Below are 103789 nucleotides of genomic sequence, written 5' to 3'. Positions count from 1 at the left end.
AAAAATTAATTTTAGATGCACAGCTGAACTCCCATAAAAGAAAGGGAAACCCCATGAGTCCAGAAACAAATGCCACAGATGATAGTCAATGAGTTGATAATGTTCCTGCTCTGGGTTGTCAATGAGGGTCAGTAACCAGGAGCTTGTTGGGTTTTTTTTTTTTTTTTTTGGAGACAGCATCTTGCTCTGCTGCCTAGGCTGGAGTGCAGTGGTGTCATCAGAGCTCTCTGCAGCCTTAACCACTTCAGTACAGTGCCCACTGGCTGTGAAACCTTGCCCTCAGCCGGCATTCGCAGTCTGCACAATAGTTTGTGCTGTGCATTGATGACAAATCCGTTTTGCTCTTGTGTGAAGAGGAAAACTTTAAAGCACTGAAAGCTTGTTTTACTTTACAGGCAGCTTTACTTGTAATGTAAATCAGAATAGGTAACATAGACATATATGTTTTCATCATGTTATTTTTATTTTTATTTTTATTTTTTTTTTTTCTTTTTAAAGGGCTTCCTCTTCTTGGTATATGTTATTTTTAAATGTTCACAATTTTATTCTGATAAATGAAAAATTAGAAAAGTCATATCTCGGCTGTCGGCTAAACTCGACGCTCGGCTGTGCGTGTTCGTCTGTGGCTATTGACTACAGTTGATGCCCGTACTGAAGTGGTTAAGGCTGCATCCTCCTGCCTCCGCCTCCTGAGTAATTGGGACTTACAGATGCATGCCCTGACGTCTGGCTAATTAAATTTTTTTTTTTTTTTTTTGTATAGAGGAGGTTTCATTGTTTTTCCCAGGCTGGTCTGGAACTCCTGGCCTCAAGCAATCCTCCCGCCTCAGCCTCCCAAAGTGCTAGGATTACAGAACCATGGCACCCAGCCAGTAGCTTGTTTTAAAGCCCATGTTAGGACAGGGGACGAGGCCCTGGGCTATGGTTGCCAGATGAAAATACAGGACAAGGCAGAATGTGTACGTGTGCAATTTTTTTTCTAAATATGGAACTCTATCCTGGACTCAGCCAAAATGGAAATTGTACCCGAGATCCCTGTAAAACTTGACCCTTGAAAAGCTACACTCCTAGTGAAAGGGTAGACTAGAGATCACGTGTTCTCTAGCTAGGGAAGTGACAGGCTAGCTCATCTGCCTCAGCCTGAGAACTCAAAGCCCCTTTCCTGGGGGCTGTGTGTAGGGTTTCAGATCACTCCACAGAAATGGTTCAGTAACTTGCAAGCCACAAATCCAACTGAAACAGATACTCCTGAGGAATAAGAAAACAAAACCAAACAAAAAAAAAAGGGGGGGGGGAGGTGAGAGCTGAAGCTATGCCCCCAGGCTATGAGGGATTCTCAGGAAATAAAATGAAAACAAAAAGGAATGATGAGTTTACATTTAAGAAAGATCAAAACCCTTGAAGAAATTATTTTTAATTAATTAGTTTATTTAAAAATTTTTTTTTTTTTGAGACAGAGTCTCACTTTGTTGCCCAGGTTAGAGTGAGTGCCGTGGCATCAGCCTAACTCACAGCAACCTCAAACTCCTGGGCTCAAGCAATCCTTCTGCCTCAGTCTCCCGAGTAGCTGGGACTACAGGCATGCACCACCATGCCCGGCTAATTTTTTCTATATGTATTAGTTGGGCAATTAATTTCTTTCTATTTATAGTAGAGACAGGGTCTTGCTCTTGCTCAGGTTGGTTTCGAACTCCTGACCTTGAGCAATAAAAAATTTTTTTTAAATAAACAAATTTTTACTCTTTATTTCTTTTTTCTTTTTTATTATTTTTTTAGCCACCCATCCATAGATAGGGATGAAGAAATAATTTAACAGGTGAGGTTCAAATTAGTATAACAATTAGGACAATCAGAGCCCCTGGATCTTGATATTATACAACAGCCAGAAGGAAGACTTAAAATTCAGCAAGTTAAAAATTATCAAAGACAGGCCGGGCCTGTAATCCTAGCACTCTGGGAGGCCGAGGTGGGCAGATTGCTCGAGGTCAGGAGTTCAAAACCAGCCTGAGTGAGACACCCCCCCCCCCCCCCCCCGTCTCTACTAAAAATAGATATTAATTGACCAACTAAATATATATATACAAAAAATTAGCTGGGGCATGGTAATGCATGCCTGTAGTCCCAGCTACTCGGGGGGCTGAGGCAGTAGGATCACTTGAACCCAGGAGATTGAGGTTGCTGTGAGCTAGGCTGATGCCACGGCACTCACTCTAGCCTGGGCAACAAAGTGAGACTCTGTCTCAAAAAAACAAAAAAAAAATTATCAAAGACATAAGAAATCCAATTTCTAAGAAAACAATAAAACACTATAAAACCCCCAGTGTTTTCACAAAGAACTTGATAGTTTCTAAAAATGAAAAATGTAGTCACTGAAACAAAGATTGCAACAATGTCCTCAATGGGTGGATTTATAGGCAGATTGACACAGTGGGAGAGAGGATTAGTGAAATGGAAGAGAGTTTTGAGGAAGCGCAGAGAACTGAAATGATGAAGAAATATAAAAAAACTTAAGCATTGTGGACAATAGAGTCAGAATATTCATCGTATACCTAATAAAGTTTCCAGAAGGAATATAGAGAGAATGGGATAGAAATAATATTTGAAGAGATAATGATTAAGAATTTTCCAGAATTGTTGAGTCATAATTCTAAGGAATTAAGAAACACTGGGAGTCCTAAGCATAATTAAAAATAGGTCCATATAGGCCAGGTATAGTGTCTTAACACTTGTAATCCCAGTACCTTGGGAGGCCCAGGTGGGATCATTGCTTGAGGCCAGGTGTTAGAAACCAGCCTGGTCTTGGGACCCTGTGTCTACAAAAAAATTTAAAAATTAGCCCCGCATTGTGAAGTGTGCCTATAGTTCCAGCTACTTGGGAGGCCGAGGCAAGAGGATCACTTGAGCCCAGGAGTTCAAGGTTGCAGTGAGCTGCGATCACACCAATTCACTCCAAGTCAACAGAGTGAGACTCTGTCTCTAAATAAATTAAAAAATAAAAATAAAAAGAGCCAGATTTCCATGATAGTAAAATGCAGAAAAAGGTCAAAAGGAAAAAAAAAAGATTTTCTCAGATGATTTCTTCTGAAATAATCGCTAATGCATGTATGTACCTCAGGGAGAAGCAAGTTCTACTTAGAGCATGGGAAGAAGTGTCGAGTTAAACAAGCAGGGGCCGTTAGCCCGAGGTTGTCTCCATGCTTTGAGTTACTACAACCTAACTTAGTACCATAAACAAACTGAAACATAACTTAGGAGTTTACTTTTTTAAGACTATAGCTGTGTTTCGGCCATCACAGGTAGCCAACTGATCAGACCATGCCCAAATGAGACAAAGAAATGCCAAGCTGTGGTCACTCAGGTGACTTCTCTGCTCTGCTTCTATGTGGGGCCTAGAAAAGCTCACCACGGATGCTGTCAGGTGGAGCTCTCTGAACCTGCCCAATTCCTACATTGTTTTTTGCTCAAATAAACTCTGCTCAATTTAAATTGTCTAAACTGAGCATGGTGGCATGCAGCTGTAGTCTCAGCTACTTGGGAGACTGAGGGTGGTGGAGGATGGCTTAAGCCCAGGGATTCTAGTCCAGCCTGGACAACATTAGTGAGATCCATTAAAAAAAAAAAAAAAAAATTAACACTGGGGCTCTTATCAAAAAAAAAAAAAAAGATAAAACTATCATAAACCAACCATTTCAGTTCTCTGGAAGTTAAGATATACAATAGGTTGAAAAGCATTTTATTTATTTATTTATTTATTTTTCAGAGATGAGGGTCTAGCTGTGTTGCCCATGCTGGTCTCGAACTTCTGGCCTCTAGTGATCCTCTTAGCTTCCCAAAGTGCTAGGATTAAGCATTTATTTATTTATTTTTTAGAGATGAGGGTCTAGCTGTGTTGCCTATGCTGGTCTCGAACCCCTGACCTCCAGGGATCCTCTGGCCTCGGGCTCCCATAGTGCTAGGATTACAGGCATGAGCCACCTTGCCTGGCCGAAAGATTAAGCATTTATTCAAGAAAAACTACTGAATCTCAGTAAGAACAGTGGAGCGTGTGGCATTTCATCTGGAGGCTGATTCCCATTTTCCTCCCCCCATTCCAAGCTCCATGACACAGAAGCCAGGGAAACTGGAAGCCTCAGGAAGGCTGGAGGGGCTGACTTGATTTCAAGTGCGGCAGACAAAGCTCACGCTGAGGGGAGTCATCGAAAATACTAAAAGTTGGGGGCAAACAATTGGGGAAGGCCAGCATCACAGCAACTTAAGGCTATAGTTCCCTCTGGGGCAAACAAGAGACCAGCCAAGATTTTGAAAGGGCGTTCACAAGACATGTGGCACAAGATAGTCACAGGAGCCTTTGAAAAGCTCTGACATATTCCTGAGGACCTAGAAGACACACCTAGAAGACACACTCGGGGCTGCGTGCACATGCAGGACAGAGAGGACCCCAGGTCCCTGGCTGACCACAAGGCCCTGTGCAAGCAGAGAGTCAAAGCCACATAGACTGTAACCTGTCTGAACTCTGTGTGACCCTAACCCCCCCCATCCTTGCCACCAACAGCTCCCCCTGACCAAGGGTGGGATGCTTGCTGGGTGTAGGTGTTTAAGGAAACCTTCCAGCCCATTGACTACTCACTAAGCAATACTGATCCAAGCGTGCCCTCTAGGAAGCCAGGCTTGAAAATAAAAACAAGAATTCAAAAAACCAGAGACATCCTTCGGTGGCTGCACATTGCAGGAAAGACAAACTCAACAGAATTAGTCTAGGCAAGTCACTAAACCAACCAACCAGCAAACAACAATAGCAACATCTACAAAAACAACTCGAAGGACATCAGAAGCCAGAATTACAATATATGATATAAAAGGTCCTGTTTTCTACAAACAAGTTATGAGACAGATCTGATTTCATCCTGACAACAGAGGAGTTTCTAGCTCTCATTTGGGGAAAATAAGGCTCAGAGATAAAGTAGCTTGGTCCGGGTCACACAGCCAGTATGCCGCTGAGCTGACACCCAAACTCTGGGCTGCCCAGCATGCAAAGAAACAGAAAAGTATAGTTCAAACACCAGGAGGAGGGAAATAAAACAGTAGCTACAAACTGTATCTGAAGGGTCCCAGATGTGAGATTTGGTAGACAAAGACTTAAATCGCTATTATAAATATGTTCAAAGAACTAAAGAAATGCCTATTTTAAAAAATTATGGGAAAGTATGACAATTACTCATCAAATAGAGAATATCAGTAGGAATTGCTCTATTAAAAAGAACCAAGTAGGCTGAGCACGGTGGCTCATGCCTGTAATCCTAGCACTCTGGGAGGTCGAGGCGGGCGGATTGCTCCAGGTCAGGAGTTCAAAACCAACCTGAGCAAGAGCAAGACCCCATCTCTACTAAAATTAGAAAGAAATTAATTGGCTAACTAATATATATAGAAAATTTAGCTGGGCATGGTGGTGCATGCCTGTAGTCCCAGCTACTTGGGAGGCTGAGGCAGAAGGATTGCTTGAGCCCAGGAGTTTGAGGTTGCTGTGAGCGAGGCTGACGCCACGGCACTCACTGTAGCCTAGGCAACAAAGCAAGACTCTGTCTCAAAAAGAAAAAAAGAACCAAGTAGAAATTCTGAAGAGCTGGGCATGGCGAGGTGCGCTTGCAGTTCCAGCTACTTGGGAGGCTGAGGCAGGAGAATTGCTTGAGGCCTAGGAGTTTGAGACCAGCATGGGCAACATAGTGAGATCCCATTTCTAAAAAAAAAAAAAAGAAAAAAGAAAAAAAAGAAAAAATTTGGAGCTGAAAAATACAATGACTAAAGTGAAAGATTTACTAGAGGGATTCAATAACAGATTTGAGGCTGGGCACAGTGGCTCACACTTGCAATACTAGCATTCTGGGAGGCCAAGGCACATGGATCGCTCAAGGTCTGGAGTTCAAGACCAGCCTGAGCAAGGGCAACACTCCATCTCTACTAAAAATAGAAAGAAATTAGGTGGACAACTAAAAGTATATAGAAAAAATTAGCCGGGCATGGTGGCGCATGCCTGTAGTCCCAGCTACTTGGGAGGCTGAGGCAGAAGATTGCTTGAGCCCAGGAGTTTGAGGTTGCTGTGAGCTAGGCTGACACCCGGCACTCACTCTAGCCTGAGCAACAAGGTGAGACTTCTGTCTCTAAATAAATAAATAAACAAATAAATAAAATATATAACTATAGGCCGGGCATGGTGGCTCACGCTTGTTATCCTAGCTCTCTGGGAGGCCGAGGCGGGCGGTTTGCTTGAGGTCAGGAGTTCAAAACCAGCCTGAGCAAGAGTGAGACCCTGTCTATACTATAAATAGAAAGAAATTAATTGGCCAAATAAAAATATATAGAAAACATTAGCCAGGCATAGTGGTGCGTGCCTGTAGTTCCAGCTACTCGGGAGGCTGAGGCAGCAGGATTGCTTGAGCCCAGGAGTTTGAGGTTGCTGTGAGCTAGGCTGACACCACAGCTCTCATTCTAGCCTGGGCAACAAAGCGAAACTCTGTCTCAAAACAACAAAAAAAAATGTATAACTATAATCGTGGGTATTTGAAAATCAGATATATTGAAAATAAGAAATAGTGATTTAATAGTCTCAGAAATTTAGAGAGAAACAGAGTGAATGCAAGAAAATAGAAGGCAGGAAATAGCCAAAATAGGAGCAGAAATGAATGAACCACCAAACAAGTAATAAAGAGCCACCAAAAGGAACATGTGGCAAAACTATCAAGAAAAAAGAGACACAACTGTATCAACTCCCTTTAGAGGCAGAAGAAAGAAAGAAATAGAAGTAAAAAAATAAGAAAAAATAAAAAATAAGGAAGAAGAAAAAGAAAAAGAAAAAATAAGTAAAAAAAAAAAAAAAAAGAAAAAAGAGAAAGGGAGCGCACTTTTTCAAGGCTTCCTGGTCATGGCTCCAGGTAAAAAAACATTAAAAATACAAAAAATAAAGAGAAAGGCCCAATCTAACAAATTTTGAAATGACAAAAGGGGCAGAGATAACACAAATTTAAACTGTGTTTCAATAAAACAGTGCTGGGAAAACTAGACAACCAAATACGGAAGAATAAACTCAGTTTCTGGAACCCAATTTCTTACCACATACAAAAATCAACTTCAGATAGATTAAAGACTTACATGTAAGACTTGAAACTATAGAACTACTAGAAGAAAATATAGGGAAAATTCTTCAGGACATTGTTCTAGGCAAAGATTTTATCGCTGGGCCGGGCATGGTGGCTCACGCCTGTAATCCCAGCACTCTGGGAGACCGAGGCCGGTGTATTGCTCAAGATCAGGAGTTCAAAACCACCTTGAGCAAGAGCGAGACCCGTTTCTACTATAAATAGAAAGAAATTAATTGGCCAACTGATATATATATATAAAAAATTAGCCGGGCATGGTGGCACATGCCTGTAGTCCCAGCTACTCGGGAGGCTGAGGCAGCAGGATTGCTTGAGCCCAGGAGTTTGAGGTTGCTGTGAGCTAGGCTGATGCCACCGCACTCACTCTAGCCTGGGCAACAAAGGGAGACTCTGTCTCAAAAAAAAAAAAATAGTATGTTTCAAAGGCAGTGTTCAATAACCTACAGTATGGAGGTTTCTCAAAAACTAAAAATATTACTACCATACCATCCAGCAATTTCACTAGTGAGTATCAATAATCTAAAGGAAAAGAAATCAATATATCAAAGGGATACATGCACTCTCATGTTTACTGCTGCAAAGATATGCAATCAACCTAAATGTTCATCAACAGATGAATGGATAAAGAAAATGTGATACACACACACACACACACACACACACACACACACACACACACACACGAATATTATTCAGCCAGGGAAAAAGAATGAAATCACATCATTTGTAGCAACGTTAATGGAACTGGAGGTGGTCACATTAAGTGAAATAAGTCAGGCACATTAGACAACTATCACAAGTTCTCAGGCCCCTGCCACCCTCTTCCCGGCAGGGCGTGGCTCCCAGTGGCTTCCCGTTAGGTGCCTCCTCCCCGGGGCGCAGACGCTAATTTCCGCCCAGATATTTAAGTTTCGTTTCCCAAGGCCACTGCTAGTTCTTCGTCCCGCGGCTTTCCCCTAAGGCGCATTCTTCTTTCGGGGAGCAGAGAGCGCCAGCCATGGACCCTCAGCGCGGAAAGGCGACGCCGGCAGCTTGGAACGCGGGAGCCGCGGTCCCCATGGTTTTGGCGCGGAGTTGGTGGGGCGCCCGGACGGAACCCCGTGAGTCTCCAGCCGCCCCCAGGGCCGCCCAGGCCCACGCGGGGATCGGCGGCTGCGCCTGGGGGTCGGGATCCCAGCAGTTGCATAGGGCGCAGGAGCAGTGGGCTTGGGCGGAGGGACTGGAGCCCCTGGTGTTCCCAGGGCCGCCCCTTCCCTGGGCTGGGTTCCACCCCGCGGGCGGCGCGCGCTGTCCCTGGGAGCAGACGCTCGCGCCCAGGCCCGCGAAGGTGCCCCGCCTCGGCCCGCGGGTTCCAGCTGCAAGTCTCGGCCGCGGGGAGGCGGCGCCTGGGGGCTGGAAGCTCCGGGCGGTGCTGGAGAAGTTGAAGTTGAGCCGCCAGGAGGTCTCGGACAATGCCCAGGTGGTGAACCGGGTCGTGGACCACCTCCTGGAGAGACTGCAGAGCCGCGAGTCCGAGTTCAAAGGCATCAGCAAGGTGCCGCTGCGCACCGGGAGCTACTATGAGCGAGTGAAGATTTCTGTACCCAATGAATTCGACGTCATGTTTAAACTGGAAGTCCCCAGAATTGAGCTGGAAGAGTATGCCAACAGTGGTGTGTATTACTTTGTGAAGTTCAGAATAAATCCGATAGGAAATCCTCTGAGTCCGTTTTTAGAAGGGGAAAGATTATCAGCTTCTAAGGTGCTGTGGAAGTTTAGGGACATCATTAAGGAAGAAATTAAAGATATAGAAGGTACAGATGTCATTGTGGAGAAGAAGAGAGGAGGGAGCCCTGCTGTAACGCTTCTTATTGGAGAACGTGAAAAAATATCTGTGGACATAATCCTGGCTTTGGAATCGACGAGTAGCTGGCCTCCCAGCACCCAGGAAGGCATGCCCATCAGTAAATGGCTCGGACCAAAAATTAGGGACGAACTAAGACGACAGCCGTTTTACCTCGTGCCAAAGCATGCCAAGGAAGCAAATGGTTTTCAAGAAGAAACGTGGCGCCTATCCTTCTCTCACATTGAAAAGCAGATTTTGAAAGATCATGGAAAAGGTTGCTGTGAGGAAGGGGAACCGAAATGCTGCAGGAAAGGTTGCCTAAAACTAATGAAATATCTTTTAGAACAGCTGAAAAAAAAGTTTGAGAACAGAAAAGAACTGAATAAATTCTGTTCCTACCATGTGAAAACCGCCTTCTTCCACGTTTGTACCCAGTACTACGCGGACAGTCAGTGGCGCCCCCAATACCTGGAAGTCCGCTTTGATGACTTCGTGACGTACTTCCTTGAGTGCCTCAGGACAGAACAACTGCGGCATTATTTTGTTCCTGCATTCAATCTATTCTCTCCTGACCAAATTGACAAAACAAGTAAGGAATTTCTGTCAAAGCAAATTGAGTATGAAAGAAACAATGGGTTTCCAATTTTTCGTGACTTTTGAGATTATATTTTTAAAAAGGGTCAAGAATAATTAATAATTGGAATGTTTGAGATTTGTTATAGCAATGGTTGACTAAAATGAATGTAAATCATTATTCAGTTCTCAGTTTGTTGTAATGAACTCTAATCAGTTTTCTAGGAAAGAGATTAGTGAAGCAATAAGAAGCAAAAGGAGTATGTAAAATCTAAAAACATTACCAGATAGGAATGAAAAAAGGATAAAGTAGATGTGTTTAATTAAATTTATCAAGTACTTTTTTTTTTTTTTTTTTGAGACAGAGTCTTGCTTTGTTGTCCAGGCTAGAGTGAGTGCCGTGGCGTCAGCCTAGCTCACAGCAACCTCAAACTCCTGGGCTCAAGCGATCCTTCTGCCTCAGCCTCCCGAGTAGCTGGGACTACAGGCATGTGCCACCATGCCCGGCTAATTTTTTTTTTTTTTTTTTTGAGACAGAGTCTCGCTTTGTTGCCCGGGCTAGAGTGAGTGCCGTGGCGTCAGCCTAGCTCACAGCAACCTCAAACTCCTGGGCTCGAGTGATCCTTCTGCCTCAGCCTCCCGGGTAGCTGGGACTACAGGCATGCGCCACCATGCCCGGCTAATTTTTTATATATATATCAGTTGGCCAATTAATTTCTTTCTATTTATAGTAGAGACGGGGTCTCGCTCTTGCTCAGGCTGGTTTTGAACTCCTGACCTTGAGCAATCCGCCCGCCTCGGCCTCCCAAGAGCTAGGATTACAGGCGTGAGCCACAGCGCCCGGCCTAATTTTTTATATATATATCAGTTGGCCAATTAATTTCTTTCTATTTATAGTAGAGACGGGGTCTCGCTCTTGCTCAGGCTGGTTTTGAACTCCTGACCTTGAGCAATCCGCCTGCCTCAGCCTCCCAGAGAGCCACCGCGCCCGGCCTTTTTTTTTTTTTTTTTGAAATAGAATATTGCTCTGTTGCTGGGGCTAGAGTGCAGTGGCATCAGCTTAGCTCACAGCAACCTCAAACCCCTGGGTGCAAGCAATCCTCCTGCCGCAGCTTCCTGAGTAGGTGTGACTTACAGGCATGTGCCCCTTGCCCAGCTAATTTGTTCTATTTTTTAGTTGTCTGGCTAATTTCTTTTTATTTTTAGTAGAGGCAGAGTTTTGCTCTTGCTCAGGCTGTTCTCCAACTCCTGAGCTCTAGTGATCCTCCCGCCCCAAACTTCCAGAGTGCTAGGATTACAGGCATGAGCCACCGTGCCCAGCCCATCCAGTACCTATTGAGCACCGGCTCTCACCTAGCACCTGGGTATGGAAGGCTGTGAGAAACAGTATCAGAAATGGTACTTGCCTCCATACACCTGCTAGGCTTTGTTTGTTCAACATACAAATATATTTGAAAGCAATGTCCTGTTCTATATTTTAGGATAGTATGGAAGGAAATGAAAAAGTCAATTCTACATTGTCTCTGCCTGGCTCATGAATTATGTGATCTTATAGGAAATGTAGGTGTCTTTAATACATATGACTCAATATAAAACATACCTTTTTTTCTTTTATTTTTATTTTCAGTAACACCTTTTATATTTGTTTCTGAAAAGGTAATGCATACACATGGTGCCAAACTCAGTGAAATGGGTGTGGTATACATATACTCACCAGCAAATTGGTATTAACAGATCAACACCTAAGTGGACATATAGGAATAACATTTATAGGGTGTCGGGTAGGTGGGAGGGGGGAGGAGGGGATGGGTAGGATGGGTCTATATAAACATAATGAGTGAGATAGGCAACGTTTGGGGGATGGCCATGCTTGAAGCTCTGACTTGAGGGGGGAGGGGGCATGGGCAATATACTTAACATTTGCACCCCCAAAATATACTGAAATTAGAAAAAAAAAGAAATGAGTGTGGTGTAAAACATGACCCTTTCTCCTCTGTGCTCAGGCAGCATTCAACCCAGAAGCAACTGCCCTTTGTTAAATTTTTCCTGTTCATATATTCTGCACATTTGCTTGTTGGCTAGTTTATCTTTTTCTCATTGTTTTATACAAGTTCTTTATATAGTTTGGATACATAACCTTTGTTTCTTGTTTATGTAATAAATAAATTCTACCATGTGGGTTGTCTTCATCTTTCTTGGTGTTTTAGTAAACTAGGTTTTGAAATTTTAATGGAGTTGAAAAATAATCCGGTCCTCATTCATATGTGGGAACTAAAGAAGTTGATCTCTTAGAGGTAGAGAGTGGGTGGAGAGTTATCAGAGGGTGGGAGGGACCCATGGGTGTGGGTGTAGGGTGGAAAGGTTGGTAGGTGCTCACAGGGAGGGTGGAGAAAAATTTCCCACGCAGAGATGAAGATATATCAAAGTTGAAAGTTTATGTTACCCTTTAGAAGGACAGAGAGAAGGAGGTGGGGAAGAGAGCAGGGAGAGGGCGTGGCATCCCCCAAAAAGAGAAGGGAGATGCCAGCAGGGAGGCCAAGTGGCTTGCTGCTTTTATGGGGACAAAGAAAAACCAGTAATTGTAGAATAATTAGCAGGTAGCTGTGGGATGACAGGTTGTCAGTCTTTCTTCAGTTCCTGGAGACTTGGTTATCTCTGAAATGGAGTCAGGCCTATGACAGGGGCTGTGGTTTTGCCCCCAGATATGGTTTTGGGCAGCAAACGAAGGCCTAGAATTTACCCCCTGCTGTGTGCCCAGGAGCTTGTCAGGAACACCTTGAGGCTGTAGAAACAGATTCTAAAGGCTGTGAGCTGGGGAATGCAAAGAGAAAGATTTACCCTGGTGCACTCATACTCATGGAAAAAACAATAAAGAGAAAGGTTTACATTTCCTTTGGCTGTTTCAGATCTTAGTGAAAACGGAACCCCTGCAGGTTGCCTGCCAGCAGAGAGCGCAGAGAGAGAGCTCATAGGATTGATGTTTGGCTTGCATTAGAAAATTGGATATTTTCCTATTATTTCAGCAAGGCCACTCTAACATTTCCCCTTTTTGTTGTTGAAATTAAAATTTCTATGTAAAATGACCTCAGAAGTAGGGAAAATGGGTGGAGGTCCTTCTTCTGTAGCTACTTCCAGCTGAGAAGGGGGGCCGAGCTATGCTTACACAGTTATTTGAATCATAAAAAGAGAACGTGTTGAAAATGAATGGTGGTGAAAGCTGATTAGAGGCAGGATGAGAGTCTTACCTGAGAGGAAGAGTTAGGGCCTGAATTTGGTTCCATATGAATGCCACTGGACAGCAGAGAATGCGGGGTCTGAAAATGAGAGTGTTAGCTAAGAAACCTAAGATCACACATGGGGAAAAGAGTTCACAGTTTTGAGAAGGTGGAGGTTCTCTTGGACAGTAGGCAGAGAGAGATGCCATAGAGCGCCCATAGTGGGGTGGAAAGTGAGGTTATTGTTATTAGGGTTCCCAGTATGGGCAAAGGACTGACCAGCCTGGCAGGTAGGCTGGGCCATGGTGGCATTCATAGAGTGACACAAGAAGTATAAAGAAGAGGCAAAGCGTGACAGGAGCCATATATACCACAGGATATCATCGGAGCCTCGCATCGTGATGGGCTGGACTTTTCAGGGAGTTAGCCATCGGTGGAAGCAGGTTCTGGAGGGTCTGTAGGTTTGAGACCAGAGAGATGACTCTAGGATGGGATTCCAGAAGCTCATCTGTAGAGGCGGATGCCAGGAGAATTATTTAAAAGCTTGGAGGGGACCCAGTTTGTCCTGGGAAACCCTTGAGTAGAATCTAGTCTCTAGGCTGTAAATGTGGTCCCTTTAAGAAGTCATCCAGGGAGTTTGTATTGTTGGCAGATAGGCACCAGGTGGGGGCAGAGAAAAAGGCCACAAGGGAACCCATCCACATTTATTAATTCCATTTCTTGAAATTGGCTCTTACAAATTCATACACCTGTCCCTTTTGTGATAATCCTTAAGCCTAGAGAGGGTGGCAAGGGTGAGCCAGGCAGAATTTAATAGTTTAAATCCTGAAGATAACTTTGTTGTTTACTTAATATTTTAATGGCTTTGGAAAACAAAGCAAGGACATTGGTAATGTTTTAAATAAAACGTCATAAAAATATTTTAGTTGTTTCCATGACATTTTTCTATTTTCTTTATTTTTTATTTTCACATTGACAGGGCAGGGCTGGGCTGTGCCACCTGGCCCTGATGACATTTTTCTAAAGAAGCAAATCTTGGACCCCAGCTGATTATAAACTGGTGTTTAACCGGAATCAAAATTAAAACAACTGTCTGTGGATGGTAAAGATCTCACAACAGTCATGATTACAGATATATGTTAGTTTATGAGATTTATATTCACAGGATTTGGTTGTTTTTGTGGCACATAATTTTAGTATATATGATGATTATTGATGATATATATCAAGGCCTACTAGAACTTTAGGAATCTCACGCAGCCTTGGGGCAGATATTTATAATATATTTATAGAAATGTAACCCAAAGAAAGTTAAACATTCTTTCACATTTGACAATGCTTTTTTGTATGGTTTAATCCACCGGTGAGCCTAGTACATTTTTCTTGGACTTCTAGTGTCTCCAGTATTAAAAGCTAGCTTGAGGTCAAAAAATGAATCTAGAATTTTGTTCTTGGAATGCCTGGTAAACATTATAGGTCTAAAACATTTGTTTAAACAGAATCACAGTTTACTATAAAACAATGCCTTTCATTTATCCAAGAGTGATCGTCCTTAGAAGACTTGAAAGGAAATGTAGGAAGTTGTATGGGTGTCAAACTCAACCCTCAAAGTTTAGTTTTTCTAGTTAGTCAAAACCCAACAGATGTTATTTTGACAAAGCACAAAATCCTTGTCTCTTACAGTCCAGCCACCAAAGAGGCCAAGATAAACTTTTCTATAGCATGACTGTTAGCTGTGGCCATCTCAGATGTAGTTGCTTTCCTTGGTGTATTAATTATGATCTTAAAACATTTAAACTTTCATAACAATTTTAAAACTAGTTTCATGTATCCAAGGTTATCAGGGTCACATGAACTAAAAGGCATTGATTTCTTTTCTTCTGTTCTTAATATTTGAGGTAAGCTTACGTTTTCTTTAAGCCAATTAATTAGAGCTCTTTTACATATTTTGGTAGTGAAACATTACATGCACATGACACATATGGACATGCAAACATGTAGACATGTGGACATTTTTAGGTGAGACAAGGGAGGAGGTTCTGTAGTTTGAAAGCTCAGAGCAATCCAAGGAAAACTTAGCATGTAAAGTTGTAATTAAGCTTTTTCTGGAAGTCAGAGAAAGGAAACCTTAAGTTCATTTCCCTGCTGGGGTAGTTGGGAAGCACTAAAAGGAGTTGACAGAGACTTCACCCAGCATACAGAGAATCTGTGGAATACATAGCGGGCTTCTATTTTACCTTTCACTCTGATGACGGTGGTAGGAGAGGGAAACAGGGGCCCTGAAAATTCAGGAAGGGGGTGGGGCCCCGTGGCTCACACCTGTAATAGCACTCTGGGAGGCCAAGGCGGGACAATTACTTGAAGTAAGGAGTTGGAGACCAGCCTGAACAAGACTGAGACCCCCCATCTCTAAAATAAATAAATAAATGACAATTCACGAAGGGCAGAGGATGTGGCTCTGGTGTTTGTTTTTACCTGTGCCAGAGAGAGTGACCTCAGGCTCCGCCATCTTGGTGTGATCAAGTTGAGTCTGTTCAACTGAATTTCTACATACCAGCAAGTAATTAGAAAATGCAATTTTAAACCAATAGATAGCAATAATAAGAAAAAAAAGAGAAGATATGAAGTATCTTATAAATATCTAACAAAGATTTTAAGACAAGAATAGAGAATATTATAAAATTTCATTGAATAACATTAAATAAAGACAAATAATAGAAGGTAAAATTTAATTAGCCAAAAGTTTAGGTGAGCATGTTCATTACTTCCGGATAGGGGAGAATGTATAAAACAAGATTTTTTTGGAGACAGAATTCTGCTCTGTTGTCCAGGCTGGAGCTCAGTGGGCGTGATCACAGCTCACAGCAACCTCAAACTCCTGGGCTCAAGAGATCCTCCTGCCTCAGCCTCCTGAGCAGCTGGAACTACAGGTGTGCAGCACCAGGCCTGACTAATTTTTAAAAAAATTTTCTGGTAGATATGGGGTTTTACTATATAAAACAAGATTTTAAAACAGTACTTAAAAGAAAAGATTGATAAAATTGAGCAGGTTAAAGGACATTATTTAGAAAAAAACCCAAAAAACACTACTCCACCTTGTCTGGGAAAGACTATCAAAAAACAGAAGAAACAACCCCAAACAAACCAAAAATGGAAAAGACAAACCTCTAACCAGGAGAAAATATTTGTAGCGTATGTGACAAATAATTAGAACTTAGACCTCTGCTGTCTCATATGGTGGCCACTGGCCACATGGGCTTATTGAGGACTTGAAATGTCCTAGTCCAAATGAAGATGCATGATAAGTGGGCTTCAAAGGCTTGGCATGAAAAAATGAAATATCTTCTTAATTTTTTTTATATTGATTACCTGTTGAAATGAAATTGCTTTGGATATATAAGGTTAAAGAAAGTATATTATTAAAATTATTTTCCCCCGGTGGCTCACGCCTGTAATCATAGCTCTCTGGGAGGCCAAGGCGGGTGGATTGCTTGAGGTCAGGAGTTCGAAACCAACCTGAGCAAAAGCGAGACTCCATCTCTACTAAAAATAGAAATAAATTAATTGCTCAACTAACATATATAGAAAAAATTAGCCGGGCATGGTATCGAGTGCCTGTAGTCCCAGCTACTTGGGAGGCTGAGGCAGCAGGATTGCTTTAGCCCAGGAGATTGAGGTTGCTGTGAGCTAGGCTGACGCCATGGCACTCACTGTAGCCTGGGCAACAAAACGAGACTCTGTCTCAAAAAAAAAAAAAAAAAAAGAGAGGTTTATTCTGAGCCGAATGTGTGCAACCACAGCCCAGGGAACAAGTTCTCAAGAGGTCTTGAGAAAATGCACCTGAGTATAGTTGGGTTTTATAAATTCATGTGGACAGGAATTACAGGTAAAATCACAAACCAATAGGTGGAATCACAAACCATTGGTTTGGCTCGAGAAGGCGGGACATCTTGAAGCGGAGCTTCCAGGTGATAGGTGGGTTTTAAGGATTCTTTATTTGACAATTGGTTGAAAGAGTTAAGCTTTGGCTAAAGACCTGGAGTCAGTGGAAAGGAATGCTTGAGTTAAGATAGGGGTCTGCTGGGTTGCTTGAGTTAAGATAACAGGGGCTTCGATCTCTCATGTGATGCTATACCTGAACCAGTTGGGAAGTAAACCACATAATATTGGGTTAACAAAACCTCTGTGAAAAGTGTTTGTCTCAGAAATCTAAAAGAATAGTGGCAAGTACAGCATCCTCAAACATGAATAGAGCAAGGTTACAGGTAATCATAACTTAAATGCCTAAAGTGAAGAATGGACTGTTTCAGTAGGAAGAAGTATTTGGACATTGGTGGTGGCTGCTTTGGCAGAGAAGTGATAATAAAGGTTGATGAAAAACATCAGGACACACCAATCTCTCCAAGCTGGCAATACATCTACATGTGTCTGCTGTGTAAAAGGCTTAACTATGCATACTAGGTATATTTTAAAACAAGAAGCTCAAGAAAAACTGCACGATCAAAACAGATGAGTGGTCTGGGGGATGGTCACGCTGGAAACTCAGACTTGTGGGGGATGGGGGGAAAGGGCATTTATTGAAACCTTAAAATCTGTACCCCTATAATATGCCGAAAAAAAAAAAAAAGAAAGCAACAACAACAAAAAAAACCCCAAAAAACAAAAAAAAACAGATGAGTGGGGAGCTTCCAAATAAAAGAGATCAACTGGAGTGAGTGCCCATTGAAGTGAACATCCATCCTTTGAAGGTTCCCCTACTTATGGAAAACTAAGCAATATTTGAAAAATGACTTTAAATTGGTTTCTTTCTTTCTTTGAGACTGAGTCTCACTCTGTTGCCCAGGCTAGAGTGCTGTGGCATCAGCCTAGCTCACAGCAACCTCAAACTCCTGGGCTCAAGCAAGCCTCCTGCCTCAGCCTCCCGATTAGCTGGGACTACAGATGTGCACCACCATGCCCGGCTAATTTTTTCTACTTTTAGTAGAGACGGGGGTCTCACTTTTGCTTAGGCTGGTCTAGAACTTCTGAGCTCAAGTGAGTGGCCTCCCAGAGTGCTAGGATTACAGGCCTAAGCCACCGTGCCCGGCCAATTCTCCTTTTTCTCTTCAAATTTCTTCTCTTCTCCTGAAGTGCTGACCTTCAAAATTTCACAGAATCAGCATATTTCTTACAAAGTGGCTTGTTCTTGGAGAAAAAGGTCTGACCTTCCAAACTTTCACAACACATTGAGCATGCAAAGCGAGTGTCATGCCAGGTGTAGCCAGCCCAGAGCTACATGTCACCAGTTTCCATGGGAAATTCACATCCATGACATATAGTCCAGAAAGGGTATAATAATCAGTAAAATATGAAACACTTCACGAATTTGCATGCCATCCTTGTGCAGGGGCCATGCTAATCATCTCTGTATCATTCTAATTTTTAGTGTATGTGCTATGGAAGTGAGCACTTTTAAAGCTTTTCTGTGAGCTGTTTTGGATCAACCCCAGGACACATTTTATGTGCACAGGATGTCTCTGCTGTGTTAACTCAGCAGCCTGTGAGAAGGAATGCACTCCAAAAGAAGGAAATTATATAATTTTAATAGTCATATTGATTTGTATAAAACAGCTGGCTCTGCTATAAGCTCTCATGAAAAGCCTTAGTAATTTGATTTAATACTTCAATGGTATTTTTGCAGTGGAAATGATCATTAAAGTAATATATGGCTCCAACAAAAATATAATTTTATTGTATTACAAAGTACTGTATTGATTTGCCAAAGTTGTATAACTTGGAAAAGGTATTACCTTCTTTGGATTTGTATTTCCAAAAGTCTTTAGGATTTAAAATGCTGTATTGTAGGCTGATTATATTAGCTGAGGAATATTAGCTAAATTTTGCAGTGCTCTAAATTTAAACAGAGGAACAGTTGTTCCCATCTTTTAGCATTTTACACTTGCCTACCTCATAAAATTGCCACGTGTCAAAATCACACTTCTGTAATTGCTAAAGCATGCGATGGTAGATTATTTGAATGTAACTACGTCTTGAAGTAATTGTGGCCACAAAACATTCTTTCAAAATGAGACTTGTACATTGTTTAACTCATAAATCAACTTCAGCATAAATATGAGGTACTTAATGCTTTTAATAATATGGTGCCACACCTGGGGGAAAATTGGCCTACACTAACCACTGAATGCCCTGCAGGGTTTTTTGTTTTGTTTTTGTTTTTGTTGTTAAGACAGAGTCTCACTCTGTTGCCCTGAGTAGAATGCAGTGGGGTTATGGTAGCTCTCTGCAACCTCCAACTCCTGGGTTCAAGTGATCCTCCTGCCTCAGCCTCCCAAGTACAGGTGCAAGCCACAATGCCCAGCTGATTTTTTTTTTTTTTCTTTTTGGTATAGACTGGGTCTTACTCTTGCTCGGGCTGGTTTTGAACTCCTGAGCTCAAGCAATCCTCTCACCTTAGACTCCCAGAGTGCTAGGATTACAGGCATGAGCCACTGCACCGGGCATAAGGGTTTTTATTTGGGGAAGAAACCTTTATTTCTGATTACTGAAGGCCAGGTGCCATCTTAAAAACAATACAGTAAATCAATTTTGTTTCATATTTCCGGGAAAGTAATTGTTAGCCATTATATAGTATTTCTGGTACCAACAGTGGTTGCCCGCACAGCATTTTGCTAAAAGGGAATTATCTCTTGCCTTTATTTTATGATGTGTAGACACAGAAATAGTATACTACTTAAAAATTAGTATTTTCTTCTACTTAAAATATTGTCTACAAAAATCACGCAATCATCTCAACAGACACAGAGAAAGCATTTGACAAAATTCAACACCTTTGCATGATAAAGACACTCAAAATCAGGGATAGCAGAAACTCCCTCAAGCTGATAAAGGACATCTTACAAAAAACCCTCCAGTTCGTTAGCATCATACATAATGGTGAAAGACTAACATCTTCTCCCAAAGACTAAGAGTAAGACAAGGATGTCTGCTCTCAATGCTTCTGCTCAACATTTACTGGAGGTTTCTGGGAGGGCAATTAGGGAAGAAAAACAAATAAAAAAAACATCCAGATTGGAAAGAAAAAAAGTAAACTATTTCTATGTGCAGATGACATGATCTTGAATATAGAAAATCCTAACAAATCCACAAAAAAATTATTAGTGCTAATAAAACAATTCAGCAAGTTTGCAGTATACAATCAATAATAAAAAGTTAATTGTATTTTTATTCACCAGCATTGAACAATCTAAAAATGAAATTAAGAAAATAATTCCGCCGGGCGCGGTGGCTCATGCCTGTAATCCTAGCACTCTGGGAGGCCGAGGCGGGCGGACTGCCCGAGGTCTGGAGTTCGAAACCAGCCTGAGCAAGAGCGAGACCCCCATCTCTACTATAAATAGAAAGAAATTAATTGGCCAACTAATGTATATATATAAAATTAGCCAGGCATGGTGGTGCATGCCTGTAGTCCCAGCTACTAGGGAGGCTGAGGCAGGAGGATTGCTTGAGCCCAGGAGATTGAGGTTGCTGTGAGCTAGGCTGACGCCACGGCACTCACTCTAGCCTGGGCAACAGAGCGAGACTCTGTCTCAAAAAAAAAAAAAAGAAAGAAAAGAAAAGAATTCCATTAAAAGAATAAAAGCAATACATTTAACAAAAGCAGTTTAAGACTTATACACAGAAAAGTGTAAAATGCCATTGAAAGAAATTAAAGAAGACCTAAATAAATGGAGAGACACATTCACGGACTGGAAGACTTAATATTGTTAAGATATCAATATTTCAGTACTTCTCAATTGACCTACAGGTACAAACCAATCCCTATCAAAATTCCCAGCTATGGCCGGGTACAGTGGCTCACATCTGCAATCCTAGCACTCTGGGAGGCCAAGGCAGGTGGATCGTTTGAGCTCAGGAGTTTGACACCAGCCTGAGCAAGAGTGAGACATCGTCTCTACTAAAAAAAAAATATAGAAAGAAATTAATTGGCCAACTAAAAATATATAGAAAAAATTAGCCGGGCATGATGGTGCGTGTCTGTAGTCCCAGCTACTCAGGAGGCTGAGGCAGCAGGATTGCTTGAGCCCAGGAGTTTGAGGTTGCTGTGAGCTAGGCTGACATCATGGCACTCTAACCCAGGCAACATAGTGAGATTCTGTCTCAAAAAAAAAAAAAAAAAAAAAAAGCCCAGCTGGGTTTTTTTTAGAAATTGACAAGCTAATCCTAAAAAATCATGGGGAAATTTAAGGGACATCTACTAGCCAAAACAATCTTGACAAAACAAAACAAAACAAAAAGAAAAGCTGGAGGACTCACACTTCTAATTTCAAAAGTTACTACAAAGCTTCAGTAATCAAAATTGATGGGTCCGGCCATGTGGCTCACGCCTGTAATCCTAGCACTTTAGGAGGCTTAAGGTTGGAGGATCACTTGAGGCCAGGAGTTTGAGACCAGCCTGAGCAAGAGTGAGACCCCGTCTCTACTAAAAATAGAAAAATTAGCCAGGCACAGTGGTGTGCACCTGTAGTCCCAGCTACTCAGGAGGCTGAGGCAGGAGGATCCTTTGAGCCCAGGAGTTTGAGGTTGTAGTGAGCTATGATGACACCACTGCACACTAGTTTTCAGTCATTCACCACTGAGTAATATTACCTGTTATTAATGGTGGCCTTTTCATATATGTTTAGGAAGTTCCTGTCTTTTCATTTATTGTCTTTTAATCATAAAAGGTGCTTGACTTTTTCAAATGCTTTTTTTTTGGCATCAGTTGACACCATCATCTGGTTTTCCTTTTCATTCTACTAAAGTGGTGTATCAAATCAATTAATTTTCCTATGTTGAACCATATGAAATGGTTCCTGGGATAAATGCCAATTGGCCATGGTGTATAATCCTTTTAATATACTGGTGAATTTGGTTTGCTCATATTATGCTCATATTATTTTTGCATCCATATCCATAAGGAATATTGGTCTGTAGCCTTCTTTTCTTCTAGTGTCTTTGTCTGCTTTCAGTATTAATTAGGGTAATGCTGGTCTCAGAAACTTATTTAGGTAGTGTTCCCTCTTCAATCTTTTGGAAGATTTTGACAAGAGTTGGGGTTAATTCTCCTTTTAAGAATTCTCCATTCTGTATTTCTACTTGTTATAATAAAAAAAAAAAAAAAAGAATTCTCCAGTAAAGCCACCTGGTCCAGGGCTTCTCTTTGTTGGAACGTTTTTGATTAGTAATTCAATCTCCTTATTTGTCATTGGTCTATTTAGATTTTCTATTTTTTTCTTGAGTCAATTTTGGTAGCTGGCATATGAAGGTTATCCAATTTGTTGGTAAACAATTATGTATAGTACTCCCTTATAATTCTTTTTATTTCTGTAAAGTCTAAGTATAGTATTCTCGGTTTCATTTCTGATTTTAGTCATTTGAATCTTTTCTTTTGTTCTTGGTCAATCAGCTAAGGGTCTGTCAGTTTTGTTGCTCTTTTAGAAGAACCAACTTTTGGTTTTGTTGGTTTTCTCTCATTTTTCTACTCTCTATTTCATTTATCTCCACTCTAGTCTTCATTATTTTCTTTCTTTCACTAGCTTTAGGTTTATTTTGCTTTTCTTTTTCTAGTTCCTTTGAGTATACAGTTAAGTTATTGATTTGAGATCTTCTTTTTAAATGTAGGCATTTACAGCTATATATTTCCACCAAGTACTGCTTTGACTCCCTCCCAAAAGTTGGGGTATATTGTGTTCTCATTCACATTTGTCTCAAGGTATTTTCTTTTTTTTTTTAGCTGTTCAGGTGTGGTTACATCCTCAAGGTATTTTCTAATTTCCCTTGTGATTTGGTCTTTGAATTATTGGTTGTTTAATTTCTGCATATTTGCAAGTTTGCTAGTTTTCCTTCTGTTATTTTTTTTTTTTTTTTTTTTTTTTTTTTTTTTTTTTTTTTTTTTTTTTTTTTTTTTTTTTTGAGACAGAGTCTCACTTTGTTGTCCAGGCTAGAGTGAGTGCCGTGGCGTCAGCCTAGCTCACAGCAACCTCAAACTCCTGGGCTCGAGCGATCCTTCTGCCTCAGCCTCCCGGGTAGCTGGGACTACAGGCATGCGCCACCATGCCCGGCTAATTTTTTATATATATATCAGTTGGCCAATTAATTTATTTCTATTTATAGTAGAGACGGGGTCTCGCTCTTGCTCAGGCTGGTTTTGAACTCCTGACCTTGAGCAATCCGCCCGCCTCGGCCTCCCAAGAGCTAGGATTACAGGCGTGAGCCACAGCGCCCGGCCTCCTTCTGTTATTGATTTCTAGTTTAATTCCATCATAGTCAGAAAAGATATTTTGTATGTCGACGGAAGTTTGGTCACAGGGTGTGGCCAGTGGGTGAGTGGACCCACCCTGTGGTCGATTTCCCAGACGTGAATGCAGCACTAGAATAGACATCTTCAGGAACTGGTAGAGTCACCACATGTGCTCCTTGACCCCGGGGGTCAGGGCTATTCTGGTATGCCAGGTGGAAGGTCCTTGAATCTCTCCTTTTTAGGATAGTAAATAAAAACCAATTCTGAATCCTTGGGAGAATTGCATAGATTTGAAATATGCATGAGTGGTGATTCCTATCATATCTGCACTTAACTGATGTGTTTGGCAAGGTTGATACATCTTGTAGAATAAAAATAGATTATTATAACTTAATTAGGTAATGACTCCAACTGCATCTGCTTTTCCAGATATGGGATCTTGGATAGAAAAGATATCTGGAAATACTGGGGACAGAGTTCTATAGGCTGCAGCATATGATTTGAACCAGTAATCCACAAAAGGTGCCTTTTCATAGCCAAAGTGAGTACCTGGGTCTGGGAGTCCAGGGGTAGAGGTGGGAGTGGTGCCTCTACTACACCCAATAACCCATGTGCAGAAACTTTGCTTCCCATTCCCAGCAACTCTTGGCCTTTTCTGAGTCAGATATCTTGAATACCAGGGGAAGAATGCTTCTGCCAGGGGACACAGTGGTTCTACTGAATTGGAAATTGGGGCTGCCTCCTTGCCATTATGGGGTCCTCATTCCATGTAACGCCAGTCAAATAAAGGACTGTGCTGCTGGGTGGAGTGATCAGTCTTGATTTCCAATGAGAAATTAGGTTGCTGCTATCCAATGGGGGCGAGGAGAACCGTGTTCTGCAAGCCAGGGGCTCCTATGGAGTGCCTGCTAATGCTTTTGTGTCCCAGGTTGGAATCATTCGAAATTACGGCACCTTAACGCAGGCTGATCATTTGAGCTCAGGAGTTTGAAACCAACCTGAGTGAGAGCAAGACCCCGTCTCTACTAAAAAAATAGAAAGAAATTAGCCGGACAGCTAAAAAAAATATATATATATATAAAAATTAGCCGGGCATGGTGGCACATGCCTGTAGTCCCAGCTACTTGGGAGGCTGAGGCAGGAGGATTGCTTGAGCCCAGGAGTTTGAAGTTGCTATGAGCTGGGCTGACGCCACAGGCAACAGAGTGAGACTCTGTCTCAAAAAAAAAAAAAAAAAAATTATGTGACAAGTTGATCCTAAGATTCATATGGAAATTCAAGGGACCCATCATAGCCAAAATATTCTTGAAAAAGAATAAAGTTGGACTCATACTTTCTGACTTTAAAACTTACTACAAAGCTATAGTAATCAAAACAGTGTGGAACTGGAGTAACAATAGATATGTAGATCAAGATAATAGAACTGAGAGACCTAAAACTATAAAACTTTTAGAAGAAAACTAAGGAGTAAATCTTCATGACCTTGGGCTAAGCAAAGCCTCCTTAGATATGACACAAAAAGCACCGGAACAAAAGAAAAAATAGATACATTGCACTTCCTCAAAATTAAAAACTTATGTGTATCAAAGTACATTATCAAGAGAGCGAAAAGACAACCCACAAAACGGGAGAAAATATTTGCAAGTCCTATCTATTCCATAGAAAGGACTTGTGTCCAGAATATTTAAGTAACTTTTACAATTCAAAATAAAAAAAGATAACCCAATTAAAAAACAGACAAAGGATTTGAGTAAACATTTCTCCAAAGAAGATATTCAGAGGGCCAATAAGCACATGAAAAGGTGCTCACCCAGTAACACTAGTCATTAGGAAAACGAAAATCAAAACCACAAGGAGAGGTGGATGCCTTTTTTGGCCTCCACCCATCTGCACCCAGATGCTCAAAATAAATAAGCATTTTGCTACACATGAGGCTTCTCGTTGTCTGTCTCTCAGCTCTGGACCTAACATTTGGTGCTGAAACCAGAGAAGACATGCTGGGTGGACATGACCTCTGGGTCTCTAGCAGGCCAGCCTTGCAACTCGGGAAGTAGTAGGCAGCAGCAGTTCGTGCTGGGCTAACTCCCAAATCCTGCCTTCCTCTGAGTCCGTGGGTCACTGGTAAGGTTTCCATGGACCTTTGAACTTATTTTATTAAAAAAAAACAAAACAAAACAAAAGAAAAACTACAAGAGGATACCACTTCATACCACATGGTAAGCCTTGAAAACATGCTAAGGGAAAGAGGCCATCAAAAAAAAAAAATGAGGTATCATATAGCCAAAACATATCTCAATCTACAGAAACCCACAGAGACGGAAGGTCGATGAGCGGTTGCCTGGGGCTGGAGGAGCAGGGGACGGAGGACTGACTGCTAATGGGCACAGGGTTTCCTGTTGTGGTCATAAAAATGCTGTGAAATTAAAGTGTGGGATTGGTTGCACAACTCTGGGACTACATTAGAAACTACTGAAGTTTACACTTGAAGTGGGTGAATTGTATGTATTATGGATCATTAAAGGTGTTTTAAAAAAATCAATGATGATATCAGAACCAGTTGCAGCAAGGAGGCCCGCAGCAGCTGCGTGCATTTTCTTGTTATACGTGTATCAAATATTTCCCTCCCTCTAGTTGCCTTATTTTCTAGGAGTATATTGATGATGGTGATTAGGTTTATTATTTAAGTCTTTTAGTTACAGAATATTCAACTGGAATTGTGGCTGGAATGAATGTCACCGAGTGATGGATGCAATGGCTGTAGAACTTTGCTGGCCCCTACTCCACCCCCAGGAACAGAATGACACCACTGTGCACAAAGGATACTGCATCTGGGGTTGGAAGCATGAGGTGAGAGCTGAGTGGAAGCCGAATAGGGTACCAAGGTATGTGGGGCCGACTAGTGGCCCAAAGGGCAGATGGCGCTGCTGACCTGCCGTATCTCAGCCCTCGCCCGTTCCACTTTCTGTTCTGTGATGCTGTTACCGGATTGCTGAAAACTGCATTTCCCAGACGTCCTCTGCGGCTGCCTGTTCAACGGGCCAGCTGAGGGCTCCTCCTGCCCTCGTGCCAGGCGGCAGCAGCAGGCTGTTCGGGCCAGCACCTATCTTCCTAGCAGTCCCTGCACCAACTGCTCAGAATCCAACCCTTCCCCACTGCGCACATCAAGAATCCCAGCACGGTTCCACGGCCCACCCCCCTCCAAGCCTCCACGTTCCTAGTCAGCCTCCAGACCACGCCCACCACCCTTCCTGGTCTTGGTATTCATGGCCTTGTGGGGGCCCCTCCCACACTGAATCAGGGTTGGCTGTGACCAGTGGAATAGGATGGAAATGACACAGTGTGACTTCCAAGGCCAGGTCATATAAGGCAATGGCGCTTTGCTCTCGTGAACTGCTCTGCCATGGGGACACACTGAAGCGGCCCGTGGAGAGGCCCCTGAGTTAAACCGAGGCCTCCTGCCCACAGGCAGCATCAACTTGCAGGCCTCATAAAGTGAGTCACACAGAAGGGTCCTTGGAAGGGACCCTCATCCCCAGTCACACCCTCAAAGGACGGAAGCCCCAGGCAATATCTGACTGTAGCCCCAGGACAGACCCCACACCCAAACCATTCCCCTAAGCGGCTCCCAAGCTCTTGACAAAGCAGAAATTATGAGCAATGAGAGACCACTGTCATTTTAAGCCACGAAGTTTAGGGGTGATTTGTCACACATCAGCTAACTCCAGTGATCACCTCTCTCTTTCAATCCCCCAGCCCCAGGGGGGTAGCTAATCCTGCAGTCAGGTATCTCTGGGTTACTTCAGGGTCGATTTTTTACCTTCCACTGTCTTTCAACACCTGTGTAAACAATTCCGTGTTCAATGCCCTACATCTGGAATAACTAGTGTGGTTTCTGTCTTCCTGATAGGGCCCTTTAGTTTTAGAAGATGACATTAAGTGTGAAAGCACTACATTCCTGAGTGTACCCCATCTCCCCAAACCAGCCTTTGGGGAACCTTCACTTGTCCTGGCGGGGTCACCACCTCTGCCCCATGTAAGCCTGGGCTGCAGGTCTCTCCTGCCCTCGACGCCCCCTCCCCACCCCCACACCTGTCTCCTCGTCAGGCTTCTAATTCCTCTCTCGTCTCCACTATTTCCTCGGGGCCCCAGACACACATGGCCACGCAGGACTAGGGTGGGGAGTATGGAATTTATTTTATTATTCTGAGGTCTGGGTTTTGTTACTTGGACGTCACGGTTCCTGGGTGGGGGCGAGCGCGTCCCACCCCCTAAGTCGTAGTCCCACGGGCCTGTGCAGATTGTTTTCCAGGTTCAAAGTGCTCTGAGAAAGCTTCACAGTTTTAATACTTCCTAGATGCTCAACTGAGGCAAAGTGACAGAATGGCCCTCCCACCCCGCCCGCCAAAAAAATAAAACCCCAAGCCCCCAGCAGCTGCTGCTGCAGCCGTATGAAAAAATAATACAAACTCTTCTTAAAAAATAGATTACACAGAAAGAACCCAGAGGACAGCGGCGGGGGGAGAGGGGGCATAAGTAGGGGCAGGGAGCCTTGGGGAGAGGCTAGGAAGGGGCGCTGAGATGACTTTGGGGCTGGGCCGCTGGTGGACACTTGCCTCGTCCGCTCTGCCCAGCCGCCCCCTGCCTGGCTCGGGCACCGAGGCTCCCTTCTCCCCAGGGGACCTCTCTTAACCCTGAGGCCTGGTACCTGCTTCTCACTAAAGTGGCTTTGATAAAGAAACGAAAAAGACCCAAAGTGAGAGATAGGGCTGCTGCTCGGCCCTTCCACCTGCAGAATCAGACCTCTCTCTGCTTTGGGGGACTGGATAATTACCAACACCTGCTGCTACCTAGAACACCCCCCCCCCCCGGGAGTGGGGGTGGGGAAGTGGGCCCCAGACTTGCCATTTGGCTCCTGGGAACGTAGACTCCTGGGAACTTGGCCTCACCCGGGACACACGGCCTCCCCTGCACCCAACCATTACAGGGCACGATTCAGGGGCTGCCTCCCAGCCCAGCCTGGGGGGCTGCAGACGGGTGCAGTGTGTGCAGGACGGCCGGGGGTGGCGGCGTGTGGATGCGGCACAACTCCCGAGGCCCTCCAGCTCATGCAGGGAGAAGCTAGGACAGAGGTACGGCGGGGCCACAGGACAGGTGTGCAGCGGAGGGTGGGCAGGGGGCACGGTCCGCAGGGTGGGAGAAGGCAAATCAGGGCCTGGCTCTGGGGAGGGGTCTGGGCGCCCGCTGCCCCAGCCGAGGGCTCCACACCTGGCCACTTCCGGCAGAGGAATCTGGTGAGGGTGGACTCTCTGGAGGTAGGGACGGGGGCAGCTGGGCGGGCAGGGCTCAGTCGGGGACCTCGGGGTGGGCAGGTAGTCCGCTCTCGCCACGCCGGTAGGTCTCCCAGAAGCCCCTGTCCAGCTGCTCCAGCTGTGGGCCCAGTGGCAGGTGGCCAGCCAAGTGCATGCGGAGGGTCTCCAGCCAGTGTTCCAGCTTCACGAAGGAGGGCCTGGGTGACAGGCAGGTGGGCGGTGGGTCTGGCTCTCCTGGGCATCGGCCCTACCCCAAGGCAGCCCCAGGCCAGGGCCCCACCCCACTCACCTCTTCTCAGGGTCCAGATCACAGCAGCGCACGGTAATAGGGAAGAAGCTCGGGGGGCAGTTTGGGGGGCAGTAGCGGTCCAGGAAGCCTCGCACATTGAGGCCAAAGTCCATGGTGCGGGGCAGGTAGTCAGGGTCTGCGTTCACCCGCCCGATGATCTGTCCGGCACAAGGCCCGGCAGTTAACCCAGGGGGACGGGCAGGTTGCACTGGGCTTGGCTCCAGCCTGACCACCTTTTCCCCCTACGGCCAGGCCACCCCTTGCTGTGGGCAGCCCTGTTCCCAGCCCTGAGGCCCTTGTAGCCCCCCGGCCTGCAGCCTGGGAGCGTGGGGCATGCAGAGGAGCCACCGCCGCCACCCACCCTGGACCTACCTCACACAGGACGATTCCAAAGGAAAAGACATCCACCTTCTCATCATAGCTGCGGCCTGGGCAAAGAAACCGACTATGAGCAGGTGACGCTGTGTCAGAAAGGATGCCAAACGGGTGCCAGGGACCGTCCAGCCGCGGGGTGGGGGTAGGGGGATGCCTTGGCCAGGAGGTCAGGACAAGTGGCAGATGCGAGCCACACCCAGGCTCTGCCACCCATCCTCACCTGGACTGATTCCAGGCATGCCATGAACCCTGTGGTGGCCCCAAAGGACAACCCCTTCAAATCCCCAGAACCTGTGAATATTACTGTATTGGAAAGACAGTCTTTGCAGATGTGTTTAAGTTAAGGATCTTGAGAATCCTGGATCACCCGGGTGGGCCCTAAATGCCACAGCTGGTGCCCTCATAAGAGAGACGGAGAAGACACGCAGAACAGGGGACAAGGCCATGTGCAGACAGGGGCAGAGGCTGGAGTGACGCAGCCACAAGCCCAGGAATGCAGGACAACCAGAGGCTGAGAAAGGCAGGAACGGACTGTTCCCTGGAGGGAGCATGGCCCTGCAAGACTTCAGATTTCCACCCCCCAAACTGACAGACAATAAATTTCTGTTGTTTAAAGTCACTGAGTTTGTAACAATTTGTTACCAGCAGCCTCAGGAAACTGACACAAACTCTCTGAGCCTCAGTTTCCTCCTACGTAAAATGGGAACACTACTACCTACCTGATGAGGTTAAAAACGCTCAGCATAGCCACTGTCATTTACTGAATGCCGAGCAGGTGGTCATGAGCTTCCAAACCCTACGTAACCCTTGCACCTCCCCTTAAAGACAGCGACCACAAAGACTCTTTTATGGGTTAAGCTCCTTGGGGGCCACGTTAACTGCGTCAGCTTGGTCAGTGCTGGTGCTGAGCGGACCCCTGGTCGGCTTGCCCTGAACCTGTGTGTGTCACCTGCCTGTGGAGGGACCTTACAACGTTCACTCTGGGCACACACAGGCCCCTTGACCACTGATGAAAGGGAGTAGAGGAGAGAGGCTCCATGGGAGGCCGAATTACGGCCCTCAAAGACGTCCTGTCCTAATCCCTGGCTCGTGTGCACGTGCGGCCTTACACAGGGCTTTGCAGGCGGGATTAAGTTAAGGGTCTTGGGCTAGAGATGGGGCTGGGTCATCCAGGTGGTCTGATGTCATCGCAGGGTCCTTATCAGAAGGAGGGAAGGAGAGGTGAGGACAGATGCAGAGGCCAGAGAGTAGAGGAGACGCGGCGCTGCTCAGCCTCCCAGAGCCGCAGAAGGAGTGCGGCCCGGCCGCCGCCTTGCCTTTAGCCCAGCGAGGCTGACGCTGGGCTCTGGACCTCCAGAACTGCACGCTGATTTGCTACGTAAGCCATTGAACGTGTGGGAACGTGTCACAGCAGCAACTGGAAGTGAACGCGGGACCCAGAGAGGAACCCGAGGAGTCCAGGAGTGGTCAGGGCTCGGTGGCTGCCGCTCTGCTGGCCCCTGGGCCTCCCTAGGACGGTGTCAGGTGCAGCCCAGGGACCTGGGGCATGGCAGGCGAGGTGTGCACTCACCGTTGATCATCTCGGGCGCCATCCAGTAGGGGTTGCCCACCACGGTGTAGCGCTTTCTGCGGTCTGGCTTCTTGAGGGTCCGCAGGTCCTCGGGCTGAGTCTTCTCGTCCACCATGAGCCTTGCCAGTCCGAAGTCGGCCACCACCACATTCTTGTTCTGGGAGGTGAAGCAGGGTCGCCCTGAGACCCGACGCTGGCACTGCCTGCCCAGCCTGCTCCCGACCAGGGCCCCACGCCAACCCCAGACGCCCGGAAAACACACCTCTGACACCCAGTGCAGGGCGGAACCCCTCTTCCTTCCCCAAACTCTTCTGCTCTTGGCAAATGGAACTTCTGGAAGCAACTGGAAATGCCAGCATGCCCCCGCCACACTGTACCCTCTGCCCCTTCCCACCTGCTCCCCTGAACCACCCTGCTCCCCACCTTCCCTGTTCTCCCTCTGCCCCATCAGGGAACTGGTGCTCCTTGTTTTGGAAAGAAAAACGGGAATTCTGATTAAAGACTGGTCTGGTCTTACATGTGCCATGTCACAGATTTCATTTTTAATTCTCCCAACAACCCGGTGAGGTCTATGTAATTTTTATCCTCATTTTACAGATGAGGGGACTTAGGCTCAGAGAGGTGAAGAAAGTTGCCCAAGGCCACCCGGCTGGTCAGTGACAGCTGGGATTCAAGCCCAGGACTTTGGAGCCCTGGTTCCGCTATCTGAGGTTTGCAGGAGCCGTCCCTGGCCCATTCCGGGCCCCTGCAGGGTGCAGTGCTGACTGCTGCGTCTACCCCAGCGAGACAGAAAACCTGGCTGGGGGGTCCTGAGAGACAAGGGACGGGGACAAAGCCCTAGGCGTCAGGGCCGAGGTAGGAAGCTGGACAAATGCTCCATGGGTCCCGGGGCCAGGCCTGCTTGGGCTTGGTGCTATGGTTTGAATGTTTGTCTTCTCTTAAACTCATGTTGAAACTTCATCTTCAAGGTACAGTCACGTGTCCCTTAAAGATGGGGATATGTTCAGAGAGATGCATTGTTAGGTGACCTTGTTGTCGTGTGAACATCAGAGAGTGTGCTCGCCCAAACCTAGACGGTTCACCCACCATCCACCAGGCCAGACGGTGTAGCCTACTGCTCAGACCACCGTCGTATCCACAGCCCGTCAGTGACTGAAATGTCATTACGTGGTGCATGACTGCAACAGTGGCCAAGAGATGACTGGTCATGAGGGCTCTGCATGGACTAATGGATTAATGGGTTATTGAGGGACCGGGTTAGTTATCACGAGAGCGGGTCTGTTATAGAGCCAGTTTGGTCGTCTCCCATGCACCCCTTGCCATGTGACGCCCTGCACCTCCTTGGGACTCTGCAGAGAGTCCCCACCAGCAAGAAGGCCCTCACCAGAGGCAGCCCCTTGACCTTGGACTTCCCAGCTTCCAGAGCTGTAAGAAAGACATTTCTTTTCTTTATAAATTACACAGTCTCAGGCATTCTGTTATAGTAGCACGGACGAACTAAGACACTTAGTGTCAGGGGCCCTGGTAGTAGCCTGGCCCCTGCTTCCAGCCCAGGGTTGGCCACTGCTGCGAGAACACTGAGGAACAGATAACAGAGATGGCAGGAGGCAGCGCCCTGGCCAGCCGGGGGTCAGGAACAGGCTCCTCCTTGGGGAAGAACCTTGTGCTACATCTGGGAGTGACACAAATGAGGACAGTCACCTACAGAAAGCTCTACAAGGACAGCAGATGGGGGACGGGTTGACCATGTGTCTTGGGCCCACCCCAACCAGGCTGCAGGTAAGCACAGTCCCTCTAGGGACCCATCACCTTAGGTGTAATGCCAGGTGGCAGGCCAGTCATGAGGTCTTTTTTTTTTTTTTTGAGACAGAGTCTCGCTTCATTGCCCAGGCTAGAGTGAGTGCCGTGGCATCAGCCTAGCTCACAGCAACCTCGAACTCCTGGGCTCAAGCAATCCTGCTGACTCAGTCTCCCGAGTAGCTGGGACTACAGGCATGCGCCACCATGCTCGGCTAATTTTTTCTATATATATTCATTGGCCAATTAATTACTTTCTATTTTTATAGTAGAGATAGGGTCTCACTCTTACTCAGGCTGGTTTCAAACTCCTGACCTGGAGCAATCCGTCTGCCTCGGCCTCCCAGAGTGCTAGGATTACAGGCATGAGCCACCGCGCCCGGCCTCGGTCATGGGGTCTTGAATGAGATCCTTGGACCCTCTGCCCCACCTGGGCAGTGGCTCTCAGGCCAGGGTCCACCAGGATTGCTCAAGTGCTGACTCCTGCCCCGTCCCTTTGAGAAGACCTGGGCTCAGGAATCTGCACTTTTAACAAGTACCCCAAGATCTTCTGCTATGGGGCCCACAGACCTGCTATGGAAACAGCTCTAGGGAAGCCAGCAAGGGTGACCATCCGGGATTCTCAGAGGCCCCACGTTGTGGGCAAAGTTCTGGCTGTGCACGGATGGATTTCAGGGACAGGAGAGTTCACAACTCTCAGATTCTCGAGGGATGATCCCTGCTGTGGGATTGAGGCCTTGATGGCCATCCTCCCCCCCACCTTGCCCACCACACTGGCTCGCCCTGCAGCGGCTCCCTGCCTGCCAGACAGTGTGAGCAGACGCCCTGGGAGGCCTGTGAGATCTAGCCTCGCCCCTCTCCGCACTCACAGCCCACTGCTTCCCACAGCGCCTGGAGGCTCCCGGCGCTTCCTTGGACATGCACTCCACAGCAGCAACTCATCACTTCCTGAACGTCACACCTCAGGGCCTTAGCACGTGCCATTCTTGCCGCTGGAAACTTCCTGCCGGCTCCCCCCTTGTCCAGCCACGCAGATACCCAGGCAACTCACCTCTCGGACCAGGCAGTTGTGCGAGTTGAGGTCCCGGTGGATGATGTTCATGGAGTGGAGGTAGGCCTGGGGGGAGGGCGGAGGTCAGGAGGTGGCAGCTCCCCTTTCCCCACCTGGCCAGGCCAGTTGGGGGTACTCTTCCCACTCTCCATCTGAGCCCCTCTGCCTGCTTTCAAAGCTTCCTTGTGGGTTCTGCTTGGCGATTCCTCGTGGGATTTTAGGTTAGTGGCAGAGAATATTTTTATTTATTTTTTTATTTTTACTTTATTTATTTATTTTTTTTTGAGACAGAGTCTCACTTTGATGCCCAGGCTAGAGTGAGTGCCGTGGCATCAGCCTAGCTCACAGCAACCTCAATCTCCTGGGCTCAAGCAATCCTCCTGCCTCAGCCTCCCGAGTAGCTGGGACTACAGGCATGCGCCACCATGCCCGGCTAATTTTTTCTATATATATTAGTTGGCCAATTAATTTCTTTCTATTTTATAGTAGAGACGGGGTCTCGCTCTTGCTCAGGCTGGTTTCGAACTCCCGACCTCGAGCAATCCTCCCAGAGTGCTAGGATTACACCTTGGCCTCCCAGAGTGCTAGGATTACAGGCGTGAGCCACCGCGCCCGGCCCAGAGAATATTTTTATATGTGGGGTCGGGTCGCCCGGTTCACTCACCATCCCTGACGCGATGTCCTTGGCGAAGCTCACCCTCTGACTCCACGGGTACTGGCTGTCCTGGGGGCGGAGAGAGGATGGGCAGGGTGGAGCCAGTGGGGCTCCAGAGGCAGGGACACTTGCGTGAGAGACAGGCAGGAGGGGGCAAGTGTCCTAGACCAGTGGTCCCCAACATTTTTGGCACCAGGGACCAGTTTCATGGAAGACAATTTTCCACAGACTGAGGGTGGGAGGGTGGAGTGTCATGGGTGGGGGAGATGGGAGGTCAGGCAGTGATTTGTGGCCCGTTTCCTAACAGGCCATAGTCCGGTACTGGGCCACAGCCCAGGGGTTGGGGACCAGAGTCCTAGAGAGGCTGGTGGCTCCCTACCAACTCTCTTTGGCACCGCCAACTGTCTGCCTCTAGGACCCGGTGACTCCCCACTAACTCTCTTTGGCACCGCCAACTGTCTGCCTCTAGGGCCCGGTGACTCCCCGCTAACTCTCTTTGGCACCCCCAACTGTCTGCCTCTAAGGGGTGTGGGTGAACAACTCGAAATGTCATTTTCTAACAGAACCGATTTCAAACACTAAGGGGGGGATATTCCTCTATAGCTCCCAATCTGCCTCCTCTGAGGAAAAAAGCTATATTTATCTCCTACAGAAATCCTATCTTTTCAGGTTTTTAGAAAAATCTGAGCCTACTTTCACAGACAGGCAAGAGATAGCAGGGCCCAGCGAGGTCACCTGCAGAGCTGCGGTGCCGGGTCACACCAGGATAACGGGGCTTTGGGTGCCAATCATTTGGGGAGCCGCCTCATTCTCTAACCCCCTCCCCTTGGAGACTTCAACTGAGAGGGTCGGAGCATCAGAGCCTATTAAAGATTCAGAGATGTAGTTAGGAAGCCTAACCTGGCGTAGCCTAGTGTTTCTTTCTTTCTTTTCTTTTTGAGACAGGGTCTTGCTCTGTTGCCCGAACTGGAGGGCCGTGGCGGCATCATAGCTCACTGCAGCCACTGACTCCTGGGCTCAAGAGATCCTCCTGCCTCAGCCTTGAAGTAGCTGGGACTACAGGTGCACACCACCACACCTGGCTAATTGGTCTCGCTATGTTGCCCAGGCTGGTCTTGAACTCTTGGCCTCAAGCAAAGCCCAGTGTTTCTAAATCGTCCTTGACCATAGAACCTGTCCGGTGAAGTTAGACCTATCAGCAGCCCACGGGTCCCACACCTTGGGAAATACCAGGTAATCCACCCTGAGGAAGTGAGGACGCAGAGGAAGGGAACACGATCGCATGGCCTCAGAGTGGTACTGAAGTGGGGCCAGCAGGGGGCTGGATCCCAGGACACTGCCCAGTGTGGGTGCTGCACGGCTGCCCTCCCAGCATTTTATTTCTAAAGAAGGACTTGTAATTTTACCCAAATCCTTAAAGAAAGCTCTGACTACGGAACATGTTCAATGGTAAAAATGATTAGGTTTTGCCAGAAGCGAAACCGAGGCCCACCAAGGACCGTAACTGGAGGGGCCTTTGACCGGCTGCAGGTGCGGCAGGCTCTGGCTCACCCAAAACTGCCTATGCGGCCCCTCCCCTCGGAAAAGCCGCCCCTCTCCAGCTCCTTCCTGGCTTTGGATGCTCCACTATTCAGTTGGGAATTAGGATTCAGATGGCCTTTGAGACCCCTAAGGCCAATCCCCACTGGAGAGCGGAGGAAGACTGAGACCCAGAGAGGGCGCTGCCTTGCCTGGGGCCACACAGCAGGGGTGGCTGGGACAGTGTGGCAGGTGGGGCCCCTAGAGACTCACCATACTCTTGATGATGCCCCGCAGGGTGCCCCCCTTGATGTACTCAGTGATGAAGTTGAGCCTCTTGTCCTTGTAGAGCACCCCGATGAACTTGAGCACGTTGGGGTGCTCCAGGCACCGCATGACCTTCACCTGGCGGCACACAAACAGGCTGGGCCCAGCTCGGCCTGATCTGAGCGGAGTCTGCCCCTGCCTCTTCCTCCCCTCACAATGGAGGCCACGGCCTGCCCCACTGAGGGGGAGCCCAGGGCCCCTCCCTCCACCACGCCCCAGCCGCTGAGCTCCTTGCAGGGCTTGCTCTCACCCCCTCGGGCCTGTTCCCCCTCGCCCTCCAGGCAGGTGCTGTCTCTCCTTTCAAAGCGTGGCTGGAGTGTCACATTGTCACATCCTCCCCCGGGACACTGTGTCTCAACGGGGGAGAGGACGGGGCCCAGGAGTGTGGCCCGGAGGGACGTGCGAGCTCTGCTCACTGACCTCCTTGAGGAACGTCCTCTGCGTCTCCTCATCGAACCGGATCAACTCCTTCATCACCATCACCTCGCCAGTCTCTCGATGAGTCACCTGCGTAGGGGACACAGGGGCGTGAAGACTTGGGACCTGTAAGCCCTCCTTTGGGAAGCCCCCAGGACAGCCAGGGAGACCTGCAGATGGCTTCATGCTCTTTGGCCCCTCCTGAGATGCTCCCCGTCACCCTGGGGGTGGGACGCATTATGCTGGTACACCTGAGGACACTGAGGGTCTAAGAAGTTCCCTAACAGGGCCAAGGTTACCCGGCTGGCAGGGAAGGAGGGTTGCTGGCACCTAGGTCCAGGACCCCCTGACCAGGGCCAGCTCCCTACTCTGCTGGCCTGTCTCCTGGAGGTCAAATGGTGGTCAACCAGGGCCCCTTTGCCTGGCCAGGGGACCAGGGACAAGGCTGGGGACCCTGGGCCTGTCTGGATATTTGGATAGCCCAGTCACAGCCAGGTGACATCACAACCAGGGAAGGGCTCATGTCCCTGCTTGGGGGGCAGGGAACCCAGAGGCCACAAAGGGGTGGCATTGGGCTCATGTGGGCTCCGGGGATGGGGACTTCCAGTCTGGGCTGCCCTGCCCACCCATACCGCAACCTGAGGGGCTGCCCTCCCCCTAGAGTTTTAGTCTATCTCCCTCTAATCAGCTGAATAAGGCCAAGGTGGAGGAGAGAGCACTCGCCGGGGAGTCTAGAAGCCAGGTCCCCCTTCCACCATGCAGCCACTGATGGACGGCTGAGCCTCAGTCCAGACCACCCACCCTCACCACCGTCAGGCACACGCTGTACCTTGATGGCCTGGCCGAAGCAGCCCTTGCCCAGCACCTCCCCATGGATGAGGTCCGACGGCCGGAAGATGCGGTGTGGCCGGCAGACCACGCGGAGGGACTCAGAGCGGCCCTGGTCCTTGCGCTGGGCGGCGGGGGAGCCCAGGGAGCCGGCACCCGGGGACCTGTCGATGCTGCGGCTCCTCCTGGGGAGGCACAGAGGGCCCAGTGCTATGGGGGGGGGCGGCACCCAGCCAAGGCCCCGCCCCTCTCCTCCCTGCCTGCCACACCCCCACCCACGCCAGCCTGTGCACCGTCACCCTGTGCGCCCTCCTGAGAAGGTCCTAAGTCTGCCCCCTCATCCTGGGCCCCAGCCCAGAAGGTGTCCCTCCATAAAGTTATCACCAGGAGTCCCCGAGAAGGTCCAACAGTATGTGGAGTGAGGACCAGGCCACCTCTGGGTTTTTAACTCGTGCCTTCTCCCCACTCCTCCCAGCCTCAACAGGCTATGGGACCCTCGGACCCCACTGCCAGGACCACTGCAATGGCCTACCTGCTGCCTCTGCTTTCCAGTGACCCCACCGCAAGTCCCTCCCACACAGGACCAGAGTGGTCTTTGTGAAACACATCACTTTGCTATGACACCCTTTCAGGGGGCCCATGATGGATGGGACAAAGCCCAAATACCCGGGCCACACTGACGCCCTGCATTCGCTTCACCTCGGAGCCCAGCCCCCCATCATCCCTATTCACCACTCTGGAAGCACTCTGGAATTCTGCCAGGGGAGCTATCTCCCTCATTTCCCTACCTCTCACTGCCTTCCCTCCTTTAGTCCCCAGCACCTCATGTTGTTCTGCAGGGTGGCCCCCAGGGCCCGGCCAGGGAAAGCACCCAGCTCACCCAAGGGCAGGCCAACTTACAGGATGGGTTTCTGCCGGGCAGAACTGCCCGCCTCCCCGCTGGGGGTGTGAGCCGGGGAGCACAGGGGGCTGGTCTCAGGTCCCGGCCCATGGCCTAGTGTGTCGTGGGGATCGTGCTCAAGGGTCAGCTGGAGCAGGCGGCTGGTTTCCTGGATCAGCAGGTCGATCTGGGGAGAGCAGGTACACATGTGAGCTGGGGCCTCCCCCATGGGGGTGGTGCAGGTGCAGGCAGAGACCAGGCGCGAGGGTACCACTGCCATGCTTGCCCCAGGACCCTTACCTCGTCCAGGGGCACATTCCGGATGGGTGTGCCATTGATCTCCAGGATCCGGTCTCCCACGTGGATGGAATTCTTCACATCGGGGCTCATGCATCCCGGGTCCACTCTGTGAGTAGAGCAGTGGTCAGGCCAGTGCCTGCCTGTCCCCTGGAGCCCCAACAAAAAACCAAAGCCAAGGGGACCAGACTAGGGGTGAGATGGACTCTGTAATCGATTAGTGATGTCTGTCACAGGTGCGGATAGAGAAATATGGCACACCTATAGGTATTAGCCACCTACACTAGATGTTCAGCAGCTCCCATTCGACAGAACGTTGTCTCCACCATGGAGGGCAGACCTAGCCTTCCAAATGCCAGGTATGCGTGGGGCACACAAGCCTCAAACGATGGGTCCTATAAGAGTCCGGATCCACTGGCTTCTGACCTGACTCCCAAATTCGCCCTGCGAGACCAAACCTCCCACTTCTGCTGACTTGGCAGCCTGCTCTGAGCTACAGCTGCAGGGTAGAGACAGGCAAGACGCCCTCAATTAGCTGGCCATAAGCTAAGTCACAAAAAGGCCTGTCTGCCAAATTTACTTGCTTCTTTTAACTCTTTGGTGTTAGTTACCTGGGTTTCATAAAAGGCTTTTAGGGAGAGTTCACTCTGTCTCTGCCTCGTTCCCTGAGATGGGAAGGGGCTGGGGATAAGGCAGACAGGAGACTCGGAGCTTTAAGAAAAACAGATTCATAAAAATTCTCCATCATCAAGACTGTTTTCTCACGCGGGGGAGCAGCTCTCCCCTATGGTAGGCAGCTAACTGATGAACGCAGGAGGAAAAACAGAGCTCGGAAGCCACCATTTCCGCCACCGCCGTAATACCGGCTACAGGCGAGACTCATCAATACATGCTAAAACCATCTGCTGAAAGGTTTCTGGGAACAGGATATGAACAGACTCGAATCTCACAAATGGCTTATTGATTACAGAGGGGGGGAAAAAGCCTTTATAATAGAGAAAACTAACCAAGCAATCAAAGTTAACATCCCCAGTAAAGGGCACGCTGACATCATATGTCTCCCGGCAACATGCAGTTGGAGGACACAGCGTCGCTTGCGTGGTGTCAGGCCAAACACGCAGCACAGAAATCTAACCACCAGGAGACATCGGTCAAACCCAAATGCGGGGACGTCTTACTTAACAACTGGCCCGTGCGTTTCAAAAATGTCAAGGTTGTAAAAGACGATGAAAAGCTGAGGAAGTGTTACTGATCAAAAGAGACTGAAGAGATGTTGACAGTTAGATGCAACGTCCAATCACGGCTGGATCCCGGCTGGGGTGAGCTGCTACAAAGGCGGCATTGAGACAGCTGGCAATAGTTGAATGTGGACGGTGCACGAGATAATGGCATCAATGTTAAATTCCCTAAATGTGGCAACTGTACTGCAAAGTACAATTGATCATCGGTAAGAGAATGCCCTTGTTTTCACAGGAACGTCTGAAGTATTTGGTGGGGGGAAGAGCCAATGTGGCCTGCAACTGACTCTCAGATAATTAGTAAATATTATGATAACCACATGTACATACATGTGTATGTGCAAATACAGGCAAGACTGTGTACACAGACGTATATACAGGGAGATACACTATACCCCCTAACTGTGGCAAAAAGTTAAAATTGGTGAACCTAGGTGAAAAGTGTATAGGTATTTATTTATGGGTATTTATATGTACTTATTATTTTAGCAAATTTTCTGTAAGTTTGGAAAATTTCATTATAAAAAGCTGAAAAAAAAAACAAAGAATGTGTTTTCATGGATACAGGCTTCACATGGCTATAGCCTTAAAGACGTATTCCTTCGCCTCTCTGTGTCTCCTCCCTCGGTCTCCTGCTGAGGCACCAGGGGGCTGGGCCCAGACAAATTAAACTTTCCCTAAAATGCTGCTATAAACCAAATGACAAGCAGTCCATTAAACCTACTTTAAAACAGACAAGTAAATCTTTGGCAAGCTGGGCTGCTTCCAAGAAGGGTGTGGCTCTTTGCAGAAATTACTGGGATGTTCCAGATGTTAGCTGGAAAGAATGCTCACCCAGTGAGACGGTCAGGGAGACGTGGTCACTCACTCTCTTCATTTCTAAAATTCTGCCTGGTTTTTGGGGACCAGCGGGGGCCTCTAGGAGGCCCTTCCCAGGCCCTCTGGTAAGAGCTCTTGGTCTGGAAGTTCCCTCATCTCTCTCTTGCCAGCCTGTCTGCTCACTGTATACACAAGGCAGCTGCTGGCTGGGCTGATGTCGAGGTGGGGGTGGGGACACACAGTCCGGGCCAGTGTCACCTTCCTTCCCCAGTGCCACCTTCTTATCTCACCGTTGCCTGCGCGGTGCCCGGTACCCAACAGGCACACGAGAAACATTCACTGAATCAAGTGGAAGCTGGCACTCGGCTCCTATGGCCAGAAGTGGGGACACAGGACACTGTTAATACTTCTCAAGGTGTCAGTGGACGCCCAGGAGAAATCTTAGAAGGGTCCAAGGTGTCAGATTCCATCATTGTTCAGACCGACTCCAGAATCCGGAGAGGAGGAAGGAGCTGCTCAAAGTGACGCTGCGTGTTAATAACTGACTCTCTAACCTTTACCCCTTCTTGTCTCTCAGATCTTTTCTGCATGCTCTAGAATTTTCTGCAGGGACGATCTGCGGGTATCAAATCTTAGTTGTCTGCCTTAACGTGTTATTTTACCCTCATTCTTGACAGATTTTTTTTTTTTTATAAAGTGGGGAATTCTCAATCTTGGCTTGAGGATTTTTGAACCATCCATGCATGAGCATTTGGTTTGGAAATCTGAGTTGAAAATTTCTCCGATAAGACTTCTCCCTCACCCTCATCTTGTTTAGGTTCAAATCAGATGGTTTACTGTACAGTTCTGGGGTGGGGTTATGGGTGGTGTGGTTTATTTCTCGTTCGCCCTGAGAACGCTTTGGGGTCCCAGCTTTATGGGGAGGAGGCAGTCCCCTTATTAGACTGGCTTCCTCGGCCCAGCCCTGGAAAGACTTGCAAACTGAAGCAATTTCATTGGAAGCAATTTTATTCCACCCTCAAGGCAAAGCTGCCTTTGGTGTTCTGCTGCCGACCTGGGGGCCCTCCCTCCCTCACCTGCCACCTGGCCCCTCGCCTGGTTACTCTTCTTTTGTGTCAGATCATGCACAGGCTAGAGAAACTGTTTTTATATTTTCCCTGGCATTTGTAATGGTTTAATGACCTGACCAGGCGCCTGGTGTACCGGGTTGTCAGAGCTGGGCTCCATCTGCACCCAAACTCTCCCCCATTCGCAGGGCCCCCAGCCCCGGTGTCTGCCGCCTGCCCTGTTGGGGCGGCCACTCACCCCTGGACGCGGACGGTGTGGGAGTGCTCGGTGCCGCAGCCTGGCAGGCCGTGAGGGGGGTCGATGGAGACGGAGAGGCCGCGCTTGCCATGCGATGAGGCTGGGATGGACACTAGGGTGACCGTGTGCGGCAGGTGGGAGCCAGGGGAGTCGGGCAGGATCTGCTCGATGACAGGGGTCACCACGGTCTGGTAGTAGCAGTGCCCGCTGCAAGAGCCGCCGGCCCAGCGGGAGGGAAGAGTGGGAAGAAAAGAGCGTCAAGACAGTTACCTGCACCAGTGCTCCCCAGCCCCTGGCCCCAGGCCCTTGACCCCTTCCTCTTCCTCTCCTGCTCCCATGGGAGGACGGGGAGCAGGAACCAAGCCTGCCCCCTGGCCCTTGCCCCTCTGAGTCACTGAGTAGAGGGTTTATCTACTCTCCACCAGGCTGTGAGATGGCCAGGACAGGCCTGGGGACAAATCCAGTTCAGGAGGAAGTCATTAAAAGCCCATCTGGGATCAAGCCACGCTGTCCTCTAATCCAGCCCTATCAGTGTTGTGTAAGAGAGAATTTATCTGGTCTTCATCCCTGGTTCCTGGGAGAGAGACTCTAAGCCCTTGGAATAGGCGTAAGTTTGCTCTTCCAGAGCCCCTCGGACCACATGAGTTTATGCTAATGAAGTGACTCGGATGGGTCCCCCTCCCACCGTAAAGACCAGCCCTGTCATTACAGGGTGGGGACTCTCAGCCAGCCTGAGCTCCAAGGAGGGGGGCTAGAGCCAGAGTTTAATCATGTGGCCGATGAGTCAATCAACTGGGACCATATAATGAAACCCCAATAAAAACCGGGTGCCGAAGTCAATGAAGCCTCCCGCCTGGTGAACACACTGGTGTGCCAGGGAAGGAAGGGACGCGTCTCTTCGTTTGGCTGGTCCTGGCTGTATCCTTCGCAATAAAATATAATCCCAAGTGTAGGCTTTCCTGAGTTCTGCGAGTCCTTTAGCAAATTAGCAAACTTGACAGGTTCGAGGGAATCCCTGAATTTGCACCAGTCAGTCCAAAGTGCAGAAATGGCCTAGGGACCCCTGAACTTGCAGCTGGCGTGTCAAGTGGGGGCAGTCTTGTTAGGGACAGGGTCCTTAGTCTGTGGGGTCTGCACCAGCCCTGGCGGTGTCAGAATGGCACCGCAGTCAGATATGGGTAAGAAAGCTGATGTTTGGCTGGGCGCCGTGGCTCACGCCTGTAATCCTAGCACTCTGAGAGGCTGAGGCAGGAGGGTCGCTCAAGGTCAGGAGTTCAAAACCACCCTAAGTAAGAGCGAGACCCCGTCCCTAATAGAAAGAAATTAATTGGTCAACTAAAAATATATAGAAAAAATTAGCCAGGCATGGTTGCGCATGCCTGTAGTCCCAGCTACTTGGGAGGCTGAGGCAGGAGGATGGCTTGAGCCCAGGAGTTTGAGGCTGTTGCAAGCTAGGCTGACGCCATGGCACTCTAGCCTGGGCAACAGAGACTCTGTCTCAAAAAAAAAAAAAAAAGAAAGCTGATGTTTGAGGCTATCTCAGTCCTACTGCTGTGTCTTCTTTCTCTGTCACTTTCACACCGTGGAGGGGCAGGGTGCTGTGAATATTTGTCCCCAACCCTCAACCCATGGGGAGGGCACGGGGCCTGCGTACGGGGGCGGGGCAGTGCCCTTGCAGACCTGTGACACGGGAGGGCTGCCAGGCACTCACCAGTACAGCTTGGAGTGCTCCACCAACGTGTAGGTGTCGCCGTCGCCGATGAAGGTCCCACACGTGAGGCAGATGAAGCACTCGGGGTGGTACTTCAGCTCCCCAGCCACCTGGCGGGGTGGGGAGACAACCCAGCTCAGTGGCCCCTTCAGCCCTCGTAGCTGCCCTCCCCAGCCTCCCCCCAGATAGGCAGCCCCAAATAGACTGCGGGGACCTGGCTCTGTTGACCCAGACAGAGCGGGCTCCACAGACGGGGGCTGAGGGGTTCGCACAGACAGTCCAGCGCAGGCAGTATGGGGGGGGGAACCAGGGACCAGCAAAAAGGTGACCAAGAGACCTGGAGTATGATGCCCGTGAGGACACACGCATCCCCAACTCCAGGTGCGGTGCGGGGGAGGGGCACTCACCATGACCAGCCCCTTGGTGATGTGCTCCGAGCACCCGTGGCAGGACTCGCCGTAGCGGGCCCAGTAGTCCTTCTTGCAGAAGAGCTGCCCATCCTTCTCGTAGTACTGGTGCGACAGGGAGGCGCTGCATTCACAACACCTGGTGGACAGGGGCGGGGCTGAGGGCTGCACCCCTCCCACACACACACCTAGGGCCTGTCCTAGTCTACAGACACCTTCCTAAGAATTAGAAAAAGGTGGGTCCTCTGGGCGGAAGCAATCTGTGCTGGGGCCCTGGGCTTGGCAAGTGGAGCGAGGGATGGATTCAGTCTGCCCTGGCCGGTCGGCCGGTGTCTCTGGAGCAGTGCACAGCCTGCACAACCCCCCAGCAGCTCTGCACCCAGAGTATCCGGTCCACCTGCAAGCCCGTGGGCGAAGGGTGCTTCTCATCTGAGGTCTTGTCACTTGTCCTGCATGGAAGATGGCCCAGAGAGGGCAGGCACCCTGCTCTTGGCCATCAGCCAGGTGGAGGGAGGAATGGAAGCTGGGAGCCCATGGTCCAGGTGGTGGGATGGGCACCACTCTTCTGGTCTCGTCGCTTCTTCCTGCTCCTCCCCCGGCACTGCGGAGGCAGCTCAGGCCTGCCAGCGCTGTGAAGAAGCACTGAGCATGGCACCTTCACCTTTTCTTGGTTAAATGTACTTAATCCTCACAGGCCACCAAGAGAAGGGCATGGCTGTCCTCATGCTAGAGATGCGGCAGATAATTCTCGGGGGCTCTAAACTGCCCGAGGTCCATAGATGGGCGCCACAGGCCCGCAGAGCTACGCCCTGTTCCTGACACGAGGTGGGAGTTCCGCTCAGTACACACTAATCAGGGTCACAGTCAAGACAAGTCCTAGACCCCAGCAGCCCTACAGGTGCTGCCAGTGACGAGAAAGGGGTTCAGGGGACAGCTCAGCACACCTCTTACCCCCACCAGAGCATTAGAATCCACGTTCCCTCAGAAAAGCAGATCGGAGCAGAATGCCCAGTGTGCAAGGTTGTCACTGCCAGGGTCCCCCTGCCCCACCACTAGGGGCTACCAGGAGGCCTGGCTGGTGGGGCCCCTGTAGGGCAGATGGGGAGAGATGACACAGGGGCCTCTAGGTGCCACGCACAGGTCAGGAGCTAGACCTACAAGCCTGGCTTCTTCCCACCCAAGTATCCCGGAAGACTGGGGACCAGCAGCCCTGCCGAGTCAGGATGAGCAAACGCAAACACAGTCCCCAGTGAGCCTGCAGGGGCACGAGCCGCCCCCGCGCCCCCCCAGGTTCTGGAGCCAACTCAGGGGCCTGCGCACGGGCTCGGCATGTCTGGCCAGGGTACAGATCTATGCAGAAAATAGGGTAGGCCTGTTTTGTTCTGTAAAATTTGGATTTGGTCAAAAGGCTGCACTCAAGAATCCAGAAGGCCACATGTGACCGGCCCCAAGGCCGGAGGTTCCCTACCCCTGGGCTAGGGGATCTGTCCAGTTCTGCCATGGTTTGGGTGCTCTGGGTTACACAGGGGCAGGAGTGCCCAGGCTCTATAGGGCCACAGTCCAGGAGAGAGGCGGGCAGGACAGGCTGGGACCTGGGTGAGACAGCCCTTCCCCCATACTGCCAGGGAACCCTCCACCACGCTGGGGCCTGCACAGGGCATCACTCGTGGACTACTTGCCAACCCACTGGAACCAAGGACTAGGGCTGGGGAGAGGTGGAGGGCAGCAGCCAGGGAGCTAGCAGGACACTGTCCCTTTAAGAGGATCCAGCCAGTTCCCCTTTGTCTGGGGGCCTAGGGGGAGGGGCTGAGGGCAGAGTTGGGGGAGCACAAAATGATGAAACCCAGATTCAGAAGCACAGGGTGGGGGTGTCTCCAGGAAGGGGGCCAGAGCTCCTCCGCAGGGGTGGGGGGTGGGTTCTGCTGGCCGCAGGTGACGTCATGGCCACAGCTGTGGGGTGGGGAGATCCCCGCAGGCTGGGAGGGGGGACGGCTGCGCCTCCCAGAAGGCTCTAACCTAAAGGGACAGAAGGGCGGCCAGGCCAGGCCCCCTCGGACCAGCGAGATTCGCTTCTTGCCCTCACACCAACCACACACAGGAGTGTCCCCCTCCGAGCCAGGCTTCAAGAGGCTGGGCCCTGCCTGCCCCTCTGGTGGGGGCTGGGTGCTTGGGAGCAGCCACCCCCACCTGGGGAGGGAAAGCTCTTCTCCCTCATGGCAACTCCGACTCCCCCGTCCCTGTCCCCATCCTTGCTCGCACACTCATCACTGCTGTGCACTCGCAGCCTGGATGGCCGGGCAGTGACTCACCCAAGGGCTCCGCCGGTGCAGTCAGCTCCCCTCCCGGTCACCACTTCCTTGAAGCCTGCACCACCCACCTCTGTCTGCCCACAGTCTCCACCAGTAACCTGCCTGCTCTCTGCGTCCCAGGCGGGGCATCCACAACGCCTGTCCCAGAAGAGTACACGGCGTCCCTGGGGGACAGGCATGCACCATGGGCTCAGTACCCTCGGCTGCCTGGGCTCACGCAGGGACCCTGTGGCTGGCACTCGGGGCCTCGGTGGCCCTTTGCTGACAGAAGGCACTGACCCTGCCCGGCCCCTCCCCGCCAGCCCCACGTCCCGCCAGGAGCCAGAGGAGGCAGGTGGCGTAGGACAGGCCTGACTCTTTGGGGTGCCCCACACAGACCACCTGTCCTGTGAAGGATGTCACAGGAGGCGTACCAGGTGTTGAGGCCGTGTAGAGCTGCCCCAGGGCCAGCCTGGGAGGAACTCCGGGGGAGAGCTGTCCCCGACCCTACTACAGGGTGCCCCTCCCTGAGAGCAGGGAGGACAAAGCCAGGCATGGGCAGGAGAGGAGGAAGGCACAGCAGAGGAGGCTAGCTGGGCTGGGAGGCAGGCTGCCCTCTGCCCGGGGCCACATCCCTGGACACCAGGGGTGCAGAAGGAGCAGCTGGAGGACCAGCCTCAGGGGGAGACTACGCCAGAAGGGCCAGAAGCTTCGGCAGCGGCCGAGAGTTTCGGTTCTGCCCCACAGCCGGGACCAGGTGGCTCTGCCCTGTCGTGGCCTTCAGCCGGGCCTCACACCAGGGGTCTGGGATGGGGGGAGGGGACTTTCTACTTACTTAGCCCCTCTGAGGAGGCGCCTTCTTCTCAGGGCTGAGGCCAGCAGCATCCTTGGCAGCTAGGTCAGGGGGTCCCGGAGGCCTGTGGGAGTGCAGGGGTGGCCGGACCAGCCGCTTCCCCATCCTACTCCCAGGGCTCGGGATTGGAGGCCGCAGAGGGTGGGGCCAGCGTGGCCACACCGCATGGGAGGAGGATGCAGCCATGTGGGGGCGAAAGGACTTGGTCTGAGGCTGCAACAGGAAGCAGCTGAAGACCTGCTGCTCAGCTTTGGTGCAGGGGGAGGGAGGGGCCCAGCATCTGACCCCGGGCGGGGAGGCTGCGGTGGCCTCTTCCCTGCACCGGGGGATAGGTCCGCTGCACATGCCCCAGCCTCTGCCTTGGCAAATGCATTGAGTGCTCAGGCCTCTCTGGGGACAAGGACAGCTCAAAAGCAGCTGCCTCTTCCAGTGCTCCCAACGGGACAGAGGTCGATTTCCCATGGACAGTTTGTCCTCCTCACCTAAAAGGTCCCAGGAATAAAGAGAGGCTGCATCCCGGACCAGGCTCGGACCCCTCCTCACCCAGGGCCAGTCCCCCCAGCCTCCAGGGCAACACTGCCACAGCTCTGGCAGCCCCAGGGCTTGTGCACGGAGGCCTCTGGGAGGGGACCTTGCCAAGGCAGCAGCAGGTAAGGTGAGCCTGGGCCACTCTGGGCCTGGCCAGAATCTTCGGGGAGGGAGGTGGGGCCCACAGGGGTGGAGTGTCAGCACAGAGAAAAGGGCAGGCCCTGGGGTGACAACCTGCAGTGTTAATGCCGGGGCACCCACGGGCCCGCAGCAACTGCCCCACTCTACATGGTGGGGGAGGGGTGACCTTCTTCTCCAGGCAGCACCTGCTCCCGGCTCAGTGCTCCTACAGGCCACCTGTCATAGCACCTGTGGCCCTTCCTGTCCTACCAGCCTGGGACATCTTCAAGGGCAGGAGCCTCGGGATGGGAGCAGTGCTCAGGTTATGAGATTCAAAGAAGCACAGCCAAGGACACCTTCCACAGGACCCATAAGGCCCCCGGCCCGGCGGACTCCACTCCAGCACGCTGGCCCCTCACTGTTCCGGGCATGCCAAGCAAACTCTGCCTCAGGGCCTTTGCACATGCTCCTCCTAGATCCTCTAAGCCTTTGCCCTTTAATTTCCCACTTAAACTTCACTCCCTAGCGTGCTAGCTCCCCAGCCCCTGACGGCGCATGTGTTCACTGCCTGTCTTGCCCACTAGAAGGCAGGGACCCTGCTGGTCTGGGAGGGGCAGGCCAGACCTATGGTTATGTTATGCCTTGGGCTCTGAGTCCTGACTCTACTCCTCACCCACAGTGAGACTCTTGCCAAGTGACTGAACTCAGTTTCCTCACCTGCAAAATCACTTTAATAAACAGCACCCCCACTTCATGGGTTGTCGTGAGGGGGGCTAGTGTGGAGTAGCTGCTCCATAATTATTTTAGAGTGACTGGCTTAGGGACCCTAGGAGATTCTGATAGGAAGGGCACGCAGAGGGACATGATGGTGGGTGTGTAGCAATCGCTGGGCCACCTCCCTGTACCAGGGGCGGAGGAGCCAGCTGGAGGCTGCAGGCCCCTCGCGGCCTTGTCACAGCCCTCCTGCCTGAGCACCTTCAGTAGAGACTGGGCCCTGGAACCAGAGTCTTGGAGTCATCAAGGGAGGTCTGAGAGGCCTTGGAGTCCTGGGCCTGGTGTGCCCCACCTAAAGGCACTGAGAGGCTCCCAGAGGGAAACCAAGGAGAGTCCAGCGCCCTGGGCACCCCACCAGAGCCAGCCTGGCTGCCGGTCAGCACGTGCCCAGGTGATCTGTGACTCCCCTCTCTGAGCTGCCTTCCCAACTGCCAAGGGGTGAGGACATAGTCAGCCTCGCCCAGCCTTGGGGGCTGTTGGGAGAACCACCCGCCCTGGCCCAGGAACGCTGTGGAAGCCACGGCTCTTACTGCCCATAAGCCCTCCCCCTGTGGGACATTTCCTTGTGCCCCACCACACTAGGACAGTCCAGACATGCCTCCTCCCTCCTGCCCCCACCTGGGGCCTCACACCTTGCCTGGGGAGGCAGGACAGGCCACGCCATCACTAGGTACACGTATCCTGCCCGCTCCATGGCTAGGTACATGCATCCTGGTCACTCCACGGCTAGGTACACGCATCCTGCCCCACTCCACGGGTAGGTACACGCATCCTGCCCCACTCCACGGCTAGGTACACGCATCCTGCCCACTCCACGGCTAGGTACACGCATCCTGCCCACTCCACGGCTAGGTACACGCATCCTGCCCACTCCACGGCTAGGTACACGCATCCTGCCCACTCCACGGCTAGGTACACGCATCCTGCCCACTCCACGGCTAGGTACACGCATCCTGCCCACTCCACGGCTAGGTACACGCATCCTGCCCACTCCACGGCTAGGTACACGCATCCTGCCCACTCCACGGCTAGGTACACGCATCCTGCCCACTCCACGGCTAGGTACACGCATCCTGCCCACTCCACGGCTAGGTACACGCATCTTGCCCACTCCATGGTTAGGTACACACATCCTGCCCCACTCCATAGCTAGGAACATGCATCCTGCCCTACTCCATGGCTAGGTACACACATCCTGCCTGCTCCGTGGCTAGGTACACGCATCCTGCCCCACGTTGCCTCCTGTGGCTTCTATGGCTGCACTCCTGGTCCCCTCACCCATCTGCCGAGACTCCACCTTCCTCCCCACCCCAAGCACAGGGGCCCCAAAGTTCTTCCCTTGATTGCTCTAGGCCCTTGCCGCAAATCCCATCCACCCTCTCGGCACCCGCTCCGGGGACCATTCTCTCTGGCCTCCCTACCTCCAGCTGGACTCAGACCGCCCTAGCCAGCTCAGAGCAGGGCATCGCCACCCTGGATAGCACACGAGCCCTCCGATTCAACAGGGTGGGCATGTCTCCTCCCCAACCCGGGTCCCAATTCCACCAGAGTCAACGGACCCTTCCCAGTGCCCAGGCTAGAGAACCAGACTGCTTTGGGGTACCCCTGCCCTGCCCCCACAGCCCCGGCCTTTTCCGAAACTCGCAGTGACATGGAGAGGGAAGGCCGGATCTGAGCCCCAGCTCTGGCCGCTGCAGCCCACAGCAAGGTTGTCGGCTTCTCCGAGCCGCCACTTCTCACATGTGAACTGGGCAGACACCATCCTCACCTGGGTATGGTGACAGCTCAGTGAACTGACATTAAGAGTGCCTGACACCTGGGGCCAGTGTGGCTAATACTTGCCCCAAACTGTCCCTTCTGTGTCTGGAATTCTCTCCATCCTCACTCAGTGTCCCAGGGCAGGCTTTATGGGCTCAGACCCCTGAGCTTTTGTGACAGTCCCTTCCCTGCCAGGTCTCCACCATATGCCTGCTGGGATGGCATTCCTCAGCAGCACATTTGCCCAAGTCCCTTCCCTGCTTCCTGGGACTCCTCGCTGCCTTCAGAAGGTCCTTACCTTGGCATTCAGGGCCCTTCACAAATTGAGCCAACTCATTGTGTTTCTTTTTTTTTTTTGAGACAGAGTCTCGCTTTCTTGCCTAGGCTAGAGTGAGTGCCGTGGCGTCAGCCTAGCTCACAGCAACCTCAATCTCCTGGGCTCAAGCGATCCTGCTGCCTCAGCCTCCCGAGTAGCTGAGACTACAGCCATGCCCGGCTGATTTTTATATTATATATATTAGTTGGCCAATTAATTTCTTTCTATTTTTATGGTAGAGACGGGGTCTCGCTCAGGCTGGTTTTGAACTCCTGACCTTGAGCAATCCGCCCGCCTTGGCCTCCCAGAGTGCTAGGATTACAGGCGTGAGCCACCACGCCCGGCCTCATTGTGTTTCTTGACTCAATGCTGTTCCCATCAAATGAGCTGTTCCTGTTCTCTCAAGACTGTACTGTGTCACCCCTCTCTGTGCAGTGGTTTTCTCTGTCAAAAGCCCTCTTCTCCCCAGAGGCCTCCTTCTGAGCACCTGATTTGGAACCCCAGGGAACACTGCCTATCTCTTTTGGCCTCACCAGCTAGTGTGGGCATTGTGTGTTCATTTCACTCGCTGGCTGTGTGACTTCTGTTAAAAGAATTAACCTATCTGTGCTCTAGTTTCCTCTCTGGCAAAACAGAGACAACACGATATTTAACTATGCAAAGTGGTTGTTATTTACTAAATGCTGGGAAATGTTAGACGTTACTCCTAGAAAAGTAAAAACAAAAAGCTAAATGTTGTCAGAAGCCTAAAATAAACTTCTGGTGGCCAATGCCTTGACTTTACTCCCTGCTCTGCCCCTGGCTTCACCTTCCCTCTTTGATGGTGTTTTCCTCCTGGAACGCTGTACTAGTGGCCAACCACGCCTGGAACTCCACCCACCCCCACCCCCACCCCCACCCCCCGGCCTCCATACTCCTCCACTCAGGAAATCTCACCTCCTTCAGACCCCTGCTCTGGCCCTACAGCCAACTCCAAGGCTGTCCCCTGCACCTGGCTTCCTGGGAGGCTCCTACTGGGTGACCCGGCCACCTTTGGGTCCCATGTGCTCTTGGTCCTTGGCCACAGCCCTGACCCCACCTTCCTCCTACACGTGGCTGTGTGTGTCTGGAGGCCAGGTTGGTCCCACTGGGTTATGCATCGTCACAAACAGCCTGGGGGCCACTGGACGTGGCTCAGTTTCCTCAAGGCTCATTCGTCCTCTCCCTTCCCCTAGAGCAGGGGAACACTCCCCCCCCCTCAGGTGCCAGCAGGCCTTGGTAGTACTGGTTGAAATGCAGGGGTCTCCTAGCCTCTCCTTAGAGGTCTAAAATAACAAGACAGGGAGGCTGTTAGGGACCTTCTAGTCAAAGTCCCTTATTTTACAGATGGAGAAACTGAGGTCAAGGACTCCTGGGAAGTCACAACCAGGGACAGCACCAAGAGGGCTACCCACGTCTCCCAGATTCTTTGCCCAGCCTGTCCTCCCCTGCAGGCCTTGCTTAGGGCAACACGGGCCCTGGGCGCCCCGCATCCCGACCTACCTGAAGCAGTCTGCATGCCAGTCGGCACTCAAGGCCTGGAGGTACTGGCCGTCATAGATCCTCTGGCCGCAGCTCGCACACACGGGCAACTCGCTTCCTGCAGGGTGGAAAGGGAGTCGGGAGTCATGCTTTGGAGGCGCAGCACGAGCGGCCCCGCTGACCCCACGTGCACCTGTGCAAATCCTTGTGCACACACGTGCAGCGCACACTGAGCGTCACTGTGCCCAAGCAGGAGAAAGGACATTGGCCTGGGAGTCTTGCTGAGATACTGGCTAAGTTACCAACCCTCTCTGGGCCTCAGTTTCCCTTTCTGTAAACTGAGAAGGGAGATCAGATGACTACCCTCCAGCAACAGCATTCTTCAACTCGGGATCTGGCAAGGTAAGTGGGGAGAGAGCAGGCAGTGGATTTAGAAAGGAGGCAGCGGGTAACACTCTTGTCACTGCCCCTTTCCTTCCCTGTCTGCCCGGGAAGGAGTACTAAAGAGGGCCCTTCAAAAGGCAGGGACTGCACAGGGCTGGGTTGGTACATCCTGGGCTGAAGCCCCCTGGGAGGGGAAGCGCAGGAAGCCCGGAGGTGCTGGCCCTGGCTGACCCTTGGCTGTGCCTGGCTTCACAAGGGCAGGGGCTGCAGAGCCAGGCACTCCCAGACACCTGCCCCAGGGAGGCCTGGCACCTCCTCAAGTCACCACCAGGCGTGCTTAGTCATCCCTGGGGCCTGGCACCCTTGCAGCTGGTGGGCCCTGGAAGATGCCCCGGGCCTGCCCCTCCCCATTGTGCAGATGGGGAGACTGAGCCTCAGAGAGGGGATGGCTTCCCGGGTCACACAGCTAGGCTCCAAGGTCAAGACGGCCTGCCCCTCTGTGAGGACCCAGGGACCTCAGGTAGGACAATGGGGAGGTGGGTCCTTGCCCGCCCCCCAGTTTTCATGGACCTGGGGAGGGTGGTGGTAGAGGGGGCAGGCGGGGGTGGCACAGCAAGGACCTGCCTGGGCACCAGGTGGGCCAGGGTGATGGACGGATCAGCAAAGGAAAGCCAGGGAAGGGGACCCCAGCCCCTGCCCTGGACTGGTGAAGTCTTGGGGTCTGTGAACCCTAACTGTAGTGCAGCCCTAAGCCTGGGGCCCAGTGAGGGGAGGGGGCTAAGGAGGCTAGGACAACAGTCATGCTCCCAGCCAAGACCGCGCCGCCGCAGGTGCAGGGACAGGGAGAGGAGCCAGGGTCCCGCAGAACACCACCCGCGGTTCCCGCGCCGCCGCATATCTCCTTCTGCCCATCCGGTCCCCGACCGCCAGTACCAGGGCCAACTACTGGGCCCCCCAACTGTACAGACGGGGAAACTGAGGCCCAGGCAGTTAGCGCCTGGCTCAAGGTCACAGAGCAGGGTAGGTGCGGGGTGGCGACGGGGACCCGGAGCTTCGGCTTCCCCAGCCACTCTTTCTTCCCAGGCCCGTTAGAGACTGGATAAAGGGTGGCCCCAGGGCGAGGCCTGGGCGGACAGAGCACGCGGATGGAAGCCGGCGCTGGACCGGCAGTGCCCGGGACTCCTCCGGGCGCCGGCAGCCCGGGGATGGGGGCGGACGGGGATGAAAGGGACGAGGGGCCCCCGGCCGGCAGAAGGGCAGCTCGCCCGGGCCGGGGAGGGGGAAAGCGGGCGGGAGGATGTCAGGGAGGGGCCTGCGGGCTTCGGCAGGACGAGCTCATCCCCGAGGCGGCAGGGGCGCGGCCTCGCGGCAGACCCGGCCTCCGCGCGGCCCGGCCCGGCCCTCCCGCGCCCCCGGCCCGGCGGCGGCGCCCCCGCCCGCCCGTCCGCCCGCCCGCGGCCCGCGGCCCGCGCACCTTCCTCTCCCATACGTTCTTCCCTCCAGGTGCAACAAAGTAGCGTCAACCTCATGCACTCGGCGGGGGGCGGGGCCCGGCGGGGCTGGGGCTGGGGGCGGCCGGGCCCGCGAGCTCGCCCGCCGCCGCCGCCGGCCCGGGGAGGCGGGGGCGGAGGGCGCGGGCCGGGCCGGGCCGGGCCGGGGGCGCCTCTGGGACACCGGCTGGGGCTCCGGCTCGCGCCGCGGCGGCCTGGGCAGCGAGCGGAGGGGCGGGCCGGGGCGGGGCTTGCGAGCTGCGGCAGGGGGCGGGGCGCGGGCGGCGGGCGGCGGGAACTGCCCTGCGCGGCCCCGCCCCCGCCCCGCCCCGCGCCTCGCCTCTCTGCTCTGCCTCCCCCTCTCATTCATCTTTCCCGACCTACGACGCGCGGCGGGGCTGGGCCGCTTGGTTGGCTGCGCGCTCCGCTGGGGCAGCCCAGGGCTGCAGACGTCCAGAGAAGGGGCCTCTGTTTCCCCTCGGACCCAAGCCAGCTGGCTCCAAGGACCCGGACTGGAGGGGGCCTTGTGGGGCCCCAGGACGCTGGTGGTCGCCTTGGGGAGGGGCGCCGGCTGGGTCTCCTCGCCCTCTCCGAGGCCTGCAGGGAGGTCAGGCCAGGGCTGCGAAAGGCTATGGCCCACGTCTCAGGCCCTCGCAGGTCGCGAATGAGCAGGACGTAGGAGCGAAGCGAACCTCTGCCAAGTGGCGACCGATGGGCCGGGGTCCAAAGAGACCAAAGAAAATGGGGCCGTCTGCTCCAGCGCTGGAAGGGACAACTGCTGCCCAGAAGTGGGCAATTCTAGAATGCTGGACCTGGGCAGGTGCAACCCTATCTCCCCTAGACCCGCACTCCAGCCGTGCACCAAGTTCACCTAAAGAACAAGAGGCAGTGCCAGCCCCATTCGTGCAGAAAGCTCTAGGCAGGGCTCTGGGTCAGTGGCCTGCAAAGTAGGGGGCACTCACCCCTGGGTGCAAAACAATGCCCTGGGGAGGGAAGAAAATAGTAGAATTTGTATTTCTAACGGGAAAGAAGCTAGGGTTGGTGCAGTTACCAGCCGGGGATGAAGGAGTTAGGAGAAGCCTGCCTTACAGGAGCTGTACGAGAGGGGTGCAGTCAACTTTTGGGGGTCCAAGGGGAAAAGGCCCTGGGACAACTATTCCCATCTTACTCTCCTGCCCTTCCTGTTCTCCCACAGCCCCCGTTAGCCAAACCCACGTGGGTGCCCAGGGCAGGGCAGTCTTGGTGCCCTGCGCTCAGTGCAGGGTGAAGGGCACCGAGTGGCCTGGGGTGCTGTGCACCTGCACCAGGTTAGCTGAGTGAGCCTATCCAGCTTTAACACAACGAACCTTCACGGCATGGACTCATGGCTGAAAAAAATTCCCACAAAGAAAGCGCAGATTGAAGGTGATGCTAATACCACAAGATGAGCGAAAAGACGGAGCCGGCACTGGGGTGGGAGCTCCTGTCAGCCTCGGCTCCAGGTGAAACATTAGATGTGACATATTCGCTCACGTTGCCCAGACAAGATATTGACTTTTTCTTACTGAAAGCAAAAAGGATTTTTGTACTTTTAATAAATAAAATCATTCGAATATTGTTTATTTCATCTTTAGCACACTCTTCTTAAACTTTGCTTTTGCATACGTTATGTGATGAATGTATTTTATTATTTGTTTAGCCAAATGTATATAATTTATAAGCAATTCTTCATGATCTCTGAATGTGGGAGAAAGAAAAAGAAAAAAGTGAAAAAAATTTGTCAGTGGCTGTGTACATGTGTCTTTTTGGACACACATCTTAATTTGGGTGCAAATTAAGAGCTCTGGCTTGGATGTATTAAGTGTGAGGTGTGCATTTGCTATCCAAGTGGCAAATGTGTATTTGATGTTTGCTGAAAGATATTTTACTGCTGTGGTTCATGATAAAAGTTTTCTAGATGCAGGGTTGAGGGCACGGAAACAGCGTGCTTACTCCGGGTCAGCGAGTAGGATTGGTCCAAACTTGCCAAATTGGCGCTGGGGTGAACACGAGCTGGTGACACAGCAAGTCTGCCCCCTCCTTGCCCACTCTGGGTGACCTCGGCCAGACATGTGGCTCGGTAACTCCTCTGACCTCTCCTCGAACTGCAGACACAAAGACCCAAATGTCTGTTTGGCGTCTTCACTTGGTTGGCAATCGGGCACCTCACGCTCAACACATCCAGGTCAGAGCTCTTAATTTGTGCTTGGGTCAGCTCTTCCCTGGGTGTTTCTCGTCGCAGTAAATGACAACCCCATCATCCAGTGATTCAGGCCAGACGTGTGGGCATCCCTCATTCCTCTCTTGCGCTCTCCCTCCTCCCTGCCTGGTCTAGCTGGGCGTTTGGAGCAACAGCCTCCCAAGTCATGCCCCCCAACCCCCGCTCCCATCAACCTGCAGAGCCTTTGAGCAGGTGGGTAAAAGTGTCCCCCAGCTTTCTAACTCCCACGTTCTTACTTTGGCCCTTATGGGATCCAGCCCCTGGCTGCTTCTTTGCCCTTACTTTTTCTCTCCTTCCTCGCTTTTGTTAAAACCACAAAAGAGCATCCCTCTGCCGTTCTAACTCCTCAAGCATGTGGTCGCCACAGGGCCTTTGACCTAAGTCAGGTCCCTCGACCGTCCCAAGCAACTTAATATTCTTGGTCGCTGTCTCCTTCCCCGGCTTTTTAACTTAATAGCGCTGAGCACCGATTCACCTGGCATTGGAGTTAGTCGTTTTTATTCGCTGTCCTGTATTCATTTCCTGTGGCTGCTGTGACAAATTACCAAAAACTCAGTAACTTAACAGACATTTATTTTCTCACAGTTCTGGAGGCCACAAGTCTGCAATCGCTTTAACTGGATCACAGCTAAGGTGTCAGTGGGGCCACGTAGGGAAGAATTGTCCTTGCCTCTTCCCCTCCTCCTCCTCCTCCTTCTACTTCTCTTCTTCTTCCTTCTTTCTCCTCCTCCTCCTCCTTCTTCTACTTCTCTTCTTTTTTCTCCTCCTCCTCCTTCTTCTACTTCTCTTCTTCTTCCTTTTTTCTCCTCCTCCTCCTCCTTCTTCTACTTCTCTTCTTCCTTCTTTCTCCTCCTCCTCCTTCTTCTACTTCTCTTCTTCCTTCTTTCTCCTCCTCCTCCTTCTACTTCTCTTCTTCCTTCTTTCTCCTCCTCCTTCTTCTACTTCTCTTCTTCCTTCTTTCTCCTCCTCCTCCTTCTACTTCTCTTCTTCTTCCTTCTTTTTTTTTTTTTTTTTTTTTTTTTGAGACAGAGTCTCGCTTTGTTGCCCAGGCTAGAGTGAGTGCCGTGGCGTCAGCCTAGCTCACAGCAACCTCAAACTCCTGGGCTCGAGTGATCCTTCTGCCTCAGCCTCCCGGGTAGCTGGGACTACAGGCATGCGCCACCATGCCCGGCTAATTTTTTATATATATATCAGTTGGCCAATTAATTTCTTTCTATTTATAGTAGAGACGGGGTCTCGCTCTTGCTCAGGCTGGTTTTGAACTCCTGACCTTGAGCAATCCGCCCGCCGCGGCCTCCCAAGAGCTAGGATTACAGGCGTGAGCCACAGCGCCCGGCCTTCCTTCTTCCTTCTTTCTCCTCCTCCTCCTCCTTCTTCTACTTCTCTTCTTCTTCCTTCTTTCTCCTCCTCCTCCTCCTTCTTCTACTTCTCTTCTTCTTCCTTCTTTCTCCTCCTCCTCTTTCTACTTCTCTTCTTCCTTCTTTCTCCTTCTCCTCCTCTTTCTACTTCTCTTCTTCCTTCTTTCTCCTTCTCCTCCTCTTTCTACTTCTCTTCTTCCTTCTTTCTCTTTCTCCTCCTCTTTCTACTTCTCTTCTTCCTTCTTTCTCCTCCTCCTCCTCTTTCTACTTCTCTTCTTCCTTCTTTCTCCTCCTCCTCCTTCTTCTACTTCTATTCTTCTTCCTTCTTTCTCTTCCTCCTCCTCCTCCTTCTTCTTGTAAAAAATACATAACATACAATCTACTGTATCAACTATTTTTAAGTATACATTTCAGTAGTATTAAGTGTATTGACATTGTTGTGAAACAGATCTCCGGAATTTTTCAGCTTGTAAATCTGAAACTCTGTACCCTTTAAGGAACTCCTCAATCCCCTCCTTCCCCCAGCTTCTGGAAACCACCATTCTGTTTCTATGAATTTGATGACTTTAGAAACCTCAGATATGTGGAATCATACAGTGTTTATCTTCTTTTGCAATGGGCTTATTTCACTAAGCATAATGTCCTCAAGGTTCATCTGTGTTGTAGCATATGACAGTACTTCCTTCCTTTTTAAGGCTGAGTAATATTCCATGGCGTGTGTGTGTGTGTGTGTGTGTGTGTGTGTGTGTGTGTGTGTGTGTACACCACATATTGTTTATCCATTCATCCACCTGTGAACATTTGGGTTGCTTCCACCTCTCGGCTATTGTGAATACTATTGCTGCTGTGGACATAGGTGTGCTAATATCTCTTCAAGACTCTGCTTTCAATTCTTTCTCGACTGTATACCAAGAAGTGAGATTGCTGGTTCATATGGTAGTTCTGTTTTTAGTTAGCAGTGTGACCATTTTATATCCCCACCACCAGTGCCCAAGGGTTCCAATTTCTCTATACCCTTGCCAATGCTTGCTATATTTTTTGTCCTTTTTTTTTTTATGGTAGTCATCCTAATGGGTGTGAGGTGGAATCTCATTGTGGCTTGAATTCACATTTCTCTGGTGATTAGTGATGTTGAGCATCTTTTCATGTGCTTGTTGACCATGTGTATGTCATCTTTGGAGAAATGTCTATTCACATCAGTTGCTCATTTTTGGTTTTTTTTTTTTCTTTTTTTTTTTTTTTGAGACAGAGTCTCACTTTGTTGCCCAGGCTAGAGTGAGTGCCATGGCATCAGCCTAGCTCACAGCAACCTCAAACTCCTGGGCTCAAGCGATCCTGCTGCCTCAGCCTCCCGAGTAGCTGGGACTACAGGCATGTGCCACCATGCCCAGCTAATTTTTTTCTAATATATATTAGTTGGCCAATTAATTTCTTTCTATTTATAGTAGAGACGGGGTCTCGCTCTTGCTCAGGTTGGTTTCGAACTCCTGAACTCAAAACAATCCGCCCGTCTCGGCCTCCCAGAGAGCTAGGATTACAGGCGTGAGCCACCGTGCCCGGCCTAGTTGCTCATTTTTGAATCAGTTCATTTGACTTTTTGGTGTTGAGTTGTGGAAGTTCTTTATGTATTCTGGATATTAACCCTCATCAGATCAGTCATTTGTAAATATTTTCTCCCATTCTGTAGGTTGCCTTTTACTCTGTTGATGGTGGTGTTTTTGATGTACAAAAGTTTTAAAGTTTGATGGACTCCCATTTGTTTATTCTCTTTTTGTCTTTATGTGTGTGTGTGTGTGTCTTTGAGACAGAGTCTTGCCCTGCTGCCCAGGCTAGAGTGCAGTGGTATCATCATAGCTCACTGCAACCTCCAACTCTCAGACTCAAGTGATTCTCCTGCCTCAGCCTGCTGAGTAGCTGGAACCACAGGCATGTGCCAGTATGTCTGGTTGATTTTTTTATTTATTGTAGAGATGGGGTCTTGCTATGTTGCCCATGCTGATATGAAACTCCTGGCCTTAAGTGATCCTCTCTCCTTGACCTCTGAAAGTGCTAGGATTACAGGCATGAGCCACTGTGCCTGGCTTATTTTTTCTTTTGTTGCCTGGGCTTTTGGGGTCATATCCAAGAAATCGTTGCCAAGTCTAATGTCATAATACTTTCCTATGTTTTCTTTTAGGAGCTTTATAGTTTTGGGTTTTATGTTTAGGTCTTTAATCTGAGTTAATTTTTGTACATGGTGAAAGGTAAGGGTCCAACTTTATTCTTTTGCATGTGGATATCCAGTTTTCCTAACACCATTTGTTCAAGATACTGCCCTTTCCCCATCAAATAGTCTTAACACCCTTGTCAAGTGTCATTTAACCATACATACAAAGGTTTACTTTTGTCTTTAAGCCAATATCTCACTGTTTTAATTACTGTAAATTTGTAATAGGTTTTGAAATCAGGAAATGTGAGTAATACAACTTGGTTCTTTTTTTTTTGAGACAGAGTCTTGCTCTGTAGTTGCCCAGGCTAGAGTGCTGTTGGGTTAGCCTAGCTCACAGCAACCTGAAACTCCTGGGCTCAAGTGATCCTCCTGCCTCAGCCTCCTGAGTAGCTGGGACTACAGGCATGTGCCACCACTCCTGACCTTAAGTGATCCTCCTGCCTCGGCCTCCCAGAGTGCTAGGATTATAGGCATGAGCCATTGCAGCCAGCCTCTTTTTTTCAAAATTGTTTTGGCTATTTGTGGTCCCTTTGAGATTTCATATTAATTTTTTTTTTGAGACACAGTCTCACTCTGTTGCCTGGGCTAAAGTGCCATGGCATCAGCCTAACTCACTGCAACCTCAAACTCCTGGGCTCAAGTGATCCTACTGCCTCAGCCTCCCAAGTAGCTGGGACTACAGGCATGCACCACCATGCCCGGCTAAATTTTTTCTATATATTTTTAGTTGGCCAATTAATTTCTTTCTATTTTTAGTAGAGACGGGGTCTCACTCTTGCTCAGGCTGGTTTTGAACTCCTGACCTTGAGTGATCCTCCCGCCTCAGCCTCCCAGATTGTTAGGATGACAGGCGTGAGCCACCGCGCCCAGCCTGAGATTTCATATTAGTTTTAAGAGGAACATTTCTATTTTTGGAATAAATACCATTGGAATTTTGACAGGAATTATGCTAAATCTGTAGATCATTTTGGGTACAATGGACATTGTAGCAATATTAAGCCTTCCAACCTATGAACACGAGATGTCTTTCCATGTATTGTGTCTTCTTAAATTTGTTTCAGCAATGTTTTGTAGTTTTCACTGTACAAATCTTTCACCTCTTCAGGTTTATTTCTGGCATTTTATTCTTTTTGCTGCTATTGTAAATGGAATTGTTTTCTTAATTTGTTTTTCCGATTGTTCAGATTGTAAGTGTATAGAAACACAACTAATTTGTGTGTGTGTGTGTGTGTGTGTGTGTATTGAATCTTAGGGTCTTTGACAGATAAGATCCTATCATCTGTGAACAGAGATAATTTTACTTCTTTCTTTCCAATTTGAATGTCATTTATTTCTTTTTTTTTGCCTAATCGTTCTCACTAGGATTTTTAGTACTATTCTAAATAGAAGTGGTTAAGAGTGGGCATCCTTGTCTCATTCCTGATCTCGGAGGAAAAGCTTCCAGTTTTCCCCATTGAGTGTGACATTAGCTGTGGGCTTTTCATATATAGCCTTCATTAGGTTGAGGTGGTTTGCTTCTATTTCTAATTAGTTGAGTGTTTTTATCATCAAAGGGTGTCGGATCTTGTCAAAGATTGCTTTTTCTACACCAATTGAGATGATCCTGTGGTTTTTGTCTTTTATTCTGTTAATATGTTTTATTACATTAGTTGATTTTGTATGTTGAAAGATCCTTACATTTCAGGAATAAATCCCACTCGGTTATGGTGTATAATCCTTTTAATATGCTATTGAATTTTGTTGCGTATTTTTGCATCATAAGGGATATTGTTCATAAGGGATATTGGTCTGGAGTTTTCTGGTATCTTTGTCTGGTTTTGGTTTTAGGGCAATGCTGGCTTCTTAGAATGAGATTGGAAGCGTTCCCTTCTTTTCAATTTTTTTTGGAAGAATTTCAGGAGGATTGGTGTTAATTCTTTAAATGTTTGATAGAATTCTCCAGTGAAGCCATCTGGTCCTGGGCTTGTCTTTGTTGGGAGACATTTTATTACTGATTCAACCTCCTTACTCATTATTAGTCTGTTCAGATTTTCTATTTCTTTTATGATTCAGTCTTGCTAGGGTGTATGTTTCTATGATTTTATCTAGGTTTGCCAATTTGTTGGCATACAATTGTTCCAGCTTCCTATAAGGGCAGTTGTGATTGCATTTATGGCCTACCTGGCTCAAGATCTTTAACTTAATCAAATCTACAAAGACCCTTTTTCCATACAAGGTAAATCCTATGGGCTTAGTTATGTCTCCTCCAAATCCAGATGTTGAAGTACTTACCCCAGTTATCTCAGAATGTGACTATATTTGGAGTTAGGGTCTTTAAGGAGGTGACTAAATCAAAAGGAAGTGATTAGGGTGGGCCCTAATCCAATGTGACTGGTGTCCTTATGAGAAAAGAAGATTAGGACACAGCCATGCCCAGAGGGAAGACCTTAGGAAGACAGGGAGAGTGCCTGTTTCGGCAGCACATACACTAAAATAGGAACGACACATAGAAGATTAGCATTGTCCCTGAGCAAGGATGACACGAAAATTCGTGAAGCGTTCCATGAAATAAAAAAATAGTAAAAAAAGAAAAGAAACAGGGAGAAGACAGCTATCTACAAGCTAAGGAGAGAGCTGTCAAAGTGAACAGACCTGCCAACACCTTGATCTGAGACTGCTAGCCTCTAGAATAGTGAGAAAATAAATCTATGTGGTTTGAGCTCTCCACTTCCTGGTACTCTGTTACGGCAGCCTAGGAAGCAAATACAGGGACCTTAACAGCTTCCCGGGATTAGGACCTGGCTCTCTTTGGGGTCATTATCAGCCCTGCACATTCCCTTATCATCTTTCTACTGCAGTATGCAATTAATGAAGGCAACATTTTTTCATCTGTTTTGTTCTTAAAACAGTGCCCATTTTTAGGGAGCTTACAGTCTGGTGCAGGGAGTCAGTAAACAAAGAAGGAAAATATGTTTTGCAGCATGGCGACAGGTGCTGTGGAGAAAAAGAAGGCAGGGACAATTGGGAGAGCAGGGGAGGAAGGCACAGTTTGCAGGTATAGAAAGGGGTCAGGGAAGGACTCTCTGAGAAGGTGGCACTTGAGTTAAGGCCTGAAGCAGGTGAGGGAGGCAGGAGCACTGGTGGCCAAGGGAAGAGTGTTCCAGGCAGGAGAGATAGCAGATGGGAAGGCCAGCAGTGGGGTGACCTGCTGTGCTCAAGGACAAGAGGGCCAGGGAGCACAGGGGATGGCAGAGCGCTGGAGGGCTGAGTAGCAGGATGTGAGGACACAGCTGCTGGTGCCACGCAGGTAGGGGCTCCTTGGCCACTGAAAGGCTTCTGGTTTTGGCTCTGAGGGACACAGGGAGCCACTGCAGGATTTTGAGCAGGTGCATGACCTGAACTGACTCATGTCTTGAAAGGATTGCTTTGGCTGCTGGGTGGCGAGAAGGCGGAAGGGGAGCCAGGGAGCTGTTCCAGTCATCCAGGCAAGAGACGATGGGGACCAGGTGCAGCCCCGAGGTGGTAAGCAGTGGTTGGACTCTGGATGTGTTCTGAAGGTCGTGCCGCAGGACCTGCTGCAGGGTCTGCGGAGAGACGAGCAGAGTCAGAGATGGCACCAGAGTTGCAGCCTGAGCCACTGGGCTGCCCTTTGCTGAGACGGGAGAGGTGGCGAGGGGATGGTGGGGATCCCGGCTCCCTAGGACATGTCTGTGGGACGTCAGGTGGAGAAGTTAGAATTGGCCTTGGGTGAGCAAGTCCTGGGCTCAGGGCAAGGCTCCGTGCTGCAGATGTCAACTTAGGAATTTCCAATGCAGGGTGGTGTTTAAAGCCAGGCGCTATGAGAAATCAAGGCGGGGAGTGCCCAGGGCTGAATGCTTGAGCTTGCATTCAGCTTTTGGAGGCCAGAGAGCTGAGGTGGAACCAGCAAAGGATGATTTTGTTTAGTGAAGAAATGAATAAATTAAGGCTGGACATGGTGGCGCACACCTGTAGTCCCAGCTACTTGGGATGCTGAAGCAGGAGGATGGCTTGAGCCCAGGAGTTTGAGGTTGCTGTGAGCTGTGATGATATCACTGCACTGTAGCCTGGGTGACAGAGTGAGTGTCTCAGTGAAAAAAAAAAAAAAGGAAATGAATGGATGGGTGGATGGGTGGGTGGATGATTGGATGATTGGAGCCCCCTTTGCCCTTTCCTATCCTCTGGGAAGCTCTTCCTGAGTGTCACGCCTAGTGGCTTTCTCTCTCCATCCCAACTCCTTTTGGTATCACCGTGGTGCTTGTGAGCAAATGCACAGATACCCCAGTCTGTGCAGTAAGCACCCCCCACACACAAATAGCTCCTGGGCCGCCCTTCTGGCTCAGAGTGTGCACACTGGCAACAGGGTCCCTCTCAGGAGGATGGATGCAGGCGTGAGGCCATACAGACCCTGGGAGCAGGCTCAGTGGTTTGGGGAGGGGATTCTGGAATCTGGTACCCAGAGCATGGTCCACAGAGGGGCATGTTCCAGGCCCTGTGGATTTCTGGCCCCGAGGTGGGGAGGATGGGCTCTGGGGATAGGTGCATGGAAGGGGGGTGCTGAGTCCCCTGGTGCCACCTGCAAAGTGTCATTTCCTTCAGTTTACAAAGGAGAAAATGGTGACGTACACAGGCCATGGATGAGGGTGGGTCTTTTTTAGAAGGGACTGTTTCAGGGGCAAACAGGTGTCCCTTGATTATCTTCTGAATTTTCTTAGGTCAGATATTCCTCCTGTCTTTATGCAGCGGTTCACCAAGGCTGGGTCTGGACGGGAGGGTCAGCTTCCTTTCCTCCCCCCTCTGACCGCACCCTCCGTGTTGGGAGGCCTGTGCTCAAGGACTTGGGCCTGTGGGGCAAACGCAGGGGCAGGTGGAGTCCACCTCCATGGAGGAGAGCCGCCAGCCCTGCCTCCTCTACGAAGGGAATGTCATTGTTAAGGGACAAGCTGGACTTGGAGAAGCTTCGATGCCCCAGAAGCCAGCAGCAGGTGCTTTGTGTAGCAGTCTCCCAAAGACACCGTGGGTGGCGGACAAGCCACGGCAGATGGAAGAGGACAAAGAAGGCCAAGGCACAGTTTCCTTTAAAAGGTTTTCATTTATTAGTCTTTTCAGAAGCAGTTAATTTCCTTATATTTTTTTTAAAAAGGTGTGTTTTATCCCGAGTTATACCAAAGTGATTAAAATGAATTTTCTATTGGAGATATAGCTCCCCAGATCAGAAAAAAAATTTTTTTTTCTTTCAATTAATCACAACAATAAACCCAAAAGAGAACATCAACAATCAAAAATAATTCCCCAAATGTCCAGGACAAAAAATAAAATATTTATTGATCTATCACAGCGAGACACAAAGAGATGGGTGGGGTAGGGGAGGAACCACTCTGAAGGACAGTGGCTCCAGGGAGGGACAGGGATACAGTACTGCGTGTGGGGAGACCCCGGTGGGGAGAGACACCTGCCCCGTCCACAGCCCTGCACACCCTGGGTGAGCATGAGGGAGGTGGCGGGGTGGGGGGGTTGATGGAGGGTGTGCCCAGCCAGCTAGTGGTGCTGGGCAGTCAAATGGGGACAAGGGCGGGTGGACGGACAGATGGACGGATGGGCAGATGGGTGGATGGGCGGACAGGCGAACGGACTCCACAAGAGCAAAGGGGGGTCTATTCCCAGTGGGGGTGGTCTTCCGACCTGAAGGTGCCCCAGATGTGGGGAACAGCAATCGGTGGGGGCGAGGGGACGAGGTGGACCAAGGAGAGGGGGGATGATGTGACCGAATCCAGCTTTGAGGCTTAAGGTGCTTGGGTACCAACTGGACCGCAGCCAGACAGGGATGGGTCCTGGCGGGCAGGGGGAGGCGGACTGCCCGGAAGTGTCTGCACCATCTTCAAGGGAGCCCCAGGGAGGGGGTCCCCGAGGGGCTGCCCTTCCCTCCTCCCTCCCCTGGAGGACGGGAGCACCGGTATGTAGCACCAAGTTTCCCTGGAGATGGAGGCTGTGTGTGTGGAGCGCCTGGGTGGCATGAGGAGGGGGCGGGGGCCAGGCCCACCCCCGCCTCTGAAGTAGGGGGCCTCGGGGTCGGGGCCCTGGGCCACCGCTCTCTTGTTTCCTTGTCCTGTGGATTTCCATGGCTGCCCGGCCTGCCCGTTCCCTCCTGGGGTGGGGACTGGGGGGCCATGGGGTGGGGTGACAAAGGGTTTACATTCTCCACCAAGCAGTAGCACCAAAGTTGATGAGGTCGCGAGTCAGGGGTCCTGGGAAGCTCACTTTCTCTTCCGGCCACAGGCTTTCCCCAGGCAGGGCACACCTGGATCAGGGGAGGCGCACCTGGCGGTCAGTCTGGCCCTTCCCAATTGCAGCTCAAGGCCCTGACCACTGTCCTGCTCCTCGGACACAGGCTCCAAGAAGAGTCAGGTCACGCCCCAGGCGGAACTCTGACCCCGCCCATTGTACTAACTCTCACTGGGCAGGTGGGGTGGGGGCAGGCCCCAAGATCGTTGGTGAAACCGAGGCTCAGAGAGGGGAAGGGGCCAGGTCGTGGGAACCAAACATGACAAGGTGTCCACACCCTGAGTCCACTGCGCCTGGGGAGCCTTTTAGGGAAGGGTTGGGAGCAGCCCGTCAGGGCAGATGGGATGGAGGGAGAGTCAGTGTCCGGAGGAGGGGCCCTGCAGCGAGTGGGGGACCCGTGCAGGGGAGACGGGAGCAATAAACGGAGGCCCGGGGGACGGGGGAAGGGACTTTTCCACAGAGCCAGTGGCTGGGCTGGGACTCAACCCTGGACTCCTGCTCTGTGCTGGGCAGGGTCTGATTGGCACCCCCCCACACCCCCCCAGGCAGGAAAGGCACCTTTGCCTGGTGGCAGAGCCTGTGTACCTCCTGCCCCGGCTCACACAGAGGCGGCTCGTTACTGCCACCTGGTGGCAGCATGAGGGTGCAGCGCAGGGACAGGCCTCTGTCTCCAGACAGCACCCTGCTGGGGCCACAAGCAAGACTGGTCCCCATGGCAAGCTGGGCACCGGGAGAGGGTCGGCCTGGTCCTGCCTCTGCCCCTCCCACTTATGGCCTCAGCTGCCTTATCTGCGTGGTGGGGGTGGGTGGGAGGGAATTCACTGTCCTGAGCCACCACGGGATGCAGCTGCAGCTCCCTTGGAACTCCTTGGGGGCACAGCCCCGCCCCACGCACTCCCCAGAGGCAGTCTGCATCTCTGAACCAGGACGAGGCTCAGCCCCAGGGGCATGTGGCCTCTGCCCTCCATGCCCAGCCGAGGGCACCTGGAGTCCCCCACCCCAACCCACGCTCTCAGATTTCCCTGATTTAGGGCTCTGGTGGCCCCATCTCTTCTGTTTCCCTGTCCCTCCAAGTTCTTCTCGTCTCTTTCCCAGTTTCCTCCCTGCAGCAGCAGGTGAGGCGACCTGGGGAGACACCCAGGCCTGGCTGGGGGAGCCTGGAGAGCTCTGAGGCCGCTCCCAGCTCTGAATGCCGTGCTGGAGGGGGAAGGATGGGTGGGAGGAATCCTTCTCCCCCACCTTCCCGCTGCCTGCCAGGCCTCTCCTGTGCCCCTCTCCCTGGCCCAGGCTGGTGGGCCCAGCCTCTCCCTGCCCCGCCTCTTTCAGGGGCCAAATCTCACTCACCTTGGTATCCCAGGGCTCCCAGGGCCCCTCCGTAGGCCTTGGAGGGTTTTCCTGTGGAGGGAGGGAGGGAGGGATTGGGGAGGGGCTGGGCTTTCCTGTCTCTCCCAGCACCCCCACAGGTTCCCAAGGATCCCTGCCCCCCAGGGTGCCCCCTCCTGCCGATGGTGGCCTGAGCAGCTTAGCAGGCACCTGTCACCCCCAGTCACCCCTGACCTGCTTCCCGGTCTCAGCCGTGCACATCTGACTGCTGGGGACCCGCCACCCACCCTGCCCAGGCAGCTCTCTCCTTACACAGCCTGTCTTCCTCTCTGTGGGACCTGTCCACCTCTCCAGCTAGACCGTGAGTCCTGGGGCGACCCAAGTGCCTGTCCCCCTCTCTGTGCCTAGTCAAGTGCCAGGTGGGAATCCCAGGAATTGGGACCCTTGGCTCCTGTCCCCACATCCCAGGGCTGAACTTTCGGCCTCTGCAATTCCCCTGGAGGCTTCCTCAAGCCCCCAGCACCAGAGGACCATCCCAGGGCCACGGCCACACCAGCCACTCCTTCGGCAGGACCCACTGGGCTCTGTAAAGGAGCTCAGGGCCCCGGGCCTTGTGTGACATGGGCCCCTCCAGGCATCACTGCCTTCCTGTTGCAGACTCACCAGCGACACCCAGGCCCCCGGCGCCGCCACCTACGAGGCAAGGAGAGGGCTGTGAGTGTGCTCACTTCTGGGGAGCCCGCCGAGCCTTCCCGACAGCACGGGCCCAGCCTAGGCCAGTGCGGGGGCGTGGGGTGAGAGGGCCAAGTGCTGGGCTGGGTGCCCGGAGTCCTGGGCTCTGCCTTTCCCACTGAGTGGCCTTGCAGTGCTCCCTGGCATGCCCTGATGTGCAGCTTGCCTCATCTGGGACATGGTGGGAGAGCTCTCTGTCCCCCGGGGACCCTGAGAGGTTCGAAGTGTGTTTTAGAAAAGCTGAAGGTCTCTGTGCTTCTAAGAGAGGGAGGCAGTTATGTCAGCCTCCTGTGACCTGAGGCCATGGGGTCCACCCCTGGTGCTGGCTCAGCCTCCTGAGCAGGAGACGGAGCAGGGGAGGAGGAAGGACGCGGCCAGAGCTCCGGGGCAGGGCCTGGGGCTGGGAGCCTGGCCTACCTGGGAAAATGGGAGACAATCCGAAGCCAGGTCTCGCTGCCACTCCTGCGGGAGAGATTTGGGCTCGGTGGGGCTGGGCCCTGCTCTAGCCTTGTTCCCTCTGGCCTGCACGAGCACCGGCTTTCCCAGGCCTCTCTGTCTGGGACCACTTCCTCCCCATCCCCCCAATGTATCCAAAGTGGCTTTCTCAACCCAGAGTGTCCCCTCCTAGCACCCAGGTGTGACACCCATGGCCTCAGCTCTGAGCTCAGCCTGGCACTGTCTGCAACCCTGTGGCCTGCCCCTTTGCCCGTCTCATGTCCTCGTGTGGACGACACAGGCTCTAGGAGCCCCTGCTGCCAGCCAGCCACCTCCCCCACACCTGGGCAGAGGTGAGGCCCTACCTCCAACTGGGAACTGCCTGCCGGCTCCTAGGACACCTCCGAGGCCAGCAGCACCTGAGGAGGGCAGATGGGGTCAGGACAAGGCACCCCCATCTGCAAGAGGCCCTGCCATCCCTGTGGGCTCTAGGGTCAGGGATATCGTGGACCAGACCTTCAGGGCTACTGGGAGCCTGGCTGGGACAGGTGGGGGTGGCGGGCCTGGGATGGGGAGACGGGGGGAGGGGAGGCACTCACCGTATTTGGCTGCTTTAGCAGCTGCAGCTGGGGACACACCTGGGGAGACAGGGCAGGTGAGGGCTCAGGAGTGCCACCTCCTCCCAGTCAGGCCTCTCTTTGCATCTGCTCACCAGTCACCACCCCCTGACTCAGCCTCCCACCTCCTCCACCCCTGCTTCATCCATCCATTGCTCCAAAAGTCATCACTAAGCTCCTAGTACATGTCTGTTCTCATGGAGCACATAGGAAGGAAGGGCCCCTTGGGCCAGTGTAGGCACAGAGACTCGGGGACAACCTGAGAGAGGGGCTGTCAACACAAGGCCTGCTGTGATGGCACTGCCTTGGAGAAAGGGACTTCCCTCCCAGCTTTGGTTTCCTTCTTGGAGAATGGTTATCGCCATCGTTCCCCTAATTCACCCCACTTTGGGGGGCTGGGTTGGGAGACGGGAGGGAGAGGCTCAGGCCCCGTCCGCAGGGGGCAGCTCTGGCTCCTGCCTGCTCCAGCCCCTCTCCGAACCCTGCCTGGGCCTGGGGGGGAGGGTGGGGCCCACACACCCCAAGAAGCAGGTGGGGTGGGGTGTGGGCAGGGCAGGGCAGAGGGACAGTTTGACCAAAGGTATGGCGGAGGCGGGACAGAAAGTCTCTCTCGCACACTCACACACTCCCTGGCTTCAGAGCAGCTCTCACCTCCCAAGGCCCCAACACCTGGGACAGCACCAGGGATAGCACCAGGGACAGCACCGGGGACAGCACCTGGGACAGCACCTGGGACAGCACCAAGTCCCCCAACTCCGAGCCCACCGACGCCCCCCAGGCCTGTGGAGAGAGCTGAGCATTAAACCCCGCTGGCCGGAGGAGTGGGACCAGACCTCGGCCTGCGGAGGGGACAGGTGGGTGTCTTCTCAGCGCCCAGGTGGAGCCTGAGCTCCCAGGGCCTTCGAGGGCGCAGAGGGGCCAGCAGGTGCACTGGGCCCCGTGGGGCTCTGGGGCAGGTCAGGGACTCTGACTCTACAGTGCCAGGGCAGGAGCTCCCCAAACCCTGGGGCCTGGCGGGGGTACCCACTGCAGCAAGCGCTCACCGTACTGGGCGGCTTTGGCAGCAGCTTTGGCAGCGGCAGCAGCTGAGGCAGCAGGTCCAGCTCCTGGGGGCACAGGGGAGCTCAGGGAGGGACTCTGTGGGGTCAGCCTCCCCACCCGCCCACCCTGGGGTTTCAGCTCACCTGCCACGCCGCCTGGGACACCTACTCCACCAAGACCCCCTCCAAGGGCCCCGGGGACTCCTGCTCCTGCAGAGAGAGAGGACAGATCAGTCCCCGTTTCTGAGGACGGGTCTCCCTGGCCCGGGAACACAAGGCAAGCAGACGGGTGGCAGAGGCCATGTGGCCCAGTGGGAGGAACACGGGACAGAAAGTCCCTTCCTAAGCCCCTGGGTCCGAGTCCTGGTTCTGCCCTCATCAGTCAGGCAAGGGTGACCCCTCCACCCCTCAGGGCTTTCCTTCCCATCTGTGACACAGGACAGTGGCCCTGTCCTTGTCCTCGGGTAGTACCGGGTGCCGCAGAGTGTGCAACACCAGCTTCGGGTTCTGACAGCTCTGGGTTCGAATCCAGTTAAGAATCTTGGTTTCTCCACTTGTTATAGCTATTGTCTCTTTGAGCACCAGAGTCCCCGTGTCCCTCAAGGAGGTGATGAGACCCTGCCAAGCTTACAGGTGTTGGAGAGAGAAGGGCACGCCCCGTGAACTCTGTATGTTCTGAGTCACTGGGCAGTGCAGAGCTGCTAAGAGTGGTGGCAACAGTATTTACAGCTGGCACTTAGCGGGGACACTGGCAGTCCTAAGTGCTTCCCTCGTCTCAGCCTGTTTATTATGTATTGTGCCGGGAAAGGTGGCAGCGTTATCATTCCCATTTTGCAGATGAGAAAGTTGAGGCACAGAACTGGTTAAGCAACGTGCTAAGGGTTCCGCAGGCAGGAAGTGGCTGGGAAGCCCGAGCCCTTCGCTGCCCTGTGGCAGGACACCACTTTGTTCCCCTGGCACTGTCTGTTGACTCGGCCAGGCCAGCCAGGCTCAGCAGCCAGCAGTGAACGGGAGAGGAGCCCGGTCGCTGGGGGTGGTGGCTGAGAAGCCGGGATTTTCCGAGGTGGAAACTGGCCCCAAGCGGACCTGCCGGCAGGCCGGGTTGGTGGATCCCTGGCAGAGGCCCCCCTCCTTGGCTTGCAGGAGGCCAGGAATGCTGGGGCCACAGACAGCGTGAGGCTGGCCAGGCGGGACTGCCCGTGCCAAGTGGAGAGGCAGCAGGTCTGCCACGTCCTCAGTGCTGGCTCGTGGTGGCCGCAGTCCTGCCGACAGGGAGGCGGGCGGGCGGCTGGGGTGCTCAGATGAGGAACACCAGCTCCTCCACTCGGCCAGAGCGTTGGGGGAGCAGGTGGAGGCCGCCCCCTCACACCTACGGCAGCCCTGGCCCCTCCCTGGCCCCGGGGCCTGTGGGACTGTGGTTCTGACCATGGTGGAATTGAGCTTCCCCCGGGGGGCGTTGGAAATCTGAGGCATGTTTTGGGTTGTCCCAGGGGTTGGAAGCACCATAGGCATGTGGTGGGCAGGGGCCAGGTCTGTAGACTGCCACTGATGTGTTCTAGAAACCAGCCAGCCCTGTGCTGTCAGGGACAGGGATGCAGCGAGAGAACAGGGCAGTTGTGGGGTGCACTCACCGTATTTGGCTGCTTTAGCTGCGGCCAGGGATCCAGGCACTGGGGAGAAGGGAAAGAGGCGGGTCAGCAGCTGAGCTCTATGCCTGGGGGTTCTGCTGCCTCCTCCAGGGAGCCCTCCCTGACTTCCTGGGTTTCCATCACCTCCTCAAAGCCCTCCTCAAAGCCACAGCTCCCGAGCCAGGAAGGAGCACATGCTACCAAACACAGCGCTCCAGTGTCTGACCATGCCACTGCCAATCTGATCTGCCCCTTCCTGTCCCCTCTAGGCCCAGCATGAGGCTGGACACAGAGGGGGGCTTGGTGACCGTAGAGTGAGGAGCTGGAGTTCCTAGTGGCCCCCTTGCCACAGAGCACTATAGAAAGGGAGCTGGGCTGCCCTACCCTGCCCTTCCCTGCATGGCGGACAGGCTTTTTCCCAGTCTGGAGCCCTGTCATCTCTCCACCGAGGAGACAGCTGCTCTGCAGTCTGGCAGCCTGGGGTCCCCTTGCCTGGCTGGCCCTCCTCCCCGATCTGCTACCCCACTTACCTCTGCCTGCTCGGGAGAAACTGATGGGGAATTCACTGTGCACCCCTGGGTGGTGTGGGGATGTGGGGCTGCGCTGGGAGGACGAGGTGCTTCCTGCCCCTGAGCTCAAGAGATGTCTCTTCTAGCTCCTAGAAGGCCCCTCACCTGCACCTGCCCCAAAGCCGGGAACACCAGCGCCAACTCCAAGTCCGGGAACACCAGCGCCAACTCCAAGTCTGGGAATGCCAGCACCAACTCCAAGTCCGGGAACACCAGCACCAACTCCAAGTCCGGGAACGCCAGCACCAAGCCCAGCTGCAGCGCCTGCAGAGAGAGGGCAGTGGGTGGTGGCAGCAGGGCGGGAGCATGACCCCGAGGAGATGCCCTGAGCCAGTCCCCAGGGGAAGGGGCCCAGACCCAGGCAATGGCCTTGCCCCCATCTCCAGACCTGCCCCCAGCCCAGCCCCTGTGCTGCACTGCAGTGGCGTCCCTAAAGCTGCCCCACCCGCCCAGCCCCGGGCTGCATTAGGGCCGCACACTCTGGACACCACTTCCTTTCCAGACTAATCTCCGGCTCTTCTCTCTTGGATGAGCTCATTTCTTTTCTTCTCTTTCTTTCTTTCTTTTTTTTTTTTGAGACAGAGTCTCACTCTGTTGCTCCGGCTAGAGTGCCATGGCGTCAGCCTAGCTCACAGCAACCTCAAACTCCTGGGCTCACGCGATCCTTCTGCCTCAGCCTCCTGAGTAGCTGGGATTACAGGCACGCACCACCATGCCCGGCTGATTTTTTCTATTTTTTAGTAGAGGCGGGGTCTCACTGTTGCTCAAGCTGGTCTTGAACTCCTGAGCTCAAACGATCCACTCACCTTGGCCTCCCAGAGTGCTAGGATTACAGGCGTGAGCCACCACGCCCGGCCTGGCTGAGCTCCTTTCGACCTCCTAACGGCCTTCTGTTAGGAAGGTACTGCCATCACCCACCCTTAACACGTGAGGACAGGCTAACTCGGAGGTCACTCAGCTAGTGAGGGACCAGGACTTGAACCCAGGTCTCCCACATGCCAAGTCGGCACTTCCCACCCGTCTGCCTGCTGCCTTGGGGATCTAAGGAGGCTACGGGGCAGGTCTGAGAGGCTGTGTATCTTGGGCCCAGCTCAGGCTTGGGCCGGAAGGGGACAGGAAGGCGGCAGGGCACTCACGGAGCTGGGCTTTGGCGGCCGCCTTAGCAGCGGATTTGGCTGCAGCTGGGGTCCCCACTCCTGGAGGGAGAGAGAGGGGGGTCAGGGACGGTGCCCACGGAGGCTTCGGGAGCTCCCCAGGCCCACCTGCTCATAGCTCACCTGCAACACCAGGGCCGATGCCAACGCCGGGCGCCACGCCGACACCGGGGACCACTCCAGGGGCCACGCCTACACCAGGGACCACTCCAGGGGCCACGCCTACACCGGGGACCACTCCAGGGGCCACGCCGGCACCGGGGCCTAACCCTAGAAGAGTGAGAATAGCTAATCCGTATCCAAAGCCCGGCCAAAAAGGGCAGAAGCCGATGGGAGGAGCACTGGCTGGAGCCCTGGGCTCTCGTCCCGGCTCTACAGACTTACTGTGTGCCCCTGGACCAGTCACCTGTCCCTGAGGGGCATCAGCTCCTTCACCACTAATATGAAGTATGTGCAGGGTCAGGAGTTCTTAACCTTTTGAGGGACCGGGGCCTCCTGGGAGTCTTGAGGGTGATAGAAGCAGAGTTATGTAGTCTGAGGGGCTTTGCAAGGCAGGCAGACCTGGGTACAAATCTCAGCTCAGCACCGTTTAGCTGTGTGACTGTGGGCAAGTTACTGAGGCTCTGGGAACCTCAGTTTCTACATCTGTGAAATGGGAATAATGACACCAACTTCGTAAGATGGTTGTGTATGAGAATTAGGGGGTCAGTGGACTGTGGTTAAGACACTTTCTGGCCTACTCGGTCTTAGAGGTTCTGATCCGAACCTTTATGTCCTCAGGTCCCTAAGGCCGAGGCACACGGCTCCCAGGGCCACCCAGGAGCTGACACACAGCTGAAAGCTAACAAGTGGGACTGCTGCGAGTCTCCGTATTCAGGAAACTGGGCAGCTGGGGCTGCCAGGGTGGCCCTCGGATGTCGCAAGAGATGGGGACTAAGAAGTGCTGCAGTCGCTTGAGGGGGGCTGGAGCCCAGAGGAGCCAGCGTGAGGTCGGGGCAGGGGGGCAGGCCCCAGCCAGACCGGGGGGTCCAGGGCCTTTGGGAATGGGGACATGGGTCCTGGGGCTCACTAGGGCCTCTTCTCACTCTGTTTCCCTAATCAGAACGTCACCCACACTCCTGAAGGCCATCGGATGGGCCAAAGTCTCTGAGGAAGGCCACTCCTGAATGTGATGGCTAGAGGGGGCTGGAGAGGCAGGGGGACTGGGCAGCAGACCCCAGAGCAGGGGGGGGAGAAGCACGCTCTTCGATGGGGTGGGGAGGCACTCACCGAACTGGGCAGCCTTGGCGGCAGCTTTGGCAGCTGCGGCTGCTGCAGCTGCTGGGCTCCCTGCTCCTGGAGGGGTGAGGGGGGATGAGGGAGTAGTCCCCAGCACCTCTCCCCATCCCTCCCCACCCCACTGTTGGAAGCCCTCCCAGAATCCACCTCTAGGGAGCTCTTTCCCTCCTGAAGTCCCTCTCCCTGCACTGTCTCCTTGAGTTAGAGACAGAAGGAAGCGTGCAGTGCCCAGCTGGGTCTCAGGCCTGGCTCTGTGATCGCCCACTAGCACCTGGGGACACCCCTGTCCTTCCTTGAGTGCAGACTTGAGAAGCAGCTCTAGCTGTGGGCTGAAATTCTAGCCCTGGGCTGTCACTGGCGGGGCGTGGTGGTCCTGTCCTACCCCAGGTCTGAAAGCTCTGTGGCGCTCTCTGCTTCGGTAATTTCTTACAAATCTTAGTATCCCTTAGTAGCCCAAATCTTAGTAGCCCTACAATAGCCAAAACTATTGGAAGAAATAGCTCATTTTTTGAGGTAAATTAAAAGGGGAATTTTCTCCTGGAAAGAAGAAGGAATGCAGAAGAGGAACCTTCCAATGGGAAAACAACCAAGGAAAGTTGTCACTTAATGTCATGGCCACTTAATCTCTTCCCTTTGGCCCGTGACTGGTGGAGGAGGAAGAACACAGGGTGGAAGGTTCTGCCTGATGAGGAACCAGAAAGGCCCACTGAGTAAATGGAACCCCCGGTCTAGCAGAGCAGGGCTGTGACACCCAGCCGCTGGCGTTCCTGAGCCTCCCCAGGCAGGGAGGGGACTTGCCAGTTTCCTTTGGCACTCAGAACCCCAGGCACAGAGGGCTCTTCCCTCCAGACCAGCCTAGGGGAAGTTGCTTTCTCTCCTCCCCATCTCTGGGCTCAGTCTTATCATCTGTAAAATGGTACGGTTGACCTCAGTCAACTCCAGGGCCCCTTCCATGAGGCAAACCAAGTCTGTCTCTGGGCTGGGGACACAGCTCACCTGGGATTCCTTCAGCACCTGGTACTCCTGGGACTGCGCCTGGTACACCTGGCACCAGCCCTCCCAGGGCTCCAGCTCCTGCAGCACCTGGAGGAGTGAAGAGCGTCCAGCCTCGCCCCTCCTGGAGGCCACCTCTTGGGGGAGCGGGGGTGGGGCGGGAGGATGGGGGCGGTGCAGGATGGCTGCCTGGCACCTTCGACTGTCTGGTTTGGGGTAGGGTGAGCTGGTCACCAATAGCCCTAATGGCAGGCAACCAAAAAGGGCAGTAGAGTTGAGTGTGGCTTTGGGAGACAGGGGCGGGGGACTCGCACCCTTGGCCCAGGCCCTGTGGAGAGCAGGGCCTGGGGACAGGCAGGCAGGGCACTCACCGTACTTGGCAGCTTTGGCGGCAGCCGCGGCCCGGGCTTCAGCTTCAAGGAAATGAGAAAGAAAGACACGCTCGGAAGGCTTGCCTGGGTCTCAGCTGTGCTCACCGCTCTCCCTGTCTTCTCCCCAACTCCTCCCTGAGCAGTCAAGCCCTGTGGACACCCCACTCCCCCCCGCATGGCCCAACAGGAAAGAAGCCCCCACCCCTTCGCCACCGATCTCCCAGATGTTGCTAAGGCTCACGGGAAAGGCCGGCTCCAGGGACACCACCGACTCCGACTCCGGGGATTCCTCCGACTCCGGGCACGACACCGTAGCCGGGAATGCCCCCAGCGCCAACCCCGTAAGTGGGAATGCCTCCAACTCCGACTCCCCCCCTGGCTCCTGCAGGCGGAAGGGAACCGAGGGAAAGAACCTTGGTGAGGGCTGGCAGGGCTCCGGGGGTGCTGGTCGGCTGGGAGAGGACACAGCTTCCCCCAGCCTGGTCCGTGAAGGACAGGAAGCCACGCGGCCCCCACAGCCTGTGTGTGAAGCTCTACCGACACCCTTAGGTCCTCCCCCCACCCCTCTCTTCTCAGGGCACTGGGAGAAGGACCCCCTTGTTGGATGTGGGGAGACTGTTGGCAGGTTCCATATTCCCAGCCAGGTTTGGGCTCCTCTGGGAGGGCCCTGGCCAGAGCAGGGCGGGTCAGGATCACTGTCCCCAATGTGGATGCCATCCTGCCACTCTCCCAATGCTCAGCCCCATGGCCTCACGGTGGGAGACAACTGGGGAGACATTGCCCTAGGGCTGCCAGGTCCAAGTCCAGCTCTGCCAGTGACTTCCTCTGTGACCTTGGACAAGTCATTCACCTTCTCTGGGCAACTAGATGAGAGTCGTTAGTTCTGGCAGATAAGCCGGGACAGGGTGGGGCAGAGCTATCACAAACTCACCATATTTGGCTGCTTTGGCGGCAGCTTTCGCAGCTGCAGCTGGTGACACAGCCCCTGGAGAGATCAAGGGGGACACAAATGCTCAGGAGAGAACGGAGAAGAGAGGCTTGGTATAGATTCCTCTGTCCACCCATCTGTCTGTCAGTCTACCTTCTTCTGTCTGTCGACCCCACATAGAGTTGTCCACCCATCTGCCTGTCTGCCCACCCAGCCACTCGACCCCTCTATCCACCCATTGACCCACATCTATGTCTCTCCATTTGTCTGTCTATTCTTGGACCTCAATCCACCCACCCAACTACCTGACTCTCTGTCCACCCATGTGCTCACCTAGCCATCACCTTATCCACTCATCTGCCCATCTAGCCACTCACCTAACCATCTATCCAACCATCATTTTACATTTGCCTGCCCATCCTGCCATCACCCATCTGTTCATCTGCTCATCCAACCCTGTGCCCATCCATCCACACCTCTACCCATCCTTCTAACCACTTATCTAGTCTCCACTTGCCTGTCCATCAGTCTTCCTACCTACCCATTCATCTATCCATTCACCTTTTTACCCATCTATCCATGCATGTATCCACCCATCCTGGTATCTGTCCGTCTACCCACCCACCTGCCTACTCTCTCATCCACCACTTTGCCTACTCATTCACATGGCCACTCACCTGCCTTCTCAGTTGTCCATCCACCCATCTATCCTTCCACACACCCACCCATCCACATACCCGCCCATCCCTCCACCCACCCATTCTTCCACCCACCCATCCTTCCACCCACACACCCATCTATCCATCACAGACTGAACACCTACTCAGCTAAGGGCTGGGAACAGAGATGAAAAAGACATGGTCTTCTCCCTGGGAGCACACTGACAGCCAGAAGGTCAATTGGAGATGATACTGGTACTAGCTAATTGGGAAGCTGTTACAGCCCAAGGGAGGAGGATGAGGGAATGAGGTATGGCCAAGGGTATGGACAGATAGGTGAGGTGTTAGAGAGGATCCAAAAGTTCTGGCAATAGTCTCAATATTTCTCTCTTACACAGGTGCACACACACACATACAGCCCAGCTCACCGACTCCAACTCCTGGAACGCCAACTCCCGGGACTCCAACACCTGGGACCCCAACTCCTGGGACTCCAACTCCTGGGACACCAACTCCTGGGACACCAACTCCTGGGACACCAACTCCTGGGACCCCAACTCCTGGAACACCAACTCCTGGGACACCAAAGCCTGGCCCACCGGGCACTAAGCCTCCAGGAGCTCCTGTGGGAGGGAAAGGGTTGTTGTCCTGGCCCGTGGGAACCTCACAGGGTCTCTAAGGGCAGTGGTCCAGGGGAGCTACAAGACTGACAGTCAGTCCCAAGCCCAGGGTCACAGGTGGGTTGGCATTTCCTTGGCATGGATCCAACTCATCAGAAAGGTGTGGAGGGACTAAGAAAGAGGGTCCCTAAAGAGCTCCAAGGGTTTGCATCTGTGGGTTGGGAAGAACGAGGTCTATTTCTAAAGCAAAGTCAGAATTCTCAGCACTGGGAACCCAGGCAGTGGACACAGGGGACGCCTGTGGGGTGGCCATGGGAGGGTGGAGTGGGAGGAGCCTGGTGCTCCACAGGGTCCCCCCCACCCCTGCTGGCTCAATCATGTGTCAGTGGAGAGCAATGGAGATGGCATCCCAGGTAGGGACCAGAAGGAACAGAGGCAAGGAGGTGTGAACTGCGCATGTTTGGGGAGGGGGTTGGGGGGTAGGCAGGGTGCCATGGATGGCCAACTCCATCCGGCCTTATAGGACTGGGGTCTCTAAGGCCCATGCAGAGGCCAGGGCAGGCCCGAGTCCTGGGCGGCAACCCAGGGGCACTCACCGTACTTGGCGGCCTTAGCAGCTGCCTTCGCAGCTGCAGCTGCAGCTGGAGTCCCAGCCCCTGGAAAGACAGTCACAGAAGGTGAGGTCCCTGCCCTGTGGCCCTCTCAAGGACATCCCCACGCCTGCTGGAACTGACACTACCTGCGATGCCTCCAATTCCAGGAATTGCACCGGCCACGCCAGGAATGCCGGCCCCTCCAACACCAGGGAGGACTCCGGCTCCTCCAGCACCTGATGGAATAGGGACAGTATGATATGGCCGGGCATGGCAGGAAGGCCACTGAGATGCTGGCATTTTAACCAGTGCAATCTCATCGGGGAATGAGGCCCGGTGTCTCTGGCCGGGCCTGCTGGGGAAGGCCCCCACTCCTTGTGCCTTGACTCACCCCCAAAGTGTCCATTTCAACACGCTCATTAAGGGACTTGTGTGTTTGCAGACAAATCCCATTCTAATCACTGCCACATACTGAGAAACCACAGCGGCCTCGCCCTGGGCCAGAGGGGCCCCCGTAGGAATGTTCAAGGCTTCCTCTCTCTGTGTTCCGAAGCCTCCGCCAAGTTCGTAATCCAAGCGCCTGGCCGCCTGGCTCTGGCAGCCCCTCGCTCTCGAGCCCTCATTCCAGCTGTCCCCCCAGCCACGGGGCCAAGGAGCCTCGGGTGCCTGGAGGGGGGCCCGGGGGGGCTTCCAGGGCGCGGGCCCAGCTCCCTGCTTCCCCCCACATTCTCGCCCCTTGACTAGGGGGAGACACGGGAAGGGCTCCCCTGGGGCTGTGGATGAAGGAGAGGACCTCAGCCCCCACGGCCTGGCCCTGAGCAGGGCAGGGGACAGATGCCCCTCTGCCCAAGCCGCAGGCACAGGAAGGCCACGCCGCATCTGCAGCCATGCCCTCCAAGGGATAGCCGGCTCGAGGAGCAAGTTAAAAATTTTATGGTACATATTAAATTGATATATAACTATTAAAAATTTTAAATGCTCATATATGTACCACTTAAAATCATCTTTCTAACCACCATGGTACCCGTTCCCTCTGCTCAGGCTCCTTGTTCCTGTTTTAACCACATGGCAGACTCCAGTTATATTTTAAAGACTAACTCAGATGTCGCTTTCTCTGGGAAGCCTTCCTGTGTTCCCAAGTGGGAATAAGTCCTCCCCCTCAGCTCCCACAGCAGTGCCTACATTCTCCAGGGGGACCTGTCTGTCCCCAATCTCTGAGATGTGGGAATGCGGGGGGGGGGGCGGTAGGGAAGGAAGGAGGGAGGGATGAAAGGATGGAGGGATGGATGGGGGATGGAGGGGGATGGAGGGATAGAGAGAGGGAAGGACAAAAGGATGGAGGGAGGGATGGAGGGATGGAGGGATGAAGGGATGGAGAGAAGGAGGGATGGATGGAAGGATGGAGGGGGATGGAGAGAGGGAGGGACAAAAGGATGGAGGGAGGGAGGGAGGGATGGAGGGATGAAGGGATGGAGAGAAGGAGGGATGAAAGGATGGATGGAGGGAGGGAGGGATGGAGGGAAGGGATGGATGGAGGGATGGAGAGAGGGAGGGATGAAAGGATGGATGGAGGGAGGGATGGATGGAGGGAGGGACGGATGGAGGGAGGAAGGGATGAAAGGATAGAGGGATGGAGAGAGGGAGGGATGAAAGGATGGAGGGAGGGAGGTGTGGATGGATGGCAAGGAGAGATGGAGGATGGGGTAGGGATGGGGGAGACAGCTGGATGGACAGTGTTGAGAATGCTGGGTAGGTGGAGGGCAGAGGCCACCTTGCTTGTTGTCTGGGGGGCAGGCCCTCAGACAACTGGGGCTGGGGCTGGCTGGTGGGGACTCCAGGGGTACTCACCATACTTTGCTGCTTTAGCTGCTGCTGCTGCAGCCTGGGCACCAACCCCTGGGGAAGTGGGGTGGGGAGGAAATGACTCTGAAAACAGTGCTCCTGCGTCTGCAGAGCCCACCTGTTTCCAGCCCCAAGAGAACCAACCCACTGAGGTCTAGGTGTGGGTGTGGGCTTCACAGCAGGCAGAGGCTGGCGGAGCTGCCCCCATCCAGGACCTTTCTCCAGGTTCAGACCCAGGGTGGCCAGTGCCCCTGTGGCTGGAAGTGGCTGGAGCCCTTCCTTACCTGTCCCCGTTGGGTAGCCAGCCTTGGCCCCGGCGCCAGCCACTCCTCCGGGCCCGTAGCCTGCAGAGCAGAGAGGCTCAGCGGTCACTGTGCAGACATGTCACCACTGCTGCCCTCCCCTGCCCTGCCCTTGGGGCCCAGGCTGTCTCTAGTCTCCACCTGTCACCCCCAGCCAGAGTGAAAACAAATACTAATGTGTGCGGCTCATTATTCGCATCGTACAGATGAGGACACTGAGGCTCAGAGAAGCAAAATGGCTCAGCCAAGGCCTTGCTAGGGGTGAATGGAGCCAGGCTGTCGGAGTCCAAATTCCACGCTCTTTCTTTCTGGGATTCCGTTCCGCCCCCTCTTCCAGCTAGGTGCCCAGGGCTGGAGCCACAGCACCCTTGCCAGGACCCTGGAGCCGGAAAGAGCTTGAAGCCCACAAGTCTAGGAGGACCTCACTCACCGTAGGGCAGTTTCCCAGTGCTGTAGGGCAGTCCATAGCCACCTGGGGAGAGGGCAGTGTGGAGTGTGGGCTCAGGGGCTGCCTGGCTGGGCTCCCACCTACCCGGGTGGACAGACCTACCCCTGCAGGTGCTGTGGCCCGAGAACCCCCCACAAGGGCCCTGAGCTGCTCCCAGTGGCTCTCGGGAGAGCAGAGGCCCTGGGTGGAGGAGGGAGAGGACGCCCATCCCCTGCAACCCGGGCCCCACCATGGCCTAGAGTCTGAGGATCTCAGTCCCTTCTGCCACGGGAAGCATCTCACTGTCGGAGCTGACGGGGCTGGAGGGGTGGGGTGCAGTGGGTTGATGTCAGAGGGGTCCTCCCAGTGAGTGGCGTTTCTTACCATCCACACACATGGCTCCCGTCAGGGCTGTGGGTCCCTGTGCGTGTGCGTGCGTGTGCATGTGCATACGTGTGCATGCAAGTGAGTCCGACACCTGCGGGACTGACTTGCCCATGTTCTCCTTGGCTGGTGACCATAGTGGGCTTTGATACCCAGGCTTCCCGACCACCCCACCCTAAGAGACACCCTCGGCCAAGCAAGTGCCCCTCAGGCCGGCTTCTCAGCGGGAGGCGCCGTGAGTCTCGCCTCTGACTGACCTGGCAGCTTGGGTGCCTTGATGGGGTAGCCCAGGGGGACTCCAGGCTGCTGGCCCCCAAAGGGCCCAACCCCTGTAGGGATAAAGGGCGCAAGTTCAGGTCTGAGCAACCCCTTCAGACCTTCCGCCTCACACTCCGCTTTCTGCTCAGACGGAAGGGGCTCCCTGCTGCGCCCAGAAACCTCCCTGCCTCTCCATCGTGGCCAGCCAAGCCATCCCCAGGGGCAGGCCACTTCCTCCAGGAGGCTGCAGGACTGTCTCCCTCCTGGGGTTTGGGACCCCATGTAGCCCATGTAGCCCTTGGCTCGATGAGTGGCTTTCTGGGCTGGTGTGGGTTGCTACACCGATGGGGGCCTGGGCGGGGGAGCACAAAGGCCTGGAGCGCAGGCATGAGGGGCATTGGGATGCCTGGGTGGCACTTGGGTGCCTAGCCCCTTCCAGGGCAAGAGCCCCAGCCCAGCTGGCCACTGTGCTGGCCTGACCAGCCTTGCCTCACCTGGGATTCCTGCAAAAGCACCGCCTCCACCTGCAATGACAAAGACCTGTCACTGCAGCTGCCACCATGTACACAGGGCTGGGCAGCACCCAGGGGCAGGCAGGCCCAAGCAGTGGCCAGTCCTGCCTGGACACCCAGCTCCTGCTGCCCTGACACCTGCTCTGGCATTTCTGAACACTGTGCTGCCCACCCTGGCCCGCTGTCCCAGGGCTGGGGCAGGGGGTGCCCACCCGGAGGGCCCGGGGTGAGCCCAGGATCCCCATCCCGTCTTGTGTCCCAGGCCGGAGGGCGGGTGAAGAGCCCCGCCATGGGGTCCCAGCCTACTGGATGCGTACCTGGGGCCTTGGGCTTCACTCCTGTTCCAGTGGGGACCCCAGGGAGCACCCCCACACCTGGAAACCGAGCTCCTGGGGGGCAGAGAAGGGTCCGGCGGTGAGGGCACGAAGGCAGGCCCTGCGGCCCAGCTGGGCACCCCTCCCCTCCTCGGGTCCCACAGCCGACCTCCTGTGACAGGCACGGCTCACGGGGCGGTGGAGGAAGGACCTGACTGGTGGTGACTTTCTCTCCCGTCTGGCCCAAAGTCAGAAGATCTGAGTTTTAATCCTATTTCCTGTCCATGTGAGCTCGTGCCTCATCTCTACGCTGGAGTTAATCACTAAAGCCGCCCTGACCACCCTCGCAGAGCAAGCAGAGAGGGGGCGAGCCGGTGTGGGGTGGGCCTGGCCGCGGCCCAGGGAAGCCTGTGCCCTCGGAGCTCCTGCCCGGTGTCACTCCCAACCCAGGCCCACAAAGCAGCCATTCAGCCGCCGCCAGGGACCCCTGTGCCAGTGTCTCCCACCTCTCCTGTGTCCCCTGGGGCTAGGCCACCTCGGCCGCGAGGGGGGACAAAGAGGGAGGGCCACCCTGTCAGCAAATCCTGCAGAGCAGTCTGAGTCTGGGCTTTTGGGGGAATTCAGGAGGTCACATGCTGGGTCGGGTGGTCAGGCCCTGGCAGGGGCTGGAGGCTGAGGGCGCAGCTCTTCAGGGTCTCCTGCAGGGCAGACTCGCTTGGCCGCACCCTGGTGACTCACAGCTTTTGGGAAACAGCTGGTCACACTGGGGTCTGTGCTCAGGGGCCCATCTCGGGTGCTGATGGTCTGGGCCTGGGATCAGGGCTTGGGTGGGGCTGGGGACACACCAGGGACCTTGTGTCGATAAGCCTGAGCTTGGACACTGGGGGAGACAGCGCTGGTCAGGACCCAAGGCCTCTGGTGGGCTCTGCTTGTGGGGAAGAGGGGCACTAGGGAGACAGACAGGGGCTGCTTCTCTTTCTGTAGGTCCCCTCCCCTGCCCTCACCTGTGCCTGGGAGCACTCCACCTGGGTATACACCTGGAAGCCCCACACCTGCAGCCAAAAGAAAAAGGAGCCGTGAGCAGCAGCTCAGCCTTCAGGGGCCCCTCCTCCTGCCCAGGCAGCTCCAGGGCTCCCAAACCAGCAGCCCCTGTGCCTGGCGGGGCGGCCAGGGACAGACGTGGGGTGGCCGCAGCCCTCCTCCTACGAGTTTCGGAAGTCATCTGCACACCCTTCTGTGCGTGGATTTATCTCTGTCTCCTGGAGCCTGTTTACATGGCCCGGCCAGCCCACCTCTGCTAACCACTTCCAGATGTCCCCTCCCTGCTGTGTGGACTCAGGCAGCCTTTTTTTTAACCTGAAGTCACTTCCTAAAGGGCCTGATGCAGCAGAAACAGGCACCAATGGGGTGGCAGAGGATGCCGGCCCCACTCCAGCTCCACTATGACTTGTGGTGGGCCCTCCTGCACTGAGCCTCAGTTTCCCCATCTGTCATTGGCCAGCCTGCCACAGAGCCTGTCTCTGGGGTCTGTTTCCGTTCCAAGATCCTGGGAGAAGGGCCTGGAAGGTAGGCCAAGCTCTTCCCCTCAATTCACAGCCGTAGGTACCACGCTTTGGCCGGCTGTTTCCCTGCCCTGCCGCAGCCAGGCCCGCCCTTCCTCCTCCAGCGCAGTGGGCTGGAGGGGGGCTGTTCCGCCCTGACCTCTGCCCCATCCTGACCTCTGTCCTCCAGCCCCAGGGAGTCCACACTGACCGGGCACTTTCCCAGGCTTCGCTCCGGCTCCAACTCCTACTCCAGCTCCGGGCTGAGGAACCACGGCACCTGGCACAGAAGGGGCTGGCGTCAGAGCTGGCTCCGCCTGGGACCTGCAGCCTCGACCCAGGGAGCTCAGGGCCAGCCACCATACCTGTAGACACGCCTAAGCCACCGACACCACCAATGCCACCGACACCACCAATACCACCGACACCACCAATACCGCCGACTCCAGCAACACCGCCGAGCCCAGCACCTGCAGAGCCAGGAGTGGGAGAGGTGAGGGTCGTACGAGGAACAGTGGGAGGAGGAAGGGCCCTGGGCTGCATGTGGAGGGCCCAGTGTTGAGGTCTGGCTCGGCCACCAACTCACAGCCAGCTGTGTCCCCGAGCCTCAGTAGGCTGGAGAAGAGATTCCTGCCCACCTGCCTCCCAGGCCTGGGATCGGGGAAGGCTCTTTGCAGAGCGGATGGTGCAAGGAAGCCAGAGGGCTTCCAGTGTGTCCCCGTGAGTACCACTCACCAGCCTTGGCGGCTGCTTTATAGGCTGCAGCAGCGGCGGCCGCTCCGCCGGGCGCCAGGGCCCCCGGGAAGGTGCCGGCAGGGAAGGCACCGAGACCTGCACCTGCGGAGGGGAGGGTGGGGTGAGGGCCTGAGCTGTCACACCATGGAGACCCCTGAGCCCCAGCCCGGCCTGCCCTGTCCACTTAGGAAGCACACTCGAGGCTCTTCTGGTCTCCACGGGACATCAGCGCCAAGCAGCGACCACTGCTCACGGGACCGGATTCTGTGCTGGGGGTTAACAGCTCCCACAGTCTGACAAAACCGTGTGGATCTTTCGTGATCAAACTTCCACACCCACCTCCTCCAAAACCCCTTCCTGCACCCACTTGGTCCCGGGGGCTTCCTCTACCTGGAAGGTATTGTAACTTGTCGCTATTGTAACTGTACCCAGGTACCCAGCTGTGACTCCCTTGTGCTCCAGGAGGCTGCTTGGGATGGGCAGGTGGTGTCAGCATTAGGCCCCATCGGTGCCCAGGACTGTACCCCCATACGCTGACTGCCCTCAAACCGGGCAGATACCCAAAGGGCACCTTGCCTTGGTGTCAGTACTAACCTGCCCCGAGGCCAGCGCCTGCGAGCCCTCCAACACCTGCAGAAGAGGGAGGAGACAGAAATAGGTGAGGAGAGGCCGGGGTGTGGGCTGCATCCCTGGGCCCAGGGTGAGAAGAGTCTCGTGGAATCAGGGCAGGAACCTGGCAGTGCTGTGATCAGCACGCGGCCACTCAGGTCCCTAAGGTGGTCCCTAAGACTTTGGTACTCGGGGCTGATCCTGATGGAATAGCCGCCACCGTTTAGTGACCCACTCCTACATGCTGTGCGGATGGGACTGTGCCGCGGCTCCCTGACAAGCTGAGGGCCAGGCCTGGGCCTGTCCTGGGAGCCCTGCCAGCTAGCGGGGCCCGGCAGGCTCCCTGTGGGGCTGGAGCTGAGCAGCCTGTGAGCAGACCTCACCCAGCCGGGCCCTTCCCTGCTCACAGCGTCAGCCCCAGCCCGGGCCTCTCTTCTCTTCCCCGCAGGTGTCCCCGGACCCAGCCCCTCTCTGCCTCTGTGTCTGGGGGTCCCTTCTGTCCCCACCATCTGTCTGTCCTTCTGTCCTGGAGCCTCCATGCTAAGATGTTTCTGCGAAGCCAAATGGGTCCCTCTGGCTCTCTCCTTCCCACATCTGGGCCTAATTGCTCCTTCTCCCCCTCGGGGAGACATTCCACGGCCTTGGCCCAGACCCACGGGCAATCAGGTTGGAGTTTACAACCATGCCGCGTTTGGTTCCAATTATGTGAGGATCTCTCCTGCAAGTGCCAGCCCTGGCTGCCAGGGTCCAAGCCCCAGGGGTGAGACCTCCCCAGGGACGATCCAAACCCAGGGCCTGCTGAGTCCTGGAGGGGTCCTGTGGCTTCCACTGGGTGTGGCCTCCTTTCCCAAGGGCCCCTCTCCACTCATCTCCTACTGGGGTGACCTGGGCCCTTGAACCCCAGCCAGGCCTCTATAACACTGGTCTCCACCCTGGGCGGCAGTGGTGTGGCGGTCAGATGAGACCCGATTCCCAGCACCCAGGCCCTGTGTCCACTCTGGCAGTGGCAGTGGCTTCTGTCAAGCCAGGCCTGTTTCCCGAGCTCTGAGAGGGCAGGGGACACACTCAGACCTTTCCTGTTTGCAGAGTGGCGGGGGACTGGACAGGAAGCGAGGCAGGCTGGGCAGGTGGGGGCAGGCAGCCCCTGTGCCGTTGTCTGCCACTTCCCACGGCCCCCGCCCTGGCGGTGCTGGTCCCAGGGCTGCCCTCCTGCCTGGCCAGCTTTGCCCTGCTTGTCCTCCTCCTGTGGCACTCACTGCCCCAAATACCACAGAGGAGGAGGGAGGGAGAGCTGCCCACAGCAGGGAGCCCTGGGGACCTGGCCAGCCCAGCCCCCTCTGTTCCTGGAGTCAGAGAGTTCTGTATTCAGATCCCACTGCCTCGACCCACTGTCTGCATGGAGGAGCAGGTTGGTCACTTCACCTCTCTAAGGGTCAGTTCCCCCATCTATGAAGTGGCCATCATACACCCTACCTTCCTGGGACCAGTGAGCTGGTGAGCAAATAGCACCTAGTGTGTGCAACCTGCCGGAGCACCCAGTGGGTGCTCTCCGCCCCTTCCTGTCCTTGCCCGCACCCCTCCCAGGGTGTGGCTGGCTTCCAGCCGGTGCTCAGGGTACAGGGAGTGCAGGCTCCCAGCTGCCTGGCTCCCCGCTGAGAGCCCAGGCAGGGTGGGGCCAGCCCCGGGGCCAGCTCAGCCGCCCCACCGCCTGCGGCGCCCACGTGGAGAAGCAGCTGCCAGGCCACCCACCCTCTATTGCCAAGGGATTAATTGTTCCCAAGCACAACACACGCTGCTTGTGCCCCATTCCATCCTGCCTGGGCAGGCCCGGACGTCCCCGCAGCCCGGACGAGGGGAGCTTCCCTGGGGGCGCCACGGTGGCTCTGCCAAGGCCTTTGTAGCCCTGAGTCCTGAGGCTGAAAGATGACCTCAGGGTGGTCATGACTCCAGCGCCCTGCCTGGAGACAGTGCACTTTCCATTAGAAGGAGATGCCCTGACTTTCCTTTTGGTCTACTCCTTCACCTGGAGCTGGAAGTTCTTTCAGAAGTCTAACCTAGATCTTTCATTAATTCACTTTAGCAGCCATCCACCCTGGGTCTCTGTATGCGGTTGTCTCAGTCTTTCCTCCAGTGTTTAATTACAACCTGCCCTGTATCCCCTGGTGCCAGTGGGATCAATCAATGTACCCTCTGGCTTTGCAGGCATGACCTTGACCATTTGGGTCTTCTAGGCCAAGCACGGTCCCAGCTCCACACCTTGCTCATCCAGCCCTTCCCTGCACTCTCTCCACCATCAGAGACCCTGCTAACACCCCTCGCCGCTGCAGGAAGACAGGATGCAGGGGCTGGCAGGGAGAAGCAGTAAGCCCCGAGTTCTCCTGGCCTTGCAGCTCCCTGCAGACCCCAGGAAACCCCTTGCTCAGGCGCCCTGCCCTCCTCCTGCCTTGCCTGGCCCCAGCCCTAGAGTTTCACAACCCAGATGGGCTTTCAGCGAAGGGGAATCTGGGTCTCGAAGATTCATTTGCACTTGGATCATCAGCCATCAGGATTTCATAAGAGCTCTTGGACATCCAAACTGTGTCCTAGAGCCTCGGGCTTCAGAGCCAGGGCAACACGGCGCAGGGTGGGGGGCCAAGGCCACATGTGGAGCGTCTCACGCCGAGGGGCCATAAATCTGGACAGAGACGCGGTTTCCTCCACCTGCTTCTTATCCGCCAGCCTTTCCCAGAGGGACTAGCCCCCTCTGCTTCCTGGGGGTGCGTTCCCTGGAGCCTAGAGTGGGCCTTGGTGGCAGATCTCAGACCCATGGGTGAGGCCAGGATAGAGTCAGCCACACCTTCTTACTGGAAAACTCCACGGTCTGGACACAGCTGGCAGGGGCCTGAGATCAGGAAGGGAGCTAGCTCGGTTGCGGCCAGGGTCAGTGCCTTGGGGTCAGGGCTTGGCCTGAGGCCAGGATTGGGACTCATTTGGGGCCAGGGTCAGGGGTCAGCCTGGGGTTAAGCTCAGGGGTTGGTCTGGGGCCAGGACTCAGCCTGGGACCAGTGCTAAGTCTGGAGTAGGGCTCGGACTGGCTACAAGGTCAGGGCTTTCTGGGGTCTCGGCACAGGATAGACAGGGATTGGTCTTGGGTCAATGATCAGTGGACCAGGTGGAGTGTGAGGCTGACCACCTGAGTCTGAGCCCGAGTGCCATTTTACAGGTCTGGGGGCCACTGGACCCAAGGCAGTCTTTCCCTTTGCGTCCAACACCAGGGCTGTTTCTGAGACTCTGCAGAAAGTAGTCTCTGGCCAGCAGGGCACAGACGCACTTGCAGGGTAGAAGCTAGACCCTCCTCACAAAAGGAGGACATGGAGCTGCCTCCAGCCTCCTGTCCCTGGAAGCCCTGGGGCCTGGCCCTGGCCTGCTCATTCCTGGGGGGGGCTATCGCTGCCCACACCTCCCTCCCTCCTCCTGTGCATTGGCCACTTGCCCAGTTCATGACGGTGCTCAGAGGCTGTGGGTCTTACCTGGCTTGGGTGGTTTGGCTCCAGCACCCAGACCTGCAGAAGGAAGAGACAGTAGTGAATGAGGGGCCCAGCCCCCCTGCTTTGCTATTTGTCACCCTGGGCAGAGTGAGGGCGCGTGGGATCCCACGCCCAGGTCCTAGCAGGGCTGTCAGGGAGGGTCCTTCCCTGGAATACGGAGCTGCCAGGAGCCCAGCTCTGCCCGGGATCTGTGGTTTCCCCTTTCTGAGCCCCAGTTTCTCAGCCTCAAAAGAGGAAGGTGATGCCTGCTCAGCTGGCTTGGTGGGGATGTTTTTGAGGATGAAAAGAAATATGCAAGGCTGCAGAGGTCACAAGGGAAAGGGCCCAGGGGGAGGGCTGGCAGGCCAGTGGGTTCTGGCTCTCAGACGAGGCTCTTTCCCTGGACGTGACATCTGTGACATGAGGGAACCCTTCATGCTTGGGCCTTCTGGGGTTCTCGGGTCTGAGCACGTGTGACACCCAGACCCCTTCAGGGAGGAACCAAGCTTGGTTTCTGAGCTCACCTCCTATTCCCAGGCCTCCGAGACCAGCCCCTGTGTTGAGAGAGACAGACAGACAGACAGACAGACATAGAGCGAGAACCATCAATATCTCAGATAAGCCCCCCACCCCAGCCATGGCCAAATCCATCACTGCCCAGCTACATGACCTTGGGCAAGTCCTAACTTCTGTGACCCTCAGTTTCTTTGTCTGGCTCATTGAGCCAATAGCCTTTGCCTGTTTGAGTCTGAGAGCATGCTGGTGACCCTCCCACCCCACCTCCACATCAGTTCTGAACATGCAAGCATTTTTTAAGCATTGAAAACATTACTTTTGATTTTTCAGTCTATTTGAAATCATTATGCTCTTTTTCTATATTAAAAGAAAAGACATTTTCCCCTCCCCCAATGTAATTGCCCCTTCATTTTGCCCATTTTCTTTCTTGGGGCGGGGGTGCTCCCAGTCTCCATCTGCACACCATCGTTGCTTTTCCCTTCAAAACTACTTCCCTACATTGCACAACGGACGGCATATTCATACTTTTTATAGCTGCCTAATAGTTCAGAGTTTATTCAATCACGCCTTCCAGTCCGGCGGGTTTCTTGTTTTACATGTTTTGCAAATAACACTCCTATGAACCTTAGCGCAGATTGTTCTTTTTCTCTTCTTTTCAATTATTTCCTTTGAATGGGCTCCCAAGAGTGGGATTAATGGTTTGAAGACTGTGAACCTTCTAATGGCAGGAATGCGTGAAGGCGCCCGCCTCCCGACAGCCTCAGAGCTAATGTTTCATCTTTCAGAAAATGCACGCTCTTAGTGGCTGCAAAACAGTGTCACGTTAACTGTGTTTTTAAGTGGGCGTCATTTCTGGGTCCTCGGGGGGAGGCATGTTGGTGTTCTAGCCTCCTACGGTGTCAACATGTGCATCTCTCCCTCACAGCGTCGTCCGCCTTACCTGGCCGTGTGTGAGTTTCATGTACATTACCTGGGTAAAAGACTCCTCCGGGAACTGCGCCAGGAACAGCCCCTGGGACCCCTGGAAGGAAGCAGGCAGAGTCCTTCATTAGCCAGAACTAATAAAAGCACGGAAACAAGAATGCTGCCGGGGATGATGATGACATTGCTTGTCTCCAAAGCAATTTCTGCTAACCAAGAAATTTCTGTTGAGCAAGTGTTTCTCATTCTTGCTCCTCAAAGTGGCCCTGTGAGGTTGGAAGGGAAGGGCTTACTATTCTTGTTTTAACAGATGTGAAATCAGGCTCAGAGAGGTTAAGGGATGTCCCTGGGGCCACACAGCTGGAGAGAGATGCAACCTAGATTCAAACTCAGGCCGCTCCTCTGAGGGTGATGGTTTGCAAGGTGGTACCTGCTTCTCCTTGGAAGCAGAGGCCTGTGGGCAGGGAGGGAGCCCAGTGTGGGGCTGAACCTGAGCACCTCTCACGGGGCAGCCCACTCTCCCAGGCCCTGAGCAGCTGGGCAGGGACCAGAGCCGGGGAAGGCAGGCCGGGCTGCCACGGCGAGCAGTTAGGAGATGCAGCTGCCGCCAGCAAAAGCGCAGCCATTCCCACACTGATAGGACGGCGTGAGGTCAGCGTCCTCAGCCACTGGGCAGCCGTGCTTGGGTGGGGCTCTGGCTGGCTGACATAGGGCTGTCTTAGGAGGCGCCGGGGCCGCAGGGGGACACTATGAATGAGCAAAGTGAATAGTTTCCTAAGGAAAAGCTAGTTCACTGGCCAGGCAGGATCACGAGTTCAGTCCCCAAGGACCAGTGAAGCTCTCACTGGGGAACACTGTGATGCTGGCCCCAGACCCGGGCCTGAGCCGTCACCATGGCAACAGACAGGGTCCCAAACTGGGCCCTGGCTCCACCCCAGAAGGCCTTCAACCTCGACAAGCCACCTTGCCAAGGCCCCAGCGCAGCCCCTGTGCCGCCCCGCTGAAAGGGGATAGGGGGGTCTCGTGGTGCACGGGAGGGGCTGGGGGCCAATGTCAGGCAGCTCTGCAGTGTGTCCAGACGTCTGGCCTCCACGGCCTGGCGACACTGCACAGCTGGGCTTGCTGGCCCTGGGGCTCCATTAGTCTCAGCTGCAGCCCAGCAGGGTCGGGGATGCCGAGCTGTCACGGCCACCCTGTGCCAAAGCCCCGGCGCCACCCCCCTCCCCAGTGACTGCAGTCCAGGCCCGGAGTGTGCAAGCAATCTGGTCAGCGCCTTGGGGTCCAGAGCAGTGGCCCCGGGAGGGCCGGGCCTGCTGGGAATGAGCACTTGGCCCTATCATCGGCTGCCAAACCCACACATGGCCTGCCTGGGGCCTTTGATGCCTTCCCTGGCTCCGACCTCCAGCCCTCAGCTCTGTCTCTTACATGTCGTCCTCAGTCTCGGCCTCTCTCCTTCCTCCCCATCTCTGCCTCTCCCTCCTTCCTCACGGCCCTCTCTTCCTTCCTCTCTACTCTCTGGCTGCAGAGCAGACTGCGGGGAACGGTGTGGTGGGAGGGAAGAGTGAGCGGCTCAGGACTGGCCCCTCTGGCTTCTAATCCTGGCTTTGCTGCTTGTTACCACCTGTGCGAACTTGGGCAAGTCACTCGACCTCTATGAGCCTCAGCTTTCCTTTTTGCAATGTGAGGCTGATAGCCACTGCCTTGCAAGGTTGCTGTGAGTTATGGAAGGGTTCGAGTAACTGGCCATGTACTGTCCTGGGCCTGGCACACATCACTGCTCTAAGATGAAAAGGCAGTGACCCCGAGTTTCCGTTTTCTCCCACTCTGCTGCACAGTACATGCCCAAGGCCAGGCATACAGTAGGTGCTCACTAAATGATGGGTGACTTGGATGGAGGGAAGGCAGGGAGGTTGGCTATGGATCTGGCTCTAACCTGCTCCATCCCCAGCTGCCCAAGGGGCCTTCCTGCCTCAAACTTGTCGAGCCCTCTGGCCTGGCTGGACCCTGACATCCTCTGTCCTGAGGGTCTGCTCTCCACCACCCCACCTGCGGCCAGGCCCTTTCAGGAGGATGTCTTAGCTGCCCCCACTCCACTGTCCTCTTCTCTCCAGCCCCACGATCCAGATCCCAACAGCGTTTGCCAAGCTCCATGCGTGAACCACGGCAGCCTGGGAGCTGGAGATTCCCATCCCCATTTCTGCTCCAAGGGAACCGAGACAGCTCAGGGTCTGCAAAGGTTCCTTGCCTGTGTCTCTTCAAGTGTGTGGGAGGAGAGCATAAAACAAGACAGGCGTTGATCAAGGGCCTTTGGAAAGGTAGCAGCCTCCTCCCCACGCCCCTCGGGTCATCCACGTCCCACTTCCGCTCCTTGGCACCAGCAGCGTGACCTGCCAGGAATGCCCTCGCCTCTCTCCATCCAAGTCCTACCCGTGCACCAAGGCTGAGCTCAGATTCTCCCTCCTGCCTCCCCCGAGCCCGAGGCTCAACCGACTCTGCCGCTCAGCTGGCCCAAGGCGCTTGGCCCGGAGAACGCTTGTCTTGTTTTATGTGGGTTTGGCTTGTTCCACCGACAAGCCCAGGGTGGAACTTGTCTCTTGCATCTTAGAATCATGATCCTAGACTCTCAGGGATCATAACAGTCTTCCGGCCTGGGCTGGAACACCTTCTGCAAACATCCCTCGTGCCTCTGCTTGCACACCTCTTGTGACAGGAAAATCACCACCTCCCAGTGCTGTCAGCTCTGCCTGCAGAGAGGTGTTCTGCCTATTGAGATAGAATCTGCTCCTCTGTCCCTCCAATTCTGCCTGCCGGAGCCCTTTAAACCGAGGCTCACTCCTCATCCACTGACAGCCGCTCAAACGTTTACCTTTCTTTTTTTTTTCTTTTTCTTTTCTTTTTTTTTTTTTTTGAGACAGAGTCTCACTTTGTTGCCCAGGCTAGAGTGAGTGCCGTGGCGTCAACCTGGCTCACAGCAACCTCAATCTCCGGGGCTCAGCGATCCTACTGCCTCAGCCTCCCGAGTAGCTGGGACTACAGGCATGCGCCACCATGCCCGGCTAATTTTTTTATATATATATTTTAGTTGGTCAATTAATTTATTTCTATTTTTGGTAGAGACGGGGTCTTGCTCAGGCTGGTTTCGAACTCCTGACCTTGAGCAATCCGCCCGCCTCGGCCTCCCAAAGTGCTAGGATTACAGGCGTGAGCCACCACGCCCGGCCCGTTTACCTTTCTTTTAAGGTTTAACTGAAGTGTCGCTTGCGCTGTGAAGCCTTCCTGGGTTTCCTAGGGCTCCTCCAGGCCATCCCCTCCCCCAGTCCTGCCCACTCCCTGCATCACTGCACATCTATTTACATACTAGCTGCCCCCCCATGAGACCAAACATGGCATGAATAGCAAGAGGGTGAATTAAACCTTAGAAATGTGCACTAATTACAGCCTGAGTTAGTTAGCAAATTCTGAATAAAAGAATATACCATTTCAAAAATTGATATTCCCATGGTCCTCTTATATGATGCATTTTTTTTTTTTTGCAGATATCATGTTGTTGGAACCTCCTACTGGCCCTAGGAGATACTTTGGGCAGGGATGTTCCTCCCCGTTTTGTAGCCAGGGAGACAGACAGCCAGTGAGTTGAAGCGCCTGGCTGAACACCCACAGCTGACCCCAGTCACATGCGGGGCCTTCTGCCCGCGGCCTGGGCTCCAGGTTCAAAGAGCTGGGGGCAGCAGGCCAGCCGGCCTTGGCAGGGGGCTTTGCCAAGCCAAAGTCCAGGGGGCTGGCTTGGAGAGCAGATAAGACTGCATGGGGCTGTTTGTTGTTTGCATGGAGAAGGCTGCCAGGGGTTTTTCAAAAACAATCTGACCTTTGGTAGGTGACTCTGTCCCCTCCCACACGGGGACACATCGGCCCTCCTGCCAAGGCCCGAGCAGACGCACAGAGCAGATCAACCTCTAAATCCCAGCTTCTCAGCCCTGGCGGTTCATCAGTCACCTGGGAGCTTTAAAAGTCCCCGTGTCCTGGCCCCTCCCCAGACCAAGTCAAGCAGGAATTCTTGGGTGGGAACTCTAATACCTAGGCAGGTTGAAAACCTCTTTTCCCAACCATATTTGATTCTGAAATCAGGAAAAAGAAAGCTGATACTATTTCTGGGGGATGCAGAGAGAATTATACCTGGTTTAATGTCTCAGGTTCTCTTTTTAAACAGTGTGGGGGGCTGGGCAGCTTGTTCTTTCCTGGAAGCTCTCCCATTGCCCCTCCTCCCCCCACTGCGACAGGGTTCCTTGGAGCTGGGGGAACACCAGTAAGTAACATTTGTGGGGAAGCTGGGCTCCCCCAGGACAGCCAGAGGGGTGGCAGTGAGTGTGTCCCCAATCTCCGCAAACACCTGGGAGACCTCACCCATTCCTATGATCCTTATTTGGACCCTCCAGTCCAGCCACCCGAGACAGAGCTGAGCTTTGCAAAGACCAAGGCCAGCTGAGTGTCCAGTGGTGTCACTGAGGACGCCAGGAGTGGGTTTGCTCTGCCCCAGGCCTGCCCCTCCCCAAATGCCGTCTGGTTCCTCACTCTCACCTTCCCACCTCTGGCAGAGAGCTGGCTGGTACCAACCCTCAGGGGCTGCCTCGGCCTGCCCCGCCTGCTTCCTCATTTGTAAAGTGATGCTAAGTCCTGACTCCCAAGTTCTTGTGAGGGTCCCCTGCTGTGCTATGGGTGGCAGCGCCGTCTGGAAGGAGGGTGGGCAGGTGTGGGGTCCCCCTGGGGAGGAGCTGCGCACAGGCCAGAACTGCTGCCCTGAAGCACTGGTGCGCCGCCCCTGCAGGGCCTCGCTGCTGGTGCCCGAGTCCCCTGGCCGCGTCCAGGTCTGGGAGCGGACCCTGCATAGGAAGCTCCTGCTCCCAGCAGCAGCCCAGCCGGTCAATCTCGCGGAAGCAGCTGCTGCTCCTGCCCAGCCCCCCGGCTCCCTGCTCCACCCTGCAGCCCCCCCCCCCACTGGAGGTCTGGTTCTCACAGCAAGGAGGACTCCCATGGCAACCAGACCCCGCCCAGGCTCCCCCAACCAAATGGCCCATGAGCTGCTCCTGTCTCTTCCCGTGGCCCGGACGCACCTTCCATGCCCCCGCCCCCCGTTGGCCACTGCATAGGGGGCACGTTTGAGCCCAATCCCCAGCTGTGCCTAGTCGGGGCACATACCAGATGGTCCAGCAATGACCTAAGGTCCACTCCAGCCTCCACTCCCAGCTGCACTCTCTCAACAGGAGACAGATACCTCCCCCAGCTTGCCTTTCTGTGCTCGTGTTCCACATCACACACATACACGCACTCAGTCACACGCGCAGTGACAATCTATACCCAGTGACACACCTGGACACCAGATCTCCCAGGCGTACGTCTGTCGGGTGGGACGTCTGTACACACTAACAGGCACCTTCACGTACCGCTCCCATATGTACACACATGCCTGTCTAGGGAGGGACCTGTGGACCGACATCCATACCCTCCCTGCCACCCCTCCGCCATTCAGTGACATATTTGGGCATATGCACATATGTGCACCTGTGCAAGAACACACAGCACGCTTGTTCATGCACGCACACGCACATGCACACACACTCAGGAATCCCAGCCCTCCTCACAGGGATAGACCACGGCAGCATCTTTTCAACCTGCAATCCCATAATCCGTGTAACCCTGACCTTCCTCAGAGGGGGATCCTCGCGTCCCAGGAGTCGAGGAACCTGCTGAGGTTACACGGCTCCCTGCAGCTGAGCCACTCTCAAACCCAGGGCTGGCACCCCCCTCACCCCGGGTCCACAGGTGTGCAAATCACCAGTGTCCCCAGGCCAACAGGATCTTGGGGGGCCCTTCCCTGGTGTGCTCTGGGCCCCCCATGGGTAGGGCACCCAGGCAGAGCGGGGGTTCCTCAGCCCTTGCAGGGCAGCAAAGCCTGGACACTGGGTCGGGACGCTCCTGAGTCAGGGGTGACCATTTGACAGGTTCCTCCTCGGCACGGGACTGGCTCCTGCGGGGAGGCAGTGGCCAAAGGGGGTCCTGCCTGGGATCCTGGGAGGAGCCGGGCAGGGGATCCCTCTGGTGAGTCCAGCGGCCGCAGCACAGGGACGGAGCGAGGGGCCCTTACCTCCGGACCGAGAGGAGTGGAGGACAGACAGCAGGAGCAGCAGGACTCCGGGCCGCAGGGCTGCCGCCGTCAGACCCGCCATCTCGGGGAGAAATGCCCCAGCCCGCTCTCCGAGCCTCGTTTTATCCCCAAAGCGTAATTGCTGCCTGGTCGGCTGGAGGGAAGGAGGGAGGGAGGGCGGGGAGGGCGGGCTGGGGGGGGTGCGGGAGGGGCAGTTTCGAAAGGCGCAGCTTGCCCGCGGGTCGCACGAGCTGTGGGCTCTTTCCTGCACACACACGCACACACACACGCGCACACACGCACACTCACTCTTCCCGGCTCTTTCCCGCTTTCCCTCTGTGGCTGTTCTCTCGCTGCTGGCCCTGTTCCCGCCAGAAAGTGCGAGGGGGGCCTCTGCCAGGACAGCCCTCGGGAGAGGAAGCGGGAGGGAGGGCCCGGCGGCCCGGCCAAAAATCCCAGCCCCAGCCAAGGCCTGAGCGGCCAGGCCCCCGCCCCTCCGGCTGGGCCCGGGCCCAGTGTGGGGACACAGGCCAGCTGTCCCGCGCCTCGGCCCCCACCCCAGCCCTCCAGACTCTCCAGCACCCCCAGGCCTGGCTAGAGACAGGTTCTGCCCAAAGCTGGGGAGGGGAGGTGTTGGGCGGGGCTGTGGGTTCTGGGGGGCTAATGTCTGCAGGGGTTGAGGGGCTGCAGACAGAATGGCCTGGGAGGTAAGATCGGGTTGGTGTTGCTTTGTGGAGCATCCAGGGCATGGGAGGGGGACACTGACACACTGCAGGGCTCCATTCTGCGGGGACCAAGGGCTCAGCCTCCTGCCTGCAGCTGGGGAGGGGTGTTGGGCAGGTCTGGGCTCCATGTGTGCAGAGGCCAGGGGGCTCTGGCCTGGAAGTTAAGGCCATGCGGGTGTTGTCCCCCGAGGTATCTGGGGCATGTGGAGGACCCTGTCACACAGACTCAATGCTGCATGGGCCAAGCCCCACATCCTAGCCCCACATCCAGCTCTGTCTGGCAAAGGTCGGGCTGGACTCCCAGGTTCCCCGATTGATAAGAGGGAGACGGGAGCCCCATGTAGACAAACAGGCAGCTTGACTCCTCATTATCACCAGGTCGCCACCCACCCCATAACTGAGCACCCCTAGCACCCAGGCGGGACCTGGGAGCCCCCAGACTGCAGGTTCTCCCAGCCCCTCTGGGATGGGCCAGGACTGACATTCCTCTAGTGGCCAGGAGGGGGCGACCTGCTCTGAAGCAGCTGGGACAGCATCGCAGGAGATCGCTGAGCCGGTCCTGCCTGTAACCTGAGCAGGACAGGGATCCTGGGTTTTTTGGGGGGTGGGCTGTGGAGTGGGGCAAGGTTGGTCATGCCCCCTTTGCTGATTTGTCAGAAATGTGGGAGTCAGAGGATAGGAGAAGGAAACTGGTTGCTTGTCCTAGGTCACAGCCAGTTGGGGGACAAATAGAGGCCATGTGTCCTGTGGGCTTTTCCCTGCACCGACAGGGCTCTGAGGGACGACTTGGACACCCGTCATCCAGCCAGGAGCATGGTGGCGGTCTGGAGCTCCCGCAGGGGTGGCCAGCAGTAGACAGGTCAAGGGCAGGCGTTGGACTTAGGTGGACATAGGACTAAATTCTGGCTCTAGCACTTTCTGGCAGGGGCAGGGGGCAACCTCTCCATAGAGCTTCATTTTCCTAGTCTGTCAAAGGGTGAGAAACATCCCTGGCTCGGAGGGTTATTGCAAAGATAAATGCAATTCGGTCATATATTTCTGCACCGTGCCTGCCAGAAGTCTGGAGCTGCCAACACCAGAGACCTAGGGAGAAGGAGGGGTGGTCCAGGGTCCCAGGGCGGCCAGTATAGAGTCACACTTGCAAGCTACCATAAAAACAGGAGTGGTGCTTGCAGAACTAGTGGATGCGATGGTAGTATTAATGCCAGCACTAGTACCAGATGAGCACAGAGGATTTTTGATCTGGCAGGCAGAAATATATGACCGAATTGCATTTATCTTTGCAATAAGCCTCCGAGCTCTTCCTTACAGTGTGGGTTTATTTGGGGGCAGCTGATGGAGATGGAGATTTTGGGGGGCTGAAGCCCTCCAAGCCTCTTGTGGGTGGGGGTAGGGCACTCTGGGGCAGGGTCTGAGGATTGATGCCTAGGACGTGCCTACAGCGGGGCGGGGGGTGGTTGGGGTGCGCCTATGTGCCTGCCCCTCCCGGGAAGGGGAAAGAAGGGGGTTCTGGGGGGAGCTGGGCCCCACTCCTCTCGGGGCAGTGACGTGGGCAGGAACCAGCTTTCAGACTTGCAAACCGCAGTCTGCTTGGAGTCTTTATTAATTCCAGGATGGGGAGAGAGAGTCTGGAGCCAGCAGGAGGGAGCTTGCAGTAGGGGACCCAGGAGAGGTGTGGAGGGGCACTTGTAGGGGTAGGCTTGGGAATGCCGGGCCGACTTCTGTCCCCAGGGCCAGGGCCCTGTGTCCTGTGCCCAGCCTGTGACCCCCTCCGCCTTCGCAGCCTCTGCACATTGCAGGGGCCCCATAACACACATTCCACAGGCTTCTGTACGCCTCTAAAGGGGGCCTCAATTCAGAATCAAATCCACTGCCCTGATCATGCAGTGCAATTTAGCGCAATGCGTTCAACAAATAATGTGAGAACTGGGGATTATAGTCCTCAGCCAACATTCGCTTATTCATTCACTTCCTTGTGCATTCAAGAAGCCCATCGGTCCTCCACTGCTTGGTGCCACCTCCCTGCCTAGCTGTGCAGATTAAATAAGGTCATGCGTGCAGAACCACCCACAGACGGCCGCCTGCCGCGCCTGACCACTTGGCCAGCGTTGGCTTGGCCGATATCGTTGACGAGCCTCGCCCGCCCACTTGCTGGCTGGCTTGGTGCACCGATGGGCACCCAGGTGAGTCACTCACAGGCCATCTCTGTCCTCCAGCTCCTCCAGGCACACCCATTTAGGAAGGACAGAACTCCCAGCCTCTGTATGGCTCTGAGAACAGCGTGGCTTTGCTCAGAAACTCTCAGTTGCTGTCCAGATCCAGTCCAGACTTCTGAGTTTGGCTTCCAGAGCCTGGCACCACCTGGCTCAACCCGCTCTCCTGCCATCCTGCCTCCTGACTGGCTCCTTTCTTGCTGCTGGAGCTGCCCCCTGGCCCCCAGAGTTGTCCTGGAGATCTGGGTGCTGGACCTTTGGTGGCGAGGCTCCCTGGTCTCAGCATGTCCCAGCCTCCATCACTCCAGGCCTGTCCGCACCCCAGCATCCCTGTGCCCTGGACCCCTCTGAGGGTCCTTAGTGTGCGGGTTCTTTGGGCTGAGCTTGGGCGCTTGCTTTTATGCCCGCCGGCCTGGGTGGGCATCATAGAAGGTGGTTGGAGGGTGAACCCAGTTCTGTCTCCCTTGGCATCCACGAGTGTTGGATAATAAGTACAGATGTGCCTTCCAGCAGCCGGGGACAGAGGCTGCTGGTGTGGACAGACCCCCAGAATCCATGGGGCATGGCTTCTGTTTTCTTTCTTATCTACACATGGTCCCGCATCTGTTGAGTGCAGGACACACTGCTGCCTGGGACCCTGGGCCAGCAAGGGAGAGACAGGCTGCTGGGCTAGCCTGGGGAAAGCTTGGTGCCAGCCAGCTGTGGAAGGTGCCACTGTCAGTCATTTGTACCTGCCTACGAGTGAGGGGCAGGTAGCCACGCGCCAGCCCCACACGCCAGCCCCAAGGGAAATAGGGCCAGTACCACACTAACAGGGGAGTGTGTACTTCTCATAGGGACCAAGCTGAGGTTTTGGAAGGAAACGAATGCTGGTCGTGTAGATGCTGAGGCAGAAAATCAGCAGCAAAGCAGAGCCGGGGACCCCCAAACCCCCCATCCCTGAGGCCCAGCTGCAGGAACTGAGGCCAAAACTTTTCCCTCCTCTGATTTCAAACTTTCTGCTAGCCGCATAAAATAAAATGTAAGTAAAATCACTTTTAATAATACATTTAACCCAACATATCGAAAAAATTATCACTTCAACATATAATGCATATGAAATGATTGAGATATTTTGCATTCTTTCTTTGTACTAACTCTTCAAACTGGTGTGTCTTAAAGATTTATGCTGAAAGTACATCTGGATTTGGGCCGGTCACGTTGCAGATGCTCAGTAGCCACATGTGGCCAGCAGCCACGACAGCACAGGGCTGGACCGGGAGAGGACAGGTGAGGACGGGCCTAGCTCAGTCATGGTGGCAAGGCGGGAATCCGGACATGCCCGAGTGCAGATCCTGCTACACAAAGGTTGGGGACGGGACTTGGGGAGAGGGGCAGAGAAGGAGGGACGTCCTCGGGGCCGGCAGGGAAAGGCCTGGGGCGCACCCACGGCAGGCAAGAGGCCCTGCCCTCGAGCCGGTCACCGAGCCAGAGAGGGCGGCCACCTGCTGCAGGCTACCAGGCAGCACTGGCCCACAGCCGACACCTCGGCTGGAGGATGAGGAAGTCCTTCTGCAGCTCGTCCCTCCCCAGAGGTGGCTGGGGACCCCTCTGATGGCAGAAAAGGCCAGGAAAGGAAGGAGGCTGGTGCGGGCACAGGTGTCAGACTTCACTTGAGGTGAAGGGTCTGCAGCCGAAAATAGATCGGACGCAGTGTGTCCGGGCCATTTGCTGGGCGTCCCTTCATCACCCGGGGTTGGCCCAGGGGAAGGACAGGCTGTGCTCTGAGGGGGGCCTGGGGGTTGGGCATGGGAGGCCGGATCCAGCACGGGTGCTTCTGCAGCCTCCGGGCTGGGGCAGGGTCAGTGGTCATCGCGGTGGTTGTGATGGGGACTGATATTGATGACTGTGTGACCTTGCATGGATTACCTAATAATGGTGATAATCAACAATAATTAACCCCCAGAAGCCCTGGTTTCCTCCTGTGGACACAGGCTTCTTCACAAGCATTTAAGACTGAAAACTGGTATCTGTAAGAATCAGGTATACAGCAAGTGCTCAAACATGGGGAGGGGTCCATGACACCATTTCAGGCAACTGCAGCAGATGGCTGAGGCCGGGTGGAGGGACGCTCCCTCCCCCGTGGCCCCCGCTGGCCGCCTGGTCTCTGATCCAGCACCCGCGGGCAGGGCTGTGCCTCCCCCGGCCCCGGGTGTTTGTGTGTCGGACTCATTTGTCAGTCTGGGTCCTTGGCTGCGTGCGCAGGGGCGCGGGGGCGGGAGTGGGTGTCTCGGACGGGCTGTTCTGCCCTGCGCTCTTCCCACGTCGCCTCGTGGGCTGTCTGCGGAGGGGAACGTCGTCTGGGAGGGAACATGGCAAGCCGGGCGCTCCACACGCCCCCTCTCCGCGGCGGGACCCGGGACGGAGGAGTCCAGAACGTGCCTCTCATCGACACTTGACAATTTACAAAGCACATCTCCATTTTCAATCGGGGATATTATTATCCCGGTTTATAAACATGTGGGTTAGCAGCCCTGTCCATAGACTCGGGCCCGCCAGGAGGAGCATTCTCGGCACCTCCTTGGGGGCAGTGACTGGGTCTCTCCCCACCCCCCAAACTCATGCATCTTACGGGGAAACAGCAGGGCCCACCTCCCCGAGCCCCTCGCTCCAGCCTGCGTGCTCCTGTGCACCCCACGTCTGTGCTGGGGTCTGACCGAGGTGCGGAAGCCTCTGGAGCCGCTTCTGAGGGAGCGGACCTGTAGGACGCGCCCTGGTCCCCAGACTGGCGGGAAATGTTCCCCTCTACGACACCCACTCTCAAACAGATGACTTCAGGCTGCGTTGCTTTGCTGCCTGGGGAGCTGCTTGGGAAGGGCTGAGACGGGAGAGACACAGGGTGGACGAGCACAGGAGTTCATGACTCAGTAAACTGTCATGCTACACAGGGGAGGAAACTGAGTCTCGAGGAAGCACAGCATGGGTCCAAGGTCGCCCAAAGGCACTGTGGCCTGGAGCCAAGGTCTCTGGGGTATTTCACCCGCCTGCCACACTGCTCTAGGGTGGCTCCAGCTAAGCTGCAGGGTCCCTCAGCTCCTGGAGGGCCCCCTCTTCCCTGGGCGGGGCACACAGTGGGGCCCACAGCTGAGCCGCCTGCCCCTAGGGGTCCCGGAACTGGCTCTAGGAGCCGGTGAGCATAGCTGCTGAGGCTTTCACCCCACCCCAGCATCCTCCCTTGCGCCCTTATCTCCTGGCCTCCCCCAGCCCGCCGTGCCCAGGAGCCCTTCCAAGAGCCTGGGCCGGGAACACTGCCGGGTGGGGAGCTCTCTTCCTCCTGGGTTTTGCCGGTCTCCATCCCCACACCACGTTTGGCCGCTCCCTGCCCTGGGCAGAGCCCTCCACCCATGCCCGGAACCCTCAGCTGGCCTGATCCCTGTGGCGCCAGGCGGGTCCCACGGGGTGGGCAGGGCAGCTGCCAGGATGCAGGGTGGGAAGCTGGCGAGGCCGGGCCAGGGGCTCCCGCCTGGCTGGGTGATCCACCCCCTCCTTCACTCTGTTCTTCACATTCCTGAGCGGCCTGCTCTGGTGGGCATCGGGCCTTGGCGGGGAGACAGACAGAGAGGACACCAGCACCTGCAGTCCTGGGAACGAAGGGCCAGAGCCCCCTGGGCGAGAGGAGGCAATCAGGAAGGCTTCCCAGAGGAGTCGATGCTGGAGCTGAATTCCGTTCCCTGTCCCTGCGTTCCCTTCTCCCAAATGCTTCCCGGACCGAGGCACCCTGGCCTTTGTCCTTCAGCCCACCCACATGGCCGCCTGCGGGAGCAAAGATCTCAGCTGTCCCCGCCCTGCTCAAACCCCGCCAGTAGCAGACTCTCAGAGGACGCTGGCCCTTCCTGCTCGGCCCAGACCGAGTTCAGGGCTCCCATAAAGGGCCTTTCGCTCTGTCAGCACTTTTCACATTTTAGGTTGTGACTCATTGGTGGGATATGAAATC

The 103789-nt window shown here is 53.9% G+C and overlaps 3 protein-coding genes and 2 non-coding genes across 9 annotated transcripts; 2 read left to right on the top strand and 3 right to left on the bottom strand.

Moving 5' to 3' along the window:
• The first annotated feature begins 7992 nt into the window (after nucleotides 1–7992).
• LOC105858834 (cyclic GMP-AMP synthase-like) lies at nucleotides 7993–10062 on the top strand. Its single transcript, XM_012742211.3, has one exon. The coding sequence runs from the start codon at nucleotides 8149–8151 to the stop codon at nucleotides 9634–9636; it is 1488 nt and encodes a 495-aa protein (XP_012597665.2). The 5' UTR covers nucleotides 7993–8148; the 3' UTR covers nucleotides 9637–10062.
• An 8043-nt stretch (nucleotides 10063–18105) lies between these two features.
• LOC142862550 (U6 spliceosomal RNA) lies at nucleotides 18106–18213 on the bottom strand. Its single transcript, XR_012913623.1, has one exon. It is a non-coding gene; the product is annotated as a U6 spliceosomal RNA (small nuclear RNA).
• Nucleotides 18214–22652: 4439 nt separating this feature from the next.
• Nucleotides 22653–53963, bottom strand: LIMK1 (LIM domain kinase 1). Of its 3 annotated transcripts, XM_012742209.2 has the most exons (16): nucleotides 53832–53963; nucleotides 51995–52091; nucleotides 43837–43975; nucleotides 43430–43539; nucleotides 41719–41925; nucleotides 38360–38465; nucleotides 38080–38246; nucleotides 37181–37364; nucleotides 36355–36441; nucleotides 35881–36012; nucleotides 34099–34158; nucleotides 33435–33500; nucleotides 30587–30743; nucleotides 29014–29069; nucleotides 28642–28799; nucleotides 22653–28549 (listed from the first exon to the last, which is right to left on the bottom strand). In XM_012742209.2, the coding sequence occupies exons 1-16, from the start codon at nucleotides 53884–53886 to the stop codon at nucleotides 28387–28389; spliced, it is 1944 nt and encodes a 647-aa protein (XP_012597663.2). In that variant the 5' UTR covers nucleotides 53887–53963; the 3' UTR covers nucleotides 22653–28386. The 3 variants fall into 3 exon arrangements, with proteins under 3 accessions (XP_012597663.2, XP_012597664.2, XP_075851495.1); XM_012742210.3 differs by lacking the exons at nucleotides 51995–52091; nucleotides 53832–53963 and adding an exon at nucleotides 46960–47173; XM_075995380.1 differs by lacking the exons at nucleotides 51995–52091; nucleotides 53832–53963 and adding an exon at nucleotides 46146–46339.
• Nucleotides 53964–62096: 8133 nt separating this feature from the next.
• On the top strand, nucleotides 62097–62203 carry LOC142862473 (U6 spliceosomal RNA). The gene has a single exon (XR_012913566.1). It is a non-coding gene; the product is annotated as a U6 spliceosomal RNA (small nuclear RNA).
• Nucleotides 62204–64949: 2746 nt separating this feature from the next.
• ELN (elastin) lies at nucleotides 64950–97026 on the bottom strand. Of its 3 annotated transcripts, none has more exons than XM_012742255.3 (36): nucleotides 96879–97026; nucleotides 90789–90839; nucleotides 89827–89856; nucleotides 89306–89338; nucleotides 85782–85817; nucleotides 85188–85289; nucleotides 84818–84922; nucleotides 84664–84732; nucleotides 83916–83963; nucleotides 82915–82986; nucleotides 82580–82609; nucleotides 82085–82156; nucleotides 81447–81488; nucleotides 80999–81058; nucleotides 80721–80768; nucleotides 79019–79108; nucleotides 78876–78935; nucleotides 78088–78282; nucleotides 77004–77057; nucleotides 76314–76454; nucleotides 76073–76114; nucleotides 75705–75791; nucleotides 74700–74765; nucleotides 73554–73700; nucleotides 73413–73472; nucleotides 72382–72540; nucleotides 71711–71749; nucleotides 70224–70289; nucleotides 70083–70145; nucleotides 69691–69819; nucleotides 69022–69060; nucleotides 68788–68841; nucleotides 68405–68449; nucleotides 67919–67948; nucleotides 67277–67327; nucleotides 64950–65948 (listed from the first exon to the last, which is right to left on the bottom strand). In XM_012742255.3, the coding sequence occupies exons 1-36, from the start codon at nucleotides 96958–96960 to the stop codon at nucleotides 65905–65907; spliced, it is 2541 nt and encodes an 846-aa protein (XP_012597709.2). In that variant the 5' UTR covers nucleotides 96961–97026; the 3' UTR covers nucleotides 64950–65904. The 3 variants fall into 3 exon arrangements, with proteins under 3 accessions (XP_012597709.2, XP_012597710.2, XP_012597711.2); XM_012742256.3 differs by having other exon boundaries at nucleotides 70224–70283; XM_012742257.3 differs by lacking the exon at nucleotides 68405–68449.
• Between the last annotated feature and the right edge of the window lie 6763 nt (nucleotides 97027–103789).

Source organism: Microcebus murinus, chromosome 19 (genome assembly GCF_040939455.1).
Source record: "Microcebus murinus isolate Inina chromosome 19, M.murinus_Inina_mat1.0, whole genome shotgun sequence".
In the NCBI taxonomy this organism is placed as follows: Eukaryota; Metazoa; Chordata; class Mammalia; order Primates; family Cheirogaleidae; genus Microcebus; species Microcebus murinus.
This window is presented reverse-complemented; position numbering and strand designations above follow the sequence as displayed.

Bases quoted from the DNA above. Each gene is read 5' to 3' on its own strand.
- LOC105858834 (XM_012742211.3), top strand. From the start codon at position 8,149: ATGGACCCTCAGCGCGGAAAGGCGACGCCGGCAGCTTGGAACGCGGGA.
- LIMK1 (XM_075995380.1), bottom strand. From the start codon at position 46,324: ATGCCTGTCCCCCAGGGACGCCGTGTACTCTTCTGGGACAGGCGTTGT. The intron at 41,926-43,429 runs GTGAGTGCCTGG...CGGCTCTTGCAG, and splicing joins GAGCACTCCAAGCTGTACTG to CGGGCACTGCTACTACCAGA. The intron at 37,365-38,079 runs GTAAGTTGGCCT...GTGCCTCCCCAG, and splicing joins GCCCGGCAGAAACCCATCCT to GAGGAGCCGCAGCATCGACA.
- ELN (XM_012742255.3), bottom strand. From the start codon at position 96,960: ATGGCGGGTCTGACGGCGGCAGCCCTGCGGCCCGGAGTCCTGCTGCTC. The intron at 76,115-76,313 runs GTGAGCCTTAGC...ATTTCCTTGAAG, and splicing joins CCCTGGAGCCGGCCTTTCCC to CTGAAGCCCGGGCCGCGGCT. The intron at 69,820-70,082 runs GTGAGCGCTTGC...CTCTCTCCACAG, and splicing joins TGCCAAAGCCGCCCAGTACG to GCCTGGGGGGCGTCGGTGGG.